Raw genomic sequence first — 144,179 nt, 5'->3', positions numbered from 1 at the left:
TTAGTGACTCCAAAGTAATACAGGCAGTAAGTAGGGAAGTCAAGATTCTAGCCTTGGAAGTTTGGCTCCAGAATCCAGGCTTCTGACCACTATGCTAATAGTGGGCTTTAATGCAAATAAAACCCACATATTTGGGGTAGAGCCAAGACGGTGGTGGGAGTAGAGCAGCAGAAATCTCCTCCCAAAACCACATATATTTTTGAAAATACAACAAAGACAACTCTTCCTAAAAGAGGAGACCAGAAAACACAGGACAACATACAGACCACATCCACACATGTGAGAACCCAGCACTTCACGAAGGGGGTAAGATACAAGCCCCAGCCCAGTGGGCCCTGAGCATCCCACACCCCAGCTCTGGGCAGGAGGAGAGGAGTTGAAGCAGGGAGGGGGAGGGAGCCCAGGACTGCTAAACACCCAGCCCTAGCCATCCGCACCAGAGTGCAGACACAATGCATGCACAGGGTCCTGGATACTAGGGAAACAGGACAGTAAGACCTGTGAGCGGGTCCCCACATTTGGCACCCTGGGGACAAAGAAAAGCGAGTGCTTTCTGGAAGTCTTAAAGGGACAGGGACCCCACTGACAGACAGAAGCATCCTGGGACACTTAGTCCAGCAGCAGGGAACCTGAGGAACTCTGGGCCCTCTAAACCCCTGGGCCAAAGGGAGCACAGAGGCCCCTCATGGAGATAAAATAGCCTCCCAGCAATTCCTCCTCCAATGCGGCTCCACCATATCGGAGCAAGAGCCCAAGGCAGGCCACGTCCATGGCAACAGCTGAGATAAACTCCATAGTGGCTGGGCAAGAATCAGAAGCCCCATCTGTGTGCAGCAGACCAGAACAAGCCACTAGAGGTCGCTGCTCTCCCAGGAGAGGAAGGCCACAATCTGACAATAAGGGAAGTTCTTCCAGCCGTCACTCGTGCCAGCTTGGCAAACTATCTCTATTGCCATGAAAAGGTAAATTTCAGGCAGACAAAGATCACAGAGACAACACCTGAGAAGGAGACAGACCTAACCAGTCTTCCTGAAAAAGAATTCAAAATAAAAATCATAAACATGCTGACAGAGATACAGAGAAATATACAAGAGCTAAGGGACGACATTAAGAGGGAGATTACAGATGTCCAGAGGGAGATTACAGAAGCGAAACAAACTCTGGAAGGATTTACAAGCAGAATGGATAAGATGTAAAAGGCCACTGATGGAATAGAAACCAGAGAACAGGAACCCATAGAAGCTGACACAAAGAGAGATAAAAGGATCTCCAGGAACAAAACAATATTAAAATAACTGTGTGACCAATCCAAAATGAACAATATCTGTATTATAGGGGTACCAGAAAAAGAAGAGAGAGAAAAGGGATAGAAAGTGTCTTTGAAGAAATAATTGCTCAAAACTTCCCCAAACTGGGGGAGGAAATAATCGATCAGACCACGGAAATACACAAAAATCCCAACAGAAAGGACCCAAAGAGGACAACACCAAGACACATAATAAATAAAACTACAAAGATCAAGGACAAGGACAGAGTTTTAAAGGCAGCTATAGAGAAGAAAAAGGTCACCTATAAAGGAAAACACACCAGGCTATCATCAGACTTCTCAATAGAAACCTTACAGGCCAAAAGAGAATGACATGACATATTTACTGCAATGAAACAGAATGGGCCTTGAACCAAGAATACTGTATCCAGCATGATTATCATTTAAATATGAAGGAGAGATTAAACAATTCCCAGACAAGCAAAAGTTGAGGGAATTTGCCTTCCACAAACCACCTCTACAGGGTTTTCCAGAGGGACTATTCTAGATGGGAGCACTCCTAAGACTAAACAGATGTCACCAGAGAAAATAATATCACAGCAAAGAAAGCACACCAACCAAATACTAACTAACGGCAAAAATTAAAATCAACTACCAACAAAAGCAGTTAAAGAAAACACAAAAGAACAGAGAATAAAACAACAAACATATAAAGAATGGAGGAGGAATAAAAAGGGAGAGAAGAAAAGACTCTCCAGACAGTGTACATAACAGCTCAATAAGTGAGCTAAGTTAGGTAGTAAGATACTGAAGAAGCTAACCTTGAACCTTTAGTAACCATGAATCTAAAGCCTGCAATGGCAATAACTACATATCTTTCAATAGTCACCCTAAATGTAAAAGGACTGAATGCACCAATCAAAAGAAACAAAGTAATAGAATGGATAAAAAAGCAAGATCCATCTATATGATGCTTACAAGAAACTCACCTCAAACCCAAAGACATGCACAGACTAAAAGTCAAGGGATGGAAAAACATTTCAGGCAAACAACAGAGAGAAAAAAGCATGGGTTGAAGTATTAGTATCAGACAAAATAGACTTCAAAACAAAGAAAGTAAAAAGAGATAAAGAAGGACATTACATAATGATACAGGGCTCAGTCCAACAAGAGGATATAACCATTTAAAATATATATGCACTCAACACAGGAGCACCAGCATATGTGAAAACAGATACTAACAGAACTAAAGGCAGAAATAGAATGCAATGCATTCATTTTAGGAGACTTCAACAAGCCACTCACAATAAAGGACAGATCCACTGGACAGAAAATAAGTAAGGCCAAGGAGGCACTGAACAACACACTAGAACAGATGGACCTAATACACATCTATAGAACTCTACATCCAAAAGCAACAGGATATACATTCTTCTCAAGTGCACATGGAACATTCTCCAGAATAGACCACATACTAGCTCACAAAAAGAGCCTCAGTAAATTCCAAAAGATTGAAATTCTACCAACCAACTTTTCAGACCACAAAGGTATAAAACTAGAAATAAATTCTACAAAGAAAACAAAAAGGCTCACAAACACATGGAGGCTAAACAACATGCTCCTAAATAATCAATGGATCAATAAACAAATTAAAATAGAGATCAAGGAATATATGGAAACAAATGACAAACACAAAACAAAGCCCCAACTAATGTGGGACGCTGTGAAAGCAGTCTTAAGAGGAAAGTATATAGCGATCCAGGCACACTTAAAGAAGGAAGAACAATCCCAAATGAGTAGTCTAACATCACAATTATTGAAACTGGACAAAGAAGAACAAATGAGGCCTAAAGTCAGCAGAAGGAGGGACATAATAAAGATCAGAGAAGACATAAACAAAATTGAGAACAATACAACAATAGCAAAAATCAATGTAACCAAGAGCTGGTTCATTGAGAAAATAAACAAAATAGATAAGCCTCTAGCCAAACTTATTAAGAGAAAAAGAGAATCAACACACATCCACAGAATCAGAAATGAGAATGGAAAAATCATGACTCCACAGAAATACAAAGAATTATCAAAGACTACTGTGAAAACCTATATGCTAACAAGCTGGAAAACCCAGAAGAAATGGACAACTTCCTAGAAAAATACAACCTTCCAAGACTGTCCAAGGAAGAAACATAAAAGTTAACCAAACCAATTACAAGCAAAGAAATTGAAACGGTAATCAAAAAACTACCCAAGAACAAAACACCCGGGGCAGAAAGATTTACCTCGCAAGTTTATTAGACCTACAGAAAAGACATAATACCCATTCTCCTTAAAGTTTTCCAAAAAATAGAAGAGTAGGGAATACTCCCAAACTCATTCTATGAAGCCAACATCACCCTAATACCAAAAGCAGGCAAAGACCCCACCAAAAAAGAAAATCACAGACCAATATCCCTGATGAATGTAGATGCAAAAATACTCAATAAAATATTAGCAAACCAAATTCAAAAATACATCAAAATGATGATACAACATGAACAAGTGGGATTCATCCCAGGGATGCAAGGATGGTACAACAATCGAAAATCCATCAACATCATCCACCACATCAACAAAAAGAAGGACAAAAACCACATGATCATCTCCATAGATGCTGAAAAAGCATTTGACAAAATTCAACATCCATTAATGATAAAAACTCTCAGCAAAATGGCTATAGAGGGCAAGTACCTCAACATAATAAAGGCCATATATGATAAACCCACAGCCAACATCATACTGAACAGCGAGAAGCTGAAAGCTTTTCCTCTGAGATTGGGAACAAGACAGGGATGCCCACTCTCCCCACTGTTATTTAACAGAGTACTGGAGGTCCTAGCCATGGCAATCAGACAACACAAAGAAATAAAAGGCATCCAGATTGTCAAGGAAGAAGTTAAACTGTCCCTGTTTGCAGATGGCATGATATTGTACATAAAAAGCCCTAAAGACACCACTCCAAAACTACTAGAACTGAAATCAGAATACAGCAAATTTGCAAGATACAAAATTAACACAGAAATCTGTGGCTTTCCTACACACTAACAATGAACCAATAGAAATAGAAATCAGGAAAACAACTCCATTCACAATTGTATCAAAAAGAATAAAATACCTAGGAATAAACCTAACCAAAGAAGTGAAAGACCTATACCCTGAAAACTACAAGACACTCTCAAGAAAAATTAAAGGGGACACTAACAAATGGAAACTCATCCCATGCTCTTGGCTAGGAAGAATTAATATCGTCAAAATGGCCATCCTGCCCAAAGCACTATACAGATTTGATGCAATCCCTATCAAATTACGAGCAACATTCTTCAACGAACTGGAACAAATAGTTCAAAACTTCATATGGAAACACCAAAGACCCCAAATAGCCAAAGCAATCCTGAGAAAGAAGAATAAAGTAGGGGGGATCTCACTCCCCAACTTCAAGCTCTACTACAAAGCCATAGTAATCAAGACAATTTGGTACTGGCAGAAGACCAGAGCCACAGACCAGTGGAACAGATTAGAGACTCCAGACATTAACCCAAACATATATGGTCAATTAATATTCAATAAAGGAGCCATGGACATACAATGGGGAAATGACAGTCTCCTCAACAGATGGTGCTGGCAAAACTGGACAGCTACATGTAAGAGAATGAAACTGGACCAATCTCTAACCCCATACACAAAGTAAATTCGAAATGGATCAAAGACCTGAATGTAAGTCATGAAACCATAAAACTCTTAGAAAAAAACATAGGCAAAAATCTCTTAGGTATAAACATGAGTGACCTCTTCTTAAACATTTCTCCCCAGGCAAGGAAAAACAAAAGTAAAAATGAACAAGTGGAACTATATTAAGCTGAAGAGCTTCTGTACAGAAAAAGAAAAGACACCATCAATAGAACAAAAAGGTACCCTACAGTATGGGAGAATACATTTGTAAATGACAGATACGATAAAGGCTTGACATCCAAAATATATAAAGTACTCACCCACCTCAAAAAACAAAACACAAATAATCCAATTAAAAAATGGGCAGAGGAACTGAACAGACAGTTCTCCAAAAAAGAAATTCAGATGGCCAACAGACACATGAAATGGGCTCTGCATCGCTAATTACCAGAGAAATGCAAATTAAAACCACAATGAGATATCACCTCACACCAGTAAGGATGGCTACCATCGAAAAGACAAACAACAACAAATGTTGGTGAGGTTGTGGAGAAAGGGGACCCCTCCTACACTGCTTGTGGGAACATAAATTAGTTCAAACATTGTGGAAAGCAGTATGGAGGTTCCTCAAAATGCTCAAAATAGACTTAACATTTGACCCAGGAATTTACCATAAGAATGCAGCACTCCAGTTTAAAAAGGACAGATGCACCCCTATGTTTATCACAGCACTATTTACAATAGCCAAGAATTGGAAGCAACCTAAGTGTCCATCAGTAGATGAATGGATAAAGAAGATGTGGTACATATACACAATGGAATATTATTCAGCCATAAGAAGAAAACAAATCCTACCATTTGCAACAACATGGATGGAGCTAGAGGATATTATGCTCAGTGAAATAAGCCAAGCAGAGAAAGACAAATACCAAATGGTTTCACTCATCTGTGGAGTATAAGAACAAAGGAAAAACTGAAGGAACAAAACAGCAGCAGAATCACAGAACCCAAGAATGGACTAACAGGTACCAAAGGTAAAGGGACTGGGGAGCATTGGTGGGTAGGGAGGGATAAGAGGGGGAGGAAGAAAGGGGGTATTATGATTAGCATGCATAATGTGGGGGGTGGGGGAAAGGGGAGGGCTGTGCAACACAGAGAAGACAAGTAGTGATTCTACAACATTTTGCTATGCTGATGGACAGTGACTGTAATGGGGTTTGTGGGGGGGACTTGGTATAGGGGAGAGCCTAGTAAACATAATATTCTTCATGTAATTGTAGATTAATGATAACAAAAAAAAAAGAGAAAGCAAAGTGGGATTACTCCCTGATAGGATAAAACTAACTGCAAATCAATGATTAATGCATGCTTTACCTATCCTTAATTTTGTTCTTTCAAAGGGTGTCAGATGATCAGCTATGGAAGTACATTTTTCTGATAATATTCCTTTCTCTTAAAAAAATAAGCAGTTCCTGTGTGGTGATCTCCAATAGGTTCTTCACAATGGTATAAAGGGCATATCAAAGTGTGGGCAAAGGGTTTGTTTGTGTTTATACAGAGGATCAAAGCCTAATTTGGATACACAGAAAACAAATTAAGATTCAATATGAAGAACTTCCAACATCAACATCCTCTGGAAGAGACATTCCAGAAGATGATCATCAAAAAGCTTCAACAAAGATCCTGGTGCTGTTGCAGTTGTAGCTGCATTCATCCCACCAGTTCCTGGACTTGCCTTTGGAATGGAGAAGGACATATCTAACTGGCCTGTGCATACAGTAAAACAACAAATTTGACTGGATCTATACTGTCGGAACTCAACAAAGAATTAGGAGAAGTGCAAGTTGCAGTGCTCCAAAATCATGCAACTATAGACTATCTACTGTTAAAAGAACATATGGGATGTGAACGGTTCCCAGGAATGTGTTGTTTTAATTTGTCTTATTTTTCTCAAACTATTCAAATTCAGTTAGACAATATCCATCATATCATTGAAAAGTTTTCACAAATGCCTAGGGTACCTAACTGGTTTTCTTGGTTTCACTGGATATGGCTGTTAATTGTAGGTCTGCTTTGGTTATATAGCTGTATTCCTATTATGTTAATGTGTGTACATCATTTAATTAGCAGTTTGTTAAAACCTATACATGCTTATGTTACTCTACAAGAAGATATGTTCAAATAAATAATCAATCTTCCCATGTTTTCTTCCATCTGCTACTTCCATAGCTTTTCTTCTTCCTTCCTAATTACAACCCTTTAGTAGAATTCATGCCTCATATCAAAAATTACCAAGTATCATAATTCTTCCAAGTGGTAAAGATACCTCAAGAGAAATGCTGGGCATAGAAGCCACAGGGCATAAATTTTCAAAGAAGTAAAAAGCTAACCTTTTCAAACAATATTGCTTCTCTCTCACTTACCAATTTTACATTTCCCTGTATGGCCCCGGAAGATGACTGGTTAGCCAAAATGGGTAAGATTCCTCAAGGGAGGAACAACCTAAGACAGGCACAGTCACAGGGGGGCCATCAGCTGAGAAATTGGGGATCAACAGAGGTGAGGCTTAGAACCTCAACCCCCCTGTTTTGAGAGAAATCTTCTGCATCCGTGGATGTTTTGTTGCTCTTATCTAGCTTGGATTAATACTAAGTCTATAGGCACACACCTGATCATCTACATTTGCCCTCTTACAGCACTAAATTATGTTTTCTACCTTTATCTTGCATCTACCTACCACTTCAGCATTTTATTAAAAAATAATAATAATAATAAGGGAGAAATGTGGGATTCACATATAAATCAAGTATAAAAATCAAACAAATAATCGTATCTGACTTGATTGTTTGTAGTTCATGATGCGTGATCAAAACTGAAAGTTTCTGTGATGACTGCCCTTGCACTGTTCACCATGTAAGAACTTATTCACTATGTAAGAACTGGTTCACCATGTAAGAACTTGTTCGTTATGCTTCAGAAGATTGGAGACTGTTGAGAATTAGGCTTGGGGTTGATTAATGATCGTGCATTGAATCCCCTATATAGAATTTTATTGTTGTTAACAACTATTTGTTCAATAAATATGAGAGATGCCCTCTCAAAAAAAACCCCCCACATATTTACAACCTTGTAAGTGTTTGTAAAGATTAAGTGATATATATTTGAAAATATTAAACTATTCTGTTTACAAGAAATGTTGGTTTCCTAACTTCCTCTCTCCTAATATTCCTTCCTGCCTCCATTTCTCCTCTTTCCCTTTCTTCTCATTATCAGCTCCTCAAAGAGGAGATTATGGCAAAACCCACTGCTTTTCAATAAGACTTGCTGAAAGCAGTGTTAAAGGAGTATCATCAGACCTTTCCATGAGAACTCCAGGATACAGCCTCATATCAGCTTCCACTCAATGTGAAATCTTGGGCAGATGAAAGTCACAGATCCTCTAGAGATGCCTACTTTGAACAAAAGCAACCAGACTTATTCTGGAATATAAGGAAACTTGCAGCCATTCTGACAGATCTCTTCTTTAAGTCAAGACAATATAACTCTACCAATTCTCCTTGGTTCATGGGGTCCTAGAAAACTGTTGTCATGGGAGGAAAAATGGAGTCATTGGGATAACAGTCAGGTGTAAGAGGCAATCACTCAAATTCTCATATTCGTTTGTTTCCACACTTGCAGATTGGCTAACTGTCTTTGGTCAAAATGTATTTCTAATTGGAGCCTGGGGACAAATGTGAAAGATAATGCTTCTATTTAACCAGGACTCATATTAGGACATTTTTTATGGTAAACAGTAAATCCTGTGCAGATGTGCCCACATAAATTCGTTAAAAAAGTCAATCTTGTACTATTAAGGCATTATCTCTGCTTGTCATCCTCTTGGCTGGCACCTGCAGGGACAGTGCCACCCTCAAGTATGCTTATAATATCTAGCTCAGATAATGAACCAATTAGCTGCCCCATCCTTACCCTATCAAAAATCAACATTGAAAAAAGATGTAAGTAACTAAATCTCAGCCAAGAACCAAATAGTTCTAAAGAACAAAAGCAAAGTAATGATTGGCAGGAAGAATATGAGTACAACTTAGCCTATAATTCAGAAAGCAAACCCTTAGCACTTTAGTGCCTAGTAGAGTGTGTTGCAACAGATCGGGACATCAGTGTTTAAATGAATCACAATGAAATAACTGATAACCTTTGAGAGTTAGCATCCTTGCTATATTTCCATGATGAGATGATGAAGGAAACTTTACATTTCCTATTGTCATACCACATCCCTACTGAACAACTTTCACTCAGTAAATATTGCACTCATTATCCAAAACAGAGGTTAGTAAACTCTAGTCTGCACACCAGACACCTGTTTTATAAATAAAGTCATATTGGAACATAGACATAACCATTTTGGTGCTAAAACAGCAGAATTGAGTAGTTGCAAGAGAAATCATATGACCTACTAGCTGAAAATACTTACTGTCTGACACTTTAGAGAAAAAAATCTGCCAACCCTTAAATTCTAGGCAGAAGTTTCTGGCTCTGGGAAAGATGAGTAGACATATCTCTCTTCCATTTGATTCAGTTATAAGATCTGGACACAATGCACAAGGACACTATTGGATGACTCTGAAAGGCTGTGGCAGGTAGAATGGAAATAAAGACTGCAAGGTACCAAGTACCATGAAACCAGTGATGAGATATCCCCCACCTTCAGTTGTAATTTGTCCCCACATGTGATTAAAACTGCAGAAGTCCATGGGAGAACAGGACCACTACAGCCCCATATTTCTGGCCAAAGCACTAAAAAGGAGCTCCCTAAGAAACTGGAAGGTACTAAGGAGGCTGTAGTGTTAGAGAAGCCTGAAAGTGACCTTGCAAAGTTGTTTATTAACTCCTTGGCTAACACCTAATCTGTGCATGTTTGGATAAGATCTTAATCAGCATATAAAAGGCTAAGAGGTGAACTAAAAGAGAGCAACACGCAAGAGTAGCCACTGCTGTATGCACATTTGTGCTAGATCCAAACAATACTGCAAATGTTTTGAGAACTGAGCTGAAGTTGGAAGCACAGCACACTGAAGACAGTTTTGAATTTGTATGCTGAACTTAATCAGGCTGTCAAACAAAAATGTTAACATTCACCATTAGGTTTAACAAGGCCCAGAATCACAGAACTTAATACTCAATGTATGTCAGATTTACTCCATAATTACTGAACATACAAAAAACCAGCAAGTTCTGCCTTCCTATGTGTTTTGCCAATGGGTTTCATCCCTGGGCAAGTTCACTATGGATTCAATGCAACCAAAGAAATGACAGTAGAAGGTTCTTGTGGTGAAAGGGTTATACCCAACTTTATTTCCATGGTGGCAGGTCAGTCACTAAAATCCCATCCACTCAGAGCAAGTCTGCATGCAGCAAGCCGGTCTCTGCCTATGGGCCTCTCTACCCACACAGCCATCCTCTGGGCCTCTCTCCTCAGCTCTGCCACCACTCCAGCCTCTGCTCTGCTCTCCAGTAGCTTTGTAGCCATGCCACCATGTCATGCAGAAAACTGGGAGGATCTCTTTATATAGAGTCAGTAGCAATGTATTGCCCACACATTTTAGTGAGCTATCCAACCAGGGACAGGTGAGAATCCTGGCCACAGGAACCTTCACTTTATCCGCACTAGTTCATGAGGAGTTTTATAATGGAGGGATCAGGCCTTCAGCAATTGAACCTTAATATCTCAAAAATTAAAACACTTAGACATTATTGTCTTTTAATGTGATCCAATAGGAAGCACATAGAATTTATCCTATGTAGAATTCTTGTCAAATATCTGAAACCAAAATCAAATCAAGTATCTAAAGCTAAGATTAATTTATAGGAAATACAAGTAATAGAAGAACAAATTAAATGACACAAGGAAGCAACAAACTATTCTAAAATTGGAATCTTCTACAGGTTTCTGTTGACAAATCACTGTCCTGGTGCTGCAGCTAGTCAAAATTAAATGAAAAAGAAATTGGGATGGAGCCAATATACATGAAAAGAGTCTTAAGAAACAGAATTCAATGCAAAGGTCTTGTCTGGATGCCGGCTTGAAAGAAATTAAGACATCTTTGCATCTTTGAAAAAATTGGCATTAGGTGATACTAATTTATATGTATGATAATAGCAACATAATTACATTTAAAATGTCCACTTTTTTAGAGATGCACATTGAAGCATGAAGGCATAAAATGACATGTCTGATATTTCCATTCTCACAACTGAGAAAATATAGGTAAAGCAAATATGGAAAAATCCTGATTACTTATGTCCTGCCAATGGGTTTCAACCCCAGGCAAGTTCACTATGGATTCAATGAGACTGAGAAATGACAATGTAACATTTTTGGGTGAAAGGGTTTATTACTCTGCTTGTTCTCCCATCAATAGGTCAAGCACTAGAATCATGTCTGCATCCAACAGGTCTGTAATCCTCCTTTGTCTCTGCCTCCACCCAGAGTACTGGGCATAGCTCTTTGTAGAGTAACTCAGTCAATAATAGCTTATTGCCTACAGGTGCGGAAGCAGCAGCCTAGCAGCAGGCCAGTTACATCATCAACTAGTTTAGGGTCAGGTGAGGATCCTGGCCATAGGAACTTCAATTTTCCCCACACTTAAATCTTGATGTTGAGCATATAGAAATACTAGTCTCTACTTTTCTGCATTCTTAAACTTCTTATATATTAAAAATTTATTAAGAGTTGCCACTGAAAGCAAAACAAAATGAACAAAACAATAGACCTAGATACTGAGAATGTCTGGTGGTTACCATGGGGAAGGGGTTGGAGTGGATGGGTGAAATATGTGAAGTGGATAGAGGTACAAAATCCCAATCATAATATAAATTAGTCACAGGGATGAAAATACAGCATAGGGAATATAGTCAATAGTTCAGTAACATCTTTCTATGTTGACAATAACTACACTAGTTGCACTGCACACTTAATAATGTATATAACTGTTAAAAAGAAGAAAAAGTTGTCACTGATGATAAGGATATTTCAAATTTTGTCAGCTAAGTTACAAATGCATCTCAGAAAAACAAACTAACCGAAGAGTTGAGTGTATTTGCATCCTCAAATATGTAATTGTCTTTCCAAGGTGAATATTTTGAAGGGACAAAATTCTTTTGAGTTATGTTCTAATGTATTTACTTCAAAATGCAGTCAGTTTTATTTGTAGTGTTATGTGTCTTACTGTTTACTATTAGATAAAAATAATCAATTCTCTTAAAATGAAACATTATATCCTCCATTGATAATGGAAGAGAATGGCAATGGAAGAGAAAGGATCACTGGCCCACATAACCATTCCTCTCATCCAGAAATTTACCTTTTTTATGACAGCTACCTCATGGGGGAACCCCATTCCTCACTAATATTCTGATCTGGGTCAAAACATAAGACCATTTCCTTATATCCTCAAGTAAAATGAAGCAACAAACATTTTCACAAGATTTTAGTTAAAATTTGAGAATAAAAAAGTAAGCTGTAAGAGTAACGTAACTAGATCAGAGATGCTCAAAGAGTGGCCATTCAACCAGCAGCAGCAGTTTCACTAGGGAGTCTGTTAGAAATGCAAATTCATGGGCTGCACCCAAGATTTACGGAGTCAGTGTATCTGGGAATAGGGCCCAGGAAACAACACTTTAAAAAGCTTTCAGATGACTCTTGTGGGCAAAAGTTTAAGAATCACTGAACTTGCTAACTTCCAGATTCTTATTCAATTGGCTTATGATAATCGTTCTCAAACTTGACAGCACATTTGAATTAGCTGGGGAGTTTTTTAAAGTCCTAACACCCAGACCTTACAAACCAATTAAATCAGAAACTCTGGGAGTAGATGCCAAGCATTGGTAGCTTTTAAAATTCCTCAGAGGATTCCAACATGCAGTCAAACTTGAAAACCCTTAGTTCCACGTTTTCTGAGGGCTTTATACTAAAGACCAAATCCATCTCTGACTGATGCCATCTGTGGGACTGATAGGATTAATACATAATTCAAGTAAGGTAGAAATCAAATGTATAAGCACACATGACTTGATTGTTTTTTCCCATACTGTTGATGTGTAATCAAGGACTGAGTGATGAGAACCAAAGCAGTTCTTATGGCTCAGAGGCACTGCCACACAGTTTTGGTGTCCTTGAGAAGCATCACGTCCTTGGGATAGACTCAAGGCTGGATAATGATGTTTGAGTTCACTGTAAGTTCATTTATTCAATAAATATGAGAAATGCCTTCTCAGCTTTGCTCTTAAGCTGTTACACCTTGAGGCCCCTAGTTGGTCCTTTCAGGTCTTCAACAACTCATCACATCTCCTCCCTTGTCTGCAGCTTAGAGGCAGGGAGGGGACCGACACCATCCCAAACTATTAGCAGAAGGATACTACCACCTTATGAACTTGTTGTGGGGAAAATTAAAGTTTCCATGGCCAGGATCCTAACCTGACCCTAAACTACTTGATGATGTATTTGGCCTACTACTAGGCTAATGCTCCCACACCCATGTATAATAAGCTATTATTGACTGAGTCACTATTTAATGAGTTCTGGCCAGTGTTCTAGGCAGAGATAGAGATGAAAGAGGATAATACACCTGCAGACTGTTGGATACAGACATGATTCTAGTGCTCGACCTATCACCAGAACAAGCAGGGTAATAAACTCTTTTACCCCAAGAACATTCCATTGTCACTCCTCATTCTCACTGAATCCATAGTAAACTTGCTCAGAGTTGAAACCCATTGATTGGCAAGACACTTGTACTTATGATTTAGAAAGACCTCCATTAGGACTCAAATCCACAATTTACTAGCTGTATGATGTTGAACATGTTATTTAATCTATTTGAACCTTGAATTCCTTGCCTGTAAGATGGGAATTATAGTACTTCCTGTGAATAAAGTGAAGGTTCCTGTGGCCAGGATTCTTACCTGACCCTGGTTGGCTAGCTTACTACACACATGTGGGCAATACACCAATATTGATTCTATATAGCAAGCCCTGTGCAGTGCTCTGGGTGACACAGTGGCACGTGTGCAAGGTGGAAGGAGAGCAGAGATGAGACTGAAGTGGTGGCAGTGCTAAGAACAGAGGCTGAGACAGCTGCAGGTGTAGAGAGGCCCAGAGGCAGAGAGATGCTTGCTGCATGCAGACTCACTCTGACTGGATGGGATTCTAGTGATTGACCTGCCACCGTGAGAATAAAGTTGGGTACTGTGGGAAAGTTGAGGTTCCTATGGCCAGGATACTCACTGAATTTAAACCACCTGATGATGCAACTGGCCTGTTGCTAGGCTAACACTTCCACACCTTTAGGCAATAAGTTATTATTGTGCTATGTAGAGAGCTTCCCCCAGTGCTCTGTGCAGAGGCAGAGATGCTAGTGCTTGACCTACCACTAGGAGAACAAGCCAGGTAATAAACGCTTTCATCACAAAGAATGTTTGGCTGTCAATTTCTTTGGTCACATTGAATCCATAGCGAACTTGCCTGGAGATGACACTCCTTGGCAAGATAATTGGCAAAAGTCCACAGGGTTCATTGTTGACCAAGGAAAAAGAAAGGCTGCCCTTATGGGAGGGGTGCTTCAGCGGGCTTCCCCTGTGAGTGGGGAGACAGTACATTGTCCCCCAGTGGGTATGTGGTCAGAGGTGGCTTGCCTCCTAGAGGACTGGACCCCAGCCCAGGACTGGAGGCAAGTAGAAGTGACACCTGAGGCTGTAGGGGTGGCCCTTGGTAAAATAAGTAGGTCTTTTAAGAGATAGAGTGCCTGTGAGGCAGTGGGGACTGTAGGTGGGCTGCTTCTCACAGTATTAAAAAGGTCTACAGAGGAGACCCAAGAAATGGTGGCACAAGAACGCGAGCTGCAAACTTTTGTGGATTCCCTGACGAGGGAAATGGCATTGATGTGAGAGGTGGCAGCATGAGAATGCAGGCATCAAGGTGCCATTGAAGAGGTAAAAGATTCCTTACAGAACAAGATGGCAGCGTTGCCAGGTGCTCTGAAGGAGGAAGGGGCCCTCAAGGAAAAGGATGAACTATTGAGGGAAGCACAGGTGGAGGTGGCACAAGAACGTCAGCTTCAAAGCATTGAGGTGAAGCTTCTGAAGACTGAGCTAGCATTGCTGCGAGACACAATAGAAAAGATAAAGGTTGTAGCAGAGGAGGCACTTGGGGGAGGGGAGAGAAAGGTGCCATCAGCCCCAGAAATGGAGGAGCTGGGGAAGGATGAAGGGGTGATGCTGGAGGCACTAACCCCTCCTGTACAGAAAGCATGCCCAGTGGTTGTAAAGGAAATAAAGACCCAGCAGCTGAAAGTTCCCCAAGGAGAGGGGCAGCCCCCTCCCCAGGTCGTGGAGCGCTCTATGCTCCGTCCCTATACTCAGGCTGAGCTGGTGAACTTGGGATCCAGGTTTAGGCAGAAGCCCTCAGAGTCGATATCAGCTTGGCTTCTGCACCTGTGGGACTTAGGGGTGGATGGAATTGTTCTGTCGAGATCACAGATGGGAAAGCTGTTTTCCCTGACAGAGCAGCCCACCTTGAGGCAGTGATTACAAATCGCACATCAGACTCCAGGGAGTTACTCCCTCCTCAACTGACTTATGGTTGCACTTCATGCTGTGTGGCTCAATCCCAGTAATCTACCATCCTCTCCTGTTAGATAGCAGACATATGCTGAGCTGCAACAGGTGTTATAAAAGCTAGGCATAAGAAATGCCATCTACAGTCCAGAGAATTATGGCCCAGATGAAGAGATTTTCAGTACTGAGATGAGAAATATTGTACTTCAAAGGGCTCCTACATCAGTCTTTGGGACTCTAGTGCCCAGTCTTTACCCTCATAGGGCAGCCCATAAGAGAGGTGACACATACAGTAGCAGAATTAGGAGAGGTTGAAGCAATAAGAACCCAGAAAGAAATAAGATCTGCTACTCACAAGAAGAATTTAAAGGGCCCCATGAAGGTTACAAGGACCCAGGTGTGGGTGGACTTAATATGGGCAGGAGCAGATGGAAGGAAATTAGATGGGAAGTCAAATAGGATCTTACTAGAGCTATGGTGACAACTGAAACCAGAGCAGCAGTTCCAGCCATTAAGTCAAAAGAGGCAGAGGTCAGAGACAGAGCCACAAGTCTGGACTATGTGTTTGCAAGACTTGCTGCTGGAGAGCGAGCCAACCTCACTTGAACCCACACAGGAAGGTGATTGGGGAACACAGTTTGATTGAGGGGAAGGTCAAGGTATCTGCCCTGAGGGACCAGAGGGGGACCAAAGGACACATGCTGAAGTAGCTATCCATTGGTCCCCAGTAAACATACAACGTGTCCAGGCTCTGGTGAACACAGGGGCTGAATGTTTACTGATTTATGATACCCTGAGCAGTTCCCTGAGACCCCCACTAACATAGATGGATATGGGAGGAAGGCTATCAGAGTGAATAAAGCCCAAAAACATTTGGGAGTAGGGCATCTACCCCCAAAAGAGTATACTGCATGTATATCTCCTATCCCTCAGTATATTTTGGGGATTGATATCCTGCAGGGTCTATGGTTGCAGACCACTGCAGGTAAGTTCAGACTGAGAGTATGTGTGGTGAAGGCAGTTCTGAGGGGACATCCTGGGCACCCTCCCATAGCTTTGCCTGTGCCTCAGCGGGTGACTAATACCAAACAATACAAACTGCTTGGAGGACATAAAGAGATTTTGGAAACTCTCCAGGAGCTAGAAAAGGTGGGCATTATAAAGACCACCCATAGTCCTTTCAATTCCTCATTGTGGCCAGTAAAAATGCCAGATGGCTCCTGGCGTATGATTGTGAATTACAGAGAACTGAATAAGGTCATACCCTGTATGCATACTGCTGTCCCCTGTATGTCAGGCTTGATGGCTACCCTCAGCCATGAATTAGTAACACTATGTGATAGATCTTGCTAATGCTTTCTTTTCCATTGACATTGAGCAGGAAAGTCAGGAACAGTTTGCCTTCATGTGGGAAGGATGGCAATGGACTTTCACCATCTTCCACAGGGACACCTCCACAGACCCACCATCTGTCATGGACTTGTATGTAGCCCAGGACTTGGCTACATGGGAGAAACTGCCAGTGGTGTAGCTGTACCATTATGTTGATGATGTCATGCTCACGTGCAATTCTCTTTCAGATCTAGAAGATGCAGCACCTAGACTGCTGCAACATTTACAGGAGAAAGGATGGGCTGTGAACAGCACCAAGGTTCAGGAACCTGGTTTGTCTGTCAAATTCTTGGGGGTCTTGACCAAGTTGACCAGAAGCAGTTATAGATAGAGTCCAGGCCTTTCCTACCCCTACAACTGACACATTCCTACAGGAGTTTCTGGGTCTTCTAGGCTACTAGAGAGTGTTTATCCCGCACTTGGCACAAATTCTGAAACCCTTGTACAGGTTGGTATGAAAGAGCATCAAGTGGTACTGGGATGAGACATGTGCATCTGCCTTTACTACAGCAAAGGTCGTGCAGGCCTTGAGTGTGATAGACCCATCAAGGCCCTGTGAGCTGGACGTTCATGTCACTGAAGACAGTTATGGCTATGGTCTCTGGGAGAGGCTTGAACAAACTTGCCAACCCATTGGATTCTGGTCACAACTATGGAAAGGGACAGAGGTACAATACACTTTGATAGAAAAACAACTGGCTACAATGTATCATGCCTTGCTGGCTACAGAACACATCACTGGAATGACCCCAGTAAAGGTAATAACCACCTATCCCATCTTGGTGTGGCTACGAGACTGGACCCAAAAGCCAAGGAGTGGTGTGGTAGAAATGCCCACACTAGCCAAGTGGGATGCCTACCTACACCAGTGTAGTGCCCTCTCTAGTAGCCCCTTGAGTGAAGAACTCCAATGCTTATTGGGGCTGGTGACATACACTAGTGAAAAGTAGGAAGAACTTGCTTTTGAACCATTAGTAGCAGAGTCCCTATCAGGAGGGAAGGGCCCCTATGCCCAAATATTCATGCTCCAGCCATGGACAACCCCCAAAAAGGAGGGCCATAGCTTTCCATACTGAGACTGAGACAATATGGATGCAAGATGGTGAGGGGAAGAACAGCTAATGAGCAGAGTTGCAGGCTGTGTGGCTTGTGATCAGCCAGGAGCCCTCCCCTATAGTTGTCTGTACTGACAGCTGAGCTGTCTATCGGGGCTTGACCCTGTAGCTACCAACCTGGTTCCATGTCAGCTGGCTGGTTGGCCACTGACCCTTTGTGGGCAAGAACTGTGGACAGACTTATGGGCCTGTGGTCAGACTAAAATAATTACAGTGTACCATGTGACAGGTCATATGCCACTGGCATCCCCAGGAAATGATGAAGCAGATAAATTGGCCCAAATACGTTGGTTAGAAGGAAAGCCTGCCTCTGATGTAGCCCAATGGTTACATCAGCATTTCTTGCATGCATGGCAAAAGACAATGTGGGCTGTAGCCCGTCGGTGGGGCTTGCTTTTGACCTTTCAAGTAGTAAGTAGAGCCCAGCAGGAGTATGTCATGTGCTCCAAAAGGACTTACTCCAAGTTCCACAGCAACATGGGACAATAGCTAGGGGGCCTATACCCCTCATCAGGTGGCAGATAGACTATATTGGGCCTCTACCTGTATCAGAAGGATATCAGTATGCCATGACTTGTGTGGACACAGCTACTAGACTTCTGGTTACTTTTTCTACCCATTGTACAGACCAGCAGATGACCAAAAGAGGCCTGGTGCATCTCTTTGCTGCCTATGGCTGACCACAGGTAACTGAGAGTGATCACAGCTCCCATTTTACTGGACACACACTGTAAGAATGGGTGCAACAGTTGGGAATCAAATATAAGTTTCATGTGCCATACAATCCTACCACAGCAGGCATGATAGAGAGGCACAATGGCTTGTTAAAATCCGGACTAAAGTCAGATACCAATAGTCTACAGGGATTGTCAGTCTGCTTATGGACTCTGCTATGGTGTTTGACCAAGAGACCCCAAAAGGGAGCCCTGAGCACCTGTAGACATGTTAACACATATTGTTCCCTCCCCTGTACAACTGCCAGTACAAACCAAGGAACAATCACTGAAGCCGAGGTTCAGCCACCAGAATAACATCTTGCTGCCATCACTAACTGTACTGAGCCCGGAGAATCCATTGAGTGGACATGGCCTTGGACCTTTTGACACATGGACCAAAGATGGCTGGTTTTCCTGGCACCTTGGGGACAAGGCCTGGAAGCTGGCCTCTTGTGTATTCCTGGAATAACAACAGAGTGACTGCCAGAGGTCGCAGTAGTATATCCTGAATGGCTAGAAGGTAAAAGCATCTTACTGGGGAGTTTTGTTTTATCATGGCCAATGCATGCACCTCCAGTAGCACTACATATAGACCCTTCAGAAACCCCCACGGAGAAAGGAGTAACAGTATGGTATACTAGACCTGGAAGGGACCCCCTTCCTGCTACAGTCCTATCACAGGACTTGCTTGCATGCATCCTATCTGATGAGCAGGATTTGCCTATGTTGCTGACATTAAAACATGTGTCTTATAGCCCCTAAAGTATTTGTGGATAGGGAACTTCCTCTAGCTTGAGGATTATTATAATTTTTTGTTAAGAACCTCCTCTGGCTTGAGGATTATTATAATTTTTGTTAACTGTATCAAAATCTTGTTATATCTTAATTTTTGTTATTATCTCTAAGTTGTTTTTATCCTCTGTTGCTATTGTGGAATCTGGTTACAGTGCTCCAGCTTTCTCGCAGAGGGACCATTGCAGAAGATTGGAAGTGTGTAGATTGTAAGGCAAGAATCCTGGAGGGGTGGAGTGTGGGGAAGTTGGGGTTTCTATGGCCAGAATCCTCACTGAACTAAACCACCTGATAATGTAACTGGCCTGTTGCTGGGCTGCCGCTTCCACCCCTTTAGGCAATAAGCTATTATTGTGCTATATAAAGAGCTTGGCCCAGTGCTCTGGGCAGAGGCAGAGATGCTAGTGCTCAACCCACCACTGGAGAACAAGCTGGATAATAAACCCTTTCATCCCAAAAAACGTTTTGCTGTCAATTCCTTTGGTCACATTGAATCCATAACAAACTTGCCCAGGGCTGAAATCCATTGGCAAGACAGGTACAAACCCTTTCACCCCAAGAATATTCTACTGTCATTTCTTTTGTCTCATTGAATCCATGGTGAACTTGCCCAGGGCTGAAACCCATTAGCAAGACACTTCCTTGAGGACTGCCTTGCCTGAAGGTTTCAGCCCTGGGCAAGTTCACTATGGATTCAGTGAGACTGAGAAATGACACAGAATGCTCTTGGGGTATGTGGATAGAGTGAAAGTTGCTCTGGCCAGGATCCTCACCTGAACCAGACTGCTTGATGATGTAACTGGCCTGCTGTAAGGCTACTACTTCCAAACCTGTAGGCCATAAGCTCTTATTGACCCAGTCATTATATAAAGGGCTCTGCCCAGTGCTCTGAGTGGAGGCAGAGATGAAGGAGGATTATAGACCTGAAGACTGTTTGATGCAGACCTAATTCTAGTGCTTGACCTATTACTGGGAGAAAAAGCTGGGTAATATACCCTTTCACCCTGAGAATATTCCATTGTCTCACTGAATCCATAGTGAACTTACCCGGGGCTGAAAACCATTGGCAAGACAGGATAAAAGGGTTTATACCTGGCTTTATTCTCCTGGTGATAGGTCAAGCACTAGAATCATGCCTGAATCCAGCAGTCTTCAGGTCTATAATCCACCTATGTTTATGTCTTCACTGAGAGCACTGGGCTGAGCTCTTTACATAGTGATTCAGTCAATAATGACTTATTGCCCATGGGTGTGGAGCATTAGCCTAGCAATAAGCCAATAACCTCATCAAGTAGTGGTCAGTTAAGGATCCTGGCCATCAGAACTTCCATTTCCTCCACACAGGTTTTTGTGAGAGTTAATGTATGTATATGTATTTTATATATAATGGATGTAATGTACTATATGCTGATAAGTTGCTTAGCATATGATTTGTGGTCAAAAATGGGTAGCTATAATTTCTAGAATGTCTTGTGCCATTTCACAGCTCCATGATTTTTCACAGCATTTCCTCTGCCAGGGAATATCTTTCCCTTATGTCAACCTGATTCATTCATTCATCAGGTATTTATTAAATTCCTACCATGTGCTGGACCTTTATTAGACACTGCGGACAAAATAAGCAAAACTACAACTCTGTTCTTCATGTGAAGACAGCTCAAATTGACAACTACAATGAAGGATAAGTGTAGAGTGAAATGAAAGTGTTTTAAATGGGGCCTTTACTCTGAGATGTCATCATGAAAGGGCAGTACAGAGTAGGGGTTAAAAATATGGACTCTGAAGTCACTCTCAATTCTTCCATTCACTAGTTGTGTGACCCTGGACAACTTTTCAGCCTCTGTGCTTCTGTTTCCTTAGTACCCACCACATATTGTTGTTGGGACAGTTAAATGCTGTGTAAACAACATGATATTTATCATACAGCAAGTACTTTGTAAAGCCTTCATATAGAGAAATCCATTTTGACTTAAGTGTTACCTTTTCAATTAAATTTTTCCTACTATCGGTGTTAGGCACAGAGTAACAACAAATATAAGTATTGGTTGAATTAATAAAATGCACATAGATGCAAATAATTCAGATGCTTTCATCAGGTTCTACAAAACTTTACTTCAGTTTAGCATGGCAGCATTTATTTTGCTGTATAGTTTAACTTCATATTCATCGCAGTACCAAGCATGGTGTCTTCTAATGGGAGGTTAAGGTTGCCATTTAACCTCCATGTAATAACTGTTGATTTATTCTACTGGCATTCTCTTCATAAGACCTTCAAGGAGAAGCTGTTTCAGCATAGAAAATGAATTATCTTTGTTCAAGGATAACCTAAGTATGTCTATCTTGCTGATTAGTTTTGTACTTGTCCATAATAATAAATAATATTTTTATGTAAAACTATTTTTCAGTGCTTACTTAATTTTCTGTATATGGGTATTACAGTAATTCCTTTTTTATATAGAAAGAAATTATCAGCTTAGATTCTAATATGTCCATATTTGTGGGTATTAAATGGCACAACCACAAATAGGTTTCCAAGCTGTATGAAGTTTTAACATCTTCCACTGGAGCTAGAAACCAAAAGACTCTCATGATATTCCAACCCATCTTTTTTTAGGAAATTATTACCAATATTCCCTAAAAACATCAACCGGACTCTGAATCTGTGTCTACATGTACCAGAGTGCAAATGTTCCTTCATAACTAAGTCTTACACATAAAGATTATTTTTAACAAATCATCCTTGAGGGATTCAGAAAAAGGTTACAGAGTGAGAAGTGAGGCAGAACCTCCTCCCAAAACCACATACAACACAAAAATACAAATAGAACTAACTAATCGAGAAAGAGCAACCTGAAGACTGCAGAACAGACTGCCTACATCTGGGGAAAAGGAGGAGACTTCACAAAAAAGGGTAAAGTAGCAAAGCTGTGATCCAGGGACCCAAGCTCTCCCTGAACCCCAGCTAAAGGCAGGAGGAAGAGAAATGGAGCAGGGAGGGAATAGAAGCCCAGGACTGCTAAACACCCAGCCCTAGAGATCTGCTCTGGGAGTAAAAACTCACATTACATGGTGCTCTTGAGATTAGTGGGGTTGGAAAGCAAAAATGAGCAAAATACTGGGAAAGACTGAAATTCCAGACACTTGCGGAGAATAGGTATGCACAACAGGCCCCCTCCAAGGACAAAAGAAAGGAAGGCACTTTGAAAGAGTTCCCAGCAGTGAGAGAGGTGCTAAAGGGGAAAAGATTACACAGAACTTGCTGCTCTGGAGAAAGGGAAGGTGGACAAAATCATCCTGGCACACTCAGCCCAGGAGGTTGGGAACTCTCAGGAGCTTCATATGCTCCATCCCCCTGGCTAGCAGTGCAACCCTGAATCCCCCACACTGCAGTAGTCAGCTTGCAGCTCCTTCCTCCTGGCATATACGAGTCCCACTCACCTGCTGCCCCCACCCCCATTGCACCAGGCCAGCCAGAGAATGGCTGTGCCTATGGAAGTTACACACAAACGCTCCTCCCTGAATGCTTGGCCCACTGGACCTACCAGTGGAGGCAGGCACTACAGCCAGGAAGGCAGGAAAGAGTTCTTTCCTCCCAGAAGGCACTGGTTCCACTCACTTGTGACCCTCACCATTAGTTACAGGTGCTCGGCAGCTCCAGAGAGTAGAGCCTCTGGGCACTAGAGGGTGCCACCTACACAAAGTTATTAATCCATAGGAATCACTAATAAAATGAAATGGCAAAAGAATTTTGTCCAAACAAAACTATAGGAAATGATACCAGAAAGAGGGCTAAGTAAACAGAAATCACCAATCTTGCTGATGAAGATTTCAAAATAAAAGTCATAAATATGCTCATGGAGCTACAGAAAAATATTTAAGATCTCAGGAAGGACTTTAAGAAGAGACAGAAACTTTGAAGAACACAGTATCTGAAATGAAACATACACTGGAGGTATTTAAAAGCAGATTAGATGAGGCAGAGGAGACTGTAAATGACATAGAAATTCAAGAACAGGAAAACAAAGAAGCTGAGGTACAGAGAGAAAAAAGGATCTCTGGGTGAAAGAATTATTAATAGGAGAACCATACAACCAATCCAGAACAATAATCACATTATAGGGGTAGCAGGACAAGAAAAGACAGAAAAAGGGATAACAAGTCTCTTTGAGGAAATAATTGCTGAAAAATTCCCCAGTCTGAGGAAGAAAATAGTCTCTCAGGTCATGGAAGTGCAGAGATCTCCCAACACAAGGAACCCTATGAAGACAAAACCAAGACATATAATAATTAAAATGGCAAAGATCAAGGACAAGGAGAGAGTATTAAAAACAGCCAGAGAGAGAAAAAAGATAACTTACAAGGTAACCACATCAGGCTACTACCACACTTCTCAGCAAAACCTTACAAGCCAGAAGGGAATGGCATGATATATTTAATGCAATGAAACAGAAGGGCCTTGAACCAAGAATACTCTACCTGGCAAGATTATCATTTAAATTTTAAGCAAGGATTAAACAATTTCTAGAGAAGCAAAAGTTGAGGTAATTTATCACCCACAAACTGTTTTTACAGTGTATTTTAAAGGGACTGCTCTAGATGAAAGTGCTCCTAAGGCTAAATAGCTGTCACCAGGGGTAATAAAACCATGGTAAGGAGATATACCAGATAATAACTAAGCAAAAGAAAAATTAAATCAACTACTCACAAAGTTAGTCAAGAGATACACAAAGACTACAGAAAATGAGACCTAATATATAAAGAGCAGAGGATGAAGAAGATTTATTCCAGGAATGCAAGGATGGTACCATTTTTGAGAATCCATAAACATCATCCACCACATCAACAAAAAGAAGGACAAAAATCACATGATCATTTCTACAGATGCTGAAAAAGCATTTGACAAAATTCAGCATCCATTCATGATAAAAAACTATCAACAAAATTGTATAGAGGACAAGTACCTTAACATAGTAACGGCTTTATATGACAAACCCAGAGTCAACATCATACTTAACAGCAAAAAACTAAAAGCTTTTCTGCTAAGATCAGGAACAAGGCAAGAATACTCACTCTCACCACTTTTATTCAACATACTATTGGAGATCCTAGCCATGGCAATAAGACAACACAAGAAATAAAAGGCACCTAGATTGGTAAGGAAGAAATTAAACTGTCACTGTTTGCAGATGACATGATATTATACATAGAAAACCCTAAAGAATTCACCCCAAAACTACTAGAACTTATAACTCAATTCAGTAAAGTTGCAGGATACAAAATCAATACACAGAAATCTTTTGCATTCCTATACTAATGATGAACTAGCAGAAAGAGAAATCAGGAAAACAATTCCATTCACAATTACATCAAAAAGAATAAAATACCTAGGGATAAACGTAACCAAGGAGGTAAAAGACCTATACCCTGAAAACTACAAGACACTCATGAGAGAAATTAAAGACTACAATAAATGGAAATACATCCCATGCTCATGGATACAAAGAATTAACATTGTCAAAATGGCCATCCTGCCTAAAGCAATCTACAGATTCAATGCAGTCTCTATCAAAATACCTGCAGCATTCTTCAACGAACTAGAACAAACAGTTCTAAAATTCATATGGAACCAAAAAGACCCCAAATAGCCAAAGCAATCCTGAGAAGGAAGAACAAAGTGAAGGGAATTCTGCTCTCTACCTTCAAGCTCTACTACAAAGCCACAGCAATCAAAACAATTTGTTACCGTCACAAGAACAGACCCATATATAAATGGAACAGAATAGTCCAGAAATAAAGCTACACATATATGGCCAATTAATATATGATAAAGTAGCTATGGATATACAATGGCGAAATGACAGCCTCTTCAACAACTGGTGTCAGCAAAACTGGACAGCTAAATGTAAGATAATGAAATTAAACTATTGCCTAACTCTAAATACAAAGGTAATCATAATGCCCCCTTTCTTTTTCCCCACCCTTGTCCCTCCCTTCCCACCCCTCCTCCCCAGCCCCTTTCCCTTTGGTAACTATTAGTCCATTCTTGGGTTCTGTGATTCTGCTGCTGTTTTGTTCATTCAGTTTTCCTTTGGGGCACATGGAGGGCTGTACAAGACAGAGAAGACAAGTAGTGATTTTACAGCATCTTACTACGCTGATAGACAGTGACTATGAAGGGGTATGTGAGAGGGACTTGGTGAAGGGGGGAGCCTAGTAAACATAATGTTCATGTAATTGTAGATTAATGATACCAAAATAAATAAATAAATAAATAAATACAAAGGTAAACTTGAAATGGATCAAAGACCTGAATGTAAGTCATGAAACCATAAAACTCATAGAAGAAAACATAGGTAAAAATCTCTTGAATATACACATGAGCAACTTTTTCCTGAACATGTCTCCTTGGGCAAGGGAAACAAAAGCAAAATGAGCAAATGGGAGTACATGAAGCTAAAAAGCTTCTTTACATCAAAGGACACCATCAGCAGAACAAAAAGGCATCCTACAGTATGGGAGAATGTATTCATAAATTAATTATCTGATAAGGGGTTACATTCAAAATACATAAAGAACACACATACCTCAACACCCAAAAAATAAATAACCCAATTAAAAAATGGGAGAAGAGGTGAACAGACAATTTTCCAAAGAAGAAATTTGAATGGCCAACAGGCATATGAAAAGATGCTCCACATCACTAATCATTAGGGAAATGCAAATTAAAACTGTAATGAGGTATATCACCTCACACCAGTAAGGATGGTCAACATCCAAAAGACAAACAACAACAAATGTTGGTGAAGATGTGGAGAAGGGGGAACCCTTCTACACTTCTGTGGGGATATAAATTGGTTCAACCATTGTGGAAAGCAGCATGGAGTTTCCTCAGAAAACTAAAAATAGAAATACCATTTGACCCAGAATTCCACTTCTAGGAATTTACCCAAAGAAAACAAGATACTCGATTCAAAAAACATATGCACCCCTATATTTATCACAGCACTATTGGCAATAGCCAAGATATGGAAGCAACCAATGTGTCCTTCAGCAGATGAATGGATAAAAAATGTGGTACATATACACAATGGAATATTATTCAGCCATAAAAAGAAAACAAGTCCTACCATTTGTCACACCATGGATGGAGCTAGAGGGTATTATACTCAGTAAAATAAGCCAGTAAAGCAGAGAAAGACAATTACCAAATGATTTCATTCATTTGTGGAGTATAACAACAAAGCAAAACTGAAGGAACAGAACAGCAGCCAACTCACAGACTGCAAGAAGGGATTAGTGGTTAACAAAGGGAAGGGGTTGGGGAGGGTGGATGGAAATGGAGGGAGAAGGGGATTAAGTGGCACTAAAATTAGCACTCACAATATAGGTAGGTCACAGGTAGGCAGTACAGCATGGAGAAGATAAGTAATGACTCTAACATCTTACTATGCCAATAGACTGTAACGGGGTCGGTGGGGGATTTGATGATATATGGGTGAATGTTGAAACCACAATGTTGCTCATGTGTAACATTCATAAGACTGTATATCAATGATACCTTAATTCTAAAATATCACCCTTGATATCACTCTTCCTAACAATTATAACAAGAATAAATACCTAACACTCATATTTACTATATACCAGACACCATACAAAGCTCTTTATAGGCATTTGGCACCATTACACAGATGAGTAATTTGAAGCTTAGAAAGATTAATCTAAGTGAGAGCTCAGTTTCCACCATGCATCTATATAATTTCAAAGCTCTTATTTTTAGCCATTTTTCTTTTCAGTGTGTTTAGCCTGTGTTCTTGGTCTTAGATATAATAGCATTTTAGTTTCCCATTCCTGTCTTCCCTGTTGTGTGCAATTGTGGCTCCCTACTTCAAGGTTATTGCTCTTGCTTGTTACTAAATTCCCTGGATAATTTTTCCTCTGAAAGGGTCCCACACTGGCTCTGAGACTCTGTATTGAATCTGTTAATACCCATTCCTAAGGACACTGTCTGTCAGGGATCTGGCCACAGATGTAATTCCCAGCTATACCTCAGATTCAGACATCCCAGAACCAAAAATAGATCTTTACTATGACGGTCAAACAGATAAATCTAGAATACCCAAAAATCAACTTAAACCAAGTCATGATGACCTTTGGGTCACCACCTCCAAGTTGGATGGAAATTGTGGAGCTATTGTATCATCAGCATCACAATTGCTGAGGAAATGTGTTATTCATTATTGAGTGTTGCAGATGGAGAGCCAGGCACATGCAGTACTATGTGAGTTACTGACAAAGCCTTAGAAACTCCCTTGTAAATTTGAAGACACAAACATTCCTGAGAAATGGAGACTTTAAGGAAGGAGAGATGTCTATGTCAGGTAGGTCTTGGCTATTTCAAGATTTCTACTCTTTCACCTGCTGAAACAGGATACCTTGAAGATAGTACTATTGCTCTGGGGCTACTTAGCATGTAGACATAAGAGCCAATGCTGCAGCTAATATGCCATAAAAAGCCTCAGGAAAAACAGAGCAAAAAATAATTAAGAAAAATCTGAATTGTATGTGGGAGTGTGTGTGATTGAATTTTTATTGAAGTGTTAAGTTTTAGAGATAGCACAAATCCTTGGATATCAGAAAAACTTTGTATAGTAGGACACTAGAAGTTACAATATAAGATAGAAAAGCCTCCATTTCTCTGGCAAAATACCAAACAACACTTGAAGAAGTGCATGGTAATAATACCAACAATCTCCTCTAAAGCATCATGAAAGATGGATACCATTCAGAAAAATTCTACTGGAGCCCTATCTTACACTCCTCACAAAAATGAACTTGAAATGAATTAAAGACTTAAACATAAAACTTGAAACTGTAAAATTTCTAGAAGAAAATGAAAAAATCTCCTTGATATTGGTCTTGAAACAATTTTTTTTAATATGACACCAATAGCATAAGCAACAAAAGCAAAAAATCAACAAGGGGGACTACATCAAACTAAAAACTTCTACACAGCAAAAAAAACCATCAACAAAATGAAGAGATAACCTACAGAAAGGGAAAAAGTATCTGCAAACCATGTTTTTGATAAGGGATTAATATCCAAAACATAAAATAACTCATACAATATCAAAAAGTCCAATTTCCGAATGGGCAACTGAACTGAGTAGACATTTTTCCAAAAACAACATCCAAATAGCCAAAATGTGTATGAAAAAATGCTTAACATCACTAATCATCAGGGAAATGCAATCAAAATGAAAATGACATATCACCTCATTCCTGTCAAAATGGTTGTCATCAAAAAGACAAAAATATAAGTGCTTACAAGGATGGGGAGAAAAAAGGAAACTGTGCACTGCTGGCAGGAATATAAATTGGTTCAGCCACTAAAAAAGACATTATGGAGTTTCCTCAAGAAATTAAAACTCAGACTACCATATGATCCAGCAATCTCACTTCTGTATATATATATATATATATACAGATGTAATTCCCAGGATATATATATATATCCAAAGGAAATGAAAAAAGATACTGAAATTCTATCTGTACTCCCATGTTCCTACCATTATTTATAATAGCCTAAATATGGAAACAATGTATGAATGGCTAAAACTGATGTGGTACACATATACAATGGAATATTATTCAGCCATGTGAAAGAAGTACATCTGCCATTTGCATGTAGAATCTTAAAAAGCCTAACTTGTAGAAACAGAGCAGTATAATGGTCACCAGGGGAGGCCGGGTGGGAGAATTGGAAACATGCTGGTCAAGGGGTACAAACTTGTGGTTATAAGATGAATAAATTCTGGAAAACCAATGCACAGTACTGTGATTATAGTCAACAGTACTGTATTAAATATATTACTTCAAAGTTGATAAGAGACTAGATCTTAACTGTTCTCAGCACAAAAAATATGATAATTATGTGAGATGATGGAGGTATTAGCTAACACTACAGTGGTAACCATAATGTATTACATAAATGTATCAAATCAATACATTGTACACCTTAAGCTTATACAATGTTATATGTCATATATCTCAATTTTTTGAAAGAGATGCATTCCATATATGGGTTCAAAATCAAGAAATTTGCAGGAAACCAGAAGGAGCACAACTCGCAGAATCAAGCACAGCTCACACAGACACAGAACAGGTGCTGTTCCTAGGGAGGCTCGGGAGGAAAGACTGACTTCAGAGATTGAGTTCTTGTCATTAGTGGAGCAAATGTGGGAGATGATGCAGAATTGGCTCCTTCAGGGGATAAAACAAGAAGTGTAAAAACAGCTTTGAAGAACTAGAGAAGAGAAATGACTTAGGCTCTCTAAAGTCAAATCCTTGGCACGTAAGGCCCTTGGAGCCTGTTTGGGGTTGGGTAGGAATCTAAGCCCCCTAGTCTGCTGCCATTGTAACAGGGTTGGTAGCAAACAGCAAAGGTATGACCAAGTAGACCCAACTTCCAGCTCCTTTTAGACACAACTTATGTGAAACAGATTCTAGATCAGCCCTGGGACTGTCCACGACATTGGGAGGTGGCAAGGTTCACCTATTGTTTTATTTGTGGTGAGAAGGCATATGTAGGGAAGACAACCACCACAAATAAATATGCATAGTGAATTAGCCATCAGTGTTCCTTGATGGAGATCCTAGAATGAGATTCTTAAGTAGGGAGGGAACCTACCCAATGCTTCTTTTCCTTTGCTTAATGGGAGGGTCAGGCATCCCAGGTTGGGCTGGACACAAAGTTTAAAGAAAACACAAGAGCATCCCATCTAGGGATTCTGCCCACTCCCTGGTGTTACTGAGTTTAACAATCCTCACCAATCCCCAGATCCGCAAGCTCCCCAAGGTACTGACTTACCCACAGGGTCACTCGCCTGCCTGGGCTGTGGCAAGAGAACAATACCCAGGGGTGAGAGCACAAACCTTTGCAGCGTGTTAACATCTGAGCTGAAGGGAGTGGCCTAAGGCAGTTCTTCACATCAGCCATGCTCAGCTCTGAAGAAACTGGGAGGAGGTGGGCGGCACAGCATAAGAGACAGAGACTCAACTATGAATCTTAGTGAAAAGGGAAATCAAGAAAAACCAATGAATATTACATGGAACCCTCTTTAAATGATACATGCCCCTTCTTCCCTTTTCTGTTACAAAGGGTATGTTGAGGAGCAAGAGTTGTTTTGCTTGGGTGCTCAGTGGAGAATACAAAGTAAAGGGAACAGCTACATTCTTCTTGATAACAGGGGGGATTTTAGACAGATGAGAAGACACATACATAGATGAGAGAAACTAAAAGAAAGAACAGAATCAATGGAGAAACTTGATTAACTTTTGCTCTATGGTGTATGATGTAGTTCTCTCTTCCAATCACTCCTTCAAAAATATTATTTCAGAAAAACTAACCAAGTATGGATACAGGGTTTGTTTGCACAGGAAGAGAGGGTATAAGGAAGTGTGAGTCTGCAAGGTAGGAAGCAGTGATGTCAGAACACAGGAACCAGCCACATCCAAGCTGTGTGAGATCCTCCTGTGGACCAACAGTCAAACATCAAGGAAGCTCCTGACAGGGAGAGCCACTGTGAGATCAGGCACGTGCACAGAGCTGTTGGCACTGGCAGAGGGACCTACTGAAAATCTGCTTGCGGTGAAAACAGAGGAGGAAGAACATACCCTGCGAGAAGTCAAAGGCCATTCTGGTTATCTACCCATTGCTGCATAACAAGCCATGCACAAAACTCAGTGGCTTAAAACACCACTCATATTCCATCTCTCAATTTTGAGGGTCAGGAATTTGGACAAGGCTTGGTTGGGCAGTTCTCCTGCACCAAGGTGGTATCACCTTGGATTACTTAGCCATAATCAGCTGGTGGCTGGTCAGGATTAGAGGTCCAAAATGTCAGAGAATATATTCCTGTTCCTACTGTCTTCCTGGGGAGATACACGTGCCATCACTTAGATCCCAGTTGCCTGATGATCTTTCCTTGCTGAGAAAGCAAAAGGAAAGTTGTCCGTTGTGCACACATGTACCCAGAAATAAGCAATTCTTAGTGAATGACTCTTCCATATTTTAGCATTATTAACCAATGTTTTTAGAAATACAGAGTTTCTTCTTTCAGTTAACAGTTTATTACAATGTGTCAAGGTGGGCACCAAAGAAGAACGTGGATGCACTCACTAAGCAGACACGGCCTGCCTCCCTGGTCCCACAGACTCAATTACTTTACACACATCTCAGCAATGTAACCAAAATGTGGACACATGCTGGCAGCCAGAATGACAATGTGATTTCTTTATTAGAGGTGGGCGGAAATAACAATCTGAGGGAAGAAGCTCAGGAATAAAATATAACAGACATTTCTCCACTAATTTTCTTTCTTAGAATATCTATCTCCATTCCATGCAGAAATGGAGATTCTATCTGACGACCAAACCATTTTTCTTTCTAGATTAGCATTCTTAAACAACAACCTTGGCACACCTTTAAATATGTAATTTTGTTAATTATGTGATACAATATGAATTATTAAGACTCTTTCAGGTGCAATTTTTTGAAACTCTAACCAAGCTACCTTAAGCAAAAAGAGGAAATTATTGATTCAGATCAATGGAAGTTTTGAGGATACACTTTCCAGCCCAGACCTAGAGGCTTGAATGTGGTTATTCACACTCTTTTACTGTCTCTCCAGCAATGGGCTCTGCTTGTCTCTACTTCTTGTCTATTTACCTCATTCTTTCCTACCTGAAGCTTACAGGTTATTCTCCAAAAGCAAGAGACATTCTGTCTCCTAGAATCTATAGTTAAGACCTCACAAGACTCTCAGTTTTCTTGGACTGCATGCCCACTCCCAGACCAAACACAGTGGTTAAGAGAGATAGGGTCCCATAGTGAGCCTATCTGGATCCTGTGCTCACTGTAGAGGGCATCAGGCAGCAAAAGCAGGACCATCAGAGCCCTGGGTTTGAGAGAGCAGTTTTTTCACAGAAAGAGGGTTGCTGGGCAGACAAAAACAGCACAGGTCCATCTCACATGCCCAATCCTGTGTTTGATCCTGTTAGAAAGCATATGTTAAAAGAGGTGGTGAAAAAAATGCTTTAAAATAACCTAACAGTTTAAAATGCAATATTTTAAATATTTTAAAATACAATTTTTTCTATTCTATCCTATTTTAATCCCCATTTTATTCTACTTTACATTTAATGTGCTACAGTCCAGCTCCCTTGCTATGGAATCTTTCCCATCAGTATACAAACACACTGCTATATTTTCCAGTAGAAAAGGCCCCCAAGCTCACATTCTCCCCACACACAATTTCTCTGCTACTTTTTATAGCAAAACTCAAGAACTATCTTTATTAACTTTTTGCCTTTTTCACCTCTCTTTCTATTGCCAATCTATCCCAATCAGACTTTCATCCCATTTACCTACCCAAAACTCCTTTCTTTAACAAGGTCATGAAATGGTATCTACTTTGTAATTCCTACAATTATCAACTATCAATCTTTGTTCATTGCTCAGCAACATCTGACAGCCTCTGGTCATCTTGGAAGACTTGGATCCCAGGGCAGTTTTATTTCCTGAGTTTCCCCTACCCAGTGCCCTCTCGCCCTTGGTTTCCTTTGCCAACTAGGCCCCATCTCCTCCTGACTCTATATTCTGAAGCACCTCAGAACCCAGTCCTCCGTTATCTTCTCTACTGGATTAACTCTGTAGGTAACTTTTTCCTCCAGTACCATGGCTTCAAAGACCACATAAATGCTGAGGACTCTCAGATTTATACTTCAGTACTAATCTCAACTCTAGGCACATGTATCCAACTGCTACTTAGTATCTCCATTCAAGTGGAGCACCTCAAATTTAACAAATTTAACATTTGCTCTCCACCCCAAAATATTTCTCCTATAATCTTTCACATCTAAGTGGCAACTCCATCCTAATTGCTCAGGTCAGAAACTTAGTTTCCCCTGACTCTTTTCTTTCTTATACCCCACATTCAAGCAATCAGCAAGCCCTTCAGCATATACCCCCAATCCAATGATATCTCATCACTTTCATCAAAATCAGCTCGTCCAAGCCTGGATCATTGTGACAACCTCTACCTGGACTTCCTTCTACTCCCCCTGCTCCCTACAGTCACTTTTCTGCCCAACTGCCAAGCATTTGTGTTCTGAAGTCCCAAGCTGCTTATCATGGCTCGCACAGCCCTACATCATCCGGTAGTTACCTGCCTCCTCAACCTCACTGCCCATCACTGGTCCCCACTCTCTCTACTGACTACACTGGGCTTCATTGCTCAAATGTCCCAAATAAATTTCACATCAAGCATCTTCACATTTTTTCTCTCTACGTGGTAAGCTCTTACCCCAATTCTCCTAAGAGCTGGGTACCCCCTGTTGTTCAGATCTTAGCTATAATATAAACCCCTCAAAAAATCTTTGACAACCCTATCTAAACCAGCCCCCCACCCCAAGCCCTCTGTCTTCTCACACTGCACTGCTGCTCTTGGCACTCATCATCACCTGGCCGTATGTTACACATGAGTTTTTATACTGTAATCTGTCTTCCCAAATGGAAATGGAAGCTCTATAAGGGAGGAGCACGATTCCACTCTGTTCACATCTGTGCACTCAGTGTCTAGAGCACTGCCTAGAAAATGGTAGGTCTATAATAAATAGTTAATAAAAGAAGAAAATGTCAGAAGCTGTTTAACAGAAACTGGAGGAAAAAAATGAAGAACTGTCAGGATAACTGGAACTGGAAAGAGGTCACAGAAAACATCCCTCTGTTCAATTAGAGAGTTTTTATTAGAGACAGAACATCTCTAACCCAATTATGTTTGCAGGAATCTAACTGATTTTTAAATACTGTTAAAAAGGCACAAACACTGTAGAGAATGTCAAACTTCTGACAGGAAAATGAGTTGAAATTTGTCAGGAATATGTAATGAGCATCTTCTGCCTCAGTAGGCTATGATTAATAGATTGCATCTTAGAACTAATACGTTTAAGAAATGCATATGGAATTTGGTAGTTTATAGTTATCTTTGTAAATTCATGTTATATGGTATTTATTCCTTATTAAGTATTAATATCCATGAATTATTTATGATTTAAAATCTTATCCCTTATAACCTAAAATATTCGTCTATTTTCTCAAACAGTTCATATTTAATTTGTTCATTTACACAGTTTTCAAGCTGCTCAGGCATTGCAAAACTAAATAACTGGCATCTTTTCTCACAAATGGGACAACAAGGAATAAAGTAAAAGCTCTTAATAAGAGTTTATATAGCAACCATGTCCCAGAACATCACCTATTTAAATTCTCTTTACAAAGCTCTGCCACCACCCCAAAAGAGCAGATAACAATCCATCATGTGCTGCTGCTTTCTCTCTAAATAAATGAAGCAGAAGTGGATAAGTGACCCCAAATAGGTCAATACATATGGTCTTTGTTATAATTCTGAGATGGTCTTCAAAAACCCCAGTAAGAGAACTTCCACTTCCAGGAATAAAACAGATGTACTTTTCCATGTTCCTTCCACTAAATACAACGAGAAACCCTAAATATTATACATAAAATTAACAAAACAATTCTGAAAGGTGGAAAGGCAGAGACAGAGCATCTAGAGTCCTTGGGACTCAGGGACCACCAAGTGCTGAGTTACCTGGGTTTTCTTTTCCCAAACCTAGTGCTGGAGAAGACAGCAACTTTGAAAACCAACAGGACTAGATACTAGCCTCAACAAAAAGCTCTCTTTGGTTAAAAGAACAGGAAAAGGGCAGCCTAACAAGACAGATGATTTTTTGATAACTACCCTGCCCCAACCAAACACTATTAAAAATAAACTGTGGCTCAGTGAGAAGCTGATACTTCCAATATTATATAAGGTACCCAAAGGCCTTACCCAATGTAGTATGAGAGAAGATTGAGTAGGTTGCCAGGACACTTACCTCTCCTGGGTGATAATAAACTGCTTTACTTCAGTGTCAAGATGCTCACCACTGCCTATAAGGAGGACATTTCTCCCCGTGGTATCAGTGGAAGGCACATGAGGAGCAGTAATGAGGTACTGCTATGCTTCCCAGTTAAGGAGAAATCACTGGAGGCCTACAGGAGAGCCAGATACCACACCTCTAACCAGCAGTAGTAAGGAGCTAACCATCCCTGCAAATGTCAGTGATGGCTGAGTGTGGAACATGGCCTTTGAAGAGACACTCCTCCTTCAGATGAAGCCAACTAAAACAGAAGGTTTAAACAAGATCCAGAACCTCACAGTAAAATACCCCAATGTCATGTTAATTGAAAAATCACATGAAGAAACAGGAAGATCTCAAACTGAATGAAAACAGCAGTCAATAGATACCTATACTCAGATAACAGATGTGTTAGGATTTTCTGCCATTTTAAAGAAGCCATCACAAAAATGCTCTAAGAAACAAATACAAACACACCTGACAGAAATGAAAAATAAAAAGTGCCAGCAAATAAGTAAAAGATATAAAGAACCAAATGGAAATTTTAGAACTAAAAACTATAATAATCAAAATTTGAAACTCAGTGAATGGATCCAACAGTAGAATGGAGGATGAGGGAAAGAATGGAAAACAGAATAGAAATTATCCAATCTGTATAGAAGAAAACATATTTTAAAAATATTAATAGGGCCTCAGGGACTTGTGGAACTATAATAAAAGATCTACTATTTATATCCATGTATGGAGAGGAGAGAAGAAAGAGTTAGGCTCAAAAAGTATTCAGAGAACTAATACCTGAAAACTTCCAAAGTTAGCAAAAGACTTAAATCTGCAGGTTCAAGAAACTGAGTGAGCCACAGACAGGGTGAAACAGAAATGTCCTCACTGAGGCACACTGTAGCCTGCTTTCTAAAAAAGCAGGCAGAAAGAAACATTATCTTATCTATAGGGAAAAACAATTCAAACAACAATACATTTCTCATCTGAAACCATGGATTTCAGAAAAAATGGCAACATTTCTTTAATGCTTAAAGAAAACTATCAACCCAGAATTTTACATCTAGTGAAAACATCCTTCAAATTATGAAAGGGAAATAAGACATTCTCAAATAAAGAAAAACTAAGAAAAGTTGTTGCAGGAAGAACTAGCCTGAAAGAACAGCTAAAGGAAATTCCCTAAAGAAATAGAAATGATAAAAGAATGAACCTTGGAACTTGAAGAATGAAGAAAGAGCATGGGAAGCAAAAACATGGGTAAATAGAATGAACATTTCCTTCTTCTAGTTATCTAAATTATGTTTGATAGTAGAAGCAAAAATAATAACACTGTATGATGTTCTAAATATGCAGAGGAAATGTTTATAATATTAAATGTTGGGAAAATAAAGAGACATAAATATAAGTAATATTTCCACACTTTGCTGGAACTAGTGAAGTGCTGGCACCAGTAGACTGCAATAAGTTATGTATACATTAGGTACTCCTTACAGCACACTATGAATAGGCCTATTCAAAGAGAGATAGTCAAAAACAAAAAAGACAAATCAAAATGGAATTTTTAAAAATGTCCAAGTAACCCACAGGAAAGCAGAAAAAAGAAAATAGCAAAAACACAAACAAAAACTAATATGGCAAGCAACAAGCATATCAATACATACATTAAGTGTAAATTGTCTAAATACACTAATTAACATATAGATATTGACAGGGTGAACTTAAAAACACAATTCAACAATATGCTATCTACAAGAAATTCACTTCAAATATGATGACATAGGCAAAAGTAAAAGAATGGAAAAAGATATGTCATGCAAACATAACTCAAAGGAAAGAAGCAGTGGCTATATTTTTCTCACATAAAGTAAACTTCAGAGCAAAGAAGATTTTCAGATGGGGGAGGTACATTATGTAATGATAAAAGGGTCAATTAACCAAGAAGATATAATAACTCTACATGTGTTTGCAACAAACAATAAAAATGCAAAATATGGAAAACAAAACTGAAAGAACTGAAAGGAGAAATAAACTCACAATTATAGGTAGAGACTTCACTCCTTTCTCAATAATTGATAGAGAAAAGAGAAGATCAACAAAGATATAGAAGAATTCAACATCAGCATCAACCAACAAGATAATGCAGCTCCCAACAATTGAATACTCATTATTTTCAAGCACACATGGAATGTGTATTAGGATAGAGCATATCCTGGCCCAGAAAACAAGCCAACAAATTTAAAAGAATTGAAATCATACAGAATATGCTCTTGATCACAGTAGAATGAAACTAGAAGTAACAGATAGATAACAAGGAAATCTCAGAACACTTGGTAACAAAACTGCGTACTTCTAAATAATCAGTGAGTCAAGAGGAAATTTCATGGGATATAAAAAGATACATTGAACTGAATTAAAATGAAAATGCAATATATTAAAAATTGTGGGATGCTATGAAAGCAGTGCTGAGAAGGAAAGTTATAGTATTAAAGGCATATGTTAGAAATGAGAGTGCTCGCTTTGGCAGCACATATACTAAAATTGGAACGATACAGAGATTAGCATGGCCCCTGCACAAGGATGACATGCAAATTCGTGAAGCATTCCATATTTTTAAGTAATAATAAAGGAAACAGTTTTCAGAACCACGAAAAAAGAAATGAGAAAATGTCTCAAGTCAGTAATCAAAGCTCCCAGATCAAGGGCCTTAAAAAAGCAAATTAAGCCCTAAGAATAACAAAGGAAGTAATAAATGGCATAAATCAAGATAAATGAGCAGAAAAATATGATAAAGTAAATCAATGTAAGAACTGGTTTTCTGAAAACAAAAATATTGACAAACCTCTAGTAAGACTTAAAAAAAGGAGAAAAGACACAAATTACCAACATTGGGAAGAGAGCCCAGAGTATCACTAAAACCTTGTAGACATCAAAAGAATACGTGACTATTATGAATAATTCTATATATACAAGTTTGACAATTTAGAAAGAATGGACCAACTTCTTATAAAACACAAACTACCACAACTCAGTATGAAATAATTTTTATAGTTCTGTAACTATTAAATAAATTGAATTCTTAATTTTAAAGCTCCCAAAAAAGAAATTTTAGTGTAAAACTCTACCAAACATTTGAAGAATTATATAATCTCATCCAGAAAATAGAGGAGAAAGCTTTCCATCCTTGAAAACTAGCACTTTATAACACCAAACAAAAAAAAAATACAAAAAATGAAAACTACAGACCGTTACCCATTATGAATATTAATACAAAAATTCTTAACATAAACAACTAGATTTCAGTAATAAAAGAATCATCCATCATGACCAAGTGGGAATTATTCCAGTGATGCAAAACTGGTTGAAAACTAGGAGAAGAAAAATAAATAAATAAATATATATATATATATAATTGATCTTATCAACAGGATACGGAAGGAAAATCACAGATCATATCAATTGATGTAGAAAAGGCATTTGGCAAACTTTACCATCCATTCATTATAAAAACTTCCAAGAATAGAGGGGAACTTCCTCAACTTGATAGAGCATCTATGAAACACCTACAGCTAACATTATACTTCATGGTGAAAGACAGGAATAAGACAAAAGATGCCCACTTCCATCATTCTAGTTCTGCATAGTGCTGCAAGTCTATCTAGTGCAATAAGGCATGAAATGGAAATAAAAGGCATACAGATTGGAAAGGGAGAAATAAAACTGTCCCTATATGCAAATGACATGATTGTCTATGCAGAAATTCCCAGTAAATCGCCAAAAAAAAAAAAATACACTCCTACACAAAAGAAGTGAGTTTAGCATGGTCACAGGATATAAAGTTGCAAAAACCAATTGCAGTTTCATAAACTAGCAATGAATACAAGGACACCAAAATTTAAAATGCAATATTTCAAGCACTCAAAAATACAAATAAATCTAATCAAACATACACAGGACTTGTATGCTGAAAACTACAAAACACTGATGAAAGAAATTAAAGCCCCAAATAACTAGAGATATATCTCATGTTCATGGATTAGAAGACTACATATTAAAGATGTCAATTCTCTCCAAATTGATACACAAATTTAATTTTTAATGCAGTTCCTATCAAAATCCCAGCAAGAATATTATAGCTACAAGCAAAATTATTAGAAAATATATAAGAAAAGGAAAAGAATATAGAATATCTGAAAAATTGTTTGAAAAAGAATGAAGTGGGGGAATCAGCTTATTCAGTTCAAAGAATTATTATATATCTATAATAATCAAGGGTATTGGGAGAGAGAGAAAGTCACCTAGATAATGGAATAAAATAAAGAACACAGAAGTAGTCCCATACAATATGCCCAACTTATTGACAAAGGTGCAAAAACAATTCAATGGAGAAAAGAGCCTTTTGAACAAATATTCCTAAAACAACTGGGCTTCTATAGACAAAACATGAACCTCTTCCTAAGTCCCATACCTTATATAAAAATTACTCAAATTGAATTGCAAATGTAAAACTATAAACTTTTAGAAAAAAATAGAAAACCTTTGGGGTCCAGGACTAGACGAAGAGTTTTTCCACTTGACATCAAAATCACTACCTATGAATGGAAAATTTTATAAATGAGATTTCATGAAAATTAAAAATTTTACTCTGTGAAAAATCTATTAACAGAATGAAAAAATCTATAAAGTGGGTGAAAATATTTGCAAGCCAGATGGCTAACGAAGGACCAGGTACCTAGAATATATAAAGAACTCTCAGAACTCAACTGTAAAAAATGTAGTTGAAACAAAAGATATGAACAAACATTTCACTGGAAAGGATATACAGATGAAAAACAGTGATAGCACCAAAAACTGGCAAGAATGTGGAGAAACCAAACCACTCACATCTTTTTAGTGTGAATGTAAAATGTTGCAGCTACTGTAGACAATAGTTTAGCAGTTTCTTAAAACCAAATATGCAACCACTTTACAACCCAGCAATAGTGTGACTGAACATTTATCTTCAGAGAAATAAAAGCTTATGTTCACAGAAACACCTATAAAATGATATGTATAACAGCTTTATTTGTAATAGCCAAAAAAAGTGGAAATGTTTTCAACAGTAACTGGTTAAACTGGAGTCCATCGGTAACACAGGATACCACTCCACAATGAAAAGAAACAAACTGGATACACACAAATCCTGGATGTGGCTCCACAGATTTATGCAGAGTGGAAAAAGCCAATTCCAGAGGGTTACATTGTGCAAGATTCCATTTGTGCACTGTTCTTGAAAGGACAAGATTACAATAGAGAACAGATTAGTGGTTGCTTGGTGATAAGGAAGGAGAAGAAATAGGAGGAAGTAGGTATAGCTATAAAATGGCAACACAGAGAATCCTTCTGATTCTGTAAATATTCTGTATCTTGACTATGTCAATGTCAGTAGCCTGATTATAATATTGTACTATTACCATTGGTGGAAATTGAGTAGAGAACCATGGGATCATTCTGTATTATTTCTTACAACTACGTGTGAATCTACATTTATCTCAAAATAAAAAGTTTAATTCTTAAAAAAAAAAACCAGCAAGTCTTTGTTGGGAGCTGTACCTGAAAGATGACTTGAAGTGGAGTTTGAGCGGTGATGTTGGGACAGGTAAAGCAGGAAAAGCCCTTAGAAGTGAGTGATTAGAGAATGAAGTAACTATGACAGGCAAGAACGAGCAACTAAGGAAAGAGACTTCTCAAGAGAGGGCTGCCCTGATGCTTGCTGGCAACTGAATTCTTGGTCCACACCATTGGAAGCCTTCCCACCTTTAAGATTTGTAAGATACATGCCTGAGTCCTTCCAGTTAAAGTTTATTGGGCTTAGGCTAGTGTGTATAGGTTCTATTTCTTGCTACCAAACGATTCCTAAACATGACAGCCATGTTCACAATCACCTCCACTCTCAAAACAAAATGGAATGTGAAAAAAAAAAATGTATAGCATACATCACAGGTAGATTTCCTTTGGTTTCAGTTCCACCAGGGAACTAATTTTTTAAGGCTAATGTGAGATAGAAAATTGTGGAAATATTTATAATATTGCCAGTGTTGATTACAATTACAAACATGAACCTGCCAAAATTGATTAACCTACATTAACTTATACATAACTCTATAATGGCATTGAGATAACCCATTTCAGTGGGGAAAATTCCTTAAATTGTTTTGCCAGTAGTTGAACCAAGCTGTTCTGATCCTACCTCACTTTTCCTCTTTAAATTAGCTTGTGTTCAATAATTAGAGGGAAAAAAGGAGAACATTTCAGAGAAACAGGATTGTTTGGAGGGAATCTGTTTTTCAAGCTGGATATATAAACAGTGATCAGTTTATATTATTGAGCTGTGAAGACCATGGGCGAAACCTCATTTGTATGTTCTTACACATACACTCATTTTTATGCTCTTCATAGGGCCAACAATTAAAAAAGATGATTGATTCCTTCTTAGAAAGCAGAGGAATGACTCCGTTCTAAAAACAATCCTCTCAAAAGCACTTGTCTTAGCTTTATTTATAATAGCAATTACCTTTCTATCTCATAAAATTCAGATATGCAAAAAGTAGTAGTAACTTTCAAAACACAATTATTAGAGTGAGGAGCACTCACCCACCTATTTATCCACTTATTTATCTATTCAACACAAGATGATACACCATGTTACACACTGAACTGGATCTGTAACACACAGACACAATCCTTAGGACCCTCACAGACAGTGGGGAACAGCATCTAATATAAGCATATTCTGGGATATGCAAAGGAAAACAGTAGAAATTAGTCCATTCAGAGTAAAACTAGTGAGGCTGTATTTAGGACTTTGTGTGTAAATCTAAACACATTATGAAAATAATCATGAAGCTTCAGATGACCTATCTCATAGCTTGTTGTGTAACAGCTAAAAGAAAGCTGGAGCCTTTAAGAAAGTGTCAGGCAGCTGCATGCAAGAGAATGAAACTGGATTAATGTCTAACTTCATACACAATAATAAACTCGAAATGGATTAAAGACTTAAATATAAGACATGAAACCATAAAACTCTTAGAAGAAAATATAGGCAAAAATCTCCTGAACATAAACATGAGCAATTATTTTTCAGACACATCTTCTCCTGGGGCAAAGGAAACAAAAGCAAAAATGAACAAGAGGGACTATATCAAATGAAAAACTTCTGCACAGCAAAGGACACTGTCAGCAGAACAAAAAGACAACCTAGAGTATGGGAGAAAATATCCATGAATAATTTGTCCAATAAGAAGTTAACATCCAAAATATATAAAGAACTCATATGCCTCAACACTAAAAAAAAAATAATAACTCAATTAAAAAATGGGCAGAGGACCTGAATAGACATTTTTCCAAAGAAGAAATGCAGATGGCCAACAGGCACATGGAAAGATGCTCCACATCACCAATCAACAGAAGTATGCAAATCAAAACTACAGCGAGTTATTATCTCATCTCACACCAGTTAGAATGGCCACTATTCAAAAGACAAGAAATACAAGTGTTGGTAAGGGTGTGGAGAAAAGGGAACCCTCCTACACTGTTGGTGGGAATGGAAATTGGTGAAGTCACTGTGGAAAGTAGTACAGAGGTTTCTCAAAAAACTAAAAATAGAAATACCATATGACCCAATAATTCCACTTCTAGGAATTTACCTGAAGAAAACAAAATCCCTGATTGGAAAAGACATATGCACCCCTATGTTTATTGCTCCATTATTTACAGTAGCAAGATATGGAAGCAACCAAAGTGTCCATCAATAGATGAGTGGATAAAGAAGTAGTACATATACATGATGGAATATTATTCAGCCATAAAAAAGAAAGAAATTATAAACAAAGAAAGAAATCCTGCCATTTGTGACACCATGGATGGACCTAGAGGGAATTATACTAAGTGAAATAGGCCAGGTAGAGAAAGGCAAATATGATATGATTTCACTTATTTGTGGAGTCTAAAATCAAAATGAAAGGAACAAATTAGCAGTAGACTCATAGACACTGAGAAGTGACTGGTAGTAGTGACTGTTAGTTACCATGGGGGAGGGTTTAGGATGGGTGGGTGGGAAGAATGAGGGGCACAAAATATAAAGGGGCACAAAAATTCTCAATCATAATCATAATATAAGTTGGTCATGGAGATGATAGTAATACACACAGCATGGAGAATATAGCTAATGATTTTGTAACATCTTCCTATGTTGACAGATACTAACTAGTGAGGGTGAGGATTTAATATGGATAACTGTTGAGCCACTGTGCTGTTTACTTGAAACCAATAGACTGGATATCACCAATACTTCAATTTTAGAAAAAGGAAAAAAAAGGAATGTCAGGAACTTGTTCTAAGAAGAATAAAAAAATCAACTGAAAAGTAATACATATTTTAGAAATTAGAGACCTTTACTATGATGTTAAAATGACTTTTGAATAAGGACAAAGTAAAATACATTATGCTCATGCAACTATAAATGTAAGGATGAAACTTTGTTATCTCTCTGATGTCTAGACCCCAGAAAATATACCTTCAGGCAGGTTGGCATATTTTTAACTCAGCATATTATAAAAACATTATTCCTGACATTTTCTGTGAATGGGACAAGCTTCCAGCTTGCTTCTGCTCATGTGGAAATAGGATTAAAATGAAATAGACATTTTAATAAGGTGAGCAATGCTGCCTTTTAGTATCCTATCAAGCACATTCCCTCCTTACCACATTACGATGCTTTGTTATGAAGACAGGTTGCTAACAACTATCATGATTATAATCTTAATTGTTCTGTTTATTGAGTGTCTATCACATGCCAGGTACTATATTGGTACTCCCCAGATGTCATCACAGTAATCCTATATGGTATTACCACCCATATAGAAAAGAAAATTGAGGTTCAGAATGATTTGGCTTAGCCTAAGGTCACAAACCAGACTACCAGACTGTCACTAAGAAAAGTCACTTTGTGTCTGCTTAGAAAAATGGAGAATAGAGGTGATGGTTGCTTCTGAGAACTGAGCCTGAGGGGCAGAGGATGAACAAACAAAACTTTCTATTTTTTTTGTATCTACTGCTTATTTTTTTTTTTTACAAATTGAATGGATTACTTATGATAAAAACTATTGAATTCCTTGATCTGATAAAACACCTGCTGTATGAAAACGTCAAATCCCTTGAGTGTTGAGTGCACAGCAGGCACTGAGTGAACACTAGAACTGAATTTGGTTAAAATACTTTTTTCTTTTAAAATATGGAAGATAAACAGAAAATAATTAGCTGAAATATTGTGTATCTTATTTATAAAACCTCATTAGATTATATTTGAGTATATAAAAATATATAAAATAGGAAAGGTACCTAAAGAATATTTAACATTGTTCTATCATTAAAAATATCAGTGAGGAGGCGGAGCCAGGATGGCGGCGTGAGTAGAGCAGTGGAAATCTCCTCCCAAAAACACATTGAGCTATGAAAATATAACAAAGAAAAATCTTCCTAAAATAGAGACCACAGGACACAGGACAACATCCAGACCACATCCACACCTGCAAGAACCCAGCGCCTTGCGAAGGGGGTAAGATACAAGCCCCGGCCTGGCGGGACCCCAGCGCCCCTGCCCCCGGCTCCCAGCGGGTGGAAAGAAACCGGTACGGTTTTTTTTTTTTTGGCGAGTGCTTTTTGGAAGCCTTAAAGGGACCGGCCCCCGTTGCTAGGGAGGCAGGGTGGCGGGACCGGTGAGCAGGTGCCTGGGACCGGTGCCTGAGGACAAAGAATATCCCGCATTTCTCCCTGCGGGACCGGCAGGCGGGAGCCTGAGACCGGCGCCTGAGGACAGAGGAAATCGCGCGTTTTTCCCCTTTTTTTTTTCTCATTTTGGCGAGCACTTTTTGGAAGCCTTAAAGGGACAGGGACCCCGGTGCTAGGGAGGCAGGGCGGTGGGACTGGTGAGCGGGTGCCTGGGACCGGCACCTGAGGACAAAGAATATCCCGCGTTTTTCCCTGTGGGACCGGTGGGCGGGTGCCTGAGACCGGCACCTGAGGACGGAGGAAATCGCGCATTTTTCCCCTTTTTTTCTCTCTTCTTGGTGAGTGCTTTTTGGAAGCCTTAAAGGGACAGGGACCCCGGTGCTAGGGAGGCAGGGCAGCGGGACTGGTGAGCGGGTGCCTGGGACCAGCGCCTGAGGACAAAGAATATCGAGCATTCTTTCATTGCGGGACCGGTGCGTGGGTGCTTTTTGGAAGCCTTGAAAGAACAGGGATCCTGGTGCTAGGGAGACAGAGCAGCAGGACCAGTGAGCGGGTGCCTGGGACCGGCACCTGAGGACAAAAAAAATAATCGCGTGTTTTTTCCTTTTTTTTTCTTTCTGTTCCCTCTCTCATTGTTGCTGTTGTTGTTTTGGTTTGGAGAGTGCTTTTTGGAAGTCTTAAAGGGGCAGGACAGGTCACTTAGACCAGAGGCAGGGAATCAGGGGATCTCTGGGCACTCTAACCCCCTGGGCAGCAGGGAGCACAGAGGCCCCTTATGGAGATAAATAGCCTCCCGGCCGCTCCCCCTCCAACAGGGCTCCACCATTTTGGAGGAACAGCCCCAGCCAGGCCAAGCCCACAGCAACAGCGGAGATAAACCCCATAGCAACTGGGCAGGAAGCAGAAGCCCTGTCTGCGCACAGCTGCCCAGCAGAAGCCACTAGAGGTCGCTATTCTCCCAGGAGAAGGCCACAAACCAACAAGAAGGGAAGCTCTTAGAGCGGTCACTTGTACCAGCTATGCAAACTATCTCTATCACCATGAAAAGGCAAAACTACAGGCAGACAAAGATCACAGAGACAACACCTGAGAGGGAGACAGACCTAACTAGTCCTCCTGAAAAAGAATTCAAAATAAAAATCATGAACATGCTGACAGAGATGCAGAGAAAAATGCAAGAGCAATGGGATGAGATGCAGAGAAAAATGCAAGAGCAGTGGGATGAGATGCAGAGAAAAATGCAAGAGCAGTGGGATGAAGTCCGGAAGGAGATCACAGATGTCAGGAAGGAGATCACAGAAGTGAAACAAGCCCTGGAAGGATTTATAAGCAGAATGGATAAGATGCAAGAGGCCATTGAAGGAATAGAAGCCAGAGAACAGGAACGTATAGAAGCTGACATAGAGAGAGATAAAAGGATCTCCAGGAATGAAACAACACTAACAGAAATATGTGACCAATACAAAAGGAATAATATTCGTATTATAGGGATAACAGAAGAGGAAGAAAGAGGAAAAGGGATAGAAAGTCTCTTTGAAGAAATAATTGCTGAAAACTTCCCCAAACTGGGGGAGGAAATAATCGAACAGACCATGGAATTACACAGAACTCCCAACAGAAAGGATCCAAGGAGGACAACACCAAGACACATAGTAATTAAAATGGCAAGGATCAAGGACAAGGAAAGAGTTTTAAAGGCAGCTAGAGAGAAAAAGGTCACCTATAAAGGAAAACCCATCAGGCTAACATAAGACTTCTCGACAGAAACCCTACAGGCCAGAAGAGAATGGCATGATATACTTAATGCAATGAAACAGAAGGGCCTTGAACCAAGGATACTGTATCCAGCACGACTATCATTTAAATATGATGGCAGGATTAAACAATTCCCAGACAAGCAAAAGCTGAGGGAATTTGCTTCCCACAAACCACCTCTACAGGGCATCCTACAGGGACTGCTCTAGATGGGAGCACCCCTAAAAACAGCACAGAACAAAACACACAACATATGAAGAATGGAGGAGGAGGAATAAGAAGGGAGAGAAGAAAAGAATCTCCAGACAGTGTATATAACAGCTCAATAAGCGAGCTAAGTTAGGCAGTAAGATACTAAAGAAGCTAACCTTGAACCTTTGGTAACCACGAATCTAAAGCCTGCAATGGCAATAAGTACATATCTCTCAATAGTCACCCTAAATGTAAATGGACTTAATGCACCAATCAAAAGACATAGAGTAATAGAATGGATAAAAAACCAAGACCCATCTATACGCTGCTTACAAGAAACTCACCTTAAACACAAATATAAGCATAGACTAAAAGTCAAGGGATGGAAAAACATATTTCAGGCAAACAACAGTGAGAAGAAAGCAGGGGTTACAGTACTAATATCAGACAAAATAGACTTCAAAACAAAGAAAGTAACAAGAGATAAAGAAAGATACGACATAATGATAAAGGGCTCAGTCCAACAAGAGGATATAACCATTCTAAATATATATGCACCCAAAACAGGAGCACCAGCATATGTGAAGCAAATACTAACAGAACTAAAGAGGGAAATAGACTGCAATGCATTCATTGTAGGAGACTTCAACACACCACTCACCCCAAAGGATAGATCCACCAGGCAGAAAATAAGTAAAGACACACAGGCACTGAACAACACACTAGAACAGATGGACCTAATAGACATCTATAGAACTCTACATCCAAAAGCAACAGGATATACATTCTTCTCAAGTGCACATGGAACATTCTCCAGAATAGACCACATACTAGCTCACAAAAAGAGCCTCAGTAAATTCCAAAATATTGAAATTCTACCAACCAATTTTTCAGACCACAAAGGTATGAAACTAGAAATAAATTCTACAAAGAAAACAAAAAGGCTCACAAACACATAGAGGCATAACAACATGCTACTAAATAATCAATGGATCAATGAACAAATCAAAATAGAGACCAAGGAATATATAGAAACAAATGACAACAACAACACTAAGCCCCATCTTCTGTGGGATGCAGCGAAAGCAGTCTTAAGAGGAAAGTATACAGCAATCCAGGCACACTTGAAGAAGGAAGAACAATCCCAAATGAATAGTCTAACATCACAATTATTAAAACTGGAAAAAGAAGAACAAATGAGGCCTAAAGTCAGCAGAAGGAGGGACATAATAAAGATCAGAGAAGAAATAAACAAAATTGAGAAGAATAAAACAATAGCAAAAATCAACGAAACCAAGAGCTGGTTCTTCAAGAAAATAAACAAAATAGATAAGCCTCTAGCCCAACTTATTAAGAGAAAAAGAGAGTCAACACAAATCAACATAATCAGAAATGAGAATGGAAAAATCACGACAGACTCCACAGAAATACAAAGAATTATTAAAGACTACTATGAAAACCTATATGCCAACAAGCTGGAAAACCTAGAAGAAATGGACAACTTCCTAGAAAAATACAAGCCCCCAAGACTGACCAAGGAAGAAACACAAAAGTTAAACAAACCAATTATGAGCAAAGAAATTGAAACAGTAATCAAAAAACTACCCAAGAACAAAACCCCGGGGCTGGACGGATTTACCTCGGAATTTTATCAGACACACACAGAAGACATAATACCCATTCTCCTTAAAGTGTTCCACAAAATAGAAGAAGAGGGAATACTCCCAAACTCATTCTATGAGGCCAACATCACCCTAATACCAAAACCAGGCAAAGACCCCACCAAAAAAGAAAATTATAGACCAATATCCCTGATGAATGTAGATGCAAAAATACTCAATAAAATATTAGCAAACAGAATTCAACAGTATATCAAAAGGATCATATACCATGACGAAGTGGGGTTCATCCCAGGGATGCAAGGGTGGTACAACATTCGAAAATCCATCAACATCATCCACCACATCAACAAAAAGAAAGACAAAAACCACATGATCATCTCCATAGATGCTGAAAAAGCATTTGACAAAATTCAACATCCATTCATGATAAAAACTCTCAGCAAAATGGGAATAGAGGGCAAGTTACTCAACATAATAAAGGCCATATATGATAAACCCACAGCCAGCATTATACTGAACAGCAAGAAGCTGAAAGCATTTTCTCTGAGATCGAGAACCAGACAGGGATGCCCACTCTCCCCACTGTTATTTAACATAGTACTGGAGGTCCTAGCCATGGCAATCAGACAAAACAAAGAAAGACAAGGAATCCAGATTGGTAAAGAAGAAGTTAAACTGTCACTATTTGCAGATGATATGATACTGTACATAAAAAAACCCTAAAGACTCCACTCCAAAACTACTAGAACTGATATCGGAATACAGCAAAGTTGCAGGATACAAAATTAACACACAGAAATCTGTAGCTTTCTTATACACTAACAACGAATCAATAGAAAGAGAAATCAGGAAAATAATTCCATTCACCATTGCATCAAAAAGAATAAAATACCTAGGAATAAACCTAACCAAAGAAGTGAAAGACTTATACTCTGAAAACTACAAGTCACTCTTAAGAGAAATTAAAGGGGACACTAATAAATGGAAACTCATCCCATGCTCATGGCTAGGAAGAATTAATATCGTCAAAATGGCCATCCTGCCCAAAGCAATATACAGATTTGATGCAATCCCTCTCAAATTACCAGCAACATTCTTCAATGAATTGGAACAAATAATTCAAAAATTCATATGGAAACACCAAAGACCCCGAATAGCCAAAGCAATCCTGAAAAAGAAGAATAAAGTAGGGGGGATCTCACTCCCCAACTTCAAGCTCTACTACAAAGCCATAGTAATCAAGACAATTTGGTACTGGCACAAGAACAGAGCCACAGACCAGTGGAACAGATTAGAGACCCCAGAAATTAACCCAAACATATATGGTCAATTAATATTTGATAAAGGAGCCATGGACATACAATGGCAAAATGACAGTCTCTTCAACAGATGGTGCTGGCAAAACTGGACAGCTACATGTAGGAGAATGAAACTGGACCATTGTCTAACCCCATATACAAAGGTAAACTCAAAATGGATCAAAGACCTGAATGTAAGTCATGAAACCATTAAACTCTTGGAAAAAAACATAGGCAAAAACCTCTTAGACATAAACATGAGTGACCTCTTCTTGAACATATCTCCCTGGGCAAGGAAAACAACAGCAAAAATGAGCAAGTGGGACTACATTAAGCTGAAAAGCTTCTGTACAGTGAAAGACACCATCAATAGAACAAAAAGGAACCCTACAGTATGGGAGAATATATTTGAAATGACACATCCGATAAAGGCTTGACATCCAGAATATATAAAGAGCTCACACGCCTCAACAAACAAAAAACAAATAACCCAATTAAAAAATGGGCAGAGGAACTGAACAGACAGTTCCCCAAAAAAGAAATACAGATGGCCAAGAGACACATAAAAGATGCTCCACATCGCTAATTATCAGAGAAATGTAAATTAAAACTACAATGAGGTATCACCTCACACCAGTAAGGATAGCTGCCATCCAAAAGACAAACAACAACAAATGTTGGCTAGGCTGTGGAGAAAGGGGAACCCTCCTACACTGCTGGTGAGAATGTAAATTAGTTCAACCATTGTGGAAAGCAGTATGGAGGTTCATCAAAATGCTCAAAACAGACCTACCATTTGACCCAGGAATTCCACTCCTAGGAATTTACCCTAAGAATGCAGCAATCAACTTTGAGAAAGACAGATGCACCCTTATGTTTATCGCAGCACTATTTACAATAGCCAAGAATTGGAAGCAACCTAAATGTCCGTAGGTAGATGAATGGATAAAGAAGATGTGGTACATATACACAATGGAATACTAGTCAGCCATAAGAAGTGGAAAAATCCAACCATTTGAAGCAACATGGATGGAGCTGGAGAGTATTATGCTCAGTGAAATAAGCCAAGCGGAGAAAGAGAAATACCAAATGATTTCACTCATCTGAGGAGTATAGGAACAAAGGAAAAACTGAAGGAACAAAACAGCAGCGGAATTACAGAACCCAAAAATGGACTAACAGGTACCAAAGGGAAAGGAACTGGGGAGGATGGGTGGGCAGGGAGGGATGGGGGGGGAAGAAGAAGGGGGGTATTAAGATTAGCATGCATGGGGGGGAGGGAGAAAGGGGAGGGTGGGCTGCACAACACAGAGAGGACAAGTAGTGACTCTACAACATTTTGCTAAGCTGATGGACAGTAACCGTAATGTGGTTGTTAGGGGGGACCTGATGTAGGGGAGAGCATAGTAAACATAGTATTCTTCATGTAAGTGTAGATTAAAAATTAAAAAAAAAAAAGAAAGAAAGAAAGAAAAGGGGGATTACTCCTTGACAGGATAAAACTGTTGGTAAATCAAAGATCAACGCATGCTTTAAATATCCTTAATGTTGATCACTCAAAGGGTGTCAGATGATCAGCTATGGAGGTACTCTTTTCTGATAATATTCCTTTCTCTTAATTAAAAAAAAGAAAATAAGCAGTTACTGTGTGCTGACCTCCAATGAGTTCTGCACAGTGGTATAGAGGGCATGTCAAAGTGTGGGCAAAGGGTCTTTTTGTTTCTATGCAGAAGATCAAGGCCTAGCTTGGATACCCAGAAAATGAACTAAGATACGATATGAGGAGGAGCTTCCGGCATCAGCACTCTCTGGAGGACTTGTGCCGGGGGATGATCATCAAAAAGCCTCCACAGGTACCCGGACGATGCTGTGGTTGTGGCTGCATCCAGCCCACTGTCTCCTGGACTTGCCATAGGAATGAGGAGGGAGATGTCTAGGCTGGCATGTGCATACAGTGAGACAACGAATTTGACCGGATCTGTACTGTTGGAACTCAACCAGGAGTTGGGAGGGGTGCAAGTTGTAGCACTCCAAAATCTCATGACTATAGACTATCTATGGTTAAAAGAACATATGGGATGTGAACAGATCCCAGAAATGGGTTGCTTTAATTTGTCTGATGGTTCAAGTACAGTTGGACAATACCCATCATATCATAGATAAATTTTCACAAATGCCTAGGGTGCCTAAATGGTTTTCTTGGCTTCACTGGAGATGGATGGTAATTATAGATTTGCTTTGTTTATGTCACCGTATTCCTATTATGTTAATATGTGTGTGCAAATTAGTTAGTACTTTAAAACCTATACATACTTAAGGTACTATACAAGAATATATGTCAAAGAAATAATCAATCCTCCCATGTTTCCTTCATATGCTACATCTATAGCTTTTCTTCTTCCTTCCTAATTACAACCCTTAAATAGAATTCATGCCTCATATCGAATTTACCGAGTATCATAATTCCTCCAGGTGGTAAAGATACCTCGAGCCAAGTGCTGGGCATAGAAGCCACAGGGCATAAATCTGCAAAGAAGTAAAAAGCTAAGCTTTGCAAACAATATGGCTTCTCTCTCACTTACCAACTTTACATTTCCCTGTATGGCCCCGGAAGATGACTGGTTAGCCAGAGACGGGTAAGATTCCTCAAGGGAGGAACAACCTAAGACAGGCACAGTCGCAGGGGGGCCATCAGGTGAGAATTTGGGGATCAACAGAGGTGAGGCTCAGAACCTCACCCCCCTGCTTTGAGAGAAATCTTCTGCATCCGTGGATGTCTTGCTGCCCTTGTCTAGCCTGGATTAATACTTGGTCCATAGGCACACACCTGATCATCTGATCATCTACATTTGCCCTCTTACAGCACTAAACTATGTTTTCTACCTTTATCTTGCATCTACCTACCACTTCAGCATTTTATTAAAAATAAAAAAAATAATAATAATATGAGAAATGTGGGATCAACATATAAATCAAGTACAAAAATCAAACGAATATTCATATTTGGCCTGATTGTTTATAGGTCATAATGCATGATCAAAACCGAAAGTTTCTGTGATGAATGCCCTTGTACTGTTCACCATGTAAGAATTTATTCACTATGTAAGAATTCGTTCACCATGTAAGAACTTGTTCGTTATGCTTCAGAAGATTGGAGACTGATGAGAATTAGGCTTGAGATGGATTAATGATTGTACATTGAGCGTTGACCCCCCTATACTGAATTTTATTGTTGTTAACAACCATTTGATCAATAAATATGAGAGATGCCCTCTCAAAAAAAAAAAAATATCAGTGATTCTCAGCTTCTGCTGACAAGGGCATTTCTGTGAAGTTTTTGTTTTAAAAAAGAAAACTCAGCCCCAGTCCATATGACCTGAATCTAAATCTCTCAAGTAGAATTTGGGCATATACATTTTGAAAAATATTCACAGATGTTTGCTGAATGGGTCAGTGACTGAAAATCCCTATCAAAAAGAATTTTTTTTAAATAACTCAGCAATTTCCCCCTAGTCATGTGCTCCACATAAAAAAAAAAGAAAACATATTTACCCAAAGACATGCACAGGACTAATAATAACAATACTGTTCATAATAGTCCCCAGCTAGAAGCTAGACAAAAGTCCAGTGATAGTTAGAATGAGTAAGTTATAGACTAGTCACACAGTGGAATGCTAGAAAGCAATCAAAAGCTACATGCAACAAAAAAGATGAATCTCAAACAAAATGATAAAAACAGCCAGACACAGAAGAGTACACACTGTGTGATTCCAATAACAGAAAATGCAAGGACTGATAAAACTCTCTTTTGCTGTTAGAAGTCCTGATAGTAGTTGCCTTTGGGAGAGTGACTGAAGAGGAGATTAAAGACTTCTGGTATGCTGGTATGTTTTGGTTTCTCAGTCTGAGTGCTGGCCGCATAAATATGTTTACTTTACGAAAAATCAATCAAGCTTTACACTTACAATATGCATACTTTGTTGAAATGTATTGCACAGCATAATAAAGGTAAATGTATCTAAAATGTCCATAACAAAACAAACAGCAATTATTTGGCAGTTTAAAATTTCAAAACCAAGACATAATTTAAAAACACAGTCAAAGAAAGTGTGATGTAATAGAGTGATGAAAATAGGAGCTGAGATCCCAACCTGAACACTGGCCTATGAAATTGAACTCAGCCACATCTCTTGACTTCTGAGGGGCATCTGGGTCTCAACCTCTCTATTAGAATTGTTGCCAGGATATTATAACATATGCATGTAAAACATAATACTTGGCACATGGTTCAATAATTATCCATTCCTCTCCTTTCCTTCCTTCCTTGACTTTAGAACAAGATAAAAGCTCCATACAAAAGTAACTGCTATTATTCTTAAATGTAGTAAGGGTATATACCCAGTAGTTTAAGTCAATATCAGTGCAAGCAAGCATACTAGAAAGGAATCTTTATGCCAGTTTGCAATTTGATAATTCCACAGAATTTTTAGATAATTCCAATTTTGCATGCTTTTCTGGCGTGGGAAAGCAAATGTTTTTAGACTAAGTTACCAGACAGACATACATCTCCCCCAGCAACCATACTCAAGGGATTTATAATGTGATAACTAAAAGAACACTGGCACTGACAGTTTTCAACGACCAGGTACTGTGATCCAGACTCTAGGATATCAGTAAAATAAGTATCATTGAAGGTAGAAGTGATATCAAACTCCAGCAGCCAAATACAAATGCAGCAGAAAAAAATCTTATCTGGATATTAAAGGATTTCAAGCTGAATGGCAGTCAGCACGAGCATTTTTCCATTTAAAAGGCAGATCATCATCAGATGTGGCAAGAGTTGGCATATGGTTGGTCACAGCACATTGGTTGAATATTTACTGTGTATGGAGTCTCTGGCCTCCCCACCCAATTCTCACCTAGGCACCAGAACAGATGAGATTTGGAGAAGACTAAGAGGAACAAAGGTTGGAAACAAACAAGCAAATAAGCTTATAAGACAAAAGAGCAAAACAAAAGTGGCGAGCATTTTTCCTACCAAGAAGAGAAAAGTGGAAGATAATTCCACAACAATCTTTTTGTTTGAATCAAGAGATCAAGGACTTAGGAGGAAAGTAATAGAAGCACATTGTCAACAAAATTAAACCCAGTGATCAACCTTACCAACCGCTGTTTTTAGCACCCTGCCTACTGATTCCCTTACTGTTTCCCCAGGCAAAAGTGATGCCTCCCTTCACTGGCTTTATTTGGTTTTTAGAACAGCATGTACTACCAGGATATTATCACTGTAACTCCTGATTATAGTAATGAAAAATATGCCGGGAAATAGAAATAAAAATAGAATGGAAGAGAAAAGAATGGTTGGATAAATATAGTTGTTTTATATTTCACAATCTTCCTTTATGTCCTTCAACCATGAGGGTCAATTGCAAATGGCTCTGAAAGTCATGGATCATGACTACCCCCAAAATAAATACTAACAAAATTGAGAGGCAGTTATACAGCCATGAAAGATTGATATATTACATGACAGACTTCTGAATATCAAAAAGGATGACTAAAGAAAACAGTAAAATATAACTTTGCTCTTTACCTTTACTCATTAGAAATTAAATTTTCTGGCATCTCCCAAAATGTGAGCCAAATATAAAAGCAAAAATGTGAGCAAAATATAAAAGGGAAGACCAACAATCCCATTTTTGTAAAACAGAATGGAGCAGTATGCTGACGGCAGGAGCTCTCCTAATCCCTCATGGCATAGAGAAGGTTGAATGAGAAATCAGGAAGCAGCCAGTCAGTGAAGCAGAGCGACTCCAGGGAATGTGTGCCCTGCGCAGTGTCCTGCAGTATCAATCTCTGCTGGCTAGGGAGAAGTATAGATCAAAATCTCACATAGATACACATACACACACACATACACACAAAATGTATGATCAGGAACTCGATCAAACCAATGTCATTTGCACTAGATGTATGGAGAAATTCTCTAAGAAAAAGGGAAGAATAGAACAGGAAAAATAAAAACAGCTAGCAGACTAAGAATCTCTCTCGCTCTCACAAACTTTCCAAGGAGATTAAAATGTTGACCAAATAAATACATGACGTAAAGGTCTTAATAAAGCAATCTCCCATATAAGTAAGAGCTTGAAGCAGTGGCTTTAAAATCTCAAGCAATCTCAAATAAGATTAGCAGGGACATCAGAAGAAGATATAGTCAGAGCTTGCCTATGGAAAAAAATGGGAAAGTAGACACAGAAATGTAGACCATATTGTAAGCAGCAAAAAGAATAGACACTGCTAAAACACAGCAAGAGATATGACAGGATTGAAGAAAATGATTAAAATGAAATACAGATACATAGCATTAGAAAGGAAATAAAGCTTTGAAAATAAATTAAGGTAATATGATATACTCATAATTGGTGTCCCTAAGGGAGACAATCAAAACAATACAAAGAAAAATTTTAAAGGATTCTTCCCATGAGCATTTGGAGGGGTATGGCCCTGCTCATACCTTAGTTTTGGACTCTAGCCTCTAGAACTGAGAGAATAAGTTTCTGTTGTTTTAAGTCAAAAGAAAAAATCAAAGATACAATTCAAGACAATTTGAGGCATTTAATCTATCTACACATTAAAAGTGCACACTATGTTTCAGGAAAAACTGACATAGCACAACCAGCAACAATGCCATTTCCTAGTAAACTTACTAGACATCAAAAGCTTAAAACAAATGAACCAAAAAAGGAGTCCTTTGAACATGCAAACAGAAAGCTTAAGGCACTTATATGGATGAAAAAGTCTCACTGAACTGATGCTTCAGAACAGCCACATTCAACTCCAAAACATGGCAAGACAATATGTAGTGTCCTCTTATTCACAGTAGCCAATACATGGAATCAACCTAAATGTCCATTGATGGACAAATGGATGAAAAAAATGTGATGTATACATATAATGGAATATTATTCAGCCTTTAAAAAATAGGAAATCCTGCCATTTGTGACAACATGAGTGGCCCTGGAGGTCATTATGCTAAATGAAATTAGATACAGGAGGACAAACACTGGCTGATACCACTTATTTGAGGAATATAAAAAAATCATAGAAGAAGAGGGTAGATATGGTGGTTGCCTGGGGTTGGGGGTGGGTGGGAAATGGAGTGGCATTATTCAAAGGGTACAAAGTTTCAGCTATGCAAAGTGAGCAAGTTCTAGTGATCTGTGTAGCATAGTGCCTCAAGTTAACAATAGTGTATTGTACAGTAAGATTGTTATGGGATAAATCTTATGTTAAGTGGTTTTATCACAAAAAATGATAGGGTGGGAGGAAACTTTTCAAGATGATAGATATGTTCATCACATTGATTGTGATGGTAGACTCACAGATGTGTACTTATCTCCAAACTCATCAAGTTGTATACATTAAATTTATACAGCTTTTTATATGTCAATCATACCTGAAGAAAGTAATTTTAAAAATATATGCAACAATGTTCTCAAGGAAAGAAAGCATGACACAAGAATCTTGGACTAAATGCTCAAGATAGAGAAATGCTTTTGAACTTTTGAGCATTTGGAGAATATAGTTCCATGAATCATTTTTTAAAAAACCACTATAGATCAATCTTTAATTAACCAAGAGATAACTAAACAACTATGACAAAATAGATGCTAGTAACCATTCATCCAAGCAAACTTCAGGATTAAGTCTAGAATAGATGTAGGAATTACAATCACTTAACAGGGTTTAACATTATAAGCCTCAGAAATATTTAGAAAGTATTTATAATTAACAAAATTGGAAGGAAAACTAGGAAAGCAAATAATGTGAGCGTGCTGATTTTATCTTCATTTATAGATATTATTTAAAGCTGATCTATCGAGCAGTAAAGGTATACATACACTTCAAAGTCAGAAGATCTGTAAAGACCTTGATCACAGCCACAGCTCTGCACACGTTCTGTGTGTTCAGTTTTCACGGAACATTATTGGTGAAGTGTTTTCTCCAAATGCATCATCATAGCCTTTGACTTTCTTTATGACAAACGATGTAGAGAAAGGCACTTGATCTTTGTAGAGAAATTATCTGGAGTCAATTTACTAAAATGCTGTTAAAATGAAAATTGACAGAAATGGTAAAAGCAGAGAATCTCAAACTAAGGGAGGAAGATATTCTAAGTGGAAGTCAGGGATTTTAGTAGTTACTAAACTGGTGGATTCCAAAATTACCAGTTTTAGGACTTGAAAGTTTATATACATAAATGAAACTATTTTTGAGTACAAATACTTATAAATATCATCATAAAAATTAAAATTTTGTTTTATAGTAAAGTGTTTTATTAGAATAACCAACCATTGTTCATAAGATGTAAAAGTGTTATAGCTGTCAATTTAAAGAACCCTGTGTTATTTGTGAGTAAAGTATAAACAAATTGTTGATGGCAATATAAATTACATATTCAGGATAGCTATTTGGTGAAATCTCTGAAATTTAGCACTTTCAATCCTAATGAGTTCTTTAACCTGTTTATCAACATGGGACTGGTTAAATGAATTATGGTAATCCATCAGTAGAATTCTACTGCCTATATATATTTTTAATAAGTTATTTACATACATAATCATAATTTAAAATATGCACCATTATATATGTGTCATGTGTATGCACATACACATTCATGTAAACATGCTTGCATGTGCAAAGAAATATCTGGGAAGATATAAAATACAGAAAGCAAGACTGGGAGGGAGATCCTTTTCTACATTGTTTGATTATTTACAATATGCATTTTGTAGTTAAATAAAATAAAAACTAGTTTTAAGTCATAGCTACTTTTTATTTTTATTTCCATTTTTTCAGATTCACAGAATCAAGCAATGTCAGAATTGGAAGGGACCTAACAGGAAAAATCTAATTCATTCTATTATTGTGTCTTCTCTAAAAATTCCTGAAATGCAGTTGTCCAATCTTTCCTTTGACCCTTCTGAGAATTCACAGCCTCCTGGGACCGAAGTGTTTGTGGTTCTGGCAGGAAGATCCCTGGAAACAAGTCACCTAACAGTCATAGGAACAGCCACTACCAGAGGATGAATGGAGTATGAAGAACTGTCCCAACCTCTGGAACACACAAAGCAAAGGTATTTCCATGGCCCCGGATAAACTTTTCCTGAAAAGGGCAGGAAGAGGCCTCAACAGAGACACTGTGTGGCAGCAAGAAGCAATGACAGTATTGGACTAATAGCTTCAGTTCTCCATATGAGGTTTGAAGCAAGACTGATCTCTTTGGTCTAAGGCTCCAGAGTCCTTTGTAAATATGAAGCCATATGGGAATAGTAACAGGCTTCAAAAGGGAGATATTGGACTTCCTGATTTAAGGTCATATAGCTCAAATGATTAATTTTTACAAATAAAATATGGCCATCTTTTTTACTCTAATCGTAGAGCAAGTCTTAATGAGTATTGGTATCCAATAAACCGCTTTATCCTGTACAGGATAGTTGAGCATAACTTGTGATGGAAAATAGAACAGGAAAAATAATAATTTTATCTCAATGTACGGTGTGGCCTTAGCAGAAATTAAATTAAATTAATGTTCTTATCCATTTCAGTAGTTTCTGGGGCCCCATCTGAGAGGTTTATAAAAGGCCCTGAGGAACAGCCTAAACCATCAATATCAGGAGGGCAGAATGAACGGTTTTGATTTAAAAAGAGATCTCACAAGGTGAAAACTTGATTTTGCTGATACGCTGTTGCACTCTTGAGGAAGTCAGCACTTCATGTTCACACCGAGTGATCTGTGGCTATTGAACCTATTGGACTGTAGAGGAGCCAGGGGTACCGTCTACCCATTTTATTCCATCAAAATGCAATACTTCCCTTCTCCCACCAGGCCACTCCCCTCAAAAGAGAGAGAGCTCCGGTATGGGTCAAGACCAAGGACATGATTAGGCCATGGTGCTAATGATACAGCCTTCATTTAAAGGAGCAAAGAAGTTAAAAATCTATCCTCTGAGGTGAGGCTCAGAACCTCACCCCCCCTGCTTTGAGAGAAATCTTCTGCATCCGTGGATATCTTGCTGCCCTTGTCTAGCCTGGATTAATACTTGGTCCATAGGCACACACCTGATCATCTGATCATCTACATTTGCCCTCTTACAGCACTAAACTATGTTTTCTACCTTTATCTTGCATCTACCTACCACTTCAGCATTTTATTAAAAATAAAAATAATAATAATAATAGGAGAAATGTGGGATCAACATATAAATCAAGTACAAAAATCAAATGCATATTCATATTTGACCTGATTGTTTATAGGTCATAATGCATGATCAAAACTGAAAGTTTCTGTGATGAATGCCCTTGTACTGTTCACCATGTAAGAATTTATTCACTCTGTAAGAATTCGTCCACCATGTAAGAACTTGTTTGTTATGCTTCAGAAGATTGGAGACTGACGAGAATTAGGCTTGAGATGGATTAATGATTGTACATTGAGCGTTGACCCCCCTATACTGAATTTTATTGTTAACAACCATTTGATCAATAAATATGAGAGATGCCCTCTCAAAAAAAAAAAAATCTATCCTCTGAGCAGTGAGCTCTCATTATTTGCTTTTTAGATGGGTATTTTCCTCCCATAAGCTGCTTTTCTCATAGTGCTAGTTGGGAAGAATTGGCCCAAAGGGTTTCTCTCCTTTGAAAGTACCTAAACATCAGTTTCCCTGTCCCCAGTTTCCCCAGTGTTCAGTGGGAAGCTGAGCAGGGCACAGAGGAGAAGTCCAACGGGCCGTTAGGCATGGCTCTGATCAAACCAGCACAACCCTCACATCTTATTCGGTCCAGTCTGGTTCACTACATGCCCTAGTTAACAATAAGTAAATTTGCCTGGAGTAGTCCTTTAGCACATATCACAGACACCTAACAGGGAGGCCATGCCCACAGCTGATGCCTGGACAAAATTTGGGATCCTGCCTAAATTTCTCTGAGATTCAACCAGCAGGCATCTACAAACTTTTATGAGGGTAATTCTTTGTGACTGGCAAAAATACTTGCCTCAAATTCTTCTGTGCTCTCCTTATAAGGAAGAGGTTATCATCCTGTTATATAATAAGACTCTAAGTGATAATATATTCATTTCTTTCAAACCTAGGTCATGCCTGGTAGTAAATCATATATTTCAGGAAACACACTTACACTTTTAAGTCATTGACTGGCTGGAGTGCCTCTTACCTCCAGAGTAAGAATGTACGCAGTGGCCACCTCATGACCTGAAATAAATGCCTCTTGAAGCACCAAAGTATGACTCAGGCACCAGAGACACTCTGACTGAATAAATACACTTACAGCAAAAAAAGAAAAAAACAGATAAGCTAAGCACTACCTTCCACTAACAGAGTGGATAGTCATCATTTCTCTAGTCTTGGCAGAAATCTATTTAGGAAAAGGATCCATTCCACACTGTCACAATGAAGGGATCAGTCACATTTCCCTGACCTCTCTCCACATGGATGGGCAGGTGGCAGGACCCAGATTGGCCAGTTCAAGTACTACTTTACCCTGGCCACCATGACTGGTTCGGAGATGGGGATGTGACCCACAGAGGTCCAGTTAGTGTCTTCCCTGCATGTGATGAAGGAATCCTGTTTCACACAGTACAATCAAGAAAAAATCAGAACTACCAACAGCTATGTTTCCCAGCTACATAAAGAAAACCATCTGCAGTAGAGGAGAATCAGGTCAACCAAGAAGTAGATTTCAGAGACAGAAATACAGTATACAGTCTACTTTTTAGCCACTAAATCCAGCCACGACTGAAATACCTGTTCCATTCCTGGACTGTCAATTAGATGAAAATCTCCTTTGATGCTTCTTTGACTTGAATTTCTGTCATTTGCTGATGATAATCCTAAATAATATAACTGCAATGCCTAAAGAGAAAAAGCTATTTTGAAAAATCTCACCTTGAAACCAGTATATCCCAGTCATGGTCAGCATGTAGGTCATCCCGGCTCTCTTCCCATTACCATTATTTTAAACATAATTATTTGATGTTTATAAACAAATACATACATGCTTCAGAAAATTTATGAAATCCAAAATAAATTAAAAATGACCATAATTCCTTGGCTCAGATGACTATTGTGAACATAATATTTTAATATATTTCCTTTCAGTTTAGGAACATGTATGTGTTTCTCAAATTGGAGATTATACTCAAGATAAATCTTTTTATTTTGCTGTTCTGATTTAACATTAACTTGGAGCAATTTCCCACATAATGAAATATTCTTCAAGTACATGGCTTAAAAACTTTGTGGTATTTCATTTGCTCTCTCTCCTTGAAATATTTTCTTTTTTTGGTTCCAGGGCACCACATTTTCTGCTTTTTTTCTTCCTCAGACCCCCACCTGAGGCTCCTTTGCTGGTTCTTCTTTATCTCCCTCACCTCCAAATGTTGAAGTATCTCTGGATTCAATCCTTGTGTTCTTTCTTTCCTCGGACACTTGGGAAATCTTATTCTATCTCATGGCTTTCAATGCCATCTATACACTGACAGATTCCTAATTTCTATTTGCAGCTTGGACCTCTCCATTCTATTCCAGACCCTTAAACTGAACTGTACATAAACATAGCTGTTTATCATAAGACATATCAAATTTAACATAACCAAAATCTATCTGATATTCATCTAAAACTTGCACCCCTGAAGCTTCCCTCACTTTAGGGCAGCTCTACCCTTCCAGTTGCTTGGATCTAAAACCCCAGAGTCATCCTTGTCACCTCTTTTTCACTTCCTGTCCCTCATCAAGTTCTGTTGGTTCTACCTTCAAAATGCACATAGAATATGACCATTACTCACAAACCCACTGCCACTACCCTAGTCCAAGCTACCATCATCTCATTGGAAACCAACATCTCCTGCTTCCATCTTACCCCTACCCATCCCTTATCTCATTCTGTTCTCAATAAAGCAGTCAGAATGATTTATCTCATATATGTCAGAGCATGGCATACCCCTGCCCAAATCAAATGGCTTCCCAAATCACTATAAATAAATGTCACATCCTCTCTACAGCCCTTGTAGACACTATCCACATACTGGTCTCTACCTGACTCGTGCTCTTCTAGCACCTGCCACCTGGCTGCTCCTCAAGCACCCTAGTCGTGTCCCCACCTCAAGGCCTTTGCAAATATATGGAAACCTGCCATCTTCTCCTTCTACAACCGTCTTCCCCCACCCCTTGTATAACTATATAGATCATTCTGTCTCCTATTTCAAGTCATTAATATTACCTTCCTGTAAAGCCTTCCCTGCCACCTAGTGTCACAATATCCTCTTCTCATATTTTAGATTTCTCCATAATACTTATCACTTATATACACTATGTAATTTATATCCTTGCACCTCACACTCTCAGAGCTCTCCCCACTCACCACCACATTGCTCTTGTGCATATTAACATTTCCAATGAACCTGTTCTGATCAAGGCCACCAAAACCCCATGTTGCCAAATCCAATGGACTCTTCTGTGCTTGCATCTTATGGATATCTCAGAACCAGCAGGCTCCTCGGCCTCTTGACATGCTTTCCCCACTGGGGTCTGCGACACCAGGCTCTCCTGTCATATCACTTCTCAAAGGCATATTTTGATGACTCCTCACCTCTTTCAAACCTTGAAGATATAGAATATAAATGTTGGCATGGCTGGCCCAGGTCCTCTGTTCTTCTCTATTACACGCTTTGCTTTTCAAAGTACTATGATTGATGGAATAATGGCCCCCAAAGATGTCCATGCCTTGATTCTACAAATCTGTAAATACGTTACCTTAAATGGTAAACATTACTTTGCAGATGTGATTAAGGTTATGCACCTGAGATAGAGATTAGCCTGGATTTTCTAGATGGCCTGAGTCTAATCACATGAGTCCTTAAAAGTGGAAAACCTTTTCCACCTGCAGAGAACCAATGAGAGGGCAGCATGTGAAGGCCTCAGTCTGTCGTTTCCAAATTTAGAGATAGCAGAAGGTGCCACAAGCCAAGGAATGTAGTCGGCCTCTAGAAGCTGGCAAAGAATTTGGTCGAAGCTCCCCTGGAGCTTCCAAGAATGCACCTTGATTTTAGCTCAGTGGAACCCATGTCAGACTTCTCACATACAAATCTGTAAGATATATGCTAAATCACTAAATTTATGGTGACTTGCTATGGCAGGAATAGACAGACAACCAATGCATACAACTCCAAATACTATCTAGGTAGGCTGATGACTCCAAAATGGGTACCTCATGGCTTATTTGTCTGTACCTCCTGATTCATATATTCAACTTCTCTCATACAACTTCTCTGAGGTGTCTGTGTCAGAGCCTGCCAATTATCTTCCAACTTCCATTCTCCTGTTCTTACTCAGTAATAAAATCCCTCATCGATGGCTGGATGCACCAGCAGCTGGAACAAAGACTATGTTTTCTTGACTCTTCTACCCTCCCAGCTAGAGTGACCATGTACCCAATTTCTGGCCAACAGGAATATGCTGGTGTGCCATGTGTAACACTGGAAGAAGGTGTAACACTTCATCCTTCTCCTTTCTGTTGTCTGGGATGTGAACAAGACATCTGGAGCTCAAGCATCCGTCCTGTGGCCACAGAGCTTCATGATAAGGATGGCAGCTTAGCTGGACAGAGGAGACTAAGCCTCAGATGATCATGAAGGCCTCACATAGGCCCTGGACTATCTGTGTACTTCATGTATGTGGGACAGGAAACACCTTATGTTGTTTGGTACCCTGGCATCCTGGGACTTCTGTCATACAAAGGCAAACTTCATCCTAAGATGATAAACTTAGAATATGCATAATAGCATTATTGGTTTTGCCCCCTAAGACCCAGACTTGCATTCTCCCTCTGTTTCCATAAATTAGTGTATGATCAATAACCCAGTTCCAGAAAATCTGGAGTGATTCTTGACCTTTAGTTTCTGTCCTTACTCCCTCACCCACCGACCTTCTACTCTCATTGCCCTGCTCCCAATAAGTCTGCATGTCCTGGTGTTTTTATTTCTAAAATATATCTGTGAACTTCTCTTATCTTCACTACCACAGTCCTCATCTGAGTTACCTCCATCTCACTTGAGCAACTGCAACATCTATTAACCAATTTCCCTGCTTTCATTCCTGTTACCCTCCACTCATTCTCCATATAGCCATAATCATCTTTTTATAACTTTAGGCAAACAATAGCATTTCACCCTTTAAAATGCTAAATGGCCAGGTGGGCTGCATTGTTCCAAACCTAATAATTGAGCATCCAAAGGAAGTGGTAGATTAAATATCATTCAGGAAATCTGTGAAAATTTGTCCTCATTCTCAGACCATTAGTAAGATTTAGACAGCAGAAACCTCAGACATATTGTTAAGAACATGGAGTAAAAGGATTCTCTGCTGCCAATTCAGAACAAAACCAGATATAATCAACTGAGTGGAGGTTCAGGTTGGCACTGTCTTGAAGAGTTAAGAAGGTGCAGACAGAACAAGCATCTGGTCTATCTTCCTTTGAACAAGAAAAAAATCACTGATTGATTCTTCCAAACACCCAGGCCATTTAACAGTTTCTCAGTCTACAATCACTAAATAGTTTTCTCAGAGCAGCACAGATGAATCTTTGACATGCTGCTGAGCACAAGCAGCCAGACACAGAACGATTATACATATTTCCATTGAAGGGAAGGTCAAAGAGGGGTGGGAGGAGACTTTCAGATGTGACGGAAGTGATGACTCTCTTAATTTGGTGATGGCTGTACAGGTGCGTATTTGTCAAAACTTGAAATATATTTAACATCTTTACATTTTATATTGAGCTATATTTTACATTCCTTAAATAAATAAAAATGTCCTGCAACTGGGGTTCTGGGGGAGTAAGATAAACAAATTTGTTTACTTCAGAAACTCACAGCTTGTAATATCCAAATATGCACTATAAATCACTAAGAGGCTATAGGATATAGTACATTCCAAATTTACTTGTTCAAGGATCTTGTTTTTTCTTATCACATATATTGACATCTATAAGGCACTAATATTTCAGAAACCAGTATTTTTAGTCTGAAAAAATGTAAGCAAGGACTACAAATACCACTGTAGCCATTAAAAAAGAACTGATTTTAGGCAGTCAGCTTCTGGTGAACCCTCCAGAATAAAGTAGCTGCAAAGTGTGTCCCTATGGAAAACCCAAGTATTCAAGCAATTATGCTGAAAATGTTTCATTTTGGGTTTGTTGACCTTAAACTCCTTCTGGCAGTAATTAGATAGTAAAGCCAGTTGCTTTCTGAAGAACTCCAAGTTTATGACAGGGAAGTATCCACCAACATATAGACAATAATTATATTTCTGTTCTAAGGCATGCAACTCATCAAGTGTCATCAAGGCATTAAAACACAAGTTTAAAAACATGGATAGGTCTTAAGTTGGCTTCCACAGAAGTCAGCTCAGACAAACTGTGCAGATTTACTGGGGACAGCCCCGGAGCAGTACCTTCAGGGGCCAGTGGGAAGCAGGACTGTGACAGTCATAAGGCTCTAGCAGATTCCTTCCAGAGCTCTGGTGCCAGGGAGGCCCTTCAGCGTAGTCCAGCCTTGAGGCAAGGGCACCAGGCTCCTATATCCTCACAACAGAGCCATCATTGTATGCTGGTTGCCCCAGGAAAGGGGCATGACTATGGGCAAGGTGGCCTCTTGGGCTAAGGGTAATTTTCCACAGGGAGAATCAGGTGACAGCCATCAGCCACCAACACTTTCAGCATCAGGGAAAGTTAGAGAGAGCTAAGCCACACCCCAGTGTCCACTATAGCAGCCAATACACACACCCTCTCCCACCAAAGTCAAAGGGCGTCCAACCTGCAGAAAAACATGCCTACCAAATACAGCTCTCATACTATTAAATGACAAGCTCTGTTTCAGTGTCAGTAGCCAAGGATCTGATCTTTGACAATACTCTGTCCATAACAAGTATTCATTAAACTGCAAATAATCTTATTTGTTTACTGTGAAAATTATTTTATATTATAAGCCAATAAACTAATTGACTGTTGTTACTGTAAACCTAGCTGTTCTTCATGAAGAATTGTGGCCTGAGAACATCAGTTTTCTCTAAGTACTATAACACAGTAATCCTTGAAACAAAATTTAACATTAAAAGGCTTATGTTTCCCACTTAACTGAAGTAAAACACTGGAGTTTTTTTTTAAATCACAAAACCCTTTGGCTTTCTTAATAAAATTAAGTTAGTATCCCATTGGAAAAAGTAATGAAAAAAAGTTAGAGACTCTAGGTTTCTCCTGATTCTGCTTTTCATGTATTCTATCAATTAATTTATTCCTTAAAATGAATCTACTGTGGATCTCCCATTAGAAGACACCATGCTTGGTACTGCAATGAATATGAAGTTCACCATCTAAGATAAACAGACATGTGAACAGGTAATTATAAGTTAGTCAACAAACATAGCTAAGCACCAACTATGTGCCCAATCATCAGGAGAAACAGTCTTTGCCTTTATGAGGCTTACATATAATCTAAGAAATGTTAAAACAAATGACTATAGAGATACTAGTCTTTGCCCACACAGGGGAAAGATAGTCATGGAAGGCTTCATAATAGTATCAACTAACTTTTATTAAATGCTTAAAATACACCAGGTGCACATGTAAATTTACTCAACTCCAATTAACCCTCTGAGGTAGATGTTATTTAATTTCCAATTAAAGTAGTTTCCTTAATCCAGGTCACACAGATGACAAGTGGCAGGAGTGGGATTCACAGAGAACCTAACTTTGGAACTGAGCTTTGAAAATTGAGTAGGAATTTGCCAGATGGATATAAAAAGGAGGATGGTGAGAGCATTCCAGACACAGGGAACTGCAAGTACAAATGCTTAAAAGTTGTCAGAAAGCTGCAAGTTCATCTTCATGTAGGCTACTTGTGGGAGAAGCACAGGAGTCCAGGCCTGAGAAGTGGGAACAGCAGGGGAGGGACAGAGACAGGAATCACGCCCACAAGGGGCGGGCTGAAGGAGTGGAAGCACAAACTGACAGGAGTGACAGATTTTTAACAACATTAATAAAAATGGATAATGTTCATTAAGAGCATCCTGTAAGCTGAACATGGGCTAAATACTGACATGCATTATCTCATTTTATCTTCTCTGCAATTTTATGAGGGAGGTGGTACTCATCTCATTTTACAAATGAGAATGCTGAACCTAAAGGGGAAAAGATTGTCCAGGGTTCTACTTCTTATGAGTTACAGAGCTGGGACTCTAAACAAGAGAAGCTAGGAGACCATAGCTCAGCTGTCTGCTCTGGCATGCATGGCCATCACACCACACCCTCCCTCTACGGGCTGGAGGATGGCACAGGAGGTAATAAGGGTGAAACTCAGACTCCAGCCCAGAACACACATGATGTGGTCCTTAATCAAGGATGTGCCAGCCATGGGCTAGAGGAGAGATCTGAGAAATATGCATACAGAGGTGGCATTGGAGACTGAGTAAAGAGTCATGGATAACAGCCAGCTGTCTGAAGAGACGGTGATTCCAATAACCAGGAGAATGTTTAGATAAGCACTGAGAGGTGGGCAAAGGGGATGGGAGATAAATGCCAAGGTCAAGGTCTCCTTGGCTACAGAAGGAAGGGCCCAGTGGGCAGCTGGAGGTGAAGGAGGGTTGGAAACTGAGGAACATAATCTGCTATGAAGGCATAAATTTAGCCAAAAACATGTTGAAGGTAGGAGAATAACTGAATCTGTCTAGGGAGAATGTAAAGAAGAAGAGATGGACAGAAATCTAGAAATCCTCAACTATTCAGGAAAGAATCCATTTTCTCACTCTGTAAAAATAAGGGGATATATGTATATATACATATGTATCTGCCATATATCTGCCTTTATAAACTTGAGAAGGGGTTTCTTTTCCAAGGAAGGCAGGCTGTCTTTAGTGTTATCTCTGAAAAAACAACTTATCACTTTCCACATGTGAGGTTTTGAATTATTTCTAGGTGATATTTTTCTGGGAAAAAAAGCTAGTTGAATGGTTTATGTATTTAATAAAAAGTAAAAATAGCACAAAGAGTTTATGAGTTTACTGCCCAGATCTGCTTGGCCACTGTGAGCCCCAGTCACCAATGTCAGTAATTCCACTGTAGGCATAAGCACCATAAGCTTTGAATGGAAGCACCGCATGCTTACAGCACTCCTAGGATATACCATTTTCTAGCCTTCTTTCTTAATCTTCACCCTTCACCCTGAAAAACATTACAGTGCTGCTTACCTGCCTGAGGATTCAGTAGGAGGGGTGATATCTCCAGTTTCTCTTTTTAAAACAAAGGAAACTTCTCAATGTTCACAGTAGCAAGAAGAAGAAAAAAAAAGCCAGCCTGTTTGGTCCGCCCTCCCTGGCGGCTGCTACCTTGCAGTTTATGACATAGAGAGAGGGAGGTCTGGTGAAGTGAGCAAGGCAGCCCGAGAGCTAGTCCGTTCCGTGGAAGCCATGAGCCCCTTGGTACGGGCAGCTGTTCTTACTTTCCTGAGCGATTTCTTTTGTGTGACTTTGCAAGAGGCTCATGAATGATTCCTAATTGTGCTCCTTGCTGAGGCGAGCTGCACAGGGAGGGAGTGACCAGCTGACTGGAGGCAGAGCAAGCAAACCAGGACCACACAGTGCTGGAACTGGCTCAACCCTCGCATGCAGTTTTTGAAGTCAGCAAAACAGAAATCAAATTACTATCATATTATGCTGGTGGAAGCTCAAGGAGAAGGGACTCTACACGGACTTAATTACTATGGGCGATGCAGCGAGTCACAAAACAGCAGAGTACGTCTAACGCATGAACCCTGAGGACAAAAGTAAGTTCTCATGCTGCTGTATTTTAGTGCTATGTAATTTTCTTTCTGGCTTGAAATCATGCTTGGCCAAAATGTAATCATCTTAATGAGAATTTCTAGTGTGGAAAGTTGTCTGCTAATCTTTGCTTAAGAATTTTTCTCTTTTTTTTAACTAAGCAACATAATACAAGCTGAAACTGCCATCAGCAGCTGTGGCGATTCAGCCCAAGTCTGACTGAGAACACTAACCCGAAATACATCCAATCACCATGGGATTAACTGGATGCATTTTTAATTGACTTTCTGAATGTAGCATGTATACAGCCCCACTGTTTTGGACTGCATGCCATTTTAATACTGCTGTGGCTAAACTAGTGTGATCAGCATAACCAAAAGACTGAGACAGAGCTAAACGAGACTCCTGGTAGTTACGAAACTTTTTTTTTTTTTTTTGGCCAGGATCACATTTTTCTCCCTGAACACTCAAAACTCTGCAACCTCTATGTTAAAAGTTCACTCTGCTTTTTTGACCTTGCTTTGGAGAAAAAAAAATGAGACCAAACAGAGGACTCTACTAAAATTGTGAATGAAGGAGACATAAAGAGCCATTGCAGTTCCTTACCTACTATTGTAATAATGGGAGACAAAGAGCCACCCAAAGAAGGCCAGCAGATCCAGCAGCTTCCAGGTGACAGGGTGTGGGGATACAAAGACAGGCACTGAGCAGAGCCTATGACTTGTTAGTTTTTCTATACTTCATCTGCTACAAGTTTTGGCTTAGAAATGGATATTCTTTGTGAAGAAAACACTTCTTTGAGCTCAATGGCAAACTCCTTAATACAGTTAAATGATGGCACAAGGCTCTACAATAACCGCTTTAACTCGGGAGAAGCTAACACTTCAGATGCATTTAACTGGACAGTGGACTCAGAAAATCGAACCAACCTTTCCTGTGAGGGCTGCCTCTCACCACCGTGCTTCTCTTTACTTCATCTCCAGGAAAAAAACTGGTCTGCTCTGTTGACCACTGTAGTAATTATTCTAACCATTGCTGGAAACATACTCGTCATCATGGCAGTGTCCCTAGAGAAAAAGCTGCAGAACGCCACCAACTATTTCCTGATGTCACTTGCCATAGCTGATATGCTGCTGGGTTTCCTTGTCATGCCTGTGTCCATGTTAACCATCCTGTATGGTGAGTGGCATTAGTTTCCCAGCTGTACCCACACTGGTAATAAAGAGAATGTGCATGTCATTAGCAGGTGAGCCGGGACTCAGGGGACAAACTAAATACAAGGCTTTGTTTATAGATAACTGTCTACCATGTTATACTAGTCCCTTGAATTTTACTCTTACTAAAGTGGGGCTTCACATATTAAAAAATCAGGCAACCTATTATTACGAACACTGGAAAGTTTCGTGCTTTGACACATGTACATTTTATGTAGAAATGAGTGTAAATGCCCCCAATGTAATCATAAAACAATAATTTATGTCATTCTGAACCCACTTCATTTTCACTCTTATGTATTCCCAAGTATTCCAGCCTCCAGGACAGAACAGCTTTTGTCTTGTCACACAGTGTTCAGCACATCTAAGGGAGTGGTAAAATATTCCCAATTACCTTGGAACATTTGCAGAGAGAACATTAGTGGTACAGTGGACTTAATGTTAAAATATTCAGTCCCCATTAGAATAAATGAATTGCTCCAGTTTTAACTGTTCCCTGCCCAGAGAGCTAATTTGGAAGTGTGCTTTTAAACTATACCCTCAACTCTTTAAAAAAACACATGCCTAAGTTCCTCCAGTCTGGTTTGGAGAAGGATGGAAAACAAATGGAAAGAGATTAATCTTGCTTCTCAACAGTTTGAAAGAGTCAAACCTCTCAGCAAGTCAGCAAACACTGGGACGGCTTTAGTGGGAAACAGAATGTGATATTCTTTCCAAATTATGAGTAATACAGCCAGATTTCTCCTTTTAAAGAGAATGTTGAGACTGTTAACACAAGCCCATCAGCAGTCACTCAGAGCTAGAAACAGGTTATGAACACTTTGATTCAGAGGGGATTTTTCTGGCCAAGTCCTACAGGCTTAAAATAAAAACAGCCTTGGGGAGTGTGAAGGAGGAAGGTGAGAAGTGAGAGCAGGCGCTGGTTTGCACAGGGTCGTTAATGCCCATGACCACCAGATGTCACAGCAGGACGATTTCATTGAATTTGCCTGCTATTGCCCATATATTCTGGAGAGGTTCTCCCTTCCTAAAGGCCCAACCCTCTCGAAGGCAAACTCCAGGAGTGATAGATGATTCTTAGAAGACCCATCTGGAAACAAATTCTCGCGGGAGGGCAGGAATGACCTCGGGCGGCGGGAGGGGGCAGGCACCCGCCCTCCGCGTTAGGAAGCAGGGACCGGCCCAGCACCTCCCACTCGGGGTGCAACGGCGCCCTCTGGCGGCGTCCACCACGCGCGCAGGCGTTCCACGCCGAGCTGCGCCCCTCCCTGGGCTGGTCCTCCCTCTTGGCGGGTTGAGGAAATTAACCCCCCTTATCCTCGCCGCGGAAACGCGACTACCGCCCGCGGCTGCCTTCTTGCAGAGAAAACTCCTCCAAGGGCCAACATCAGTTCCGACCAGGCAGACGTCGGTCTCGTTTTAGCTCAAGATCTTTGAAAATAATCAGGGTGAAAGGCACGAAGTTAGGCTTGTATCCTACACGCTTTACTTTCCTAAATACCCTTGGTGACAATATGGTAGAAAGGGTAGGTTTTCGAATACTGAGTTTGCAGGTCCGGAATACTGTGAGGAAGAGGTGGGCTTTACAATCTTTCTCCTCACATGCACACAGACCTAATACCATTGTTTATGCTGTTTCCTGAACTAATTTTATAATCTGATCCATCTCTGAAACAAACGCAGGACACTCGGCTTATGTCTGTGAGGCATCTCCTGTCTTCCTAGTGTAACAGGTGATCTGCTGCAGCGCTTTTCCTCTTGGAATCATCTGGGAAACTAAAACGCCGCTGTTTGGGGCCTGCTGCTGCCCACCCCTCTGGGCCCCAGGGCCTGGAGCGCAGCTCTCCTGCTGATGGTACTGTGAGGCCCGGGGTGAGAACCGTTTCCCTGAGCGGCTGTGGCCCAAGTGTTGTCCTGGGATAGCAGAGTCAGCACCACCTGGGAAGGTGTTGGAAGAGAAAATTCTCCTGCCCCACTGCTGACTTACAGAATCAGAACCTCCGGGGTGGGATGCAGGACTCTCATTTTAAGAAACCAGCTAGGAGACCGTGAGTCTCACTGAAGTTTGAGAACTGCCACCCTGAAACGATTCTCAGGATGAAAACACCATTCTTCTCTTAGTGGTTGCTTTCATTCTCCTCCATACATATACCCTAAGTGTTAGCTTGACACACAAAATATTATTACATAAGTCTTTTTCAATTTTACAAATAAAGATAATATTCCTATTCTAGAATTTTAATCATTTATTCATTCACACCTTTATTGGGAGACTATTAAATGCCATTGCTGTGGGAGACTGAGCAGTTAAAATAATGACTAATAGACGGCCTCAACCTCAAGGAACCTACCGTATGTGAAAGATGTGTGAGAAAATCACGGCATGATACACTGTGAGAGGAGCTTCTACAGAGGAGCCTGAAATGCAACATAATTTCTGACCTAAATCACTAAAAAAAAAATCAGATTTTATCAGGCAGAAGAGATAGAAACGCTAAAGAGAGACCATCTCAGTTTACCACAATGCACCGGCATAATTCCAGCCCCAGGAAATGTTCCTTCCTCATGTTCAGTGCGATCTTACCACAATGACGTATAGTTGTTTCACGTTTTTTTTTTAGTTTAGAAAATATCTTGTGTTGCCCCTTGCCACCACATGTGCCTTTCCCCAGGAAGGAAACTGTTGCTGAAGGGTAAATTCCACACACCGCAGGAGGTACAAGGCTGCTGGCTGATGCTGACTTTCTGCATTCAGGTTACCGGTGGCCTCTGCCCAGCAAGCTCTGCGCTGTCTGGATTTACCTGGACGTTCTCTTCTCCACGGCCTCCATCATGCACCTCTGTGCCATCTCACTGGACCGCTATGTCGCCATCCAGAACCCCATCCATCACAGCCGATTCAACTCCAGAACGAAGGCATTTCTGAAAATAATTGCCGTTTGGACCATATCAGTAGGTAAGTGGGAACAGTACCTCAGGGTCTCACTTAAAATGATAATTTGTGCCTTCCAAGGAGGTTTGTTCTGTTTTATTGCATGGAAACCTGACAATCCTGAATCTATTGTTTCCTATGTTGTGAGATGTTACAACATAATAATTATCAGATTTGCTTTTGGAAAGAATATCTATTAAGGTCACTGGCTGACAGTATACATTTGTATTGCTTTGCACAGATAAGAACATATACACTGATACAGCAGAAACTGGAATAACTGTGCCGCAGCTACCGCCAAAAACTTTCCCCCATCTCACACTTTCAAGTTCATTACTCTAAATCTTTACTTTCCCAACATTTATAATCACTGGACCTGTGATCAGTAAGAATACAGATGCCCATACTGGAGAATACAAAGCTTCTGGGGCTCAAGTCAGGTACCAGGTGCTGTAACTCAGAGGGAGAAGGTGAGGACAGAGGAAGGTGGCAGGACCTGCTCAGGGGCATGGCCATTCAGGCTGCCCAGGGTCTCTGTAACCCTTCCTCATGTTATATACCACACACCAGAGGATTTCAACCCGCTTCACTTAGTTTGAACACACACACTCACTTCTTCCCAGTAGTGTGCTCTTCTGGCACACACCTAACAGGAAAGCCCAGGTCATGGAAGCTAAAGGGACAGCTCCCAGCCAGTTAAGTCAATTGTACCTGTTACTTCAGCAGGCTTGGTTTGTGACCAGAGCTTTCCTGTGATTTGTTTTAAAGTTGCAAAGCTTTTCAGGCAGAAGGCTGGGCTGCACCTGCTTGTGGCCAGGTGGGTGCCAGTATACTGTAACATGAGAATGTGGGGTTTGATGGCAGTCTTGACATCAGGGACATGTGTAAGTCTACCCACAGCTTTGTAATAAAATGTAAATAGCAAACACAATTATATGGTATCTTGTGTTCTTGAGTTCTTCTTGTTTACTTGGCTGTTAAAGGTGTAATCTGCAGAGTAGGTAATTCCATTTTATGGATGAGGGAACAGGGGTTTAAGAAGTGAAATGACCCCATAGCTAGTAAATAGCACAATGAAGAGTGAGAAGTCTTATTTTCCATTTTAAACTTTACATTACAGTTGAGGTAGACAGAACAGATCTTGCTGTGCTCATCTGGTGCATGAACAAAGCACAGCAGAGAGGGTCTATGGCTTTCTGAATCACCTCTCCAACTAGCAGCAGGTGTAGGACCCTGAACCTCCAGCACCAAGCCCTGCTCTCTTTGCTGAATCACCACTTTCCTTAGGAAACCATTTGTGTTCCAAAACATCCTTGTGGTTTCTGGGCCTGTGCAAACTTGGACTTATTCTATTAGGAGAAAGTGGTACTGAACCCAAGCTGCACATAAGAGCCCATAGGGAGCATTCTGATTTAAATGGCCATGGTAGGGCCAGGTGACTAAGGCCACTGAGACAGACTGTGGAGGAGACAGAGGTAATTAGTAGAAAAGGGTAAGAATAAATCAAATGAAGCAAGCCAAACTATTGTCAAATTTACTCTAATTTGCCCCCATGCACTGTTCCACTGGTGAGGCAGATGCTGGGAGAGTCACCATCTTTTACCCTCTACCATACTGACACTTTTCCCCACCTTAGTCAAGCTTAACAAGAGCACTAGTATTAAGGGCTGTTTCTGACCCCATAATATTCAAAGCACCTTATTGAAAATAAGCTATAGAGAAGTTGCACAGGATGACACAGCTCATAACCGTAGTCCCCCCAGATCAGGCCAACTCCAAAGTCCACACCCTGTCTACTGCCTAATAAGTCAATCTGCCTCCTCCTCCTTGCAGCCATCCCTCCAGGAGGCAGGCAAGCAGGTGTACATGTTTGTGGAGATGCTGGTCAGGGGGCATCATTCATTCACTTGGAGCTGATTGCATAGCTACTACGTGCTAGGCACTGAATATGCTCAGATGAGTAAGATGCACATTTAGAGATCCAACAGTGTGGTGGGGTAAGGCAGATACGGAAATACAAAAACCAAGGTCACATAGGCTCTGTACCACAAGGCTGAGATGTATGGGCTGAGGAGGGGGCAGTTGGGAAAGGTAAAAAGTGCAAAACCATTTCTAATGAAGGGCCTGAAGGGGCTCAGCATAAATATTCTGAATTTTCCTCCAGTGTTTCCATTTCTATTGACCTTGTTTTGTACTGTTGTTTTACATTTAAATACTTAGTCTAGCTGGAATTTATTTTTGTATATGGTCTAACATGTTTTCTTCTACCATTTAAAGCCTTTTCAGCATCTATTGATAGGATCAGTTTTTCCCCTTCAATTTATTGATATAATAATACAGCTTTCTTGATGGATTTGAGTATTGAGCTGCTCTTGCATTCCTGGAATATATTCATAAGTGAAATTGGATTTTCATGACTTTGTTAGCTGGTGTATTATTCTTACAAGGTTTCTTTTTCTAGCTTCATTAAATGAATTAGGGAGGATTTTTTTTTTCCTAGGTCTTGAAATATTCAAGTAGGAATGTTCTTTAAAGGTTATGTAGAATTTAGTTCTAAATCTCTCTCCCCCCATTGCCTTTCCAGATGATATCTTTAATTGCATCTCTAGCCTCTTCAATAATTATTATTTCATTCATATTTTTTTACCATGTCTTGAGTTATTAGCTGCAAAGTTTGTCTTTTATATTGATTTATTATCTTTTATCATTAAATCCAATGCTTCTTGCCTTAAAATCTACTTCATCTGATATTAGTATAGCTATGCCAGTTTTCTTTTGGTTATCACTTTCTGGATATATCTTATTCCATCCTCTTACATCAAACTTCTTTCTGACGTCATATTTAAAATACATTGCTTGTAAGCAGCATATATAAGTCTGTTTTTATTCAGTCTTTCCCTTTTTAATTGAATCAGTCTATTTACATTTAATATAACTCATATTTGGGTTTAAATTTACCTTCTTACAGTTTTCGTTCTATTGTCCCACGTATTGCATATTCTAGCCTTTCTTCCACTCTTGTCCTCTTTCAGACTAATCCAGAATTGTTAGTTCAGTATTCCCCTTTATAAACTTGCTATCCACTCTTAAATCCTTTCAGTGATTACAACACTTATTTTTTACCTAATAGTGTCTAGTACAAATCCCTTCTATTATCTCTTGAATAATGCAAAAACTTTAGAATATCATAACTCAATTTACCCCTCTGTCTTTTGCATTATTTTTTCTACTTTCCAATTCTGTGTATCTTTTTAAAATCCAAAAGACATCATTTTAAGTCTCTCATTCACTCAGTATTTATTTCCCATATATTTATTGTTTGTGTCATTTCCCTTTCTGCCTGGGTTCATAGTCCTTAATCCTGAAGGACTTTTAGAATATCATGTAGTTTTCTTTCAGTGTTTGTTATCCTCAAACATCTTTCTTTTGCCTTCATTTTTAAGTATATTTTTGCTCCATATAGAATTCAAAGATAGCAGTTCTGTTCAGCAATTTACAGGCAACATTCCAAAGTTCTAGCTTACATTGTGTTTTGTTTCTTTTTGATAAATCAGCTGTCAGACTTGTTGTTGTTCCTTAGAAACTACCATTTCTTGACACCCTTTTCTGCTTTAGGACTTTTTGTCATATCTTATTTCTTCATTCACCCAGAATCCCAATTCATAGGTTTTTCCATAGTTTTTAAATAACTTAGTAGTGCAATATAGCTTTTTAAGCAAGTCTAAAAAAATGCAGAAACCATACAGATGTAGACATAGCTGACTACATAGGAAATAGTAAGCTTTATATAGCTGTAATCAATATAAGCAAGGTGAGAAGAAAGGTTTCAATGCAATGGGTAACAGACCAAGGGCAATCTCTTTAACATACAAAAGTACCTACATTTTGATACAAAAAGAAAAGGTAAACAACAGTGAAAGAAATACATAAGCTGTACAAACAGGCAATTCACAGAAATATAACTTGAAATGGACAGTAAAGCAAATGAAAAATGCTCACCTTCTTTACAGTCATGGAAATATGATTTAAAACAACAATATGTTACCATTTTTCACTCCTGCGATTAGGTGTTTTCACTCATTTTAATTTTGCCAGTGCAGTTTTGGATATGGTGCCCTAGATCTTGTCATATCTTTTGTGACATAAAGTTTTTGTTTTTGGACAAGCTAACAAAGCTACTAAAATTTGAGCTATCAATCGCATTTGAGAGAATCTGTTCTACATAAAAACAAAAATAGACATAAGAGTCTTTAATGCAGAATTTTGGGGAATAACAGAAAAGTAGAAATGTTGGATTATGGTTAGATGTATATTTTTATCTAAGTTTAGAATACTTTTCAACTCTTAAAAATATTGAGGTGAAGTTATTTGATATTCAGCTGGAGAATGGCCATGATGTTAAGTGCAAAAAAGCAAGTTTCAGGGTGGTAAGCATGATCTGAGCCATACTGGTAAAATAATAGTAATAATAGATGAGGATATATACATCTTAGCCCAGAGAATCTGTCAAAAGACTTCACACCTGTCAAGAAGGTGAAATTAGAAAGTGGCAGGATTGTTATATTGTTATATAGTCCCTTATATATTTCTGTACAGCTTTGTTACAAATACTGTTATGATGGTGACAAAGTAATTTTTGGATGATCAAGAATGAAGCAGTTACCCCTGTGCCATAGGAGAGATGATTTCATGGAGATGGTCTCTGACCTTCAAAGTTCGCTAGGATCTAACAAACAGCAACTTGGTAACAACATCCTAGGTAACTGAAATTTTCTTGCTCTAGGTATTCTGAGATACGCTGCTTCATTCCCCTGCTTACTGCTGCCAGCTTGGTCACTTTGCCTTTTGCCAAGGTTTCCATCTAATTCTGAGAAAAATCAACATAATCATAAATCAAATGCAATTTCTACTTGTGAACTTCTCTGAGTAAACAAGTGGTGACCAAAAAGATTGAAGCATTAAGAATGATCCTGAGTTTCTCTGTAGATTTCATTTTCCCTTCATACACTCAATTCCCAGGATCAGAGGTAACCAAGACTTCACTACAGAGTATAAAATGAATAAACCCTTTTCTCATGGTGATTGCTTTGCTAATGTCACATGAGAAAAGAAAATAGATGCTGTTTTAGTCCCTGACCATCTAGCAGATAAAGGTATATATCAGATAGGACAAGTGAAAGTGACTATTTTCACAATGTCATATTCTGACAGGCATGCAAAGACACCAGCTAATTTTTTTTCTTGCACTTATTTCATAAATTATTTGTAGCTTATGGAGTGATTTTGAAATATCACAGGTCTAAATGATTTCTTTTCCCCTCAAGGCTAAGCATGACCATGTATTTCTACATTATTACTTTGGTAAATAGGAGAAAAGGCAAGCTGTGTCACATTTATGCTTTTGTTTTCACAACCTGTGTGATACAATGCAAAAATCCTAAGGCTCAGGCCACTGGGTCCAATATTGTGCCCTTGGGCAGGTTAAAACTTACCTTCCTACCTAGACAGCACAGATTTATAGCAAAGCTTTGAGGGACAGTGAAAATGATCTCTCAGTGTAGTTGTAAATTTTGTTTATAGGATTTTAAGCACCTTTTCATGTTCATAAGCAAATTTATGTTTTGTTTTCTGTGGTTGATTACTCACAGATTTGCTGTAGATCATAGTGGTTATAAGCAAAAGTCTGGAGTCAAACTATCTGGCTCTGTCCTATAGAAGCTGTGTGATCTAGGGTAAGCTACTTAACCTCTCTGCACCTTAGGTTTCCAGTGAATAAGTGATAGTAACAGAACTTACATTATGAGGTTGTTTAAATGATTGAGTAGTGTTTGTATCATAAGTGTTATAAGTTTACAACATTATTTGAACTCTTTTCTGCAAGGTTCTTGTTTTTTTCCTAACAAATTAGGCAAATTAGCTTTTTGTCTGTGTTTTCATAATTCACCCATGTATTCCCAATGTGTTACTTGACATTGCGTATGATGGTGTTTTCATATGGATTTTTATTTTTATATAGCCTTATAAGTGTCTTCTCTTCTTTGTGGCTTCTAAATTTTTAATCACTACTGAAATGATTGCCTTTTCCCCCACCACAAAGTTATAAAAGAATTCTTCCACATATTCTTCTATTGCTTTTGTGGTTTTATACTGTGTAAGTTTTGAACCATTTAAAATTTAACATGCGATTTAAATTTTTTCTGCACATCTGCTTATACCATTACCATTTATCTCCACATTGAGATGATATGCCACCTTTATCATGAGTTCCATATGTATTTGGGTTTATTTCTGTACCTTTTCTGTTCTATTGATCCGTCTGTTCATTTACCTATAGCATACATTTATTTGAGGATTCATAATAGGGCTTTTCTTTCTCTTAAGATCTGGTACTCTCTCATTGCTCTTACCTTCAAACTTTTCCTGATCATTTTCACTGGTTTCTTCACAAAGAAATTATTTTCTATATAGTTTCAGAAAAAAAACTTGGAATTTCATGTAATTTTATAGATCAACTCTCTAGACCTTTTAACTGACTCTGTGTACTTTTTTTGATCCTCTTTATCTATGCATGTATGTTTGCGGGCAACCTCAAATTCTGTGTGGAATGATCAAATATAACTACTAAAATTTTAGCACATAGGGTTAAAAGAAGTCACATCTACCTTCAGGCCCAAGAGGAATGATAGTGAAACACGTATGTTTAGTTTTCCTGTCATACCATTTTTTCTGAAAAAAATGCTTATAATATTACAAGGTAAAATCAGCTGAATAAAATGGGCTCAAAACCAGCTGGTGCTCTGCTGAACTTTATGCTGGGACCCATCGCCAGCTCCACTGCCTGAACCAAAGTATCTGAGGAGCCCACAGGCTTTCTCCCCGGGACCCAACAGGTTTATGCCAAGCTCCCCCGAGGCCAGCAGCTAGCCTGAGAAGTAGGTTTCAGGGACTCACCAGGCAACCCGGACAGGAAGAGAGCTGGGTTACCTGCTCTCCCCGCACTGCTTGGAGATCGTGAGGCAGGTCAGCACCTACCAGGACACCAGAGGAAACCTGTGAAGAACCAGTGTAACTCGCCCTTCCCCTAGCTTCTCTGCTCATTCTCTCTCCAGGGTGAAGCAACGTTGCTTCCCCACCCTTTTTTCTGCCCTTGTGCTCCTGACTCATTACATCATCATGTCCAGGCCTGGGGGGGTGGGGGGCCTGGCTACCACCGTGCCTGCCAGTGGGTAGACCAGTGTCTGGGAGGAGGGATGCCTACAGCCACTTGGAAAGGCTTCTGTCCCTCCCGGAGCATTACAGTCCCAGAGCACTGCCACGTGACCAGCCATGCTGTCACTTCCCTGAAACAAGGGCTCTGCAGGGCCACCACTCACTTAGCCCACCGCCTTCTCTTGTCCCTTGAGAGTAGCAGTCCTTTCCCTGTCTGCCCACAGGTACAGAAGAGTTTAGGGGAATCTCCCCAACCAGACCAGCCCCTCTACACCAGGGCGCATAAGGTCACAGAAAGGATGTGGCCTTGGAGGACGAGTCCAGATGTCCTTCAGGACACTCCCCATCCCTGCTGGAGGGCCAGCTGACTCCTCTGTACAGGGCATAGTCTACCCACAGCTGGGGACAACATGCTCAATAAAGCAGCACTTGGTAGCATATTCACTCCATGGTCACTGAAAACTGGTGAGAAAAATTAGGAAATGATGCAGTGATAAAGGAAAAATGCTTTATTCTTTGTCAGTCTGTTGATTTTGTCTACCTTGCGGACTATGAAGTTCTTTGCTCTTTTGCTCTTCATTCTTTCAAGGAGGAGGGGGAAAAGGTGAAGGGACACAAGTGGGACTTCCGTTACATGTGCCATTTAAAGCAGAGGACCAGTCTCCATATCCTATCCCTTCCTGCCTGCAAGCTGCATCAGGAACCTGCAGGCTATGGAGACTTCACTTTCTCCAAATCTATCCATCCCCCAGAGGCAGAAGGTAGGAATTTTCAAAAGGTCAGAAACTATGGCAGATCATCTGATTGCTTGTTATCACCAGAGCCCTTCATGTCCTAATATCTGTTCGTCACTGGTCTAACAAAACCCCAACCTGGACCACCGACAACCAGCCTGAGCTGGTGCTGCCCTTAGAGTACCAAGAGCTGCTGGAGAAGGCCACACAGGGGATCGGACAGCACCGCGCATCTGTGGCTTCTCCCTCACAGCATCTGCCATCACTGTCAGTTCTTTGGTTTATCTTCAGTGGATTTTTTTTCAAGCTTTTTTCCTATTTAAGTCTTACCTCAGATTGCCATTCTCTAAGCAGGTGACCTTATTCCTTCTCTAAGAAAAGGCCACCAAGCACAACTCCCTTTCTTTTTCTGCTTCCACTTTCCAATTCTGCTTTCCATTTCCAATTTCCAAGAACACCTATGTTTTCAAATTTTCAATTCATGTTTTACCAATTTCAAAGAATATCCATACTTTGTCTCCACATCCCTTCCTTCCTTCCCCAAAGGACCTTCCTTGACTCTTCCCCATGTATCTCTCCAATTTATCTTAATTCCCCCTAAAGATTCTATTCTTGCTTGCTCCATTTTCATAGCTTTTGTCCACACCTCAAAGCACTATCCTGCTTTGACTTCCCTCCTTTTTACTGTTCGTCTCAAAGTCACCAAAACCTTCCTGACTTCAATCAAATTCACAACTTTATTTTAATAACATACTAAAGTAATACATGAATACATTCTCAGTGTGAGAGTCAAACAGCTCAGACTGTAGAAAATACAAAGTGAAGTTGTCCTTCTTCCCCAGCTGCCTCTTCAGACCAGCACCCAGGTACCATGCTAACCTTGAACCTCACTGTTACTGTTCAGTGCAGAGCGTTAGCAGGAGAGGAGAGTGAGTACTGCTGAGCAAATCTCCCTCAGATTTCAGCCCTTCAAGAAAGCACCTCAGTCCCATTCCACTTGTATATCCTTTGACTCTGATTACATGTGAAGCTGTTCTCTCCAAATCCTGCTAATCTTGCTACAGTTTTTTTCCTATATTTGCCTTGGCCCTTCCTTACATTCTGTTCTCTTTTAACCAGTTCCCATCTGCTGTTTTGTCTTCCAAAGATTCCTCTATCATTTGTGAAATACTAATGAGATGACATTCATTTCCATGGGTTACTATCATTTATTCTGACCAATACATTTTACTTTTTATCATTAAATGGAATTAATGATATATTAATGATATTCATGTGTGCTTGGATACCCAGTTGGTCCACCAAGAAGTCTAATTCCCTATCCACCATCCTTTCATGGATTTATTTCATTTTGCAGATTGATCGGTTTTCTTCTAAACAGCCCCTTCCCGTGCTCCTTCCCTCCCCTCTGGTCATCTTGCTCTGTTGCTTTTTAGGCTGCTTTTCCCCTTACTCCTCAAGTGGTGGTATTCTGTAGACACCTATTCTGTACCTTCCCTCTTTTTATTCTCCTTGCCTTTTCTGGCTCCTTTCCATTTCCACAGATTAGCAGAACACCAATGAACTGATCAGTCTTATGTTCTAGCCCACAATGCTCCCCAGGCCCTCAGACCCTTGCATGGAGCTATCTGGTAGACAGTTCTAGCCAGAAGTGCCTCAGTAAGCTCAGTGTCAGCAGATCAAATGCTATACTCATCTGCCTTTCCTCCTCCTGATATATCTACCTTAGGACACAGCCTAATGTCCACATAGTCACTAGACACCCAGGATTCACCTCCTTCCTCACCTCCACATCCCAGCAGTTCATGAGTCCTTTGGTTTTTAGTTACAGTTTCACAGATCAGACTTTTTCCATTCAGCCCTTATCACCTTCCTCCTGTGCTACTGCATTTTCCTGTCCATAGGTTTTTGCTGTCATTCTCCACCTTGTCATTAAGTCAACCACATAAGATACAGGTTAAACTAAATTACTTTCCTATTGGAAGCCCATGAGTGACTTTGCTGCTACATTGTGGAACCTTAAATGAGAAATACAAGGCCCCATAAATATAGTCCCTGCCTACACTTTAATTTCATCTCCTACTATACTTGGCCTCCCATTTTATTCTCCAGCTACAATAAATTGCTCTTAATTTCCATGTCATTTCACCTTCATTTTTGCATCTCCTGCTTCAGATGCCTTCTTATGTCCTTGCCTGGCTAATGTCTACTTTCCTTTTCATTACCTCCTCTAGGAGGCCTTCTTCCCTTCTCCCTTCTATCCAAGGGGTTAGGAACTTGACCTGTTTTGACTCTTCCATTACCCTTCCATATATTATCTTTTCACAAATCATAATCATCTGTTTATTTCTCCACTAGGTCATAAGTTCCCAGAGAGCAAGAAATGAAAAAACAAATACACTTCATTTTGAAGCCATTATAGAATAGGTAATGACTATCCAAGCATACATGCCTACACAGATTCCTAGAGTCTGATGCTAAAACCACCTTCAATTTTTTATTTCCTTGTCTTTTTAGTTTCAAAAAGCTATGTTTTAGATGGCTTTCCCCATACTTTATATGAAAACCTGACTTTTATTTTAAAATATACTTTTTATTCTTAATACGGATCATGTTGTAATTACTACAAATACTTAATTAATAGGGTCTGTAAGAAAGATGTTCATTCATTTTCTTTTTTTTTTAACCTCACCAGGTGGTGAGCTTTGGTTTGAGATTTTAAGACTTATTTGGAAAGTATGTAAGAATTGTTCTTCTCTAAGCCAAGTCTTCATGTTAGAATCTACATAGCATCTCAGGGTAGTTTTCCACTAAATTAGCATTTTTTAATAGTTATGAGGAAAGGTATAATGTATCTCCTGGAGACCTCAAGGGTCTCCCAGGCAGGATCTCCCCATCACAGCTAGTCATTAGTAGGGTCTCCACATTCTACAGTCCAGGCATCAACTTTACAGGTTCAGATTTCTATTTCCCCCCTTTTATTCAGGGATAATCACACTCTGAGGGTTGACTTACAAAAACCAAATCCCAAAAACTGACTTATTTAATACATAGGTAATAACAAACTCATTTTCCTAGATCCAGTCATCTGCACAGGACACTCCTTCCTGCAGAGTAATCCCCTTAGAAGGCTACGTAAGCAGAGCCAACTTACTGAGGGTCCACAGTGAATGAGGGCAGTACAGGTATGCAAGGGACATGGTGAGGACTACATGAATGTTCAAGAACCTAGCAGAGATTAGGTACATGTGTTCTCAAACATATTTTAATTGTCTTTGAAAAAGTATACAAATTGCTTACAGTCTAATGGAGAAAGGGATAGCTGTAACAAAACAGAATTTTCCATTATAACAAAAATACAAAGAACTCACAAGTAGGGATCAGGGAAACTTGTATAAAGACAGACATTTGACTTGAGCTTTGAAGTACGAGCAGAAGTTGGGAAAATGGAGAACAAGACAGAACTTTTCCGAAAAGAATAATGTGGAGGAAAGACATTATTACATAGCTTGAAAAGAAAAACTGAGATATAAAAATATCCTCTAAAGTACATCTAAATTCACATATATCTCTAACACTGATGAATTTCCCTTTTCCACTCTAGGAATATCTGTCTCTATAAGCAAGAACAGTTGCCTGGAATCAGAGAATATTTCCCCTGGACAGTATTAAAGGAACACTGAAGATTTCCTTAGCTATCAGACTTATTCATTATTTTATCTCAGAGTGGTCCTCTATATGTTAATATTACAGTTCTAGTATTAGTACTTGCTTCTATTAGTCATGTTAGAGGTGCTAGCTAACATTTAGTGAGGCACCTTGGAGTCTTCGATGATGAGGGAGATATGTTTTTATCAGAACCTTTTCAAACCTTTCTTCTAGAGAATCACCTCTAGGAAGATTTTTGCAGATGAATAGTTTCATCCATTTTATTGTGATCCTCCTAGGTTTTAATTCCAGAAGGTGGCATTTGCTGACCTTCCCTTGCATTCTGGGCCCTGGCCTAGTTAGGGGTAACAACCCTTGTTTTAGCCACAAGGAGTCAACAAACATGAAGAATGCAAGTACTTTAAGAAGTCTTCCTGAATGTAGTTTCTAGTCTCTCCTCATATTTCTTTTAAATTAAAGCTTGATTTTTTAGGAATTAGGACTGTTGGCTGTGGTGTGCAGGTCTATAGAACCTTCTTGCTCATGTTCCTGTGAGAATGTGCCCATAAGAACCTCTGTGATAACAGTTATTAATGATTGCTATTGTCTTAGTTTTTTTAAACATCTTCAAAAATTTTGTGTCCTACATTTCCATATTTTCTGTAGAATGGATTCATCATGTTTCCTTTTTAACTCCTGAATGAATCTTTGCAAGTAAAGGTTTATATGAGTGACAGTGTTTACAGGCTACACTCAAATGGCAAAAAACATGTCCAGGTTAATTCCCAACTGCATGTTTTATTCAGGAAAACCACCCATTTTATAGATTTTATATAGGCACTTGGGAAACCACCCACTTGATAAGGAAAACAAATATCTGTCTACTCAGAGGTACTCCTTACTGCTCTACTACAGCAGCTAACCCGTATGTCTGACAAAGGCTGTTTCTTTTTTTCTTTTTTCTTTTTTTTAAGGTATGATTGATATACACTCTTAAAAAAGTTTCACATGAAAAAACAATGTGGTTACTACATTTACTCATATTATCAAGTCCCCACCCATACCCCAGTGCAGTCACTGTCCATTAGTGTAGTAAGATGCCACAGATACACTGTGTGCCTTCTCTGTGCTACACTCTTCTCCCCATGATCCCACATACCATGTGCACTAAACATAATACCCCTCAATCCCCTTCTCCCTCCCTCCATACCCGACCAACCACACCCTCCCCTTTGGTAACCACTAGTTCCTTCTTGGAGTCTCTGAGTTTGCTGTCATTTTGTTCCTTCTGTTTTGCTACATTGTTATACTCCACAAATGAGGGAAATCATTTGGCATTTGTCTTTCTCCGCCTGGCTTATTTCACTGAGAATATTGTTTTCCAGCTCCATCCATGTTGTTGCAAATGATAGGATTTGTTTGTTGTAACATAGGGGTGCATATGTCTTTTTGAATCTGAGAAGTTGTATTCTTTGGGAAAATTCCTAGGAGTGGGACTCCCAGGTCAAATGGTATTGCTCCTTATAGCTTTTTGAGGAACCTCCATACTGCTTTCCACAATGGTTGAACTAGCTTACCTTCCTACCAGCAGTGTAGGAGGGTTCCCCTTTCTCCACATTCTTGCCATCATTTGTTGTGCTTAGTCTTTTCGATGCTGGCCATTCTTACTGATGTGAGGTGATACCTCATTGTTATTTTAATTTGCATTTCTCTGATGATTAGCGATGTGGAGCATCTTTTCATGTGTCTGTTGGCCATCTGAATTTCTTCTCCGGAGAATCGTCTCTTCATATCCTCTACCCATTTGTTAATCGGGTTATTTGTTTTCTGGGTGTTGAGGTGTGTAATTTCTTTATGTATTTTGGATGTTAACCCCTTGTTGGATATGTCATTTACAAATATATTCTCCCATACTATAGGATGCCTTTTGGTTTTGTTGACGATATCCTTTGCTGTACAGAAACTTTTTAGTTTGATGTAGTCCCATGAGTTCATTTTTTATTTAGTTTCCCTTTCTTGAGGAGATGGGTTCAGGAAGAAGTTGCTCATGCTTATATTCAGGAGATGTTTGCCTATGTTGTCTTCTAAGAGTTTTATGATTTCATGACTTACATTCAAGTCTTTAATCCATTTTGAATTTACTTTTGTGTGTGTGGTTAAACAATAATCCAGTTTCATTCTCTTGCATGTAGCTGTCCAGTTTTGTCAACACCAGCTGTTGAAGAGGCTGTCATTTCCCCACTGTATGTCTATGGCTCCTTTATCATATATTAACTGACCATATATGGTTAGGTTTATATCAAGGCTCTCTAGTCTGCTCCATTGGTCTATGGGTCTGTTCTTGTGCCAGTACCAAATTGTTGTGATTACTGTGGCTTTGTAGTAGAGCTTGAAGTTGGGGAGTGTAATTCCCCCTGCTTTATTCATCCTTTTCAGGATTCCTTTGGCTATTCAAGGTCTTTTGTGGTTCCATATGAATCTTAGGATTATTTTCTCTAGATCATTGAACGATGGTGTTGGTATTTTGATAGGAATTGCATTGAATCTATAGATTGCTTTAGGCAGAAGGCCCTTTTGACAATATTAATTCTTCCTATCCATGAGCACGGGATGTACTTCCATTTATTGGTATCTTTTTAAATTTCTCTCATGAGTATCTTGTAGTTTTCAGAATATAGGTCTTTCACTTCCTTGGTTAGGTTTATTCCTAGGAATTTTATTCTTTTTGATGAAATGGTGAATGGCATTATTTTCCTAATTTCTCTCTCTGCTAGTTGATTGTTAGTGTATAGGAATGTCACAGATTTCTGTGTATTAATTTTGATTCCTGCAACTCTGCTTAATTCAGATATTAGATCTAGTAGTTTGGGAGTGGATTCTTTAGGGTTTTTTATGTACAATATCATGTCATCTGCAAACAGGGATAGTTTGACTTCTTCCTTGCCAATCTGGCTGCTTTTTATTTTTTTGTGTTGTCTGATTACCATGGCTAGGACCTCTAGTACTATGTTGAATAGAAGTGGGGAGAGTGGGTGTCCTTGTCTTGTTCCCATTCTTAAAGGAAAAGCTTTCAGCTTCTCACTGTTAAGTATAATGTTGGCTGTGGGTTTGTCATATATGGCCTTTATTATGTTGAGGTACTTGCCCTCTATACCCATTTTGTTGAGAGATTTTATCATGAATGGATGTTGAATTTTGTCTAATGCTTTTTCAGCATCTATGGATATGATTATGTGGTTTTTGTCCTTCTTTTTGTTGATGTGGTAGATGATGTTGATGGATTTTCGAATGTTGTACCATCCTTGCATCCCTGGGATGAATCCTGCTTGATCATGATGGATCATCTTTTTGATGTATTTTTGAATTCTGTTTGCTAATATTTTGTGGAGTATTTCTACATCTATGTTCATCAGGGATATTGGTCTGTAATTTTCTTTTTTTGTGGTGTCTTTGCCTGGTTTTGCTATTAGAGTGATGCTGGCCTCATAGAATGAGTTTGGAAGTATTCCCTCCTCTTCTATTGTGTGGAAAATTTTAAGGAGAATGGGTATTAGGTATTCACTAAATGTTTGATAAAATTCAGTGGTGAAGCCATCTGGTATAGGCATTTTGTTCTTAGGTAGGTTTTTGATTATCAGTTCAATTTTGTTGCTGGTTATTGGTCTGTTCAGATTTTCTGTTTCTTCCTTGCTCAGCTTTGGAAGGTTGTATTTTTCTAGAAAGTTGTCCATTTCTTCGAGGTTATCCAGTTTGTTGGCATATAATTTTTCATAGTATTCTCTAATAATTCTTTGTATTTCTGTGGTGTCTGAAGTGATTTTTCCTTTCTCATTTCTGATTCTGTTTATGTGAGTAGACTCTCTTTTTTTTCTTGGTAAGTCTGGCTAGGGGCTTATCTATTTTGTTTATTTTCTCAAAGAAACAGCTCTTGCTTTCATTGATTCTTTCCTTTGTTTTATTCTTCTCAATTTTATTTATTTCTGCTCTAATCTTTATTATGTCCCTCCTTCTACTGACTTCGGGCCTCATTTGCTCTTCTTTTTCTAGTTTCCTTAATTGTGAGTTTAGACAGTTAATGTGGGATTGTTCTTCTTTCATGAGGTAAGCCTGTAGTGCAATATACTTTCCTTTTAACACAGCATTCACTGCATCCCACAGATTTTTGCAGTGTTGAATTATTGTTGTCATTTTTCACCATATATTGCTTGATCTCTGTTTTTATTTGATCATTGATCCATTGGTTATTTAGGAGCATGCTGTGAAGCCTACATGTGTTCGTGGGCTTTTTCATTTTCTTTGTGTAATTTATTTCTAGTTTCATACCTTTGTGGTCTGAGAAACTGGTTGATAGAATTTCAATCTTTTTGAATTTACTGAGGCTCTTTTTGTGGCCTAGTATATGATCTATTGTAGAAAATGTTCCATGTGCCCTTGAAAAGAATGTGTATTCTGTTGCTTTTGGATGTAGACTTCTGCAGATATCTGTCAGGTCCAACTGTTCTATTGTGTTATTCAGTGCCTCTGTCTCCTTACTTATCTTCTGTTTGGTTGATCAGCCCTTCAGAGTGAGTGGAGTGTTGAAGTCTCCTAGAATGAATGCACTGCATTCTATTTCCCCTTTTAATTCTGTTAGTATTTGTTTCACATATGTGGGTCCTCCTGTGTTGGGAGCATAGATATTTATAATGGTTATATCTTCTTGTTGGATTAACCCCTTTATCATTATGTAATGTCCTTTTTTGTCTCTTGTGACTTTCTTTGTTTTGAAGTCTATTTTGTCTGATATGAGTACTGCAACTCCTGCTTTTTTCTCTCTGTTAGTTGCATGAAATATCTTTTTCCATCCCTTCACTTTTAGTCTGTGTATGTCTGGGTTTAAAGTGAGTCTCTTGTATGCAGCATATACATGGGTCTTGTTTTTTAATCCTTTCAGTAACTCTATGTCTTTTGATTGGTGTATTCAGTCCATTTACATTTAGAGTGATTATCAATAAGTATGTACTTGTTGCCATTGCATGCATTAGATTCGTCGTTACCAAAAGTTCAAGGTTAACTTCCTTACTATCTAAGAGTCTAACTTAACCCTCTTAATATGCTGTTATAAGCACAATCTAAAGATTCTTTTCTTTTACTCCTACTTTTTCTTCCTCCTCCATTCTTTATATATTAGGTATCATATTCTGTATTCTTTGTCTATTCCTTGATTTGCTTTGGGGATAGTTAATTTAATTTTGCATTTGCTTAGTAATTAGCTGTTCTACTTTCTTTACTGTGGTTTTATTACCTCTGATGACAGCTATTCAACCTTAGTAACACTTCTATCTATAGCAGTCCCTCCAAAATACACTGTAGAGATGGTTTGTGGGAGGTAATTCTCTCAGCTTTTGCTTATCTGGAAATTGTTTAATCCCTCCTTCAAATTTAAATGATAATCTTGCTGGATAAAGTAATCTTGGCTCCAGGCCCTTCTGCTTCATTGCCTTAAATATATCATGCCACTGCCTTCTGGCCTGTAAGGTTTCTGCTGAGAAGTCTGATGTTAGCCTGATGGGCTTTCCTTTGTATGTGATCTTATTTCTTTCTCTGGCTGCTTTTAATAGTCTGTCCTTATCCTTGATCTTTTCCATTTTAATTACTATATTCTTTGGTGTTGTCCTCCTTGGTTCCCTTGTGTTGGGAGATCTGTGCACCTCCATGGCCTGAGAGACTATCTCCTTCCCCAGATTGGGGAAGTTTTCAGCACTTACCTCCTCAAAGACACTTTCTCTTTGTCTCTCTCTTCTTATTCTGGTATCCCTATAATGCAAATATTGTTCCATTTGGATTGATCACACAGTTCTCTCAATATTCTTTCATTCTTAGAGATCCTTTTATCTCTCTGTGCCTCAGCTTCTTTGTATCCCTCTTGTCTAGTTTTTGTTTCATTTATCATCTCATCCACCCTATCCACCTGCTTTTAATACCCTCCATCGTGCTCTTCAACAATTGGATCTCTGATCAGAATTCATTCCTGAGTTCTTGGATATCTTTCCATACCTCCATTAGCATGATAATGATTTTTATTTTAACCTACCTTTCAGGAAGAGTCCTAACATCCATGTCATTTAAATCTTTTTTCTGGAGATATATTTATTTTACTCTGGACCAAGTTCCCTTGGCATTTCATATTTGCATATGGCATCCTCTCGTGTCCAGTAGCTCTACTGTCTGGAGCTGCTCAGCCCCTGAAACAATGTTGGGGTTGCAGGGGAGCATTATTGGTGCCTGGGGAGAGGAAAGAGCTCTTTCCTGCTTCCCAGCTGCTGTGCCTGTCTCCACTGCCTGAGTCAGTGGGCTGAGCACACAGGTATAAGCTTTTGTCCCAGAGCAGCCGGATATGGATCCCTGCTTTCCACAAGTGGCTGGGATCTTAGTCTCTCCAGGAATTCTGCCTGTATTAGCTTTCCAACCCTGTAATCATGCATCATGAAAGCACCATGAAATGTAGGTTTGTGCTCCTAGCGCAGGACTCTGGAGTTAGGTATTCAGCAGTCCCAGGCCTTCCACTCCCTCCCTGCTCCATTTCTCTTCCTCCCACCAGTGAGCTGGGGTGGGGGAGGGGCTCAGGTCCTGCCGGGTCACAGCTGTGGTACGTTACTCCATTTGGTGAGGTCTGCTCTTTTCTGCAGGTGTGTGCAGTCTGGCACAGTCCTCTTTCCTGTTGCTCTCTCAGGATTAGTTGCACCAATTAAATTTTTGTATTATATTCCATTTTAGGAGGAAGCCTCTGTCTCACCTCTCACAGTGCCATCTTTAATCTGATCCAAGACTGTTTCTTATTAAGACTGTTTTATTTGGTGAAATATATTTAAGCCTATTAGGAAGAAAGTTGATCCTGATTTATTGTATGTGTTTGGCACACTGGTTATTGTATCTGTTTCCATTTTAGGCACTGGCTTCTGAACTTTTGGCAGATGACCATAATGTACTACAAATCACATACCTTTGGTTTCTCTGTTTTAAAAGAAAAGGGGAGATTCCTTTTATGTTTCTCAGCTACCCTAATGCCCCAACACCTTCCTGTACAAGTCTACCAGTACCTATTGTGGCTCTAGCCGTTCTACTCAGACATCCTTATTCTTAGACGTATATTGAGCCATTACATGCTGGTACTCATGATGCAGGGATGCCAGCTCTTCCCTTTTATCATTTGATCTAACAGTCTCCCTGCTGACTTGTTTGTCTCCTAAAGCCGTCTATCAGAGTTTGACCCATATAGGAGGAAAAAAGGTATATTTAACCATACATAGCAGCTCAATTATGTCAGTTGATTGACTGAATGAATAAGATGAGTGAGAAAAAAAGGAAAAGAAAAAAGAGGAGAGAAATAAAGGGTGAAAGACAAATAGGGTTTCCTGAGAGGCCCTTGTAGTTTTTCCCTGAGAGCAAGTCATCTTCAAAGGAACTTGACCACCTGTTCCCATTATTTTGCATATGGGACCTCACCTGACAAAGTACAGCAAATGAAAGTTTGGACAAACATACCTCTAGTAGCTTTGCCAGTATTTCATATTTGATGTTTGTTTCCACAGCAAAAGGTTTGGCAAGGCTGGGCATAGCCAGAAGCTAAGAATGAGACACATATGCATTTCATGTTCTAAGTTCAGGCAAAAGCTGTAAGTCCCACTTTTGTCTTTTCAGTAACTTTGTGCTTAAACTCAGCAGGAGAGAGCCTTATTAATTCAAATGAGAAATATTTTCATTGTATTAATGAGGTTTCATTTTTGGCTGTTTACATTTCTAATGAAAGTGAAAGCAATGACAGGGACCGTGTTAACAGTGAATGCTCCTCAGGGGATTGGAGAACTTTCAGAGTCTGATTATGGCACTGAGAACTCCCACCAGCAGTCCCTTTCTCAGTGAACTACCGTAGCCACCTCTTACTCACCTGCCTATTTTGATGCAATTTCCTCATGTTTGGCTAAACCATTTGTAAGAGTGTTAAAGAAATCTGACAAGATTCAAAGAATAAAACTGTACTGTGTAAGTGAAATAGTTCCCTAGGCATCCATAGTAGCTCTTCTTAGACCAGTTTCTGAAACAATGTGAAATAAACACAAAAATAACCCATAACTGAAGACTATTTCACCCTTGGACAAGAACTTACTTTGTTTCTGTGATGGAAGACTTTTATGTAAAGAAACAAAGTACACTAGAATTACTTGGAAAGCATATTCATAAGGCCCATTCCCAGATAATCTGATTCAGCCCAAGAGTTGATATGCCCTGAGACTCCCTGCCTGAACTATCAGTTTAGAATTGGAAGAGATTTTTTAAATTAATATCCTTAAGCTGCTTGTATATATACTTTAAAATTTTTCATTGATTTGTACATTGCATACACTTATTTGCAAGGAACTGTGTAAGCACTTCCACTAGGTTTTTATCCTCTCAAGGGCAGAGGGGGCCATGGCTCATTTGGCATTGAGTTCTTGACCACTAACACAGTAGGCACTCAATAAGTGCTTGCAAAACACCACTAATGAACCAATCCTGATTTTCTCAAGCAGATTCATTGGCCTTGATTCTCTCTTACCATGTTATCATTTATTTAAAATCTGAATGTAAGAGTAGTTCTCATGCTAAGCGGTCAAAATAATAAGGCAACTTCTCAAATCTCAAAAAGTACTATATTTTAAATATACCACCACCCATCAATAACATGTTATCAGAATTTAAAGAGAAAAATAAAAGACACTAATTTTCCTGGAGCTCTTTTGGAATAGTTTAGAAAATCACAAGACTTATGTGGGATTTGTCTAGAATTAAGTTACATCTTGAAAATCCTTTCCAGCTCTATAATTCCATTTTCTCCTGTTAGGCCTCAATACTTAAAATTGTCCTCAAGCTTCTGAATAAAGATGTTTTTGTTCTGGTATCAAGGGATTCTGTGTCTTCGTTTGCCCTGCAGAATTGTGCTCAGAACAAGTTAGGTGTCAAAATACAGAGAAGGGCCCTGAAACCTCTTGCTGGCATGACCAAAACATGTGGTGTTATCTGTAACTCCTGTCTGTTTGCTTACCTAGAGTTTAACTTCGTAGTTACTTCGAAATAGGGTTGCTTCTTAGGTGAATAAACTAATCCATAGACCCTATTTGAAAGAGTCTATTTTCATGACTTGCTATTTTTTTCCATAATGGTTGAATGCAAAACAGCGAACTGATTATTTAGCAACCCAATCTGTGGCTCAGCAACCTGAAATTGGACAGTAATAGAATTAGACCAGGAGAGGGCTGATGGACCAGAAGGGGCTCTTTTTTAAGCCAGTCCCCACTTCAAATAGAATTGAGTTGGTAACTGTCCTAAAAGGCAGGGTTTGTCATTTATTTTCCTTTGTTTTTCCAGGTCAAAATTGGTCTGTTTTATTTATGGGTTTTAACAGATTTTTCACAAGGTTAGAATAAGAAATCTGAATTGGGTTGCATTCATAGTTCTTTAGGAAGCTTTTTCCACATTAAATTTCTAGCATGTGCTAAAGTGCAATTACTGATAAGTTGAAATAGTTTTCACAATTTAAGACCTCCTAAAAACTGAGAGGGACGAGGGAAGGGACGATGGGTTTGGTTTACTATAAATTAATAGCAATTAGCTAACAATATTATGAAGTATGCCTTCTGGCACCTAGCTCTTCCATCTTTAATACCTTGTCACACAAAGCTCAGCACAGGCAGCTGTGCTGGCTGAGTAGAAAGACCCAGGCTTCCTGGGTTACCATCAGGCTTCTGGCAGCATGAGGGCTGTGGGTGTCAGTTCCCTCACTTACAAACTGAGGAGCTTGGACTATCAAATTTCTAAGCTTATTGTCAACTCTGTTGTCCTATAGTTACGTACGTTGACCCCTGAAGACTTGTTATTAAATAATATTTAGTGAAATCCCAAGCAAAATGTAATTATAATTTAATTTACAATACCTTTAAATCTCTGGTTTAGCTATGGCATTAATTTTAGCCCAATTTAGACATGTCCTCATATTAAAATTGGATACAATTGATGCTTCTGGATAAAAGAAATCTAGCTCAAGATTTCAACATTACTTCATGCAATAGGTGATTAGTAATAGGGATACAAGGTGTTGAGCCCACCAATGTTTTTCATTCTTTTTAAAAATGATTGAATAAAGCAACAGCATTAGAAATCATCTTAGAATTGTTTTATGTTTTGTCTCCCACATATAGTTTATTTTTGTGAAGAATATCATACATGCTATTCTATGCTCTGATACTTTCATATACCATATTAGCATATTTGATTTTTTCACATGGACTTCATAACTGTCATTTTAATGGCTGCAAGTCATTCTCTCATGTTGTATACCATAATCTGTTGGCCATTCTCCCAAGTCTGTTTTTAGTTTTGATTTATAAAATAGTATATTCAAACCAGTAACTTGGCATTTGATATGAGTTTATTCTATCCCTACAATAGTCTATATTTATCCTTTTCATTTTACTTGCCTAAAGTTACCTCAGGTATATTTACTTTGATCCTAATAATTTTTTCACTTTTTTCTATTTAAAGAACATTTGGCCAATTTAGAAGTTGCATTTTTTTAAGTCACAAATAAAGACATATACATCTTTTTAAAAAATCTAGTAAAACAAGTTTTCCATTTTAGCTACTTTTAAGTACACAACCCAGTGGTATTATATTCAGTCATATGCAAAAACTTCATTCCTTTTTATAGCTGAATAATAAATAGTCTGTTGTATGCGCATTTTGTTTACTGATGCACCTGTTCATGGACACTTGGGTTATTTCCAGCTTCTGGCTAGCTTTCTGAAGAACTGCTAAATTGTTTTCCATAGTAACTGTACCACTTTAGAGTCCCATCAGCACTGTTCAAGGGTTCTAATTTCTCTACATCAAAGCTCATTACTTTGTATTAATCGTAGCCATCCTAGTAGGTATGAAGTGGCATCTCATTATGGCTTTGATTTGCATTCACCTAACAGCTGTCATTTCAGTTGCTTATTATCGGCCTGTGTATATCTTCTTTGAGTAAATGTCTATTCAAGTCCTTCTCCCATTTTCTAATTGGGATGTTTATTTTCTGTTTACTTTTAGAAGTTCTTTTTATTTTCTGGATATTAAGACTTTCAGATATAACTTGCAAATATTTTCCCCCATTCTATAGGTTGTTTTACCTTGTTAATGTCCTTTCATGCACAAAAATTTAATTTTTATACAGTCTAGTTAATCTATTTCTTCTGTTGCTTATGCTTTTGGTGTCATATCTACTTCAGATTTCTTTAGTCCATTTCCCTTTTTACTTCCTTCAGATTCCTTAAAGTTACTTTATCACTATGAGTTATACTATTCTTAAATAGTAATCCAACAATGAGATATCTGGGTATAAGACAAAGATTTGCAAAAACTTGTTTTCCTACAGTTTATTTTTAAATACTTGACTGAGTTGAAATTTTTCTGTGTGGCACGGTTAATAGCCATGAACAACTTTTTTCCATCTTTAGAAATGGCAATATTTCAGTGGCTAGTGACTGCAGATGTAGCTTACAGAGCACTTTGGGTTGCTTCAAGGAGGAAATAGCCACCCTAAACTTCCTTGGAGAAGTGCCTGAAGATAATGAAAATGCTGTATGAAGGATAAAATAGGAAGGATATCAGTTAAACATAGGGAGTTTAAGATACACTCCCTGCAAGTCGGTTCTCTCAAGTACTAGGTATAATCATTACATATCTGAGGGTGCTAACTCCCTCATTTAAGGGAAAGAAATTCCAACAGAGATATTTTAGGGAAGTGTTGAAAGTGTGTAATTTCTGCAGTTAGACTATGCCTTTGGTCATATGGTTGATTATTCCAAATACATGATCTTCTAAATAGTTTTATTTGTTCCTGTCAGTGCCTTCGCCCTCAAAGACTTTGTACAAATATTAAATCTCAATACCAGGCTGTCGGAGCTTTGCCTTCTAGTTCATCTTTAGCTTGCAGTTCCTGCCGCACAGCGGCCTGCAGTAATTGCATTCAGCTTGACTCCCTGACCCAGCTCCGGCAGCTTCGCACATCCAAGGATGCTGAGCTTTCAGATCATTCATATGTTATATGCTTTCTGAAGTCTGACCTCACTAGGGAAAAGGCACGCCATAGTTTAAGAAAGATGGAAAGAAAAAGTATTTGAAAATGGAAATAATTTACACTGATGGTCTGTTAAATTCACAAAATTTGTATTATCTAGGTTTCCAAATTGCCTAAGAATACCACCTAGTTAAAAACTGACCATCTCTTTGTAGCAGTACTGAGACAATTGATGGGCTACCTTATTTTCTACTTTATGAGCTGGTATTTCAATCATTATAAAGAAAGTTGAAACTTAGATTGTGGAAAATTCAATAACTTGTTTATAAGGCTTATTTCTTAAATTTCTTTAATTCTTCTCCTGTTCCAGAAAAATCTCTTATTCATTCAGATAATAAGTGTGAAGACAGAAGGATTATCTTAGATTTTACTTTACTTGCAAAGCTACTAAGACAGCCTGCCACAGTTTCATGGATGCTGGCAGGTGACATGAGACTCTTGGGTTAGAGATTCCCAGCAACAATAGCAGCCAGAATATCATCACCTTCTTTCACTGGTTGCCTGAGCTGCAATTCCCACAGGGTGATAGCCACAGGACCGTGTAACAATGACACACACAGTGGATTGCATTGCAAGAGAGGTATCTGAGCTTAAATCTGAATCTTTTATGAGAATCAGTAACCAACCTGCCCTGTGATCCAGATGGAGACACCATTGTCCAAGGCTGTTCATTATTTAACATCCTTGAAAAGATTTCTGGAGGAACAACAACTTGGAGTTCCATGGAGAATTGTACATGTATATATACCTGGTGCTGTCAAAATGTTTGTATAAATTCATAAATGGTAAATCATGGAACAAGAAAGATTCAAATTGAAAATGGCCCCTTCCCTGAGACTGATAAGGTCAAGATATTTGGGTTAGTCTTCACATGCCAGGATAAGAGACTAATTGGCACCAGCTTGTAGATATTTTACATCTAAAATACTTTATATCTACCTCATATGTGTCAGATACTTTGTCTACTATATGCCTAGCATTCAGTAGGCATTTTCAGAGTCACTGTTGTTATTAGTTCCAGGAGAGGGTCAACAGCTAGTGTTTGTGTTCCTGTTTTTGTGTTTCCGGACTCAAACCTGCACTGTTTGGGGTGCTCTTCTCCAGACAGGCATGAGTCCTGTTACCTCATTCCTCCAAGCCTTTGCTCAGCTGTTTTTTAGGCCTGCCCTGACCACCCAGAGAAGTTCTCATTCTCTCCTGTCTACTCCCCATTCCCTTTATCCATCTTTTCTCCATCTCTTATTTATTTCCTTCTATTATTTACATATGTTTTATCTTCAGCTTCCCCCTAGAATGTAAGTTCCGTGACGGCAGGGGTTTGGTGCACTGACGAATCTTCAGCCCCAAACGTCCCACCCATGGTCGGTACTCAGATTTGTTACGCAAGGGAACCAAGGCTCAAAGGGACTAGGTTCCTACTCAGGATTTCATAGCAAGGTAGGCTTGGGACTCAAATGCAGGTCTTCTGGCTTCAAGTTCATTACTGTTTCCACTGTGCACACTGACTTTCCTCAGCCTGTGCCTACCTAGGACCTCCAGGCAAGTCTAGGCTAGCTCTGCCTAGAAGCTGAAGGAATCCAGAAAGAACAGTGAGGAACTGGGAGGGCAGGTCAGCTTTACAGGTAAGCAGATCAGGAAGCAGATCGCCTGGTTCAACTGCATCTGTGTGAGCGGGCCTCCTAGGTTAATAACAGCTGCAGTTCTCTGAACCCTATAAATGTGGACTATCAGAAGTCTAATCTCTCCAAGTCAGGACTGCTCATAATAATAAACACTCTATATAGAATTTTAATCTACAAAGCAATTTATAGAACTCTCACTATTGAATCCTCTTAGGATTCCCAGGATGTGGGCAAGATAAAGATAATGGAACTTGAAAATAATGAAGTGTGTATAAGAAAGGCAGCAGAAAGGCCTTGTGAGATGGCTGGAGAGTACCCAGAAAAGCTTACCTCATTCTGACCTTCCAAATGTCCCCATCACTGCCAACAACTTTTATGTGCACTTTAACCCCAGTGCCTGTGTATCCTCTAGTCAGTGATAAACTGATCGGCATCCCTCACATCATAGTTATTTTTTGCATCCCAATAGCACATTTGTATACATACCATGTATCCACACTAAAAGATCCAAAAATCTTCTTCCCTTGAATCAAATAATTCTGAGCTATCCATAAGGTAGACACTTGACATGTTTATTGCTAAAATTTAAATCAGGTAAGATTAAATGCAACTCCTTAGTCGCACTACCACGTGTTCAGTGTTCAGTACAGACATGTGGCTGGTGGCCAGCACATAGGACAGTGCCAGTCGAGGACACTACCATCATCACAGCAAGATCCATTAGACAGCATGACTCTAGGTGTGGCCCACGTGACACTGGACTGGTTTCAGTCTGCATCTTAACCTAGGAGAGCAGGAACTGCTCTCTGTGGCAGTCTGTGGGCACCCCTGGTGCTGGGACTTATACAAGCCTAATATCTCTTCTACAGCTTGCTTTTGGTTAACTTTGAGCCATTGCTTCATCTTTTCCTGCCTTTTGAGGCCATGGAATATTTTATTTTCTGTCACGTCATATATCCTGACCTTGAGCCCCCAACAGCTCAGTCTTTCTCCTCCCCACTTCCCTACTTGTAGTCTTCTTTCTCAGTTTGCTTACAGTTCCTGGCCACATAAAGCTTAAGACAATCTACCTTGCTATTATCTCACTCTTTGAGACCATAAAACTAATCTTCTCTATCCAAATTAAGTTACAGAGCACTATTAGCTATAATTCCAGAAAGGATGGGGAGGGGTGGCAAAATATGTTCTAGTAGCAATTGGCCAGGTTTGAAGGTAGGAGATTTAGGGTTTAACACTACTTTACCCATAGACCACTCAGTTAACTCCTCAGAATCTCCTTTGTTGTCATTTGGAAAAGTATTCACTTCGTTGGAGGTTTGGGGAATATTTTAAGAGCATGAAATATACCAATATAATCAAATTTAGATCTTGTTGGAAGTTTTGATTAAAAACAACCCAGAAAACCCCTCTACAAAGGTGGTAGAGGAAGAAAAATTCTATTAGTAAGTGAGCATTAAATCAGAAGGCGATGAGATCACAGACATTCTGCTAAGAGATAGCAGAGACAAATGAAATCTCACTCTTATATAGCCAGACAGATACAACCTGTTACCTATATGGTTTCAAGATAAACAACAGTCCTCAAAATAGAGGTTTGACAGCACCATTTGTCACACCAAGTACATCCCAGATTCACCTGGTGTTAGCTAAGTGGCTATATACAAGGAAAAAATAAACTTCTCATCTTTATGACAGGAGGTAGTTTTGCCACTCGGAGCAGGGCACTGACCAAAGTTAGGCTCCTCCCTACAAAACCTGGGAGATGGAGCCGCTCTCTCCCTCAGTCACGTTTCAGAGGGATGGCTCCTGTGTCCGTGAGAAAGACAGTCCTGGTCATAAGACTGGCAAGAGGCTTTTGAAAGACTTAAGACTCAAAGGGGTAGAGGAAGAATTTACAATCACAACTTTGCAAAAGAAAATACTCTAAGGGAGGGGATGTCTTTTCCTTATTTTTAATAAGGATAATCAAGCCTCTTCCTTTGCATTTGTATTTGCCCTTAAAGTCTGTATAAGCAATATATTAATAAAGTTGTACAACCACTAATAATGGGACCTTATTTGACTAATTTTTGGGAAAATAAGTCTGAATTAAAGAATCTAAATTGAAGATTAAGAGAAACTTTTACTCAAACGCACAAAGCAAACTAGACATATTAGAACATTTAGAGCAGACAGCTTTCAAATACTTGTCAATAATTTATTTGTAAATAACTTGTCACTAAACAACTTTGAATCCCAAAGGAACATACCAAGGATCTCCACTTACTGACATTCTCTGATATAACCCTAGCTTATTATTTCTACAATATTTCATAGTGTTTGTAGAAAAATGTTATTTTATAGGCAGTACAAATGTTTTTCTATATATTTTGAAATAGTGACATTAAAATAAAATTTGATTATATGAATCAAGCAAAGAACTTAATTTTTCTTGGATGTGTTGCCTTATAATAGGTCTTGACCTCATTTGTTGTGTTATTGAAAATTGTTGCATGTAACAATGATATGCTCTCCCCAACTTGTTATAATTTAGGAAAACTAAAACTCTCCTGCATCACTTCATAAAAACAGTTGATTCCAATGGTTCATAAGATTCACCTTCAAGAGAGTCATAGCATCATTCACGTCAAGGAACAGTCAGCTGTGGTCCATGTACTATGTGTATTTCCTCCTCGTATGATGCTTTAATGTCAGTCAAGTGGTCAGAACATAGCCAAGATTTTTGTGTACTCATTAAATATACAGTTATCAACCCAGCTAATTTGTAGTTGAATGTTTAAACCACAGGTTTGATTCAGTATTTTAGGTATTCAGCAGAATTCAGATGTAGGAGTTAAGATCTGTCAATAACTTTTCGGTGGCTTCCTGTTGCCAAGTGACTTTGAAATGCTTTCACTAGGCTTAAGTACTAAATAAGTACTTCTGCCCTCACACACCTGCTCATTTCCCTGCTTTCATGTCACCCCATCTGCTTCTTATCTCTCATTAGGCCTGCCTAGGCTTTCTCCAGTTACCAGGCTTTCTGTTGATTGAAGGTTGAAAGATTTCCTACCCCACCCATCCTTCACTTCCTCCTCTTCCTTAGGTCTTGGCTCCAAGTTGTGTAAGGTGGTATATTTTACCACTGGAAGTATTATCAATTAGAAGACTCTCAGGGTTAAGTCACCCAAGATAAGTGTCTTAGGAAGAGTTCATTTAAGAGAAGCCACTATCCATCTCCCAGTTGAGGTTCAGCCATGTCTTGCCTGAGGGTTTCAGCCCCATCCAAGTTCACTATGGATAGGTGAGACCAAGAAATGACAGTGGAAGTTCTTGGAGTGAACAGGTATATACCTGGCTTTATTCTCCTAGTGGTAGGTCGAGCACTAGAATCACATCTGCATCCATCAGTTTAAGGTCCATAATCCACCTCCAGCTATGCCTCCACCCAGAGCACTGGGCAGAGCTCTTTATATATAGTGACTCAGTAGCTTATTGCCTACAGGTGTGGAAACAGTAGTCTAGCATAGGCCAATTATGTCATCAAGTAGTTTAAGGTCAGGTGAGGATCCTAGCCATAGGAACTTCCATTTTCTCTACAAGCCAATTTTCCCATTTCTCTCTTATTTCTGGGAGTTCTTTTTAGGGAACCTGGACATCCCTGAAATCCACATTTCATCTACTCAAGAGTGAATTCTACAATATTTCTTTCCTAGCCAATTTTTCTTACTCTGTTTTTATTTTATTAAACTTGATTAAATAGTTTATCTTCCCTAATACATGAATTTGCATAGAACATCCCTTACATAATACTTACCTCCATACTCTAGGATCATGGCATCTACCACAGAGAAGGCTGTTAATGACTGAATACACAGTAAAAAAAAAAAATTAGGTAGCTACTTGCTGCAAGTCTATTTCATCTAATGTGTGATACGCTTAAACTGGTTCAAAAATACACAGCACACAGCATATAGGCAATACATAACTGTTGGGCTTAAGAATATAGAAGGTATAGTATTCTTTTTCCTTTATAATAGAGTCAAACCTGGCAAGGAACAAAAATAAAATCTTTATTTTGCATGCTTGGGAAGAGGTCATTTTGAAGTTCACTCTCATTTCTCATGCAAGAAACTAGCAGGATCCTGGACCACTGACCCAGAAACCAAAGGACAGGCGACAGCATGATGATCTATTTTTGTCTTAACAGAGGTTGTCCCCACATATATCCAATTTTTATTATCTTGGGCTTTTTAGCTATATGTGAAGGCATAAAATTGACTTCATTTGAAGAATTAGTGATCAAGGAAGTTTGGGCAGTAGAGATTAAGCCAGAGAAGAAACCTCCTCTTCAGAATCATAGAACAGGCAAAAAGGGAGTCCTCCACCTCTTATGAAGGCTGTCTTCCTCTTCTTCCAAATGCTAATTTCTCCAAAGTAACTCATTCCACCTGTTTCGGCCTTCCTGAGACTTTTGAGTCGAGGTTTTAGTTGATAAGAGCTAATGGGTTCTAATTGTCACATCTTCCAGAAATGGGTGTGTTTTGTTCAGAGTATCAGAGAGGTCAAGATGCTGAACAGAGACAAAGAAATGATTCTGTGGTGAGAATTTCAGGAGTGGGGAGAGATGATTTAAGAAAAGATGTTCCTAGTGTTTCCCAAACTATAATATAGAAGCAAAATAACTCCTTCACCCACAGCTGATTCTGTTTGGATGATAGAGTGAGTGAAGGGAGAAGGAACTGTGCTGGTTCTGGGGCTGATGGCACCTTTCTCCCCACTCTCCCGAGTGCCTCCTCTGCTACAGCACCTCCCAGCAATGCCAGCTCAGTCTTCAGAAGGTCTCGTACTTTCAGCTCAATGCTTCGCAGATGACGTTTTCATGCCACCTCTGCCTGTGCTTCCTTTTTCTTAATGGCCTCTTCCTCCTTCAGAACACCCAGCAGCGCTGCCGTCTCGTCTCCAATGGCACCTTGCTGCCGGCACTCTCATGCTGCCTCCTCCCGCATCAAGGCCATCTCCTTCCTCAGGGAATCCACAGAGGTTTGCAGCTCGTGTTCTTGTGCCTCCATTTCTTGGGTCTCCTCTGTAGACCTTTTTAATACTGTGAGAAGCAGCCAACCCAAAGTCCCCACTGCCTCCTGGGCACATTGCTTCTCAAAGGATCTGCTTACTATACCAAGGGCCACCGCTACAGCCTCAGGTGTCACCTCCACTTGCCTCCAGTCCTAGGGTGGGTCCCAGTCCTCTAGGAGGCGAGCCACCACAGACCACATACCCATTGGGGGTGAATCCACTGTCTCCCCATTCACAGGGGCAGCCCGCTGAAGCACCCCTCCCATAAGGGCAGCCTGTCTTTTTCCTTGGTCAACAATGAACTCTGCCGACTTTCACCAATTGTCTTGCCAATGGGTTTCAGCCCCAGGCAAGTTCGCTGTGGATTCAATGTGACCAAAGAAAACTGACAGCAGAACGCTCTTTGGGGTGAAAGGATTATACCCAACTTGATTTCCAAGTGGCAAGTCAGTCACTAGAATCCCATTCACTCAGAGCAAGTCTGTTGCAGCAAGCCAGTCTCCACCTCTGGGCCCCTCTGTCCACACAGCTGTCCCCTGGGCCTCTCTGCACAGCCATCCTCTGGGCCTCTGTCCTCAGTGCTGCCACCACTCCAGCCTCTGCTCTGCTCTCCTGCAGCCTTGCACCGTATCATGCCCAGAGCACTGGGAAGAGCTCTTTATATAGAGTCAACAGCCATGTAGTGCCCACAGATGTGCAGTGAGCTAGTCAACCAGGGCCAGGTGAGAATCCTGGCCACAGGAACTCTCATTTTATCCACACCTTGTCTCACTCCTGAGCGCTTCTCCTCCTTTTCCCTCTGAACCTGGTCAGTTTGTGTTATCATTCGTTTCCTACCAGCTGTTATGAAATAACTAGGACTGTTTAAAAGGATAAATTCCTATTTTTCCACTTAGCTTCCCATTCCTGCACACAACAAAAACATCTGGTGAATCTAATTTTCAAGTAATCAACCTTTTCAATATGGGGATTAAAAGATATATGCTTGAATTTGCACTCATTTGTAGAAATTCTTCCTGGGAGTCATTCATTTTTCATTAAGCTCCCTGTGCTTTTCATTACTTCCTCCCTTACCTTTTCCCTGTGGTCAATCTGCCAAAGCAGCTCTATTTCACTCCTATCTCATGCTTGCAAATGTAAAACCAACCATTAGCAAATGTTACTAATAGTAGCCCATCAGACTTCATTATTTCAGTAATGGTACCTGTCAAGGTCAGCCCCTGATGGCTGTTAATGACCATTTTATTGAAAAATAGAGGGTAACTGTATGATATTCATTTTTAGCAAATAAAATATGTTCTGTTTAAGAATTCATTCTGCCAATTAGAATTCAATTAATCCAGCTTCTAGAGCAAGGCTCATTCAGGATCTTTCCACTTAAGAATATAGTCACAGAATCAACATAGTTTGACTTCTTTCAGTAAAGCTCTTATCCCTTTGGAAGCAAACTTTTACCCAAAATAAAATTAAGATGATTACTCTGCAGTCCTCCATTGCCACAGACCTCCCCATCTCAGACCCTAACACAAATCCATACACTCAGACTCATCCACTTACCATATCTGACACTATGGGTTTGCTTTAATTTGTTTGTGTTACCATTGGTGATCTCTCTGCTTAATCTAACTGTGAAGGACTCTAAGTAATAGACAGCAATATAAAGATTTTGACTAGAATTAGTAGTCAGAGGTGACAATCAAAATATTTACCAACCTGTATGACACAGACACCAACCAATAGTATAGTGAAAGACAAATATGTAAACAAACAAAAATATAATTTGAAGCTAATGGAAGTACTATGAATAGGCAGGACATAGTACCATGACTGCTATAATGGGAACTATTTAGAGGTGTTCAGGGAAAGGTTTTCTGACAATCTCAGCTGTAACCTGAAAAATAATAAATCCATGTAAAGCACCATGAGGCTTCAAATTATGTAAAGAAACTTTTGTTCCTGATCTAATTTTATATATATATATATAATTATCTAGGCAAGAAATATTCCCTACAAATACTAACTTATAGTGTTTTGTCTCCCCAACCCCCACATGTTGAATATTGCTATCTCATTAGAAAAGAGAAAGTTTTGCAGAGTGAAATAATTCCTGAGTCATAGTATCAATAGAAAAGGGTAATGTGACATCACCATAAATTCTTTACTGCAGGTGAAATGCAACCAACTACTCTCTCAATGAGCACATATTCCAATCTCTTAGTAACTCATGACTTTAATAAATTGAAAAACAAAGCATTGTGGTCCATATATATTGCTTTTCTCATAGCTCCACCCTGCCATCACCAACTTGGCGCTATCCACCGGATCAAATGGCCCACCACCAGCTAAGCTACAGCCTTCAGCATCATTCTCGCCATCTTTCTTGCCTATGGCTATGTTCATCACTTCTGCCACCTCAATAGAGCCTGAATTCATTCTTTCTTCTCTCTCCCCTCGGCCTCAGCCCTAATTTAGACCTTATATTTTGACAGAAACAGTGCTATATTCTCTTACTTGGTCTTATTCCCATTTCCAGCTCACTCATGATAGTGTCCAGTCTAATTTCTAAGCACAAATATGGTAAGTCTCTCCCCTTCCTAGAATCTCACTGGCTCATGCATAAACAGGACCCACAAGATCCATCAATAATTATTTCCTGCCTTCCTACTCCAGCTCAACTACTCTGTACTACATACAGTTTCTCATTGCATCCTGCTATCCTTCACCAACATGTTTCCTCTTTCTAGAGCATTCTAGGGAAATCTCCCTCTTTACATCTGAGCACTACTATTCATCCTTCAAGACTCAGCTCGGTACCCACTTCTTCCTGGAGTTCTCCTCCAACAGGTACCTGGGAGCTCATCCTGGAGAAATCCCTTGCACCTTCCAGCCTCATGTATCTCTCTACCAAGGAACTCCACTTGGATATACTATGTATTTCCAAATCCATGTACCCTAAACTGACTTATTACCTTCTCCTTAAAACTTGTCCCTCTCTCCCCCAATTCTCAAGTACCCTGAGGAATACCACTTACAAAACTAAAAACCTCAGTCTGACTTCTACCCACACCCAATTACTAAGTTCTGCCAATTCTATCTTATGAATCTCCCACTTCTATCCCCGCTGCCACTGCTGTCACCTCTCACCTTGTTTATTGCATCAGCCTCTTTACTAGTGTAATTCCCTTCTAATCAATTTGCCATGCCACCAGGCCATTAATCTGATCATTTTCCTTCTCTGTCTAAAATAATTTAATGGCTGCCCATTGCCCTTAAGATAAAGTTAAAACTTCTCCAGATGGCTCACAAGGTCTTGTGTACCTTTCCAGGTCGTATCTCTTAAGGATCCTTCTCTCATACTGAATTACTCTGAGCTCTTACTATGTGCTGGGCTTTTTTGCCTCTAGGGAATTCATCATTTGTCTGAATAAACTCTTATTTTGAGTTCTTGGCCTTAGGATCACTTTCTACAGAAAGCTCTCCTGATCTGTCCCAAAATCCAAGTCAAGTGTCCCTTGTAGTGTTCCTCATAGCACCCTGAAACTGCTGCCGTCCTAGACATTTGTTACCATGAATCACTAATACCTCCTTCTGAATTATAAGCTCCATGATACCAGAGCCCATGGCTTTTTGGCCAAGGTCACAACTTGGTACTTAGCATCATGTTTAACAAGAGATGCTGGATGAATTAGTAAGAAATTAGATGATGATATCCTTTTAACCTAAGTTACAATTCTTGTAATGAGAAACTGTGATCCCAGGTTGAGAGTAGTGAGAATGTTATGTAAGGTGTATACCCACTGAATTGTAACAGTGTCCCACTCACCCTAGTATTTTGATACTGAGGGTTGAAGACAGCCTGCTGCACTAGGATAAGCTGATCTTCCCTTTGAAACTTTAAGGTATATCTAATACTCATATCCATTTGAAAGACCCAACCCCCTAGAACAGAGGGATAAAGAAGTCTCACATCTACTTACAAGACTCATTCCTATTCAAAACCCTGTTGTGGTTGTTACCTCTTCAGTTTCAGAAGCTTATAGATAATAGAGTAACATTTCCTTGTATTTTTATGTCCTACTGGTCTTTGTTGGGGAAAAAGGGTTAGGAAATTAGGTTTACTGAAATTGCACTGGAAAGATAGAAAGTTATATCTAGGTATTTGCATTTTTTAAAATACTTTTCTAAATTGTGTATTAGTTTGGGTATAAAGCCATAAGGGATCAATGTTTTTAATGAAAAATTTTTATAGAGAAAAACCATTTAAGTAAAGTGGATACCCTTCTAAGAGAGGTAAAATATTGGCAGGACACAGACATGCCTGAATCTTGCTCTTAACTCACTGTCTAGAACTGTCAGTTTCCTAAGAAATGTATAACCAGAGATGAAGCAGGACAAATGATTGCTTTATTCTACCCCATTTGTCCTAAGTCCGTACTATATTCCTAATATCAAGATATACCAGCAAGGAAGGTGCAAGGTCAAGGCAATGGTAGCCAGAGGAAAGACCATGTGCCCGGTGCTCAAGGCTGTGTAAGGCCTTTGGTGCCTTGTCCTTCTGGAGACACCACCCACACACTATCTTAAATATGTAGTTATGTTTAATGCGGCATATTAATATATAATTATCAGAGATGATCTGGCTGGATGACATGATGTTGGATTTTACAGCTACTTAAATGATTATTTTTTGAGTTGCATGTTTGTATTTTGGTTCTTTTCCAGGTCTTAATTTTCATAGTCCCTTCAGAACACAAAAGGTCTCCACCTACCCACCCATCTCAGGGCTTTAGAGGAAAGCTCTGGGATTCTGCCCCTAGTTATACTTTACCTGGCAACCTAGAATAGAGAAGATGATTCCCAAAGTGTAAGAGGATGATAAAGAAAAAAGATGGCTTGGAAGTCTTCCCCATGGAGGCATATTCCCACTCCAAACAGGGAAGTGGTAATCAAGAGAGACAACACCCCACTACTCTAATGAATTTATTTCTAGGTCTCACACAAGACCCCACCCACTAGAAAAATGTGAGATTGGATCATGTGAAACTGCCCTTTTGGAAAAATTGTTAAACATCAGCTTTCCATATGTTTCAACCTAGTCATTTGATGAGTCCTTAATTTGACCAATTCATAGCATCACTCCTCCTGGGGGGCAGTGAAGGAGGGAGGGTGTATTCATTTCCTAGGGCTTCCGTAATAAAGTAACACGAACTGGGTGACTCAACAGAAATTATTGTCTCAGTTCTGGAGGTTATAAGTCCAAAATAAAGGTCTCAGCAGAGTTGGTTACTTTTGAGGACTGTGAGGGAGGTCTGCACTCTACCGCTGCCCCCCTCCCCACTGCCCCCTACCCCTGCTTCCCTTTCCAATTTGCCAACCATCTTTCACACTCTTGGCTTGGTAGATGCATCACCCAGTTTCTGCCTTAGGCTTCTGCATAGTGTTATCCCTATCTGCTCATCTGGATCCCAATATTCCCTTTTTGTAAAGTCAGTCATACTGGATTAAGCTTCACCCTGATGACCTTTAACTTTATCATCTATGGAGACCCTATTTCCAAATAAGGTCACCTTCACAGGTACCGGGGATTAGGACTTCAAAACATTTTGGGGGGGCCAGAGAGGACACTCTTCAACCTATAACAATGGTAGAAAGGACTCTGTGATCTCCTGGCTAAAGGCATTAATCCATTTCTGCCTCAAGTATTATCAAATGTTAGTTATCACATCCCTGTGCCTACAGTCTCTGTCAACTTCAGTTATTAGTCATCTAGATCTCAAAGTCCCAGGCCAAATTTCAGCCTGGAAAGAGTTGAAATCAGATAAGACCAGACCTGGAATAGTGATATTTTATTATAATACAGGCTCAAAAGATATTTCTAATGGAAGTCCTGACACTGAAAGTCAGTTCTAGCAGCTTCTACCTCAAGCCAGTCCAAGCCTGAAGTGAGGTAAATTGCATGAGCTCTATTATATGCCCCTCTTGTAGCATAAGAGCGAAGTCTAATATACTAAGTTCTAACAAAGTCTAATAAGCAATCCTGCCAGAAGGGAGCACCAAGGTACAATTCAGAGCCACTGAGACACACCCAAGCCCGAGATATTCATACTACCATCTACTAGATGGTTTTTTATATAGCTGATCTCCCTGACACACACCAGTTGGGCCGCATCCTTCTGAGCCTCCAGGGGCGGAAGCATGGCCTTGCTCCTTTAGGCTTCTGCAGGCCTCCTTCGCCCACCTTCAAAGGCTGAGTCCCTGATGTGACTCTCCTCCTCCCTCTTCCACTTTTAAGAACCCTTGTGATTACACTGGACCCATCTGGATAACCCAAGATCTTCACCCTATTTGAAAGTCAACTAATTAACATACTTAAATTCATCTGCAACCTTTATTCCCCTGTGCTGTGCAACACATCATATTCAGGTTCCAGGAGTTAGATGTGGACATTTCTGGAGGATCATTATTCTGTATCAGGTTTAAATATTTAGTGGGCTAGAATTAAACAGTGTACTTGTTACCATCACAAAATTTAGAAAAGTGATAAGTATATCATCAAGAAGTTCACAGCTTATTTAGCTGAATTCACATACCCAAAATATTGTTAAAAGAGGACCTCTCTCCCAGTTTCTCTAAAACCATCCTACCATTTTTAAGTGAAGTGGAAATTTTGAAAAGTGAAATTTTTTTCAGAAGTTTCTGTTTCTATTTTTTAGTATTCTATGGGAAAGTATTCTTTTGGCCTGCCTCATTCTAATAAGTGCTTCAATTTTAACGTGAATGTAACCCAAGATGCTGAGGTTAATGTGTTCTGTGGTGTGTGTATGCGTGTGTTTTAACCTGAATACACAATTCATCAAAGAGCTCATCCTTTATCGTTTTCCTGCATGTCCTTAAAACTATCTGACTCATTAGATTTGAGGGTGACTTAATGTCTTTTAAAAATATAAATTGCTTTCATATTCTCAGAAAAGTACTATGCAAGAGAAATGGAACTATGAAGCTGTCAAGCTGTAGTTTTACTAGGACATGCACACACACGGCATATCCTTTGTACAGGGTTCAGTGGTTTGGAATTGTGTTTTTGTTACAGATCACAGATCTCTCCTGAAAAATGTATGTACTTGCAAGAACATAAATTTTGTATTCATTTTCAGAGGACTTCTGCCCTAACCCCACCCCTGAAATCATCTAAAAGTTAAATTAGAAGAAAAACATTCAACATCAAAGCAGGTGTGGACCCACAGAAGGTGAATCAGATTGTAAAAAACAGTGGAGGAAATTGTAATATTTTTCAATGTTAAAACTGCTAATGTCAATGTAAAAATGTTAAATTAAAAGAAACCAACTGGGAGATTGCATTACAGACTTACAGTAGGTAATTACTCCTTAATTTTAAGATCTGGACAACAGGTCCCATATTGTTACCTTCCCATGGATAGCATGTAAATAGCTCTAAATGTGAAAATATACACAAACACAGAAGGAAGGAGGCTTGCACTCATAATATTTCATCAGTACAGTACAACATGAATTTCAGAATCTAGACCTGACGATGCAGGATCCAGAAGCCAGGCCTAAGTGATGTGCCTTATTAAACAGCAGATTCTCTGAAGTGAGGCAGTTTGGCCCCTCGAGGCTGCATGCCTGATGGCTAGATTGTGCTGAGACCGCCAAGCAAAGAAGCACAGACTGTGGAGCCAGACTGAACAAGTCTCAAAATCCTAGTTCTACCACTTACTGTGTGGCCTTAGGTGTGTTGCTTAACCTCTCTGTGCCTCAAGATTTTTATCAGCAAATAGAGCTAATAATAGGACCTAGTCACAGGGTTGCTGTGAGGATTAAGGGAACTAGTTTGTATAAAGCACTTAGGACAGTGTTTGGAACATAGGAAACATCACACAAGTATTTACTACTATTTTTATTATTATTATTATTATCATAATAACCACCACTACATAGAGACCCTGAAGAAGCACTAGGTTGTAAAGATAATCACTATTAATTGCTGGGTATCTATAGAAAGCCCTCATATTTAATAGCTTTAACTTCATCGTCTACAAAGCTTTGATTTATCAGAATTTTTAGTACCCCAAATGACCTATATTTGGGCAAACTCTTGCTCATGCCTATAATCAGTGTAATAAGGAAGCCTATTATCTACTCATAACTGTTTTCTTCTCTCCTTTTTATGTGCCATGGGCCTTCGGATTTGTTCATTTATTCTGTAAATCTTTATTTAGCATTTAATATTTATTTAATTACTATGTGTCAGGCACTATCTTAGGAAAAATCCCTAATTTTATGGAGTTCATGCTGATGAAAAGGGACAATAACCAAGCAAATAAATAGACCAAAAAAAATTCCATATAGTGATAAATGCTATGGGGAAAAATCAGGGACATGGCATTCAGACAGGGTGAGAAGAGCTAGTTTATGTTAACTTGTCAGGAAGAGCCTCCCTGGAGAGAGGGCATTAAAACCCGTGCTGAATAATTAGAAGGAGACAGCCCCGGAAATATCAGCAGAGGGACATTTCCTGGCACTGGGAACAGCAAGTCCTAGGGCCCTAATGGACACCACCTTATGGAAGTGAAGGATCTGAAGGAGCCAATATGGTTCAAGCAGTTCATCAAAACCCATCAGCATGAAAGCTCATTCATCTGTGTGAGGACAGCACTGCTTACCAGGCAGGGGCATCTGACACCCTCGCTGGAAAAGCCGCTGCTTGTACAGGACTTGGAAACCCAAATAAAAATGTATTTGAGCCTAGGGGTAGGAATAGTGTCTGTTTATCAGTACAGGGACAGTGACCCCAAGCGCAAAGCCAAGACGAGAACCGTGTAAGACATGTGAATAAACAAGAGCTTCAAAGGAGCTTCATTTAAACCCCAAAGCTGTGCCAAGCTCACTGAATGATGAAAATTTGGTCTAGCCCACAGATATTTTTTGTTTGGCTTGAAAAATGTGTATTTTTTTAACTGAACCTGATCATCCGGTTTACCAAGCACCATCCTCCCTATCATCTTATACGCCACCACCTAACATGGTCATATTACGCACTAGCCCTGTAAGTGTGAGTTCACAGCTATTTGAGTGTGACTTCCAAACTGACGCATTTTTAAGGGTTAAATACTTAAACATATGCTGGGTACAGAGACGACAAAGAGTATAATCATAAGAAAACAGGAAAAAGGCCAGAAATTCTAGCATTGCCATCTTTGGGAAAGGCATCTCCCCAGCCCAGCCCAACAGCTACAAATTATGCCATAAGCAGGTCAAATGAAAAGGGTGCCTGTGAATTTCGTGGCTGCCTGTCCTTCAACTAACCTTTCTATATTTGGGGAAATTTCCAAGAAGCAGAACTCAAGTTGCCAGCCTCCCTTATAGCCAATATGACATTGGCTCAGAGCCCAGATAGCATCAAGTAGGAGCACCCTGGCAAAACAGTGAAGTGGAAAGAGCAAAGCGAGCAAGCCAGATGAGCAAGCCGCCTCCATTTTTGCCAGCACAGCAGTGGCTGAGGCATCAGGCTTCTGGTGATTGCACAACTGAGTCCCTGGTATAGAAGAAGCACTGGTGAGGCAGGAGCTTCCGTTTTTGTTACCTCTGGGGCTCAGTAGACAAGTAGACAAGGAAAACAGCAGAAGTTTCCCCATCACACCAGGTCTGCAATTTAATTTTACTCCTGGAATTTTAGCCTGAGCCCAGCCCTCTCAAGAATTCTCTGAACTACTCAATATCATTTTGTTAAACTCATTTTCTGGTAAATTAGCCCAAGTCAGCTTCTATTGCTTTAAAACAAAGAACCCTGACTGATAAAACAAGCTATAGCAGATCTATCTTTGACAAACTAATTTGGGCTGCCTTAGAAGAAAGCCATTCACACTCGTTTCCATGAACCCTGCTACCTGAGAAAGAAGCCCCAGATTGCATAAGACCATGCTTATTCCTACAGAGGAATATTCCACAGAGGAAATCTCTGAGGAATTCCGCAGTAGAAATCTCTCTTTTACCCTTGCTCTGTGAATCCTAATGCGTACTTTGTAAAGCAATATCACACTGTACACCCATTACTCAGTATTCCTGTCAGTTGACTTAATTGTTACTATCCACAGAAAAGGTCATTAAATTTTCACCATTTGCTACTTAGTTATGGAAAATAAGAGAGCTGAGGAGTTCATTACCAGCCATTCTGGGAGATAACCTTGCTCTGCAAGGCCCCTAAGTGATGGATGAACTGGTTTCCTATTAACAGATCTCTGCACGCAGGAAACAAACAAGGCACAGATTTTTAAGCTAGGCTATACGGATGACAGCAAACTAGTTTAGAGCTGAACAAGGGGATTAGGAGGTGTCAGCTAAAAAAGGGACTTTTAGACAGAATGAAGTCAGCACCTTAAGCAAAGCTGCTTCTGTATAATTTCTGTCAGCTAGACAATACTATACTTACAACGAATGGTCTAGCAGTCCTCTTTTATATGCCTCATAATAATCCTTTAAAGGGGTTACTATTAAATAATTCCCATTTTACAGGAGAAAATAATCAGAGGGATTAAGTGGCTTGCTTAAGGTCATAGGTGATCCAAATGTGGGTTTTCTGATTTCAAGCTAACGGCTTTTCTCCACATCAGTGGCTTTCCAAGTACATTCCTGGGGTCTCTGGAGACACCTAAGATGCTCACAGAAAGTCAAAGAGGTCAATACTATTTTCATAATAATGGTGATAACCAAAGGAAATGAAATCACTATCACAAAGAGATGCCTGCATCCCCATGTTCATGACAGCACTGTTCACAATAGACAAGACATGGAAATAGCCTAAGTGTCCACTGATAAATGGATAAAGAAAATGTATGTGTAATATACATTTATGTTTGTAAAAATATAATGGGATATTGTTTGGCCATTAAAAAAAAACAGGAAATCCTGCCAATTGCCACAACATGGATTGACCTTGAGAACATTACACCAAGTGAAGTAAGTCACAAGGGAAGAAAAATACTGTATGCTCTCACTAATATGTGGAATCTAAACACATCAAACTAATAGAAATAGAGTAAAAGATCGCTACCAGGGACTAAGGGGTGGAGGAAAAGGAGAGATATTGGTCATGGGGTACAAACTTTCAGTTATAGGATGAATAAGTTCTGGAGATCTGAGGTACAGTGTGGTGACTTTAGATAACAATACTGTATTGTATACTTGGCAGTTGCTATAAGAAGAGAGCTTTACTGTTCTCATCATAACAGCAAGAAAATGGGAATTATGTGAGATGAAGGATGTGTTAACTAACCTTATTGTGATAAACATTTCTCAATGTACATGTGTATCAAATCATCATACTGTATACCTTAAACTTATATAATGTTATACATCAGTTATATCTCAATAAAAATGGGAGAAAATCCCTCTCATCCTTTAATGAGGGTACACTGAGGTTTTCCAGATGCATGGTATGTGATACAACAGCCTGAAGCAGAAGCATATATAAGAATCCAGCTGTATTTTATTAGTCCAGAAATAAAAGAGATTTTCAAAACTGTAAATCTGCCACTTTTCTCACTTTTTGATTTGTTCTGAAAAATATAATTATTTTTCATAAAAACGTTATTTATGCCCAAATGGAATGGGTTTTTCCACTTTACTTTTAAATGAATTGATAAATTATTTTTAAATGTTCTCAGTTTTCATTTCTAATACAACAAATGTTTAAGAATATAACCCACAGAAACAAAATCACTTTGGAGTCCTCAATGATTTTTAAATGTGTAAATAAGTCTTGAGACCAAAACGTTTGGAAACTCTTGCATTGTAGCTGTCTTTAGGAAAATCCAGGGTAAATACAGATTTACTTGATTGTATTATTTTTCACAATTTGATGCCAGTGCCAAGTCTGACACTGCTTGCATCTCTTCACCCTGTTCCCATCAGCCTTGTTTTAGATTGATGAGTTCATGAATGACAGTGCGAAATCTTGGATTGTAAGGTAGTGATTATAGACTCATGTACCTCTTGAATTCCTAAAGTACCTAGTTCACTGTATGTTCAAGTATATTTGACTACTGGATTGAAGACCAAAACTGATTGCTATCACAGAGAGATGATCTGCATGATGCCCCTGATAAGCAGCATGTATGCTTGCCCCTGAGTTCACAGTTGCATGCCAAACACAGCAGAACTCAGCCCCAGCAGAGCCAGGTGCACTCCAGCCCAGGGTGTACAGTGATCATATACCTGTGTCCTTGCCTTTCATCCTGACCCTGGACCAGATTTTACTCACCCACAAGGCCCAGCCCAGCAACCCCATCTCCAACCAACTCTTTCCTGGAGACATTAACCCACCATGAGTATCACACTCTTGAAATCGTGTTTATCCATGTCACCTAGTTTGCCTCTTGATTTGTGTTCTATTCTGCAGTGCTGTCTTACTAGATCATGTGTGTATATTTTGCTTTCCCTACAAGATCTTAGGCTTCATGAAAGTTCTCACAGGTCCTTTGTCTTAAGTTTATCATAGTGCTAAGTAAATTATAATCACTTTCATCTTAAACATTTACAAAATAATTCAGACACATCACCTCACTGTTTTCTTCCCAAAGCCCTACATGTAAACTAGGGAAGGTCTCGTTCTATTATCTCCACCTTACAGAGGGAGACTTTAAAAGCAAGCAGCGTGAGGTCACCCAGCTACTGACTGGCAGAGTAAGTATGCAAACCTGTGTCTTGTGAGGCCCTTTTCTGTGCTTTCCCCACTACATCATGCTCTAGTTTCCTAAAACACTCTTGTTTAATTTACCCAAAAAAGAACTTTGTGAAAAATAACAGTCCTAGATCCAAGTCATGAGTCAGAACAGAGAGGAATAAATCCAGGTCTCCTGATCTCCACTCAGGCACTGCATTTTATACTGATCTTTTCCCTTGTGATTTTAGCTTTTAAGGTAGTCAGCTCACGTGCTGATAATCATGTCTGTGGTTCTCTCAGAAGAGTATACAAATTAAGTATCTCATGAATATCTCTTTTGCCTCTTCCTGCCTTATGTAGCTAATTGGCAGTCTCATTCACTGTGCTTTCTCAGCAAAAAGGAAGGGGAATATTATAAATAATTCAGTGAATTCAAACTATGCCAATAAAATTTATTATAATCCACATTTATTATAATTCCCTATCATTTTTCTCTCATTCACTTGCTCACCAGTCCCATAAGCATTTACTCAATGCAGTAAGCAGTGTGCATTTAGTGTAAGCAGTACGCTCATATGAGCAGAACTGCACTAGACGCTGGAGAGGCTTACAGTCAGAAAAGACATTCCTACCATTAATGAAGTTATCATCTCATGGGTGAAATAACAGTTCTAGAGAAAATTTCTAGAGTGTTAGCAATGTGATTTAGCACCATATAAATTATTTATGGAGGTGATGAAGGAATATAGAATAAGGAAAGGAGTTCTTATCACAGAGGGAAATAATTTGGGGAAAACCCCATGTAGGAGATGTCTTGAATAATATCATGAGATGTGGCTTACAAGAAATATAGGATATGATTCGGGAACATAACCTCCATCTGCAGCCCCCAAAACCACCCACACATAATCATACAATCAAAGCAAAATTGCCTTCTATGCCAAAGTAGCCACAAGACAGTTTGCCTTACTCCTCCCTGCCCATCTGGCTTTACCCCTAGGACCCTGCTACAGAGAAATTCTGGAGCCTCCACTGGTTGGTAGAGCATCTCAGGGAAGGGGATGGCATCAGAACTGGTCCAGAGCAAAGTGGGGAAGAGTCTGTACCTCCTGGTTACTATTTACAGTGCACCTTCTCCAATGGGACTCAGGGCTTCTAGGAATGACCCAACCTGCTGCAGATACCACAACCCTCTCTGGCTGGCATCCCTGCACTGTTCTTCACAGCTTCTCTCCCCTGATGGCCTCGCTTTCCCAGAGCGGCACCCTCAGGAGTCTCCCCTGCTGTGCATCTTGGTGCCATTACAAGTTGGACCTGGATCAAATTACCCTCTGAAGTATTATAGGTGCACAAAATGGGACCTCTCCCTAACAGTGGACATGGCAGTGCAGCATGTGACCTGCTTAGGAAAGTCACGTGCAAAAGGGAGCAGGCAGGTCCTGGGAGCTCCTTGGATCACACTATGTGATTGGCTATCAGGTTAGGTGTAATACTCTTCTGAATAGTTCAAGACATGACATAAGTAAAAGAGAGAACACCGTATGACCTTGTCAGAAACTGAGAAAGTTGAACAGTCACATTAAGATCATATTATTCAGATTCTTTTTGGGCTTCATAATATGTTGACAGGGGAAGCACTAGATGGAATCAATCTGTCCTGGGATAAAGACATGGATGGGCTGCCAGGTGTCATGGTGATGGCTGGCCATCCAGACTCTACAAGTCAGAATTTAGTCTCTTTACCTTTTAATACAAGACAATCACATTGAAAGCACAATTTCTGGGTGATGCAACAGAAAGGAAAGGAGTGAGGGTGAGAAGAGCAAGAGACAGCCTTTCTAGGAATCTATGATGGGGCAATTAGGCCACCAGCTTAGACAGTGCACAACTGTTTATACTTCAGGGAGACTGAGCACTTCTCCCAAGTATCCTATGTTCTCTGGAACAGAACACAAAGTTTAAAACCTTTTGGAAGGTTTAATCATAACAGTCAGAGAATTGAAAGAAGGATGTGTGGCTTAACACAATAACCTCACTCAACACTTTTTTTTTCCATTTAACTCATGATCAAGTTGGGGGAGAGATGGACGGCACGTTTCTTTCCCTTTCCATAAATTCTCCACTTTGCTTTGGTTTGGGAAGTTAGCCTGAGCCTGTGGGAAAATTAATAGATTTACTTAATGAGGACAAAGTGAGGAGCTATAAAACGACTTGATTTAGTTTTATTTCAAAACAAACACATTTTTACTATGCTTTTAACCCTGTACATTCTAGTTTCTCAACTCTAGTTTTACATTAGGATCAATCAGGTGTTTTTAATAATAATGGCTATTTGAAACCTAAGCAGTACTATTTTTTAAACTGCTAGTATAAGGAACCCTGGAAATGTAGCCCATGCAATGTAATTTTTGAATGCTCCCAAGTAATTCTAATATGCAGCCAAAATTGAGGATAACTGCTATATAAAAAAGAAACTAGGTATTGATTGTAAGGATTTTAATTTTAGAATATCTGTCTGGCCTCGAAGAATAAAGTCCCACTAAAGGAAATTTTGACTTTGAGATTTAATTTAAAAAGTAAAAAGAATGTATTGAGGGTGAGAAATTAAAGATGGTGCTATGAGGGGTGAGAAGGAGGCTTCCTCTGTGGCCAATCCAAACAGAACAATGTTCGCATTATAGGGATACCAGAAGAAGAAGAGAGAAAGGGATAGAAAGTGTCTTTGAGGAGGTAATTATTGAAAACTTCTCCAATCTGGGGAAGGAGATAGTCTTCCAGGCCATGAAGAACCACAGAACTCCCAATACAAGTGACCCAAGGAAGACAACACCAAGACATACAGTAATAAAATTGGCAAATATCAAGGATAAGGACAGACTATAAAAGGCAGCCAGAGAGGCGGATCATGGGAAGATGACAGTGTGAGTAGTTCAGTGGAAATCTCCACCCAAAAAGATATATATTTATGAAAATACAACAAATACAACTATTCCTAAAAGAGACACCAGTGGATGCAGTCTACTGCATCCAGGATGTATCTACATCTACATCTACATCTGTGATAACTCAACATCACATGAAGGGGGTAAGATACAAGCTGCAGCCAGATGGAACCTGAACACTCCCCCACCCCAGAACCCGGCGGGAAGAAAGGAGTCGGAATGGGGAGGGAGTGAAAGCCCAGGACTGCTAAACAACCAGCTCTAGAAATCTGCACCCAGAGCGCAGACACAAGGTGCATGGGGTGCTGGATATTAGAGAAACAGAAAAGCAAAACCTGCAGGCAGGTCCCCACAACCAGCGCCCCCGAGACAAAAGAAAAGCCAGTGCTTTTTGCAAGTCCTAAAGAGACAGGGATCCAACAGCTGGATGAAATCATCCCAGCACACTTAGCCAGCAGCTGGGAATCCCCAGGGAACTTTAGGTGCCCTAATCCCTTGGGCAGCAAAGCAGGTCTGAGACCCCTCACTGCACTAAGCAGCCTGCCAGTCATTCCCCCAACTGGCACAGACCCCAACACGCCTGCCCAGTAGTGGGAGAGTGGCGGCATGTGCCAGGGGCGCAGTGCCGGAGGGGAACGGGAAGGGCTTGTGTGAGCCTGCTGTGGCTGTGACTGAACAGTCTGGGAGTGGCCCGTGCATGCCTGCGGCAGTGCAGAGGGAGCAGCCTTGCTCTCAGCAGCCAACCAGAATCCCATCCCGATGCACAGCCGCCCAGACCAGACCCAAAGGCCACTGCTCTCACACAGGTGCATGGCAGGGGAACTGCTATCATGGAGGAACACACCTGGCATGCCTGCCACTCCCCACAGGGCTCCGTGCTGCTCTGACTGAGACCCCGCCCACAGCAGCTTAGGGGATTAACCTGGTAGCTGCTCCAGGAGTGCGGGTAACCACCACAGGCAGCGGAGAAGGGCAAGGCATCCAACAAGCAGGAAAGGACTTTCTTCTCCCAGCTGACACACCCGCAACCTGCCTACAGCCACCGCTATCACCATGAAAAGGCAAAAAAATTTAGTCCAGTCCAAGATAGTTCAGACAACTCCTGAGAGAGGATCTGCAGAGACAGACCTAACCAATCTCCCTGAAAAAGAATTCAAAATAAAAATCATAAACATGCTGACAGAGCTGCAGAGAAATCACAAGAGCTAAGGGATGACATCCAGAAGGAGGTTACAGAAATGAAACAATCTCTGGAAGGATTTATAAGCACAATGGATAAGATGCAAGAGGCCATTGATGAAATAGAAACCAGAGAAGAGGAATGCATAGAAGCTGATGTAGAGAGAGATAAAAGGATCTCCAGGAATGAAACAATATTAAGAGAACTGTCTGACCAATCCAAAAGGAACAATATATGCATGATAGAGGTACCAGAAAAAGAAGAAAGAGGAAAAGGGATAGAAAGAGCCTTTGAATAAATAATTGCTGAGAACTTCCCCAAACAGGGGGAGGAAATAGTTGCTCAGACTGCAGAAGCACACAGAACTCCAAACAGAAGGGACCTAAAGAAGACAACATCAAGACACATAATAATTAAAATGGCAAAGATCAAGGACAAGGACAGAGTATTAAAGGCAGTGAGAGAGAGAAAAAAGATCACCTACAAAGGAAAACCCATCAGGCTATCATCAGACTTCTCAACAGAAACATTACAGGCCAGAAGAGAATGGCATGATATATTTAATGCAATGAAACAGAAGGGCCTTGAACCAAGGATACTGTATCCAGTATAATTATCATTTAAATGTGAAGGATGGATTAAACAATTCCCAGAAAAGCAAAAGTTGACGGAATTTACCTCCCACAAATCACCTCTGCAGGGTATTTTACAGGGACTGCTCTAAATGGGAGCACTCCTAAAAAGAGCACAGAACAAAACACCCAACATATGAAGAATAGAGGAGGAGGAATAAGAAGGGAGAGAAATAATCATCAGACTGTGTTTATAATAGCTCAATAAGTGAGTTAAGTTAGATAGTAAGGTAGTAAGGAACCTAACCTTGAACCTTTGGTAACCACGAATCTAAAGCTTGCAATGGCAATAAGTACATATCTTTCAATAATCACCCTAAATGTAAATGCACTGAATGCACCAATCAAAAGGCACAGAGTAATAGAATGGATAAAAAAGCAAGACCCATCTATATGCTGCTTACAAGAGACTCACCTCAAACCCAAAGATATGCACAGATTAAAAGTCAAGGGATGGAGAAAGATATTTCAAGCAAACAACAGAGAAAAAAAAGCAGGTGTTGCAATACTGGTATCAGACAAAATAGACTTCAAAACAAAGAAAGTAACAAGAGATAAGGAAGGACATTACATAATCACAAAGAGCTCAGTCCAACAAGAGGATATAACCATTATAAACATATATGCACCCAATACAGGAGCACCAATATATGTGAAACAAATAGTAACAGAATTAAAGGAGGACATAGAATGCAATGCATTAATTTTGGGAGAGTTTAACACACCACTCACTCCAAAGGACAGATCCACCAGACAGAAAATAAGTAACGACACAGAGGCACTGAACAACACAATAGAACACATGGACCTTACAGACATCTACAGAACTCTACACCCAAAAGCAACAGAATACACATTCTTCTCAAGTGCACATGGAACAGTCACCAGAATACAGCACATACTAGTCCACAAAAAGAGCCTCAGTAAATTCCAAAAGATTGAAATCCTACCAACCAACTTTTCAGACCACAAAGGTATAAAACTAGAACTAAATTTTACAAAGAAAGCAAAAAGGCTCACAAACACATGGAGACTTAACAACATGCTCCTAAATAATCAATGGATCAGTGACCGAATTAAAATGGAAGTCCTGCAATATATAGAAACAAATGACAACAGTAACACAAAGCCCCAGCTTCTGTGGGACACAGTGAAAGCAGTCTTAAGAGGAAAGTATATAGCAATCCAGGCATATTTAAAGAAGGAAGAACAATCCCAAATGAATAGTCTAATATCACAATTATTGAAATTGGAAAAAGAAGAATAAATGAGGCCTAAGGTCAGCAGAGGGAGGGACACAATAAAGACCAGAGAAGAAATAAATAAAATTGACAAGAATAAAACAATAGAAAAAATCAATGAAACCAAGAGCTGGATCTTTGAGAAAATAAACAAAATAGATAAGCCTCCAGCCAGACTTATTAAGAGAAAAAGAGAGTCAACACACATCAACAGAATCAGAAACGAGAAAGGAAAAATCACGACGGACCCCACAGAAATACAAAGAATTATTAGAGAATACTATGAAAACCTATATGCTAAGAAGCTGGAAAACCTAGGAGAAATGGTCAACTTCCTAGAAAAATACAACCTTCCAAGACTGACCCAGAAAGAAACAGAAAATCTAAACAGACCAATTACCAGCAACAAAATTGAAGTGGTAATTTAAAAACTACCCAAGAACAAAACCCCCGGGCCAGATGGATTTACCTCAGAATTTTATCAGACATACGGAAAAGACATAATACCCATTCTCCTTAAAGTTTTCCAAAAAAAGGAAGAGGGGGGAATACTACCAAACTCATTCTCTGAAGCCAACATCACCCTAATACCAAAACCAGGCAAAGACCCCACAAAACAGAAAACTACAGTCCAATATCCGTGATGAATGTAGATGCAAAAACACTCAACAAAATATTAGCAAACCGAATTCAAAAATACATCAAAAGGATCGTACACCATGACCAAGTGGGATTCATCCCAGAGATGCAAGGATGGTACAACATTCGAAAATCCACAACATCATCCACCACATCAACAAAAAGAAGGACAAAAACCAAATGATCATCTCCATAGATCCTGAAAAAGCATTCGACAAAATTCAACATCCATTCATGATAAAAACTCTCAACAAAATGGATATAGAGGGGAACTACCTCAACATAATAAAGGACATATATGATAAACCCACAGCTAACATCATACTGAACAGCGAGAGGCTGAAAGCTTTTCCTCTGAGATCAGGAACAACACAGGGATGCCCACTCTCCCCACTGTTATTCAACATATTACTGGGGGTCCTAGCCACGGCAATTAGACAAAACAAAGAAATACAAGGAATCCAGATTGGGAAAGAAGAAGTCAAACTCACTATTTGCAGATGACATGATATTGTACATAAAAAAAGAATACTCCAAAACTACTAGAACAAATGTCAGAATTCAGCAAAGTTGCAGGGTACAAAATTAAGACACAGAAATCTGTTGCTTTCCTATACACTAACAATGAACTAATAGAAAGAGAAATCAGGAAAACAATTCCATACACAATAGCATCAAAAAGAATAAAATACCTAAAAATAAACCAAACCAAGGAAGTGAAAGACCTATACCCTGAAAACTACAAGATACTCTTAAGGGAAATTAAAGAGGACACTAACAAATGGAAACTCATCCCATTCTTCTGGCTAGGAAGAATTAATATCGTCAAAATGGCCATCCAGCCCAAAGCAATATACTGATTTAATGCAATTCCTATCAAATTACCAACAGCATTCTTCAATGAACTGGAATAAATAGTTCAAAAATTCACATTTAACCACCAAAGACCCCGAATAGCCAAAGCAATCCTGAGAAGGAAGATTAAAGTGGGAGGATCTCGTGCCCCAAATTCAAGCTCTACTGCAAAGCCACAGTAATCAGGACAATTTGGCACTGGCACAAGAACAGAGCCACAGACCAGTGGAACAGAATAGAGACTCCAAACAATAATCCAAACACATATGGCCAACTAATATATGATAAAGGAGCCATGAACATACAATGGGGAAATGATAGTCTCTTCAACAAATGGTGCTGGCAAAACTGGATAGCTACATGTAAGAGAATGAAACTGGATCACTGTCTACCCCATACACAAAAGTAAATTCAAAATGGATCAAAGAACTGAATGTAAGTCATGAAACCATAAAACTCTTAGAAAAAAGCATAGGCAAAAATCTCATGGATATAAACATGACTGACTTTTTCATGAACATATCTTCCTGGGCAAGGGAAACAAAAGCAAAAAATGAACAAGTGGGACTATATCAAGCTAAAAGCTTCTGTACAGCAAAGGACACCATCATTAGAACAAAAAGGTATCCTACAGTATGGGAGAATATATTCATAAATGACAGATCTGCTAAAGGGTTGACATTCAAAATATATAAAGAGTTCACACACCTCAACAAACAAAAAGCAAATAATCCAATTAAAAAATGGGCAGAGGAGCTGAATAGACAGTTCTCTAAAGAAGAAATTCAGATGGCCAACAGACACATGAAAAGATCCTCCACATTGCTTGTCATCAGAGAAATCCAAATTAAAACCACAATGAGATATCATCTCACACCAGTAAGGATGGCTACCATCCAAAAGACAAGCAACAACAAATGTTGGCAAGGTTGTGGAGAAAGGGGAACCCTCCTACACTGCTGGTGGGAATGTAAATTAGTTCAACCATTATGGAAAGCAGTATGGAGGTTCCTCAAAATGCTGGAAATAGACTTACCATTTGACTCAGGAATTCCACTCCTAGGAATTTACCCAAGAATGCAGCACTCAAGTTTGAAAATGACAGATGCACGCCTATCTTTATTGCAACACTATTTACAATAGCCAAGAATTGGAAGCAACCTAAGTGTCCATCAGTAGATGAATGGATAAAGAAGATGTGGTACATATACACAATGGAATATTATTCAGCCATAAGAAGAAAACAAATCCTACCATTTGCAACAACATGGATGGAGCTAGAGGGTATTATGCTCAGTGAAATAAGCCAAGCAGGGAAAAGAGAAATACCAAATGATTTCACTCATCTGTGGAGTATAAGAACAAAGGAAAAACTGAAGGACCAAAACAGCAGCAGAATCACAGAACCCAAGAATTGACTAACAGGTACCAAAGGGAAAGAATCTGGGAAGGATGGGTGGGTAGGGAGGGATAAGGGGGGGGGGAGATGAAAGGAGATATTATGATTAGCATGCATAATGGGGGGTGGGAGAAAGGGGAGGGCTGTACAACACAGAGAAGACAAGTAGTGATTCTACAACATTTTGCTATGCTGATGGACAGTGACTGTAAAGGGGTTTGTGGGGAGGACCTGGTATAGGGGAGAGCCTAGTAAACATAATATTCTTCATGTAATTGTAGATTAATGACAAAAAGAAAAAGAAAAGGGTGATTACTCCCTGATAGGATAAAACTAACTGCAAATCAATGATTAATGCATGCCTTAAATATCCTTAAATTTGTTCATTTAAAGGGTGTCAGATGATCAGCTATGGAAGTACATTTTTCCAATAATAGTCCTTTCTCTTAAAAAAAGAAAAAGCAGTTCCTGTGTGGTGATCTCCAATAAGTTTTTCACAATGCTATGAAGGGCATATCAAAGTGTGGGCAAAGGGTTTGTTTGTGTTTATACAGAGGATCAAAGCCTAATTTGGCTACCCAGAAAATGAATTAAGATACCATATGAAGAAGAACTTTCAACATCAACATCCTCTGGCAGAGTCATTCCAGAAGATGATCATCAAAAAACTTCAACAAAGATCCTGGCACTGTTGCAGTTGTAGCTGCATTCATCCCACTGGTTCCAGAACTTGCCATTGGAATGAAGAAGGAGATATCTAAGCTGGCCTGTGCATACAGTAAAACAACAAATTTGACTGGATCTATACTGTCAGTACTCTACCAAGAATTAGAAGTGCAAGTTGTAGCGCTCCAAAATCTCACAACTACAAACTATCTACTGTTAAAAGAACATATGGGATGTGACAAGTTCCCAGGAATGTGTTGTTTTAATTTGTCTGATATTTCTCAAACTATTCAAATTCAGTTAGACAATATCCATCATTTCATTGATAAGTTTTCACAATTGCCTAGGGTGCCTAACTGCTTTTCTTGGTTTCACTGGAGATGGCTGGTAATTGTAGGTCTGCTTTGGTTATGTAGCTGTATTCCTATTATGTTAATGTGTGTACACAATTTAATTAGTAGTTTAAAACCTATACATACTTATGTTACTCTACAAGAAGATATGTCAAAGAAATAATCAATCTTCCCATGTTTTTTTCTGTCTGCTACTTCCATAGCTTTTCTTCTTCCTTCCTAATTACAACCCTTAAGTAGAATTCATGCCTCATATTGAAATTATCAAGTATCATAATTCTTCCAAGTGGTAAAGATACCTCAAGACAAATGCTGGCCATATAAGCCACAGGGCATAAATCTGCAAAGTAAAAAGCTAACCTTTTCAAACAATATTGCTTCTCTCTCACTTACCAACTTTATATTTCCCTGTATGGCCCCAGAAGATGACTGGTTAGCCAGAGACAGGTAAGATTCCTCAAGGGAGAAACAACCTAAGATAGGCACAGTCACAGGGGGGCCATCAGGTGAGAAATTGAGGATCAACAGAGGTGTGGCTTAGTACCTCATGCCCCCTATTTCGAGAGAAATCTTCTGCATCCGTGGATGTTTTGTTGCCCTTGTCTAGCTTGAATTAATACTTAGTCTATAGGCACACACCTGATCATCTACATTTGCCCTCTTACAGCACTAAACAATGTTTTCTACCTTTATCCTGCATCTACCTACCACTTCAGCATTTTATTAAAAATAATAATAATAAGGGAGAAATGTGGGATTCACATATAAATCAAGTATAAAAATTAAACGAATAATCATATTTGACCTGATTGTTTATAGTTCATGATGCGTGATCAAAACTGAAAGTTTCTGTGATGACTGCCATTGCACTATTCACCATCTAAAAACTTGTTCACCATGTAAGAACTTGTTCATTATACTTCAGAAGATAGGAGACTGTTGAGAATTAGGCTTGGGGTTGATTAATGATTTAGTCCCCTGCACAGAATTTTATTGTTGTTAACAACCATTTGATCAATAAATATGAGAGATGCCCTCTCAAAAAAAAAATGGGCAAAGGAGCTTAATAGACTGTTCTCCAAAGAAGAAATTCAAATGGCCAACAGACACATGAAAAGATGCTCCACATCGCTTGTCATCAGAGAAATGCAAATTAAAACCACAATGAGATATCATCTCACACCAGTAAGGATGGCTACCATCCAAAAGACAAACAACAACAAATGTTGGTGAGGTTGTGAAGAAAGGGGAACCCTCCTGCACTGCTGGTGGGAATGTAAATTAGTTCAACCATTATGGAAAGCAGTATGGAGGTTCCTCAAAATGCTCAAAATAGAAATACCATTTGACCAAGGAATTCCACTTTTAGGAATTTACCCTAAGAATGCAACACTCCAGTTTGAAAAAGACAGATGCACCCCTATGTTTATTGCTGCACTATTTACAATAGCCAAGATATGGAAGCAACTTAAATGTCCATCAGTAGATGAATGGATAAAGAAGATGTGGTACATATACACAATGGAATATTACTCAGCCATAGGAAGAAAACAAATTCTACCATTCGCAACAACATGGATGGAGCTAGAGGGTATTATGCTCAGTGAAATAAGCCAGGCGGAGAAAGACAAGTACCAAATGATTTCACTCATATGTGGAGTATAAGAACAAAAGAAAACTGAAGGAACAAAACAGCAGCAGAAGCACAGAACCCAAGAATGGACTAATAGTTACCAAAGGGAAAGGGACTGGGGAGGACGGGTGGGAAGGGAGGGATAATGGCGGGAAAAAAACAAACGGGCATTACGATTAGCATGTATAGTGTTGGGGAGGCACGGGGAGGGCTGTGCAACACAGAGAAGACAAGTAGTAATTTTACAGCATCTTACTATGTTGAAGGACAGTGACTGTGAACTTGGTGACAAGTAGTGGTTTTACAGCATCTTACTATGTTGATGGACAGTGACTGTGAACGGGGATGTGGGGGGGACTTGGTGAAGGGGGGAACCTAGTAAACATAATGTCCTTCATTTAATTGTAGATTAATGATACCAAAATAAAATTTAAAATATATATATATATATATATATATATATATATATATATATGCTCCACACCTCTTGTCATCAGAGAAATGCAAATTAAAACCACAATGAGATATCACCTCACACCAGTAAGGATCGCTATCATCGAAAAGACAAACAACAACAAATGTTGGTGAGGTTGTGGAGAAACCCCCTACACTGCTGATGGGAATGTAAATTAGTTCAACCACTCTGGAAAGCAGTATACTTTCCAATGCTCAAAATAGAAATACCATTTGACCAAGGAATTCCACTTCTAGAAACTTACCCTAAGAATGCAGCACTCCAGTTTGAAAAAGACAGATGCACCCCTGTGTTTATCGCTGCACTATTTACAATAGCCAAGATATGGAAGCAACCTAAATGTCCATCAGTATATGAATGGATAAAGAAGATTTGGTACATATACACAATGGAATATTACTCAGCCATAAGAAGAAAACAAATCCTAACATTTGCAACAACATGGATGGAGCTAGAGGGTATTATGCTCAGTGAAATAAGCCAGGTAGAGAAAGACAAGTACCAAATGATTTCACTCATATGTGGAGTATAAGAACAAAGGAAAATTGAAGGAACAAAACAGCAGCAGAATCACAGAACCCAGGAATGGACTAACGGTTATCAAAGGGAAAGGGATTGAGGAGGATGGGTGGGAAGTGAGGGATAAGGGTGGGGAAAAAGAAAGTGGGTATTATGGTTAGCACGTGTAGTGGCGGGGGGGCACCAGGAGTGCTGTGCAACACAGAGAAGAGATGTAGTGATTTTACAGCATCTTACTACTCTGATGGACAGTGACTGTGAAGGAGTATGTGGGGGGGACTTGGTGTAGGGGGGAGCCTAGTAAACATAATGCTCTTCATGTAATTGTAGATTAACAATACCAAAAAAAACGTTTAAGTTCATTTAGTGCATTCATTAATATTGTCTTTGCTTCTTGTGAAAAAAAAAAAAGCCAGTCAGAGAGAGAAATAAGATCACATATAAAGGAAAGCCCATCAGGCTAACATCACACTTCTGAGCACAAACCTTACAGGCTAGAAGGGAGTGGCATGATGTATTTAATGCAATGAAGCAGAAGGGCCTAGAACCAAGATTATGTTATCCAGCAAGATTATCATTTAAATTTGAAGGAGGGATTAAACAATTTCCAGATAAGCAAAAGCTGAGATAATTTGTCTCCCACAAACCATCTCTATAGTGTTCTTTGGAGGGACTGCTATAGGTGGAAGTGTTCCTAAGGTTGAATAGCTGTCACCAGAGATAATAAAACCACAGTAAAGAAAGCAGAACAGCTAATTACTAAGCAAATGCATAATTAAATTAACTTTCCCAAAAGTCAATCAAGAGATAGACAAAGAATGCAGAATATTAAAACTAATATAAAAGGCATGGATGAGGAATAAAAAGTAGGAGAAGAAGAAGAGAACCTTTAGATTGTGTTTGTAAAGCATATTAAGTAAGTTAAGTTAGGCTCTTAGATAGTAAGGATGTTAACCTTGAAACTTCGGTAACCATGAATCTAAAGCTTGCAATGGCAATAAATACATACCTATCTATAATCACCCTAAATGTGAATGGACTTAATGCACCAATCAAAAGACATAGAGTCACTGAATGGATAAAAAACAAGACCCATCTATATGCTGCCTACAGGAGACTCACTTTAAACCCAAAGACATACACAGACTAAAAGTGAAGGGATGGAAAAAGATATTTCATGCAACTAACAGAGAGAAAAAAGCAGGAGTTGTAGTACTTGTATCAGACAAAATGGACTTCAAAACAAAGAATGTCACAAGAGACCAAGAAGGACATTACATAATGATAAAGGGCTCAGTACAACAAGAAGATATAACCATTATAAATATCTATGCTCCCAACACAGGAGGACCCACATATGTGAAACAGATACTAGCAGAATTAAAGGAGGAAATAGAATGCAATGCATTCATTTTGGGAGAGTTTAATACACCACTCACTCCAAAGGACAGATCCACCAGACAGAAAATAAGTAACGACACAGAGGCACTGAACAACACAATAGAACACATGGACCTTACAGACATCTACAGAACTCTACACCCAAAAGCAACAGAATACATATTCTTCTCAAGTGCACATGGAACAGTCACCAGAATAGACCACATACTAGTCCACAAAAAGAGCCTCAGTAAATTCCAAAAGATTGAAATCCTACCAACCAACTTTTCAGACCACAAAGGTATGAAACAAGAAATAAATTACGCAAAGAAAATGAAAAATCCCACAAACACATGGGAGTTTTGCAACATGCTCCTAAATAACCAATGGATCAATGACCAATTAAAAATGGAGATCAAGCAATATATGGAGACAAATGATAACAATAATTCAACAGCACAAAAATCTGTGGGAAGCAGCCAAGGCTGTGCTAAGAGGAAAATATATTGCAATACAGGCCTACCTCAGGAAAGAAGAACAATCCCATATAAGCAGTCTAAACTTAAAATTAATTAAACTAGAAAAAGAAAAACAAATGAGGCCCAAAGTCAGTAGAAAGAGGGACATAATAAAGATTAGAGCAGAAATAAATAAAATCGAGAATAAAGCAGTAGAAAGAATCAATGAAAGCAAAAGCTGGTTCTTAGAGAAATAAACAAAGTAGATAACCCCCTAGCCAGACTTATCAAGAAAAAAAGAGAGTCTACACACATAAACAGAATCAGAAATGAGAAAGGAAAAATCACCACAGACACCACAGAAATACAAAGAATTATGAGAGAATACTATGAAAACTTATATGGCAACAAACTGGATAATCTAGAAGAAATGGACAACTTTCTACAAAAATACAAACCTTACAAGGTTGACCAAGGAAGAAACAGAAAATCTGAACAGACCAATAAGCAGCAACAAAATTGAACTGGTGATCAAAAAATTACATAAGTACAAAACCCCTGAACAAGGTGGCTTCACTGCTGAATTTTATCATTTAGTGAAGACCTAATACCCATCTTCCTTAAACTTTTCCAAAGAGTAGAAGAAGAGGGAATACTTCCAAACTCATTTTATGAGGCCAGCATCACTCTAATACCAGAACCAAGAAAAGATACCACAAAAAAGAAAATTACAGACCAATATCTGTTATGAACATAGATGCAAAAATACTCAATAAAATATTAGCAAACTGATTTCAAAAATACATCAAAAAGATCATCCGTCATGATCAAGTAGGATTTATGACAGGGATGCAAGGATGGTACAACATTTGAAAATCCATCAACATTGTCCACCACATCAACAAAAAGAAAGACAAAAACCACATGATCATCTCCATAGATGCTGAAAAAGCATTTGACAAAATTCAACATCCATTCATGATAAAAACTCTCAACAAAATGGGTATAGAGGGCAAGTACCTCAACATAAAAAAGGCCATATATGAAAAACACACAGCCAACATTATACTTAACAGCGAGAAGCTGAAAGCTTTTCCTTTAAGATAGGGAACAGGACAAGGATGCCCACTCTCCTCACTTCTATTCAACATAATACTGGAGGTCCTCACCACGGCAATCAGACAACACAAAGAAATAAAAGGCAGCCAGATTGGCAAGGAATAAGTTAAACTGTGCCTGTTTGCAGATGACATGATATTGTACATAAAAAACCTTCAAGAATCCACTCCAAAACTATTAGATCTAATATCTGAATTCAGCAAAGTTGCAGAATACAAAATTAATACACAGAAATCTGTGGCATTCTTATACACTAGCAATGAGCAAGCAGAGAGAGAAATCAGGAAAACAATTGCATTCACAATTGCATCAAAAAGAATAAAATACCTAGGAGTAAACCTAACCAAGGAAGTGGAAGACCTATACTCTGAAAACTACAAGACACTCATTAGAGAAATTAAAGAAGATACCAATAAATGGAAACACATCCTGTGCTCATGGATAGGAAGAATTAATATTGTCAAAAGGGCGATTCTGCTTAAAGCAATCTATAAATTCAATGCAATTTCTATCAAAATACCAACAGCATTCTTCAACAAACTAGAAACACAAAAGACCTCGAATAGCCAAAGCAATCCTGAGAAGGAAGAATAAAACACGGGGAATTATGCTCCCCTACTTCAAGCTCTACTACAAAGCCACAGTAATCAAGACAATTTGGTACTAGCACAAGAACAGACCCATAGACCAATGGAACAGACTAGAGAGCCCTGATATAAACCCAACCTTATATGGTCAATTAACATATGATAAAGGAGCCATGGACATACAATGCGGAAATGACAGCCTCTTCAACAGCTGGTGTTGGCAAAACTGGACAGCTACATGCAAGAGAATGAAACTGGATTATTGTTTAGCCACATTCACAAAAGTAAACTTGAAATAGATTAAAGACTTGAATGTAAGTCATGAAACCATAAAACTCTTAGAAGACAACATAGGCAATCATCTGAATATAAGCATGAGCAACTTCTTCCTGAACCCATCTCCTTGACCAAGGGAAACAAAAGCAAAAATGAACTCATGGGACTACATCAAACTAAAAAGTTTCTGTACTGCAAAGGATGCCATCAACAGAACAAAAAGGCAACCCCAAGTATGGGAGAATATATTTGTAAATGACATATCCAACAAGGGGTTAACATCCAAAATAAATAAAGACCTCATATGCCTCAACACCCAAAAAGCAAATTACCCGATTAACAAATGGGCTAAGGATATGAAGAGACAATTCTCCAGAGAAGAAATTCAGATGGCCAACAGACACATGAAAAGATGCTCCACATCACCAATCATCAGGAAAATGCAAATTAAAACCACAATGAGATATCACCTCACACCAATAAGGATGGCCAGCATTGAAAAGACTAAGAACAATAAATGCTGGCGAGAATGCAGAGAAAGGGGAACCCTCCTACACTGCTGGTGGGAATGTAAGCTAGTTCAACCATTATGGAAAGCAATATGGAGGTTCCTCAAAAGACTAAAAATAGAAATACCATTGGACCCCGGAATCCCACTCCTTGGAATTTACACAAAGAATACAACTTCTCAGATTCAAAAAGACATATGCATCCCTATGTTTATTGCAGCACTTTTTACAATAGCCAAGATATGGAAGCAACCTAAGTGTCCATCAGTATATGAATGGATAAAGAAGAGGTGGTACATATAGACCATGGAATACTATTCAGCCATAAGAAAAAAAGAAATCGTACCATTTGCAACAACATGGATGAAACTGGAGGACATTTTGCTCATTGAAATAAGCCAGGCGGAGAAAGACAAATGCCAAATGATTTCCCTCATTTGTGGCGTATAACAATAAAGCAAAACTGAAGGAACAAAATAGCAACAGACTCACAGACTCCAAGAAGGAACTAGTGGTTACCAAAGGGGAGGAGTGTCGGAGGCCATGTGGGGAGGGGGGGAGAAGGGGATTGAGGGGTGTTATGTTTAGTACACATGGTGTGGGGGATCACGGGGAGAACAGTGTAGCACAGAGAAGGCACATAGTGGATCTGTGGCATCTTGCTACACTGATGAACAGTGCCTGCATTGGGTATGGGTGGGGACTTGATAATATGGGTAAATGTAGTAACCACATTGCTTTTTCATTTGAAACCTTCATAAGAGTGTATATCAATCATACCTTAATAAAAAATTTTTTAAAAAAAGAACGAATTGAATTATAGAGGGTATAGAGAATCATCAGGGCACAGTGTGTGTGTATGTGTGTGTGTTCTGTACAGAGAGCATGTATATACTTCAGTGTTTCCTAACCACTTTGGGGGACTGAACTTTTCTGATAATCTGATGAAAGCTCTATCTTTCTAAAAAAAATATATAAACATGTATGCAACACTTGCAGATTTTAGGAATATCAGAGACTCCTGAAACTAATATAACCTCTGATACAGTCATAAACTTTTATAACTACCATAACAGGAACAAATAAGCAAGTTAAAAAAATTGATCATAAGAATTGAGAGTAAGGGTCTTGATTTTTCCCTAAATTGCTGTGTGATCCTAAATAAATCACTTAAGATTGGTAGGCCTCATTTTCTTACCAAGTGAAATATTCATCTTTCCATACGGTAGTATGGGCAATACTTTGAACAATTTTGTAAAAAAAAAAAAAAAGCAATTGAGAGTGAATATGTTAAAATACTTTGAAAAGTTACAATTTTATTATTTGAGAATTGTAGCATAATCTAAGAAGAAATACTCAGTTTCCTGGGTAACTGACACACTTACCTAGTTCTCTCCTTTACACACATCTGCCTTGGCAGCAGACAAGATTATAAGGAATTTAGCAACTGCTGAGCTTTATACCCTGTTAGGAGGATGGAAGTCCCAGTTGCCCTTAAACTCAGTCCTCTCTCTCCACAGCATGATGACCTCCCTGCAGAGTTCACTCACAGTGCTGTCAAACTGCTAGTAAATCCATTCGTGCAACTTGAAAACATTCAGCTTGAGTTAAAATGCAAAAGAAAGGTAGTAGTTCTAGAGTAAATGAAACCTAGGATCCAAAATTCAGTCTTTTTCACAAGAGCCCTAAAGCATCCCGCCCCCCCACAGTACCTCCCACAAGACCTGAGGCCCAGGAGACACCCCCCGCCATCGTGTTCCCTACCCAAGGATGGCTGCCTAGTAAGACAAGCTGCTGCTTTCCCAAGGAAAGGTTGTCTCAGGAGTGCAGTCTTCACAAGATATTAAAGTGTAAAATTCTAGGATTAAGAATAAAGATCATCTTTCACAGTCAATGCGTCAGACTTAAGACTGTTAACCCAGCAATGGTATGCCGCTAAGCAAAGGGGCAAGGAGGAAACAGGGCTACTCTAAAAGAAAGACACCTGCCAAAGCCTTTATATTCCTGGGTGTCAGTGTTTCCCCTTCATTTCATTGCCTGAATTTTAATTAAATGAAATAAAAATGGGCATAGAGGATCCAATACTGAATTTTGACTGCTGATTGCTGTTTTCCTCTCCTCAGAAAAAATATATTAAACAAAATGCAGAGTCACATAGTATTAGATACTGTTTGTTCACAAAGGAAAATGCTTTATATGAAGAAATATCAAGTGAGAGGAGATGTCAAGTCTCCAAAAGCAGCTATTATCTAACAAAGCAGCCAGAAAATTAATGCACCGGAGATGGCTGTGACCACAGCCTTGGATATCAGCCAGTCTTCATCTTTCTTGGTAGGAGCCTGTTTTTGAAATTCTGATTGTACCCACAAAGCCTAAGTGTTCTAGTTCTTTGACATAAAGTTCCTTTCCCTCTTTAAAGAGTATTGCTTTAACTGTCTGGTTATTCAATCCACAAACCCTTGCAGACCCCTTGCTAGAAGAAGTGAGGCATTGAAAAAGAATGGTACGTAACATTCAGGATGTGTTCATTATACGTAAAGAGGAATGGACCATTTAAAGGCCTAATCAAGTTGATTCTCCTCCTCCAAGTCCATGTCTCCCTCCCAGACAGCCTTCCGGTGCCCTCTTGCAAATCTACTGTAACATGGCTCTTCATCCCAGGCAGTCAAAAAGGGGGAATCTCTACTTGCATAAGGTGGCTCTATCATCCCTTTTCCTCTCTGGCCACAGAAGTTGAGCCATTCTTGGCGGGGAGGGTGTATATGTGTGTGTGTATGTTCCCCCAAAACAAGGACATTCAACTGAATTCCAAATGATTGAGGAATTTGGTGTTTTAGGCAATACCATATTCTGGTTAACTGAGAATTACCACTTACATAAATCACCAGGTAGGTTGCAAACAAATAGGACAAAGGACTCTCAAGGTAGTGACTTCCTTTGTATTAATCAGGAAAATGCACACTCAAGAGCTTAATAACAAAATAATACACCTTCTTTGGACAGTTGATATTTTGTTTATATGTATCATGTCTAATTGTAATGGCTATAATTCATCACATTAGAAAAGCAATCAACAGTTCTTTCTGTGCAAATTTAAAATTGATTGAGAACCTTTGTCACCCTGGCAGAAGCTAATAATTACACCATTATTAATTAGATAGCCAAAAGCCAGAACTCTTTTTAACTTCCTTTGGTTTAAGAAGCTCTATTATATATCAAAGCCTAGCATACAAAACAAAACAAAAGAACAAAATCAAGTTAATGTATTCAATATGGATAATTCTGTGGAGAAAGCTACTTTCTTGTTTACCTGCAATTGATAGAACATCCACTCTGGACTAAGCTCTGTCCTTGGTGCTCTGCATATTTGACTCATTTTATTCTCCCCACATTCAAGGAGGCATGTTGGTACCAGCTTCATATGATCGATGAGGAACTGAGGTCTACAGGAATGATGTAACCAGCCCAGGAGCACAGAGCCAGGACCAAGATTCAAACCCAAGTCTGTCTCATTTCAAAGCATCAATCCTAATCAATGAGCAACTACACTGTCAAACACAGACGTTGTAGAGGAGTATAGGAAACATCTTTCACAGATAAATGTTCAAACATTTGGAAAACAAAACACTCCTGTTAGAAACTGTATCTTAACTTTTACAATCAAGAGTTTTCTGAAGGCTAAACAAAACTGGTGTGTATGCAGAATCTCAGACAGAATGTTCCCAACAATGGGCCAAGGACAGAGAGGAATGAAGGAAATGTAGAGTCATTAGCCACACTAAGTGTCCTGAAGAAAAACTCTGATGTCACTTACCTCCACCTTCCAAGAATTCTGGGACGGTCTTTCACAGAAAAGTGACAAATATGAAGACTATGAAGATTATGGCAAATGTCCCCAAGAAAGATTTGCTAAGCATTACATTAACTCAAGCTGATGTCTCCTCCTTGCAGAGATAGACAGTGTGAGGCGATGCGAGGTCAGGACAGTCAGGTCCACGGCTGAATGGAGCTGAACTCTGTTCTGAGTATGCACAAGTTAGTTAGACCCTCAGAGGAAGTTTTTTCCAGATAGACAGCAAGAGTCAAGCAAGCAGCAGCCCCCAGCTCGGGAATGAACTTGTGCTCTTGGCTGGACTGCAACTTCTTACTAGGCTCTGAAGGGCAGCCAGAGGCAGTGAACAGGACACCCCTGGTATACAGCTCTGAGGGAGCTTAAAACATGGGCAAAGTTAAAAAGAAACTTTGCTCTAACTTTCTCCCAGATGCCCCTGTGGTATCTACTCTTTCACAAAAGAAGCAACCTGAAACTGAGTTATGCAAGTATGTGGCCCATGCGTCCTCTTCTCCATCACCCCAAGTGCTCCTTCATGGCAATGGCAGGATTGCCTTGGCCTGTCTCAGGCCAGTAGAGGCAGATGCTCCCACTCCCCAAAACTGCACAGCAGTGGTGGTGGCAGCTGAATCCCCTTAAACAGGTCCTACATCACGGGGGAGAAATCAGCACGACAGGGCCAAGTCTGCCTTTACTCCTCCTCTGCCTAAGCTCTGGGCCTACAGGAGCTTGACAGGTCCCCCAGATTTCAGTGACAGAGCCATTGGCCATGGGATCCTGTTCTCCTGTATTGTCCTATCTTATACCTAACTCTTGTATGTGCCGTTAAATGAAAAGTCTGTGGCTGCTAATTATTTTGTAATCCACCCTTACATATGCTCTAGTACTAAAAACATAATGACCTTTATGTGACAATTGGGAATTTGAATGCCAACTCTATATTTAATGATATTAAGGATATATTAAATTTCCATTCAGGATTGGGTGTGGTACTGTGACATTAGTTGTTTTTTATTAAGTGTGTAACTTTTATATGTACATAACAACATATTTACTAATTGAATATATATAATGTCTGGGATATGTTTCAGAATAACATGGAGGGATTGCCACAGGTGGGGGTATGGATCAAACAAGATCATCCTTAAATTGATCACTGTTGAAGCTGGGTAATGGGTTCATTGTGCCAGGTTTTTTGTATAAATATTATAATTTTTCTAGAATGAAAAGCTTTTTTAAAAAGAATAAAAATTGGTTAAATTAATTTAAATTTCCATTAGCAAATTGTATTTTTCAAAAATTCTTGAAAATATGTGTAACTATCATGGCTTAATGTTAAACTGAATAGGAAGGAAGATCTAAAACTCTACATAAAATACTGCATATATATATATTTACATATGCATGTATATGCAAAATAAACTACAGAAAATGTAAATTATGGTTGCACCTGGCTAGAGACAATATGTTTTATTTTTCTTCATTGTTACTTTGTGGTATTTTTCAAAATTTCTAAAAAGAAAATATATTGTTTATAATTTTATAAAGTTATCTTTATTACCATGTTCATGACATAATGTTAGGAGATAAAGATAGCAGAACTGTATATGAAATGGAACCCCAATTCTATTTTCAAAATGTGTGTGCATGGTATATGTATGTTTCTTCATTGTATTGTTAATGGTGATTATGTCTGGGTGGTGGCATCATTAGTCATTTTTTATTTTTGTTTCTTTGTCTCTGTATTTTCTTCAGTTAGTAAGTATAATGGTATGACCAGAAAAATGTAGCATGAAAAATTAAAGCTAGATTTATTGTACTCCTTTATAAATAATAGATTATCTGTATAAAGCAATATAATATACAAGTATAAGGAACTATATACTATGTTTACTATATGGTTAACTATATATTATATGTGGTAATATAACATATTAGCATATATAATATATATTAAAACTATTATATAAGCTATTATAAAACTACTGTATATTATAGCTATACCTTGTATTACATAGAACATGCATTATACTATATATGTAAGTAAATAAATCCAAGAGAATTTTTAATTCTCATTGAAAGTATATGTTAAACTTTTAAGCAATGTTACATAAAATTCTTTGCAGCCACCATTATGTTACAATGCTCTTGCTCAATTCTTCAATAATCATTTTTCATTTTCTGTCCAACTCCAGGTATATCCATGCCGATACCAGTCTTTGGGCTACAGGATGACTCCAAGGTCTTTAAGGAAGGAAGTTGCTTACTCGCAGATGATAACTTTGTCTTAATAGGCTCTTTTGTGTCATTTTTCATTCCCTTAACCATCATGGTGATCACCTATTTTCTAACTATCAAGTCACTTCAGAAAGAAGCTACTTTGTGTGTGAGTGATCTTGGCACACGGGCCAAGTTAGCTTCTTTCAGCTTCCTCCCTCAGAGTTCCCTGTCTTCAGAAAAGCTCTTCCAGCGGTCAGTTCACAGGGAGCCAGCGTCCCACGGCAGGAGGACTATGCAGTCCATCAGCAATGAGCAGAAGGCGTGCAAGGTGCTGGGTATTGTCTTCTTTCTGTTTGTGGTCATGTGGTGCCCCTTCTTCATCACGAACATAATGGCCGTCATCTGCAAGGAGTCCTGCAATGAGCATGTCATCGGAGCTCTGCTCAACGTGTTCGTGTGGATTGGTTACCTCTCCTCAGCAGTCAACCCACTGGTGTACACACTCTTCAATAAGACCTACAGGTCAGCCTTTTCGCGGTATATTCAGTGTCAGTACAAGGAAAATAAAAAACCACTGCAGTTGATTTTAGTGAACACTATACCGGCCTTAGCCTACAAGTCTAGCGAGCTCCAAATGGGACAGAAAAAGAGCTCAAAAAGAGAAGCTCATATGACAGATAGCGACTGCACCGTGGCTGCTCTAGGAAAACGGCATTCAGGAGACGTGCCTACAGACAGCATCAGCACAGCGAATGAAAAGGTTAGCTGTGTGTGATGGACTGGCTGCCACGGCCAACCCTGGGGGGCACGCTGGGCGAGTTTTCACCTCTCTGGACCAAAAGAGAGAGAAGAAAAGATATAAGGAGGCTAAAATATTAGGCCAGTCTAACGGAACCAATAATATGTATATGCCTCATTTTATTCTGTTAGTGAAAAGCAGGGTTAAGTGCCACAAAACGTGCACTTCAAAAATGTTCTGACAGCATTTCAGCTGTGAGCTTTATGATACTTATTTTTAATACTGTAAATGATATGTCTTTAAAATTATTCTCTTTTATTATATAATTACGATTCCATAAATAAATCTAAATTAACTTCTATTTTCAAGGGGAAACCTTGCTAAGTTGTTAATTGATGGCATGAATTGGTTACCTATTGCTGTAAATAAAAATAGCTATAAATAGTGAAAAATTGGTTGACTATAAAGGCTTCTTGAAGAAAAATTCTCTTTAAAACTTTCCATGACACATATTCTGAATAACAACAGCAAAAGACACTAAGAACAGTGTTATGAAATCTGTGTTGCTACGATAATTAAATGAAATATACTTGACAACTTTTTCATTCCTGCTTTTTCATAGATGCCATTTTTAAATATTCAAAGTTGCTGGCATTTGCTGCATTTCAAGCTCATTCTCAGAAACGAAAAAGATTTTAAGTGTTATTTAATAATTATTGCTGCTTTTTCTTCTACTACATGTGCTTTATTCTGACTTTCCAATGTGGTCATGTTTAGTGTTTGTTCTACTAGGTAAACTAACAAAAAGATAATTTAATATTACCAAGTGCATTTCTAGGAATTTCTTCTCCTAAACAGCACCATAGTGGTGTTTGGTAACTTGCTCTTTAACAACCACATCACGCATGTGCTCCTTTGAGCAGTAAGCAGTATTGATGTCACTGTATCAGGGTTGAGAAATAACTCAGGTTTTTGGCTACTGACAGCCACAGAGTGTTCGGGTATCTCAGCAAAATGCAAATGACTTTCCTACTGGCACCCATCAGTAAATGGATGCTGTCAGGTCAGCCTATATGATTTATTAAAACTGCTCCGCTTTGGTCTTACAATCATCTATTGAGTGTACACTACCTATGAAGAAATTTCCTACTTACTAAGGCACAAAAATAATTAAAACAAGATCTTTGTCTTTAAAGAAAATGACCTAATTGTTATGGTCCTTGTCAAAAATATTAACAGACTTAGAGAATCACTTCAATTTGTTTTCTTCTTATCTAGTTCAGAAATAGGTTTGTTTGAGCTCTGAATAGTTTTCTCAATAAATTTCCTGTTTGGTTGAATACAAGCCAAATAAGGGAGGGTAAAATATTGCTTGAGGTTAAAATTGGCTATTAGTTTAGAAATATGCGCTTCAACCTGGATCCAACCTATGACTACCAAAATTTTGAGCAAAATTTTTGTTTCACTTCCCTAGAAACTACTCATTAATTAGTCACTGACCCTGGACTCCCCAAGAAAAAGAAAAGCAGTAATATAATATTTTGTAGAAAAGTCTCCTAAAGAAAGAAAAAGATTTAAGAGCAGTTAATTCACCTTGATATTCTATGACTCAAGGAATATAATATGACATTCTTATTGGAATAGATATTAGAAATGTGATTCCAGTACTGAAGACTTTCTACTGAATGTGAAATCGTTTTTTGCTCTAAGCCATTGAAAAAATTATAAATTTGAAAACTAAAGAGTGTGAGAGGTGCCATCCTGTAATGTGGAAAAGTATTAGGGCTATCCTAATTATGTTCTTATAGATACATTGAAAACCGTTTATGTCAAAGCTAGAATTTTTAGTAAGCCACTACTATCAAGACTGTGTTTGAGCTGAACTACTTTACACGATTACACCCTCCTAACTGATAAAAGTTCAGTGTTTAAAAGTCTCTGCTCTAATGTACTTTGTCTCAGTGTGTAACTGCACATCTCATTATATATTAAAGATTACATATTTTATCCCCATATACTCAATCCTGACCAGAGTGAACATAAATGCTGCCTGACAGATGTCTTTTGACTATGACTACACATATATTACAGATGTGTATGATTTTTCTCTCCATAAGTATCTATTCAAGTGTGTATAGACAAACATATATCTGTATACATGTACAGACATGTTCCAATGCACTTTATTTGATATTTATATATTTATATGAAGAAAAAGCAAGTCATTAATGAAAACGCTCAGTATACACACGTGTGCATGTTTGTATCATGTTGATTTAAATGTGAATTCATGTTCTAATGTTTCTATGACCTTCTATTGCTGTTAAAGCAGATTAAATGTAACAGAAGTTCAGCTCTTTAAATAAACTGGAAGTTGACATAATTTTGTGGGAAGACCAACACGATTTAAAAGGATGGTGAAAAAATGGTCTTTATATGTAATTGAATGATCTTAAATAAAATGGTTAACTTTGGGCCCTTTGTTTAGTCTAGAGACTTTATGATTACTAATGCTTTTTAAATATACCCTTCACCCCAGGGAAACACAATCTTTGAATGATTTATGGATCTGTGATTAAAGGACTAACATCTAGTCAATACTACTAAAATAGAGTGACTGATGTTGCTCTACTGTAAGTTGAATGGTAAATTATTCTATATTTAAAGAAAAAGGAATTAAATGCCATAATTAGGGAAAACTGAACATACTTAATCTACTTGGCCACAGCGCCATCTCATGGTCACTTTTTAAAGTGCTACTGTAGCCAAATTGAACTAAGTTACTGTACAGCTTTTGGGCAAAGGGTGCTTCTCCCATTTGTGCATCAATGAAACATATTTATAAAGTGCTAAACTATTATGTGCCACATGTAACAAATATAGTGAAGATTATTTTATGTAATGATTTTAATCAAAGCTGTTCTAAAAGATTTTAAGAAAGAATGAATAATTGTAAATAAAGTATATTCAGAAATAAATGCAATCTTGTGAGTCCACAGCTGTTTCTACTAACAGGAGTTTTCCATAACCTTCCAGGTCATAAGGTTTTATAATTTAACATTTAATTTTAATCCACAACACTAATGATGATATTTTGGGGGGAAAAAACTGATTTTAAAATTTCTTCTAAACTAGAATATTAATATTACTAAGCTTATTCTCATTTTATAGCCTTCAGATATTTGTTCCTATAAACATT

At 39.2% G+C, this 144,179-nt stretch overlaps 1 protein-coding gene and 1 non-coding gene across 4 annotated transcripts; both read left to right on the top strand.

The window, feature by feature from the left end:
• Positions 1 to 38,087: 38,087 nt before the first annotated feature.
• On the top strand, positions 38,088 to 38,191 carry LOC118969067 (U6 spliceosomal RNA). Its single transcript, XR_005056953.1, has one exon. It is a non-coding gene; the product is annotated as a U6 spliceosomal RNA (small nuclear RNA).
• Positions 38,192 to 69,619: 31,428 nt separating this feature from the next.
• HTR2A (5-hydroxytryptamine receptor 2A) lies at positions 69,620 to 143,954 on the top strand. Of its 3 annotated transcripts, none has more exons than XM_017665258.3 (4): positions 69,620 to 70,102; positions 70,541 to 71,276; positions 74,067 to 74,267; positions 140,217 to 143,954. In XM_017665258.3, exons 2-4 carry the CDS (start codon positions 70,865 to 70,867, stop codon positions 141,014 to 141,016), a joined length of 1,413 nt encoding a protein of 470 aa, XP_017520747.3. In that variant the 5' UTR covers positions 69,620 to 70,102; positions 70,541 to 70,864; the 3' UTR covers positions 141,017 to 143,954. The 3 variants fall into 3 exon arrangements, with proteins under 3 accessions (XP_017520747.3, XP_073068745.1, XP_036857824.2); XM_073212644.1 differs by having other exon boundaries at positions 70,259 to 71,276; XM_037001929.2 differs by having other exon boundaries at positions 69,620 to 71,276.
• The last annotated feature ends 225 nt before the right edge of the window (positions 143,955 to 144,179 follow it).

Source organism: Manis javanica, chromosome 9 (genome assembly GCF_040802235.1).
Source record: "Manis javanica isolate MJ-LG chromosome 9, MJ_LKY, whole genome shotgun sequence".
Classification (NCBI taxonomy): domain Eukaryota; kingdom Metazoa; phylum Chordata; class Mammalia; order Pholidota; family Manidae; genus Manis; species Manis javanica.
The sequence above is the reverse complement of the archived record's forward strand: the minus strand, read 5'-3'. Positions and strand labels throughout refer to the sequence as shown.

What these genes read in the sequence shown, in the direction of transcription:
- HTR2A (XM_017665258.3), top strand. Translation starts at nt 70,865, where the DNA reads ATGGATATTCTTTGTGAAGAAAACACTTCTTTGAGCTCAATGGCAAAC. An exon ending in CATGTTAACCATCCTGTATG is followed by an intron (nt 71,277 to 74,066) that starts GTGAGTGGCATT and finishes TTCTGCATTCAG; the next exon opens with GTTACCGGTGGCCTCTGCCC. An exon ending in CGTTTGGACCATATCAGTAG is followed by an intron (nt 74,268 to 140,216) that starts GTAAGTGGGAAC and finishes GTCCAACTCCAG; the next exon opens with GTATATCCATGCCGATACCA.